The following is a 144,179-nucleotide window of genomic DNA, read 5'->3' as shown; positions in this document are numbered from 1 at the left end:
CCAAATTTGTTGCCCAGGAATCCCCACAGACCTAAGTTTGGCCCTGGGTGAGGGTTGCACACTGACCCACCACTGCGGTGTTCATAGAGGGGAAAGGAGGAGGAGGAGGTGAGCTGCTGCTGTTACACTGTTGTGGGTGGGGGAGGGGGCACACAGAGCCAGAGGTGCTGTTATCAGGGATGGGGGGAGGGGCAGAGCTGCTTGGAGTGTGTGCACTATGGATAGGACATAAAAAGACAACATTGAAAGTACTGTACCAATGTTTTTAACATTAATTACAAAACATAGTTTAGATCTAAACATTGGTTCTGAAACCCGATGGTTAGCGCACATCTCTGATGGTGGTAGGACTGCGCATGCGCAGGAGGTGTACTGAGCATGTGCACCCCTGTGACTGCAAGTCCACTTGCAGTGTCTCCCGGCCACAGCCTGATTGACAGGTTGCAGTGTTTTGGATGTGGAGTGGGGATGTTACCTGGCAGCTTTCCCGGAAACAGTGGCGTGTTGCCCCATTTTACAAGGAGGGGCGAGGGCAGAGTCCGTATGGGTGCATGCAGACTTTCTAACCTCGCAAGCTGCCAGGACCTGGCCAGGCTGTGGGAAGTTTTAGCTCCCACAGCGTGGCCTAAGGAACATCGGCAACCATCAGTCGCAATTGTTCTGATGGTGACACCAGGCTGCGGCCTCAGTTGCAGAGCTGAGATCATGCAAATGCAGAAAGGAGGTGTGTATGTATGTCCGTGTGTGCGATACCTCCTTCTGCATTCGCATTTTAAATGAACAGAATTGCACAGTCTCTTGTGTGCGCTTATGTGCGGCTCTGCAATTCCATCCAGGCCCTTTGTGTCCTTATATTTACCTCAAAATGATGACAACAAAAGGAAACAATCAAAGGCTCCCATTTATTAACTAGTTTTATCACCAAAACGAGTGACAAATGTCACTGTGTATGATAAATGTTGCTCCAGCCAATCAGCTCCCAACTGTCACTTTTCTAACAGTTGACAGTTGGGAGCTGATTGGCTGGAGCACCATTTATCATACACGGTGAAATGTTTCACTCATTCTGGTGATAAAACTTGTTAATAAATGAGACCCATAGTGTAGTATTTTAAAATTATTGTTGATCAACCCAATGTGAGGGATTATTTATATCTGAAAATTAGGTGTTGATAGAACAGTCCCATCTACCTGATGTTCAAGGTACATACCTGTTGATATGTTTAAAGCAAACACCTCTTATAACCCCTTCAGGTTTTAAGGTTACCTTATTATTTTCTTCTCATAAAGAGGATTCAACAGCATACAGTAGATTTCAATAAAATCCTTTATTGCAACTCCAACAGATGATTTCCAGATGATATTTCATGTACTAACATAAAAGTAAATAGAGGTATAGTACATACAGTGCATCCGGAAAGAATTTACAGCGCGTCACTGTTTTCACATTTTGTTATGTTACAGCCTTATTCCAAAATGGAATTAATAAAATTTTCTCCTCAAAATTCTACACCAAATACCCCATAATGACAACGTGTAAAAAGTTTTTTTGAGATTTATTCAAATTTAATAAAAAAAACCTAAAAACTCACATGTACATAAGTATTCACAGCCTTTGCTCAATACTTTGTTGACACACTTTTGACAGCAATTACAGCCTCAAGTCTTTTTGAATATGATGCCACAAGCTTGGCACACCTATCTTTGGGCAGTTTCGCCCATTCCTCTTTGCAGCACCTCTCAAGCTCCAACAGGTTAGATGGGAAGAGTCGGTGCACAGCCATTTTCAGATCTCTCAGAGATGTTCAATCAGATTCAAGTCTGGGCTCTGGCTGGGCCACTCAAGGACATTCACAGAGTTGTCCTGAAGCCACTCCTTTGATATCTTGGCTAAGTGCTTAGGGTCGTTGTCCTGCTGAAAGATGAACCGTCGCCCCAGTCTGAGGTCAAGAGCGCTCTGGAGCAGGTTTAAATCCAGGATGTATCTGTACATTGCTGCATTCATCTTTCCCTCTATCCTGACTAGTCTCCCAGTTCCTGCCACTAAAAAACATCCCCACAGCATGATGCTGCCACCTCCATGCTTCACTGTAGGGATGGTGTTGGCCTGGTGATTAGTGGTGCCTGGTTTCCTCCAAACATAATGCCTGGCATTCATGCCAAAGAGTTCAATCTTTGTCTCTCATGGTCTGAGAGTCCTTCAGGTGCATTTTAACTACAGATGGGCTGCCATGTGCTTTTTACTAAGGAATGGCTTCCGTCTGGCCACTCTACCATACAGGCCTGATTGGTGGATTGCTGCAGAGATGGTTGTCCTTCTGGAAGGTTCTCCTCTCTCCACAGAGGAATGCTGTAGCTCTGACAGAATGACCATCGGGTTCTTGGTCACCTCCCTGACTAGGGCCCTTCTCCCACAATCGCTCAGTTTAGATGGCCGGCCAACTCTAGGAAGAGTCCTGGTGGTTCCGAACTGCTTCCATTAACAGATGATGGAGGCCACTGTGCTCATTGGGACCTTCAAAGCAGCAGATATTTTTCTGTACCATTCCCCAGATTTGTGCCTTGAGACAATCCCGTCTCGGTGGTCTACAGAAAATTCCTTGGACTTCATGCTTAGTTTGTGCTCTGACATGCACTGTCAAGTGTGGGACCTTATATAGACAGGTGTATGGCTTTCAAAATCATGTCCAATCAACTGAATTTACCACAGGTGTACTCCAATTAAACTGTAGAAACATCTCAAGGATGATCAGTGGAAACAGAATGCACATGAGCTCAATTTTGAGCTTCATGACAAAGGCCATGAATACTTATGTATATGTGATATCTTAGTGTTTTTTTTTTAATTAAATTTGCAAAAATCTCAAAAAAACTTTTTACATGTTGTCATTCTGTGTAGAATTTTGAGGACAAAAATGAATTTATTCCATTTTGAAGTAATTCTGTAACATAACAAAATGTGGAAAAAGTGATGTGCTGTGAATACATTCCAGATGCACTGTAGCATAATACTGCTTCAAACAGCTATTTTATTAAAAATATTACAGATAAACAACAGGACTTCTATATTTAATAACAAGTCCTGAAAATAAAAAAACACTGTGTCCATGTACCAAGGACACAGTCAGCAACCCCTGCACTGCTGACACAGCCAGAAAACCTGCACTGAAGACACCGCTGGCACCCTGCAATGCCAACACTGCCAGTACCCTTCACTGAGGACACTGCCAGCATGACAGCACTGCCATCCCATGTACTGCAGACACCGTCAGCAACCCCCGCACTGCTGACACTTCTGGTACCCGTCACTGAGGACACTGCCAGCACTGCAGCACTGCCTTCCCATGTACTGAGGACACCATCAGCAACCCTGCACTGCTGACACAGCCAGCAAACCTGCACTGAAGATACCGCTGACACCCCCACACTACCGACACCTCCGTTACCTGTCACTGAGGACACTGCCAGTTCTGCAGCACTGCCATCCCAGTATTCATATACAATACTGGTTCTAGATATACATTAAAATTCAAAAACTGGCCATAAGTAATTTACAGTATGTTCATGTCCTTTTTCAGAATAACCCTGCTCATTGTTTGTCTCAACACAGAGGGGGAGGGAGGAGGAATTAATTTGTAAAGGCTGCACTTTTTACACAGACAACAAATCAAGTTTTCATTAGCCCTCCCCCTGTGTTTTGTTACTACTCATTAATGTTGCCCTTTGTGTCTAGAGACACTTTTGTACTTTCAGTCCCTCCCTCCCAAAACTGTACTCATTTTCCATGGTTATATTGTACATTCATAGACCAGTAATGTAGCTGGAAGCAGAATGTTTTGTTTTCCAATTTGTTATTACAGTAAAGTATACACAGTATGTCAGTTGCTATATATACAGAGAGAGGGAGAGAGAGAAAGAGAGAACTGTGCGCCCACCTTCGTGTTTTGGTCTTGGATCTGGATCTCCCCTGGTTTTGGATCTGAATCTGGTTTTGGATTTGTTTCCTTGGTGTTTTGGTTTTGGATCTGGATATTTTCTTAAAATATAAAAACAGTTAAAATCAATATGGGCCTGTTTTTGATCCTACAGTATTATTCACCTTAATAACATTTATTTCCAGTCATTTCCAATCAATTTGGCCCACCTCACAATATTATATTTTTCATCTTGTTAAGGCCAAAAGGTTGCATCCAGCTAGCTGGCTGACTAAGCTAAGTGACACAGTGGGAGACACTAACATGTGGCAGTTCATCTTCCAATTTCCAATATGGATACAGTGTGTTATGCAGTGTGGGTTGGATACACCAATAGTGCACATACTGTGACAGCAGTGTTGGCATAGCAGGGTTGCTGACGGTGTCCTCAGCACATGGAATGGCAGTGCATTGGTGTTGGTAGTGTCCTCAGTGAAGGGTACTGATGATGTCGGCAGTGCCAGTGGTGTCTTTAGTGCAGGTTTGCTGGCTGCATTGGCATTGTAGGGGTTGCTGACAGTGTCCTCAGCATGTGGTTTGGCCATGCTGCGGTACTGACAGTGTCCTCAGTGTAGGGTACTAGCAATGTTGGCAGTGCGGGGGTGCCAGCAGTGTCCTCAGTGCAGGTTTGCTGACTATGTTGGCAGTACAGGGGTGTTCTTAATGCAGGGTGCTGGCGATGTCAGCAGAAACGGGGGTGCCAGCAGTGTCCTCAGTGTAGATTTGCTGGCTGTGTCGGCAGTTCGGGGGTTGCAGGCGATGTCCTCAGTACATGGAATTGCAGTGCTGTGGTGTTGGCAGTGTCCTCAGTGAAGGGTACCAGCGATGTCGGCAGTGCAAGGGTGCCAGCAGTGTCCTCAGTGCAGGTTTGCTGACTGTGTTGGCAGTGTAGGGGTGTTCTCAATGCATGGTGATGGCAATTTCAGCAGAGCGGGGGTGCCAGCGGTGGTGTCCACAGTGTCGGCAGTGTGGGGGTCGCTGACTGTGTCCTCAGTACGTGGGGCAGCAGTGCTGGAGTGATGGCAGCGGTGGTGTCAGCAGCGGGGGATGCTGCCAGTGGGGTGCCGGCAGTGTCGGCAGTGGGGGTGCAATTGGTGTAGGGCAGCGGGGGATGGTGGTTGCCATCTTCTTTTTCTTCCTGTGTGCATATTAACTGGGCTTAATGCTGATTGGCTGTGAGCCGTGATGGAAGGCTCTCTCAGCCAATCAGCTTTAAGCCCGCTCAATACAAAACCTCGTGACCTCGAGTTAGGGATCTGGGGCAGACAGAGAGATCTGAGCACCCTTTACGGGTCGGCGCCCTTGTTCGACTGCATTGGTCGAACATTCCAAGAGTTGGCTCTGATTAGGGAGTCCTTAGCTCCCCAGGAATCCTCGGCCTGGGCTGATTAGCAGTCAGGTTTAATGCTTTGACTGTGGGGCCCAGTGAAAGGGCTCCCCTGACTGTGGCATTAGCCCCCTCACTAGAAAAAGTCTGGTGCTGGTTCTGAATTTTACAGGGGGACCCTACTCATTTTTTCCCCCTGTATTTCCAAAATCAGATCAGTGCCCAGTTCTAGTTGCTCACTGTCCCTATGTCGTTTGTCCCCCATATTTTTGCAACCAGAGCTGGTTCTGACTAGCCCAGTGCTTGTTGTGCTTAAGTACAGGGGACCCCTATGTCATTTTCCCCTATATTTAATCAAAACCAGCACTGGGTCACTAAAAGCTCAGGGCTCTTTTGTGGAAGGGGGGCATGCCATTTTTTATTTATTTGTTTTCACTGTTTTTTTTTTTTTACCACAGCAACACAGACGGGTCTCTCTGATCCCGTGTATGCTCTGTGTCAATGTCAATGTAGCATGGATCTCCTGGTCCATGCATGCATCTACTGTATGTCATTGAAATACATAGCCGCACAGAGGGGTCTCACTGATCCCATCCGTGCTTCTGTGTCAATGTACAAAAGTGTCTCATGAAAATGTGGTTTGTTGTCTGTCTGTGGAAAATGTGCAGCCTTTACAAAATGAATTCCTCCCCCCTCCCCTCTGTGTTGAGAAAAGCAAAGAGTTTACCTGGAGAAGGACATAAACATATAGTATATTACAGATGGTCAGTTTTTGAATTATACTATATATGTATTGAATCATAAAAATGTATGTGCAGTCACCTTATCACTACGCTATAACACCTACAGGCAAATACTGAAGTCTTTTACCTCTTACAAAGTGAAAATGAACTGAAACTGACAGCTTCTGTTCAAGATCCAGCTAGAAATATAGCAATAGTTTTTTTTTAGTATATGAAATATGGTGCTATATTTCCAAGTGCTATTTTCTATTCTGTTTGACTTTTTACTGTATATGTAGCCAAAGTATGCAGGAAATTTTGTAAGCCTGTCTGGCACTGCAATGGGAAGCAGCTAACTGTATTGGATCTTCCTCTCCAGCTTTCTACTTAGGCAGCCGCAGTATACTTTTCTAAAAATGCTACCTGCTGTCTGAAAAGTGGTTCTACACTATATTTCAGCCTCCTTACACATGTCCTGGTTATCTGATGCCATGAATGGCAGGACATGGCTCAATTTTTACAAAGGTGTATGTGGACACATCTGTAAAATATAAAAATTCCACTCTAGCTGCCTGTGTACCTGTGTGTAGGCCTTGCATAACAGCCCACTATGGTGAAGAGCAAACACTCCTCCCATGAAGCTTCTGTCTTCAAAGACTAGATATAACTCAACAAGATATAACTGTCAGGACATGTGTAAGGAGGCTGAAATAAAGTGTAGAACCACTTTTCAGACAGCAGGTAGCATTTTTAGAAAAGTATACTGCCGCTGCGTAAGTAGAAAGCTGGAGAGGAAGATCCTGTACAGTAAGCTGCTTCCCATTGCAGTGACAGACAGGCTTACAAAATGCCCTGCACACTGTATGTAAGAGCTAAAAGACTAAAAGTTGCCACCTGTGACTATTGTGGTATATTGGTAATGTTACTGCACTTCACAGCAAACAGGCATCATAGTTTGGGTTTGATTCTTAGTGTATAACATTTTTATTTTCTCCAAAAATACATTTATATAATTCAATAATATAATAATATCAGTAATATTATTGTAATAACAATAAAACTTTTTAGAATAAAATCATATTTCATCTAGAGTCAGTGAGGATGGCATGTGTGTAGTGATTTCTTAGGGTAGAAATTTCCCCTTGAAAATATGGCTCCATATTTCATATACTGGGCCATAAAATCACATTTTAGACAAATATAGAAAATAATGCTTTTAAATATGGCTCCATATTTCATATACAGTATTGGTTCTAGACATACAATATAATTCAAAAACTGGCCAACACTAATTGACAGTATTTTCATGTCCTTTTTCAGATTAACCCATTGCTTGTCTCAACACAGAGGGGGGAAGAGGAATTCATTTGTAAAGGCTGCACATTATCCACAGACAACAAATCACGTTTTCATTAGAGATGTGTGCAGACCCCCTGTTTTTTGGTTTTGGATCCAGATCTCCCCTGGTTTTGGATCTGGTTTTGGATCTTTTTCCTTGGTGTTTTGTTTTCATGTTTTGGTTTTGGATCTTGATCTGGATTTTTTCTTAAAATATCATAAAAACAGCTAAAATCACATAAAATTGGCCTGTTTTTGTTCCTACAGTATTATTAACCTCAATAACATTTATTTCCGGTCATTTCCAATCAATTTTGATGACATCACAATATTATTTTTTTCATCTAGTTAAGGCCAAAAGGTTGCATCCAGCTAGCTGGATGACTAAGCTAAGTGACACAGTGGGCGGCACTAACATGTGGCAGTTCAGCTTCCAATTTCCAACACATGTGTTGTACAGTGTGGGTTGGATACACCAATAGTGCACTTACTGTGACAGCAGTGTTGGCAGTGCAGGGTGCTGGCAGGATCCTCAATGCGAGAGTGGAAGGAGTTGCCAGCTGTGGTGCTGGCAGTGTCCTCAGTGAAGGGTACAGGCGGTGTCAGCAGAGTGGGGTTGCCAGCAGTGTCTTCAGTGCAGGTTTGCTGGCTGTGTCAGTAGTGCAGGGTTGCTGATGGTGTCCTCAGTACATGGAAAGGCATTGCTGCGGTCCTGGCAGTGTACTCAGTGAAAGGTACCGACAATGTCAGCAGTGCCAGTGGTGTCTTCAGTGCAGGTTTGCTGGCTGTGTTGGCAGAGCAAGGGTTGCTGATGGTGTCCTCAGTACATGGAATGGCAGTGCTGCGGTCCTGGCAGTGTCCTCAGTGAAGGGTACCGGCAATGTCGGCAGTGCCAGTGGTGTCTTTAGTGCAGGTTTGCTGGCTGTGTCAGCAGTGCAGGAGTTTCTGACGGTGTCCTCAGTACATTGAATGGCAGGGCTGCGGTGCTGGCAGTGTCCCAAGTGAAGGGTACCGGCAGTGTTGGCAGTGCGGGGCTGCCAACAGTGTCTATAGTGCAGGTTTGCTGGCTGATTTGGAAGTATGGGGGTTGCTAACGGTGTCCTCAGTACATGGAATGGCAGTGCTGCGGTGTTGGCAGTGCCCTTAATAAAGGGTACCAGCGATGTCGGCAGTGCCAGTGGTGTCTTCAGTGCAGGCTTGCTGGCTGTGTCGGCAGAGCAGGGGTTGCTGACAGTGTCCCCATTACATGGAATGGTAGGCTGTGGTGCTGGCAGTGTCCTCAGTGAAGGGTACCAGCAGTGTCGGCAGTGCCAGTGGTGTCTTTAGTGCAGGTTTGCTGGCTGTGTTGGAAGTGCGGGGGTTGCTAATGGTGTCCTCAGTACATGGAATGGCAGTGCTGCGGTGTTGGCAGTGTCCTCAGTGAAGGGTACAGGCGATGTTGACAGTGCCAGCAGTGTCTTTAGTGCAGGTTTGCTGGCTGTGTAGGCAGTGTGGGGGTTTCTGATGGTGTGCTCATCACACGGAATGGCAGTGCTACGGTGCTGGCAGTGTCCTCAGTGAAGGGTAATGGCAGTGTTGGCAGTGCGGGGGTGCCAGTGATGTCTTTAGTGCAAGTTTGCTGGCTGTGTCAGAAGTGCAGGGGTTGCTAACGGTGTCCTCATCATTTTATCATCATCATCAGTGTCCCAATCATTTTAAAACACTAGACTATGGGCCTAATGTATTAACAAGTTTTATCACCAAAGCAAGTGATACATTTCACTGTGTATGATAAATGGTGCTCTAGCCAATCAGCTCCCAACTGTTAGAAAAGTAACAGTTAGGAGCTGATTGGCTGGAGCAACATTTATCATACACACTGACATTTGTCACTCGTTTTGGTGATAAACCTTATTAATAAATGGGAGCCTTTGATTGTTTCCTTTTGTTCTCATCATTTTGAGGTAAATATAAGGACACAAAGGGCCTGAATGGAATTGCAGAGCCGCACATAAGCACACACAAGCGACTGTGCAATTCTGTCCATTTAAAATGCAAATGCAGAAGGAGGTATCGCACACACGGACATACATACACACCATCTTGCTGCATTTGTGTGATCTCAGCTCTGTGACTGAAGCCGCAGCCTGGTGTCACCATCAGAACAATTGCAATTGATGGTTGCCAATGTTCCTTAGGCCAGGCTGCGGGAGCTAAAGCTTCCCACAGCCTGGCCGGGTCCTGGCAGCTTGCGAGGTTAGAAAGTCTGCATGCACCCATACGGACTCTGCCCTCGCCCCTCCTTGTAAAATGGGGCAACACGCCCCTGTTTCCGGGAAAGCTGCCAGGTAACATCCCCACTCCACATCCAAAACACTGCAACCTGTCAATCAGGCTGTGGCCGGGAGACACTGCAAGCGGACTTGCAGTCACAGGGGTGCACATGCTCAGTACACCTCCTGCGCATGCGCAGTCCTACCACCATCAGAGATGTGCGCTAACCATTGGGTTAACTTACATCTCTGAATCAGGCCCAAAGAGCGCCATTCCAAGGGAGTGATATATGTGGGACTATACATACTATAAGCCTCCATAAAATAATCATAAAATAAGTATGATTTCTGAAGTTTATTAGTGTATTATATGTCTATGCACCTACAAGTACAGTAGTTTCCTTTAAAAAATATAAACATTGGTTAACATCAGTTAACATCAATGTTTCAGAACCAATGTTTAGGTCTAAACAATGTTTTGTAATTAATGTTAAAAACATTGGTACAGTACTTTCAATGTTGTCTTTTTATGTCCTATCCTTAGTGAACACACTCCAAGTAGCTCTCCCCCTCTCCCCATCCCTGATAACAGCATCACTGGCTCTGTGTGCCCCCCTCCCCCACCCACAGCAGTGTAACAGCAGCAGCTCACCTCCTTCTCCTTTCCCCTCTATGAACACAGCAGTGGTGGCTCTGTGTGCCCCCCTCATCCAGGGCCAAATTAAGGTCTGTGGGGGCCCCTGGGCAACAAATGTGTGGGGCCCCTATCAATAAAAGTTTACATACACACCTAGAATCAACTCCAGACCTTTTACCTGCTTAATTGATAATGAAATAATGAGGGAATAGCCCACACCTGTCCATGAAATAGCTTTTGAGTTGAGTTGTCATTCCACGTACTGAGGACACTGCCAGCAACCCCTGCACTGCTGACACAGCCAGCAAACCTGCACTAAAGACACCGCTGGCACCCCTGCACTGCCAACATTGCTGGTACCCTTCACTGAGGACACTGCCAGCACCGCAGCACTGCCATTCCACATACTGAGGACATCGTCAGCATCCCCTGCACTGCCGACACAGCCAGCAAACCTGCACTAAAAACACCACTGGCACTGACGACATCGCCAGTACCCTTCACTGAGGATACTGCCAGCACCACAGCACTGCCATTCCATGTACTGAGGACACCATCAGCAACCCTTGCTCTGCCAACACAGCCAGAAAACCTGCACTAAAGACACCACTGACACCCCCACTCTGCCTACACTTCTTACTGCTGGTACCCTGTGCTGAGGACACTACCAGCACCGCAGCACAACCATTCCGTGTACAGAGGACACCGTCAGCAACCCTGCTCTGCTGACACTGCTGTCACAGTAAGTGCACTATTGGTGTATCCAACCCACACTGTGTAACACACTGTATCCATGTTGGAAATTGGAAGCTGAACTGTAACATATTAGTGCCACCCACTGTGTCACTTAGCTTAGTCAGCCAGCTAGCTGGATGCAACTTTTTGGCCTTAACCAGATGAAAAAAATAATATTGTGAGGTGCTCAAAATTGATTGAAAATGACTGGAAATAAATGTTATTGAGGTTAATAATACTGTAGGAACAAAAACAGGCCCATATCGATTTTAACTGTTTTTATATTTTAAGAAAATATCCAGATCCAAAACCAAAACCAAAAAACAAATCACCAAGGAAAAAAATCCAAAACCATATTCAGATCCAAAACCAGGGGAGATCTGGATCCAAAACCAAAACAAAACACAAGGATCGGCGCACACTGTATATATATATATATATATATATATATATATATATACACAGTATATATAGCAACTGACATACTGTGTATACTTTACTATAGTAACAAAGTGGAAAAAAAAACATTGTGCTTCCAGCTACATTACTGGTCAATTAATGTACAATATATCCATGGAAAATTTGTACTGTTTTGGGAGGAAGGGGAGGACCGAAAGTACAAAAGTGTCTCTAGTAACAAAAAAGAGGGCTAATGAAAACTTGATTTGTTGTTTGTGGAAAATGTGCAGCCTTTACAAATTAATTCCTCCTCCCCCCTCCCCCTCTGTGTTGAGACAAGCAATTGGTTAATCTGAAAAAGGACATGAACATACTGTAAATTACTGATGGATAGTTTTGGAATTATAATGTATATCTAGAACCAGTACTGTATATGAAATATGGAGCCATATTTACAAGCATTATTTCCTATGTTTATCTAAAATGTGATTTTATGGCTCAGTATATTAAATATATTATTTTCAAGGGGAAATTTCTACACTAATGGGGGGCATCCACTAGACGATTTTATCCCTGTCCAACCTCTTAACGATTTTCCCTTGAAGTTTCCCTTGAAATATGATCTTCCACTCTGAACAATTTGCAAAGGATTTGCAAAAGATTTGCAAAGGATTTGCAAAAGATTTGCAAACGATTTGCAAAAGATCTGCAAACGATTTGCAAAAGATCTAACAATAAACTATGTTGTTTTAATCTGTAATTGAGAGCTTTCAGCTATAGTGGGCAGACAGTGGTTCATCGTTTGATCGTTCAGCATGAACGATGTGTAAACGATGTGTAAACGATGTGTAAACGATTTGTAAGCAATCAAGTGAAATTGACCTGCATGTTCAGTCGATGGAGGAGACGATCAAACGACCAGCGGGAGCGCGCATCGTACATCGTTAGAAACAATTACTGCACGATTTGCAAACGATGTTCAAACGATGTTTGAACGATTATCGAACGATTTTGTCATTATCGTTCAATCGTTCAACTTTATCGTCTAGTGGATGCCCCCCATAAAAGAAATCACTACACACACATGCCGTCCTCACTGACTCAGATCCTCTCATAGTGTACACGGTGTTCACACCCTCTAAATGAAATATGATATTATTCTAAAAAGTTTTATTGTTATTACAATAATATTATTGATATTATTATGTTATTGAATTATATACATTTATTTGTGGAGCAAAAAACTAAATATTTACACTGAGATTCAAACCCTAACTGCCATGTGTGATGTGCAGTTACTTTACCACTACACCACAATACCAGTGGATGGGAAGTACAGAATATTTATTTTCAGGAACGGATGATAGTTCCTAGTGATAGTTTTTTTAGTGCTAGTACAGCGTTTCAGTGGCTAGTACAGTGATTTAGCTGCAAATGCATATTGTATTACATTGATTTAGCTGCAAATGCATATTGTATTAAATATTCCCCATTTGCCCTCTATTAAAATCCAAAGGAGACCACTACTGTATCTTTGCTACATAGGTGGAACAGTATTAAGTGCTACATTACATGATACACTTGCCACCCAGTGGTGAAAGTATGAATTGCACCTTTGCTGCACTGCAGGCAGCATGGCACAACAACATGTGAGAATTGATGGCATGTCAAATTGAGAGCCATGGGACAATTTTCAGAGATGTGTATGTGGACACATCTGTACATTTTTAAAGTATTCCAAACCCAAAATTGAATCCAAACCAAAACACTTGAGGGTAGTATGCCAAAACCAAAACATGGTGATGATTTAGAACCAAAACCAAAAGTAAAGGAGTCTGTGCACATCACTACCAATGATTGATATATTTATTTTTTAAACATTCAAAAGGCAAAAAGGTGAATTTTGTTAAGTTCTATGTAGAAAAATCACAAATGGTGTGGTGGTAGATTTAAGACTGCCATTCAAAAGAACAAGCTGTTTTCTTGTTATTAAACATGTAGTATCACTCTGAATATAAATAACCTGGAAAGTCCTAGAAAGAGGCTACAAAGAAGAAAACAAAGCATAATGATTACTCACATAAGCATACAGTACTTTAAGCTTCTTGGTGTTTTAATTTAAGTCTGGTATAGTACAATCCTACTTTACCAAGAGGAGCAGCAGATTCCCGAAAAATTAACTATTTATATATTATAGATCTGTGTGCTTGGTTTTCTGAAAACCGAGCCCACCCAAACTTTCCTGATCCGAGTGAATCTGAGTGGCGGCTCGTGTGTTCCCACCTTGCTCGGATTCCAAATCGAGGCATCCTGGAGTCAGATTCTCGTGGGTTTTGGATTCTACTGTATATAAGTCCCTCCCGCGGTGATTTGGGCACCATTTCTCACTGACTCCAGTCTAGGCTGATGTGTCCAGTGGCTGCTGTGCTGTGTTCATCCTCTCCACCTCCAGTGGCTGCTGCTGTGCTGTATCAACTCCAGGCCCTGTGTCCAGTGGCTGCTGATGTGTCCATCCACTCCCTGTGTCCAGTATCTGCTCTGCTGCTGTGTCCATCCTCTCCACCTCCAGTGGCTGCTGCTGTGCTGTGTATAGTCCAGTCCCCTTAGTGTTAAAAACTGACTGTGATGTTAATATTGGCTGAGCTAGATTTACAGTACAGGCAGATATTTTTATAGTGCACAAATGATTATAGTATATTTAGTATTACTAGTCTAACTCACACAGAGGTGCTGCACTGTGACTCCGCAGTCCATACCCCTGTGTGATATAAGCAATGTGACTCCGCAGTCCATACCCCTGTGTGATATAAGCAGTACGACTCTGCAGTCCATACCCCTGTGTGATATAAGCAGTACGACTCTGCAGTCCATACCCCTGTGTGATATAAGCAGTACGACTCTGCAGTCCATACCCCTGTGTGATATAAGCACTGTGGCTCCGCAGTCCATACCCCTGTGTGATATAAGCAGTGTAACTCTGCAGCCCATACCCCTGTGTGATATAAGTACTGTTACTCCACAGTCCATATCCCTGTGTGATATACGCAGTGTGACTCCGCAGTCCATACCCCTGTGTGATATAAGCAGTATGACTCTGCAGTCCATACCCCTGTGTGATATAAGCAGTATGACTCTGCAGTCCATACCCCTGTGTGATAAAAGCACTGTGACTCCGCAGTCCATACCTCTGTGTGATATAAGCACTGTGACTCCGCAGTCCATACCTCTGTGTGATATAAGCACTGTGACTCCGCAGTCCATACCTCTGTGTGATATAAGCACTGTGACTCCGCAGTCCATACCCCTGTGTGATATACGCATTGTGACTCCGCAGTCCATACCCCTGTGTGATATAAGCACTGTGACTCCGCAGTCCATACCCCTGTGTGATATAAGCACTGTGACTCCGCAGTCCATACCTCTGTGTGATATAAGCACTGTGACTCCGCAGTCCATACCCCTGTGTGATATACGCAGTGTGACTCCGCAGTCCATACCCCTGTGTGATATAAGCACTGTGACTCTGCAGTCAATACCCCTGTGTGATATAAGCAGTGTAACTCCGCAGCCCATACCCCTGTGTGATATAAGTACTGTTACTCCACAGTCCATATCCCTGTGTGATATAAGCATTGTGACTCCGCAGTCCATACCCCTGTGTGATATACGCAGTGTGACTCCGCAGTCCATACCCCTGTGTGATATAAGCACTGTGACTCCGCAGTCCATACCCCTGTGTGATATAAGCACTGTGACTCCGCAGTCCATACCTCTGTGTGATATAAGCACTGTGACTCTGCAGTCCATACCTCTGTGTGATATAAGCACTGTGACTCCGCAGTCCATACCCCTGTGTGATATAAGCATTGTGACTCCGCAGTCCATACCCCTGTGTGATATACGCAGTGTGACTCCGCAGTCCATACCCCTGTGTGATATAAGCACTGTGACTCCGCAGTCCATACCCCTGTGTGATATAAGCACTGTGACTCCGCAGTCCATACCTCTGTGTGATATAAGCACTGTGACTCCGCAGTCCATACCTCTGTGTGATATAAGCACTGTGACTCCGCAGTCCATACCCCTGGGTGATATACGCAGTGTGACTCCGCAGTCCATACCCCTGTGTGATATAAGCACTGTGACTCTGCAGTCAATACCCCTGTGTGATATAAGCAGTATGACTCTGCAGTCCATACCCCTGTGTGATATAAGCAGTATGACTCTGCAGTCCATACCCCTGTGTGATAAAAGCACGGTGACTCCACAGTCCATACCCTAAGTCCCAAGTAAACTGTGCACTTAAAAAAATTATTCTATTGTTTATTTATTTATTACCAGTTATTTGTATAGCATACACATATTCTGCTGAGCTTTACAGAGAATATTTGGCCATTCACTTCAGTCCCTGCCCAAGTGGAGCTTACAATCTATATCCCCTACTACATGTACAAACATACATACTATGGTTAATTTTGTGGGGAGCCAATTAACCTACCAGTATATTTTAAGAGGTTGAGAGTATACCAGAGTACCCACACAAGCACAGGGAGAATATACAAACTCCACACAGTTAGGGCCTTAGTGGAAATCGAACCCACGACCTCAGTGCTGTGAAGCAGTAATGCTAACCATTACAACATCTGTGCCATTTGTAGTTGTACTATGTCTGTGTATTCTTTGATAACTCAATAATATGGATAATGATAATTTTAGAGAAGAGCAGAAGCAACAGGCAAATGCTAGCGCTGCAGCTGCTGCCACCAGTCACCATGATGAACCTGAAACTAGTCCTTCAACATCACCTACTAAATCATCAGGGCATCTGAAATTCAAAAAACGATATGTTACAATGGTAAAGAAAAAAAAACACCTCTTATAAAAAGAAAGTTTATTGCAGAAAAATATAAAATTGCCAACATGCCATTTACCACAGGCAGTTGCAAGGAAAGGCTCAGGCCTTGACCTTAATTTATGAGTGGTGGTACTGAAACTGCTGTCAGTGAGTCATCTTCTGTATCTCATGATGACAATGCAAGCCCTTCTCACTCAGAGTGTAGAAGAAGTCAAAAAATGATAACTAGAAAATCATTGCTAAAGGAAAGTAAAACCACTAAGCCAGTAGAACAAACTTTTGTGTTCAGAAATATCACAAATCCCTGAGGAGAATCTAAGTTTGTTTGTGAGTGCTATGTGTAAGCCTGACGTTTCTGAACTTGTAGACAAGCCTCCTTCCTACATATCTGTACCCTCTGCCAATGTGGGTATGAGCAGCAAAGTCAAGAAGTTGCTGATCTAGACATTGAGGATGCTACAGTAGAAGTGCAACAGGATGAGGGGGATATTTGTGTAGCTGACTCAGGTGCTAATGAGGATGTTGATGATGAGGATGTTCTTTGTGTAAGTGATGCACTATTGGAAACAGTTCTTGCCCATGATAAGAAGAAGGCCATTGTCATGACAGGGCATAAGACGAAAAAATCCACCTCTTATGTGTGGAATCATTTTCTCCCAAAGTCGGACAACAATTGTGTTACCATCTGTATTGTTTGAAAAGCCACAGTAAGCAGGGATAGAGACTTAAACCACCTGGGAACCTCTTTCCTGCTATGTCATTTACAGCGGGTGCATGAATCGTTTTTAGCAAAATCAGAATCTAATGCTAAAAAAGTAACAAGAAGCAGTCCAATATAAGCGCTCTCTCTTCTCTCTGCTAGATCCAAGCACCTGCCTTCTCTACCACCAACACCTTCATCATCAATATCCGCAATCATGATCGGAACTAGTCCTGCATCCAATTTGATAAGGCAAAATGAGTCCTCCCCTATCCAATATTCCCCAGAAGAATCTTTTAGCACTAGGCCTGATGGTGCTGCTTCTTGGGGTGGACATTAATTCCAGAAGACGACCAACAAGACTACTACTAGTAGTAGTTTAAAATAAACAATTGACTGTAAAACAATCTTTTGTTCGAGGAAGCAACTATTCCAGCTGTCATCCAGTCGCACTGCGGATCACTGACGCCATCATTAGATCTGGTATTAGATCTGGTATTAGATCTGCATGCAATATTTGCCATCTATGCAGTGGGTTTTAGAGAAACCCGGCATTGTGAAGCAGGGGATGGGGCCAAAATGACGCGATTCGGCATGAATCATGTCACAGGCCCCTCCCACTGCCGGGTATTCTCAGTCATCGCGGGAGGGACAGGAGGGGTCAACACCTTGTGGGAGGATTGCCTGCCTTCCCGGGAGGCCGGGAGTGGCACACAATTTTCGGGAGGCTCCCAACCAAATTGGGAGGGTAGGCAAGTATGTCCTATTAGCATAGGTATGCTGGCCCCTCTCTACTGCTCCTATAGTGAAGGCCCGGTGTTATGGGCACACTGCTCCCCAGAACCCACAGATCAACGGTGGGGGGGTGATAGACAGCTGGAGTGGGCCAAGCGGTATAAAAGCAATTTAGAAACAAAAAGGCTGAGGGGTCACAGGATACTTTATGCATTTCTCTGGGCAATAACCCCCAGTTTCTTCAGAAAGCATGATCTCCAGTGTGGGAGTGTGGAGTGTAAATAGCTGCATTCTCTAACTAAATCAACCACATCAATCCCAGCTGTGAGCATAATTATACCCCTTTCAGACATACAACCCGGGAAATTTCCCGGGTCAGACTCGGGAATTTCTCCTGTGCAAATTCCTGGGTTTTTGGTTGAGACCCCCCTTTCACACTACAGTGTCTACCAGGGAAATTCCCAGGTAGACCCCTTTCAGACATAAGCTGGATTTTCTAGTTTTTAATATTACCTGCCTCTCCTCTGCCCTTCATAGCCTATCCCCTCTCCGGCTGCCGCTGATGATGTCATCATCATGCAGCAGGCAGCTGACCAATCACTGCAGCCATTTTATTTTATTAATATTAAATTATTTATATCTGCCCTGGTGGTCCAGCGGGAGTGCGGGCGGCCTGCTGTGGCAGAGACTCGGTGGCGATCTCCAGTGTCCCAAGCATCTGGCTGGGGTTCTCTGTACACAGCCACCGGTGTGGGGGGTGGTGAGCAGCAGTGCTAAGCATCCTATAGGACGCTCTGCACTGCCAACTCAAAGCAGCAGCGCTGTGCTGCCAACTCAAAGCAGCAACACTGAGCATCCTATAGTATGCTCTCAGCTGCCAACTCAATGTAAAAGCTGCTTGGTGCAGCCTGGAAGTAAATTCCCGGGTAGCACCATTCAGACATAAGCAGGGTAATTCCCTGGTCGATTGAAGGGTTGGCTACCCGGGAACGTCTAGGTACTGTGATAGAAGCACTGGAGAAGTTTGGTATGGGTACTATGTGTGTCCTAGATTCCTGTCCTATGTGTTTTAAAACCCCGAGGAGATGTCTGTTTGGAAAAAACAGACTAGAATTGTCAGCTTTGATGAATAGCCAGAATGGGTCCTGGGGGTGTGGATGTGAGGAGCGGGAGGGCTCCATCCATAGGCCACTCAAGGTGTTGGGCCTTTCGGTCTGGTGGCAGGCTCAAGAGGGCTTGCATCTGGAAAGGGCTGATAAAAGCTGGGTTTTGTTGTGGCTGAGTGTCTCATACCTGGGAGAGCAGGAACGCAGGCTAGCTTGCTCTGAGTCAATGTTTGATACAACCTGTAAGTACTGTGGACATGAACTTATATAGTCTTTGGATAGTGAGGGAACCTACTGTCTAATTAGAGCCCAGATGGGTTATGATTTTATTTATGTTTTGTTTTATTTATGTGTCCTCTACAAAAAAGACTGGCTCCGGCCAGCTTGCACGAGAACCCCAGAATTGTGTCCTGTTTCTCCGGCTGCTGTGTGTGTAAAGAGGGAGTCCATCTACCCAGGAGAAGGACCCCTATCCCGACTGTGTAACTATACCTTTCAGACATATGCGGCAACCCGGGAATTTGGCTGAGGCAGGCCAAATAATAGGGATTCTCGGTATGTCTGAAAGGGGTATTAGCCACAGTGTTATTATAGCTAGCACCTTATAGTGGTAATAATGTTGGTAAATATACACATTTCTAACAAAGATACAAACAATCAATTTATAAATCTATAAAGTGTGGTAAAAGATATATATATATATATATATATATATATATATATATATACATAAAATTACTTCTAAAGGATTACATAATACTTTATAGGAGAGAGGAAAATAACTTTGTATCAATGACCTGACAACCAGACACATAGTGCAAATTGAGATCAGACTTAACCCGTTCAGGGTATAAACTGTTTACAGATTGTCTTGCTTCAATATAAAACATATGCCCAATTGTCTAATGAAGAATAAATGAATAAATTATATCCACATTGATCTTCTTAATTAATAAAAGTGACTAGGTCAGTGGTTCCCTAACTTATTTGAATCACGCCACTCTAGAGTATCAGCAATGTTTTCATGGCACCCACTAAGCCAAAAGTTTCTTATTGATAAATTCTGAAAAAAAAATTATTAAGTAAATTGTTCTTACCTGTCATCGTTAGGCTCAGTTATGTGGTGGTGGACAGGTTTGCACTTCTATTTGTCCACATATTTACATTGATTATAAATAATTTCATGTGGTGCTAGACCACCAACCTGAGGCACCCTGAAAGTGTCCCAAGACACCCCAGGGTGACATGGCACACAGTTTGGGAACCACTGGACTAGGTGAATACAAATAGAAAAATATAATAATGAAAAGTGAGAAATAGATAAAAATACAGAATAAAACTACTAATAGAAATAAAATAATAATTCAACAAATTAATAAATAAATATTGGTATAAGGATCATAATAATATTAATTATCTTAATCTAAACTTTGATGTTTACATATAAATAAATAAACAAAACAAGGATCAATATAAACACCTATGTTATATATTGTTGTACTCATCCTGCATGATCTGAATGTGAAACAGATCTGAAGACCCAAGGAAAAGCACCTAAAGATCCCCCTTTATACTATGCAAACATTCCTCAAAGGACATGCCCAAATATAGAGGAGAGATACCACCAACCTAAAATAGAAACAAGGGGGCTCCAATAATTAATAGAAAGATCAAGATATCTAATTCTATGGTTTCCTTGAAACAATCAGGGAACAGTGTGTTCAGTGTGTTGATCCAAAAGGCTTCCCTCATACATAGGGGCAGATTCAATTAGCCGCAGGATTTACCTCGCAACTAATTTCCGGCATAAATTCCCACGGTGCTGGGAAAAGCTATTCAATTAAATAGTCTATTTCCCATGCTGTAAAATCATTGATTCCGCGTAAGGTGTAGAATCAATGTGTTTTTTCCTTGCGCGCAAGGCTGATTTGGTAGTTTTGACACGGATTTTAACTCACACCTGCACGAGGTGCGAGGTAAAGTCCGACTCTAGGGACTCGCTCGCGGGGTCTCAGGGACTCCCATGCGAGTAATCTCCGCTAATTGAATAGGTCCAGCATGGCAATTAGACACTGGGTAAATCCCGCGGCTACTTGAATCTGCCCCATAACTTTCTATAATGGTCACCACCTCTTTGGGATTTGCTCAATAACTATAGCTCTCAATAGTTCAGGGTTATCTGCATGTTCCTGTATGCAATGTAAACCTACACTATATTTAATATTCCTATTCACAATTGATAACGTAAGAAGCTATTTTAAACCCTCTGTTCCTTGAGTTCAAGCAAGTTGTCAGTCTTCAGATACTTAAGCATGCGCATAGCTGTGAGCCAGGGAGAGATAGGAAACGACAAGCTTGTGTGTTGCCAAAGCCTCTGAATTTATTCTGAGTAAATTCACTACTTTTACAGGACTCTGGCCCTGATTCAGAGCCAGACGCTCTGACAGAGCGCTCGCTCTGAATCAGGGCCGGGCTATTTTTGTTTTGGTGCGGCCTCCTGGCCGCTCGCAAAGCTGTGGGTGTCCACCCACAGCTATAGCGAGCGGCCATGATGATGGTCGCGATGGTCAAGACCATCGCGACCATCGGGCTTGCGACGAGACCCTTGTGGTAGGGTCTCGTGGCCGCAAGCCCCAGACAGATTTCGGCTCTAACAGAGCCGAAATCTCTCCCACTGACATCACTCATGATGTCAGTGGGGCCTGCCCCAGATGGAGGCGTTCACATGGGAACGTTTTCGTTTTGGCAGACACTCCCCCGGCCCGCCCACCAAAGGGGGCGAGCTGTCACTCAACATCGACAGCTCGCCCCGTTAGGAGCGAGACCCGCAGCGACAGATTGCCCATCGTTAGCCGGGTCTCGCGCATGCGCACGACGGAGCCGGCTCTGTCGTGTGCATGCGCACTGGCCCACTATCGACCCGGTTGCGAGTGCACAGCGCTCGCGACTGGGTCTGAATTAGGCCCTCTGATTTACATACAAAGAAATCCAGACTGCACGTGTGCAACAAATTTTCTACCTAATTAAAATATCTATCAATATATATTTAGCATATTCCAAGCATTACATACATCGTCAGTAGATGGCAGTATAGTCTAACTTATCAATAAATGAATATTAGTATTATTAGTATTATCATTTATGTTTCTTTTTTTTCACCTGTTTTCCAAAATGGCTTGAGGCTAGTTTACTCTGAAGGTTATCAGCCTTTTTAAACAATATGGTAGGTTTACTCTCTAGCTCATTGTTCAGGACAGGGCCTAATTTTAAAATGGAGTAGATTGTAAAAATTATATTGGTTATAATAGTAACCACCAAAAAAGCTGGCTTAATAACGTCCTGAGAGGACAACTGCGCAGATTGAAGCGCAGTTGTACCAACTGAGAGATTCTCTGAACAAGCAAATGTACTTTTGGATTTTTTCAGGGAAAAGACTTACCCACAAGACTTACTTGAGAAGACCTTGGAGGATATGATAACCTTTGATAGAACTGTGTTGCTTTCAAACAAAAGCAATTGTCCTAAGAAGAAAAGCAACTTTGATAAATCCATTGTTTTTGTGTCTAAACAATATAGCCTTTCTCATAATATCAGAAACTTAATGACCAGAAACTTCTCCATTTCAAAATTAGACCCTGTCCTGAACAAAGAGCTACAGAGTAAACCTACCATAGTGTTTAAAGAGACTGATAACCTTCAGAGAAAACTTTTCTCAAGCCACTTTGGAAATTAGGTGAAAATAAAAACACCAACCAATAAGAACAGGTGAGCTTCAAAAATAGTTGGTTGTTTCAAATGTAACCATAATTTCTTTTAAACAAATTTGGGAAAATAATTTTTGATTAGTACTATCACTAATTGCGAAACAGATTTTGCTATTTATGTATTATCCTGTCCTTGTAATTGACAATATGTCGGTCACACCATTAGAAAGTTTAAAGTTCGATTTATGGAGCACCGACGCAATATTGTGAATAGGAATATTAAACATAGTGTAGTCCGACATTTCATACAGGAACATGCAGCTAACCCTGAACTATTGAGAGCTACAGTTATTGAGCAGATACCTGTCACCCAAAGAGGTGGTGACTGTTATAAATGGTTATGTACGAGGGATGCCTATTGTATCCACACTCTGCACACACTGGGCCTGATTCAGAGCAGCTGCGCATGCGCGAGCCCCACCGAGTGACTGAACTTCAGTTGTTATGGGGCTCGCTACAAGATGGAGCGGCTGTCGATGGTGAGTGACAGCTCGCCCCGTTTTGTAGGCGGGTAGGGGTGGTGGCTCTTGGCTGCACAAATGCAGGTGTTCCCTTAGGAATGCCTAGCGTTTGTGGGAGGACCTACTGACATCACTACTGATGTCAGTAGTGGACTTCCTGCTCTGTTAGAGCAGGAAGTCCACTCGGGCTTGTGGAAGCCGAGACCCTACCCCAGGGTCTTGTCGCAAGCCCGATGGTCTTGATAATCACGATGGTCTCCAACCCACTCGCACAAGCTGTGGGTGGACACCCACAGCTTTGCGAGTGGCCTGGAGACAAAAAAAGAATGCCCACAGATCCTGGGAGCGGGTCTAAATCAGGACCACTGTTCACTGATGGTTTCAAGGAAACCATAGAATTAGATTTATAGACCTTTCTATTAATTATTGGAGCCCCTTTGTTTCTATTTTAGGTTGGTGGTACGGATGAATCTCCCCTCTATGTTTGCGCATGTCCTTTGAGTAATGGTTGCACAGTATACAGGGGGATCTTTTGGTGCTTTTTGGGTCTGCAGATTTGTTATACATTCAGATCATGCAGGATGAGTACAGCAATATAGAACATAGGTGTTTATACCGATCCTTGTTTTGTTTACTTATTTATATGTAAACATCACTGTTTAGTTTAAGATAATAATATTAATTATGATCCTTACACCAATATTTCTTTACTAACATGTTAAATTATTATTTTATTTGTATTAGTAGTTTCAGTCAATATTGTAATCAATTTCTCACTTTATTATTATATCTTTAAGAACGGGTTAAGTCTGATCTCAATGTGCACTAAGGCCCATATTCAATTAGGAGCAAAAAGTCCATTGCCGGAATTTTCGCAATCATCGCAGCTTTTCAGAGTGAAAATATATCGCGTTTGTCCACGTGTATCCCCGCATTCAACTCCAAATTGGCGAAAGCGGGACCCGACGAAAACAAAGTGAGCAAAAAGTGCTGTTATTTTTGGGGAAATCAGCCTGACACCCCCTAAACATGCTGTGGCATGGTGGTTCACTATGGGTACCCCCGAGCAGCCCTGCGGAAGGTATTTTGTGTCTGTAAATGGTCTCAATAGGTGCTGTTTAGCGTCTTTAAAAAAGTGATGAAGAATAGCATTTATCAAGTTTTTTTTTTTTTTTTAAATGAGTAGTCCCAGCAAATTTGGGGTACATGAAATTGGCCGCTAGCATATTTTAAAGTGGCTAATGTGAACTTGTAAAAATCATGAAAAATCCACCTGCCGCAACCACCTGCAATCAGAAACCACCTGTCGCATACTTGGGGACCCCCCCACTGAGTCTAATTCGCTAGTTTAAAAGTTTGTCCCCAATTTTTTTTTTCGTCCTCAAAATGAAAGTACTTTTTTGGGGTGTCCTGGGTAACTTAAAAAAAAATGACACAGTTTACCTTAGGGAGCCAGTCCAAGGGGTGCTGGGTGGTTTCTGGAAGTATGTACGCCAAAACCCCTGCACTTTTTTTCGACACCTAGTCATAGGTGATACTTTTTCGCAGGGTTCTATCCATTGACTTACCGCTCCGGCGAAAAGTAGGAAGAATTGAATACGGGGATAAGTCCAGATTGGCAAAAATGACGTTATTGGCGAGAAAGTATCGCCAATAACAGCTTTTCGACGGCAATCGAATATGGCCCTATGTGCCTGTTTGTCAGATCACTGATACAAAGTTATTTTCCTCTCACCTATAAAGTATTATGTAATAGTTTAGAAGTAATTTTTTAGTATATATATATATATATATATATATGTATATATATATATATATATATATATATTCTGTATCTTTTACCACACTTTATAGATTTATTAATTGATTTTTTGTATCTTTGTTAGAAATGTGTATATTTACCAACATTATTACCACTATAAGGTGCTACAGTAGCTAAAATAACACTGTGACTAATTACACTCACAGCTGGGATTGATGTGGTTGATGCAATTAGAGAATACAGCTATTTACACACCACACTCTCACACTGGAGATCATGCCTTCTGAGGAAACTGGGGGTTATTGCCCAGAGAAATGCATAAAGGATCCAGTGACCGCTCAGCTTTTTTGTTTCTAAATTGCTTTTACACCGCTTGGCCCACTGCAGCTGTCTGTGCGTTCTGGGGAGCAGTGTGCCCATAACACCGGACCATCACTATAGGGGCAGGAGAGAGAGGCCAGCATACCTCTGCTCCGGGACACAGGACTGAGACCAGCAGCCAATGTCTGTCTATACAGCACCCGGACAGCTGATGGTTCATAAGTTTGGAGTGAGATGCTGCTGAGAGGTGGCCCCACTGCAGCTGCTTAATATATACATGCACTTTACCTCAGCCTGTGTACCAGCTTGGCGGGAGATAAATCATCTATTTGGGTGAGACTTTTGGCACTTTATCTGGACAATGAGTATTGACTTTATAGAAAAGTGCGATTTACGGACATATTTCACAAAAGAGGGACTATGTTCTGGTTCCGTATTACACCCCATGTATTGCCTTCTGTTGGATTGCATTTTTATTCTCACCTATACATTTAAGGTGCGTACACACAGAATGATTCGCTCCATGAACAACATCGTCCTGTGTGGGACCAGCAGGGCTGTGCTCAGTGTCATCAATGACAGTGAGAGCAAACACTGGACGATTTCATGAACAAAATCGTTCGGTGGCGGGCTCCCTACCTCATCCCCGAACATGTCCAACCTGACCAACATCATCAGGTTGGACGGGAGGTTCGGGGGCGAAGAACGATAACTACCAACTACAAACGGGAGCGCACATTGGTGGTTATCGTTCATCATTTTTGACCAGAAACTGAACGTTTTTTTGGATGACTCAACGATAACGATATCGTCCCATGTGTACGCACCTTTAGTCTGAGCGTTCATATGCACTTTATTGATTATATATGTGTGTATTACCTTTTTACTCTGCTCTATTAAACATTTAATTTTCTTTTAAATTGTGGTACACTATCTCAAACATGCGCTGGACTTGTATTGTGCAATATTTATGCATCTGGCTGGGTCTAAATAGTTGCCTAAAATTTGTGATACAGTCACCTCTACTGCGACTCCATCTGATATGGTCCCCTTTCAAAGAATGGTTAAAGATTATTTTACAACAGCATCTAAATAGGCATGTCAGATAGTCCGTTTGTCTACTAGCAGGAAAAAAAGGCAATTTGTAGGCCCTTGCACAAACTGGCTTTGCTTTAATTAAGTTATCTACCCTCTAGTGCAGGCACGTCAAGCCTGCGAGTTCGACTATACTGGAGTATTAGCAGCTCCACTAGACTTTTGTGCAGAGTACCAGTGAGGCTTAATTATTCAAGTATTTCTGTATACACTGGATTTGACATTCCTAAATGCATCTCTAATGAGGTGAGATCATCTATTTATGGGGATTTGTTCCTTTATTTGTGCATCTACACCATTTGGAAAGACTTACCACTGAAGGATTTTTATGACTAATCAGGGAGATACATGTTCTGATTAGATTTTCAGCTTCTATATTTTATTGTACTCTTATGATATTAACACATTGTGTTTTATTTGTCCCATTGCAACATGCTATATGTGATATAATAAATTGTTATTATTTTGTCAATCAGCGCTACCTTTTTTTTATTCACATTTGTTTTTTTAGTGGATTGCAGTTCCCACCTTGTGTAGCTGCTCATTTGACAAGATAGCTTTCCAGCAGACTATTTTTGTGCACCTGCTTCTATTTCCTTACAAAGTGCAAACTATATCTTGTTATATCTTATTGCACCCTAGATGAAAATTGCATATAAGGCTTTTTTTTTCTTGCGGGCCAAACACTCTTAGACCTTGAATATTCGACCCGGTTGGAATTTTGAGTTTGACATGTCTGGTGTAGGGGGTGTACTCAGAGAGTTTTCAGCACAGCCAAGAACCATGTCAGCGATTGCTGTAAGAGACTACTTCCTCAAAATGTAGAAAAGATGATGTTCATCAAAATGAATTACAAATTCTACAAAGAAGACCCTTACCATCAATTACATCAAAGTCCAGAGGCACCTGTAATGGTGGATCCCAGCAGTGACAAAATAATAATGTGTGAAGAAGATGGTGTACACACTGACGATGATGGTGAGGATGATAATGGCGATGACATCTTGCCTCTGTAGAGCTAGTTTTAATATAGAGATCATTGCCAGCTGTCCATTGGTAGCTTGTTTTGTGGGGGACCAAACAAACCAATCACTTCAGCCACAAGTGCCAGTCCTTGTCCCTTAAGTGATTGGTTTTGTTAAACTGTGCATGTCCTGTTCAATTTACAACATAAGGGTGGGTGGGTTTGTGACAGGACCCAAGGCCAATTCCATCTGGCACCTCTTTTCTTTGCATTATGCGCTGTTTGTGGCATTGCTAACTATCTTTGCATAGACCAGAATTTTTTTTTATATTTTAATAATCTGCCATCCTGTCTGCCACTGCAGTGCCTTGTTGGAAGTTAAACTACCACAGCCACTGAAATCTTCTACATGCGATTGATGAATGCAGAAACTGTCCAGAATTTTTTCTTCCCACATTCTCCTGCATGCTCCTAAAAAACATTCTGAACAACCAAAGATTTCCATTGGGGCAAGGACTGATGTGAATGAGTAAATTTCCTTAACAATTTGCTTTGGAATCCAAAACTTAAATTAAATTTACTACAACTCAACCTTTCCTTTCCCTGCCTTCAACTACTGTACATACATATGCCATCTCCCTTGGGTCTATGATCTAGTTCTTGATTAATGGAAAAAACATTCTTTGGTTCTTTCTATGGGGCCGTATAGTTTATTTAACTGCCATCCAGACTGCCATTACAATGCCATTCTCTTTCCTAGACGTGTTGAACTGCTACGTTTGTGCCACCCAATTTTTAGCCAGAAAAGAAAACATTGTTAATATTAAGGATTCTTTAAAGGGGTTGGCAAGAAGTCAAGAAAAATAATTGTTTCACTGTAGAGCTACTGTAGTGAATTCTAAGTCAGCCTATCTTACACAAATGACATATATCAAATAATTAAGGATGCTAACCCATTGTCCATACTCCCCCACCTCCCTCCTCCCTATACATTTTCTTAGATTAAATCTATAGATATTTCTACTAATATCACCATAACCGCAGTCCATTATCTGTAAAGTTTTGTGTTTTTTACAGTTGGCCACTGTCTATATGTACTAGCTGCATATAGGGTGATTGATCTACATAATATAAAGTGCCAGGATATTTAGATATCAAGTAATTTGATTAGCTATCTTTTTGTATTTTTGGAATGCAAAACTTAAATTAAATTTACTATGAATCAACCCTTCCTTCCTTTCCCTGCCTTCGACTGCATACATAGTCCATCTCCCTTGGGCCTATGATCTAACTCTTGATTTATGAAAACATTCTTGGGTTCTTTCTATTAGGTCATATAGTTTATTTCGCTGCCATCCTGCCTGCCAATGCAGTGCCACTCTGTTTCCTAGAAGTTGAACTGCCACAGCCATTGAAATCTTTGAAATGTGGTTAATGAATGCAGAAAACATCCAGAATTTTTTCTGCCCACAGACAGCATCTCCTGCATGCCCCTGTGCTATGTTGGAAGTTGACCTGCCATGTGTTTGTGCCGCCTACTGCTGTCACCTAGCTTAGTCAGCTAGCTAGCTTGGTGCAACTTTTTGGCCTAAACTGAATGAAAACAATATTGTGAGCTGTGAGGTGGTCAAAATTGATTGGAAATAACTGGAAATGAATGTTATTGAGGTTACTAATACTGTAGGAACAAAAACTGGCCAAATTATATGGTTTTAGCTATTTTTATCACTTAAAAAAAAAACATATCCAAAACCTGTGAGGGCGGTTTTGCCAAAACAAAATCATGAATTTAATACAGAACCAAAACAAAAAGATCGGCGCAGAGAAGAGCTCATCTGTAATTGGAAAATGTGATCATGTGATCAGCTCAGAGAAGAGCTCACCTGTATATTGGAAAATGTGATCATGTGATCTGCTCAGAGAAGAGCTCATATGTATATTGGAAAATGTGATCAGCTCAGAGAAGAGCTCACCTGTATACTGGAAAATGTGATCATGTGATCAGCTCAGGGAGGAGCTCACCTGTATATTGGATAATGTGGGAATTCTGGTATAAACTTAAAAAAATGGAAGATTGTTCCAGCATAATCACTTGTATTAAGACCACTGGTTTCCAAGCTGTGCAAGGTTTTATTTTTGTCCTGTCTCTTGTCTGATAAGCGCATATTTTAGCAGGAGAACGACATTTGAGTTTTAGGAGAAGAACGACATTTGAGTTTTAGAGCACATTCTGAATATTGCTTTGCAGTGTCCTTGCATTATCTGTATTTAAGTGAGATGAATAAAGCTGAGTGGGTGAGGAGGAGGCTGTAATCATCTTTAAATAATTGCAGATGCAGCTGTTTGGTGTTCCTGAGACTGCCCCTTAACAGTCCAGGTTTTAAGAATATCCATGCTTGATCACAAGTCAGTACCTCAGTCAATTTGATTTAACCACCTGTGCTCAACCATGGATATCTCTAAAACCTGAACTGTTGGTTGGGATCCTTTGCCTTAACTACTTGCTTGTCAAATGAAGTGACCAGACCAGGCTGTGCGATCCCTGATATGGTCACAAACAATGCGACAAGTCAGAATTCACCACTGGACGGCTGATAGATAATAATCTTCCAGCAGCCGCCAATCGCAGAGTGACCTCCTGACCTCTCTGCATCCTTGAGCCCTCCCCCAGTATCTGCGGTGCAGCCAATCACTGCTGATCAGGGAGCAGCCACCGGTGAAATTAAATAAAGCCCCCCTCAGCCCCCCAGTGTATACCTGGCAGCTGCTCAGAGATGGCAGCCACCGAGGAAATGTAAAGTCACAATGTGGTGATGTTCTGATCATTGATGGTCCGATATATCACTGATCATTTTAAATACCTATATTAATGTTATGTGTAAAAAATATATATATCTTTTATCTGTATATAATATTAAAAGTTATGTTTTACTATTTGTTATTGTAGATCTGCACCTCACATGACAAATCTTTTCTTCCCTTTTCGATTATTGTATATTCATCATTGTCAGTGATAGCACCCCCCTTTATACATGGAAAAAGATCTATAAAGATTTAAATAGTAGCTAAATATCTGAAACTTGGGGGCTTAATAATGACCTTTCTATTCCTTTGAAATATAACTGGTGCCTTTGGTAAAAAAAAAAAACTATCTCTGCATAAGTTATAAATAGATGTTCTTGACCTAATTCAATATTTAAAAAAAAAAAAAAAATCTAAATTTCTTAGTGTTTTGTGGAAAAATATTAGTCGGTAAGTAAGTAAGTAAGGTTACAATTGTATTGGGATTTGTTTTTCTACTGTAGGCACATAGGCCCTGATTCAGAGCCGGACGCTCTGACAGAGCGCTCGCTCTGAATCAGGGCGTCTTATTTATTTTTATGAGTGGCCTCCTGGCCGCTCGCATTGCTGTGGGTTGCCACCCACAGCTAATGCGAGAGGCCAGGATGAAGGTTGCGATGGTCAAGACCATCACGACCATCGGGCTTGCGACAAGACCCTTGTGGTAGGGTCTCGTGGCCGCAAGCCCCAGAGAGATTTCGGCTCAAACAGAGCCGAAACCTCTCCCACTGACATCACTTGTGATGTCAGTGGGGCCGCCCCCAAATGGTAGGCGTTCCCATGGGAACGCCTCCGTCTGAGCAGCCACCCCCCCGACCCGCCCACCAAAGGGGGCGTGCTGTCACTCAACATCGACAGCAGGCCCCCTTTGGTGCGAGACCCGGAGTGACGGATTGCCCGTCGCTATCCGGGTCTCGCGCATGCGCACGACGGAGCCGGCTCCGTCATGCACATGCACTCTGGGCCACAATCGACCTGGTTGCGAGCACTTAGCGCTTGTGACCGGCTCTGAATCAGGCCCATAGTTTAACACAAGGAAAAAGGTAAGTGAGGTATATACAGTATATATTGTTTCCATCTTTGTGAAAAGTTTCTGTAAAAGATTGTGAACTATTTTTATATTCATAAGGTGCGTACACACTAGGCGATCAGGAAAGACAGTACGATTAAGACATCGTAATCGTACTGTCGTTCCTGATCCCCGTTCAGTGCAGGCACTGTCCATCATTCCTGAACATGCCAATCTGTCATTATCGGCAGATTGTGCTGCAAGTTCAGGGGATGAACAATGTCGGAAATGACCAGCGGGAGTGCGCATGGCTGGTCGTTTCTGACATAAAAGTGCAAGATTTGTGCACGATTACTGAGTGATTGCACGATTACGATGTCGTAATCGTGCATTCGCTCAGTAATATTGCCCAGTGTGTACGCACCTTTACAGTTTATTCATTCCTTGTTACAGGTTGAGTCTCCCATATCCAAAATGCTTGGGACCAGGGGTAATTTGAATATCGGAATATTACGTATTTTGGAATGTTTGCATATCATAATGAGATCTTGGGAATAGGACCCAAATCTGAACACAGGATGCATTTGTTTCATGTACACCTTATACACAGAGGGCCTGATTCAGACCCGCTCACTAGATGCTGCCGCTCGCTCCCAGCGTATTGAAATTCAGCTAAGTGACGTCAAGGCAGCTGCTCGCACGGCAAGGCATATGCACACCCACTATGTCTTGGCGAGCGATCACTTTGTGTATGTAGACACCCAACAGCGTGTTTTTAGCCGCCCACTAGCGAACGTCATCGCCTGGAAGTGTATACAACATCGGTACATTGGGGTCCTTCGGAACAGACTGCAGCACTTACGGTTGAGTGTACCCTACCACAAGCACTGCGAGCACTACAGTGTATAATTCAACCAGGTGACGTGTCCTATGAAGCTGCATGTTAACTATGCACGCCTCTGAAATGGCGTTTAAACACTCTGGCACGCCTGCGTCCGCAACTCCACTCCCCCGTTACTACTGCCCTGCCCCTGTTAATAACCACAAACGGCTTCTCCTGTCACTCATTCAACTGGGCTGTCTTTGCAGGGCGAGCGAGCGCATCCTGATTGCCTATGCTAGTTTGCACACGCGCACTGCGAACTATACACATGCGCACATTTGCAAACATCGCCAGCAATGAGCAATGGCTTGCTAGCGAGCAGGTCTGAATCAGATCCTTAATCTATAGTTAAACATGATAATTAACTGAGTTATCGTGTTCCAAATCCAGCTCTGTTCTTGACTATTATTTAGTGTTCTGCCAAATGGACTGCTTATATTAGTGTGCTATACTCATGAAAGGAAATTGACCTAGATTTCTACCTCAGCTATCAGAATTGCCTGCTAGTGTGCTGAACTCAGGAATGTTTTGACTTTGTTATACAGTGTTTAACATATTATCCATCTCTGCAAATGATTCTGCCCTCACCACAGTGCTCTGGATATTAAATCTGGTTGAAAGTCATTAATTTCATCCAAAGCTTTGGTCTACTCAATTCCTCTCCTCCTCCTGCCATTGGCCTTCTTAGCTTCCTCTTTTCTCAGATCTCAAACTCCTCTACAGTAGCCCTGGATCTACAGTCCCTGAACCAGCTATCCGTGGCTTCTCTTGACCTCCAAACAAAACTACAATTCATAGTTTTGACCTTGTTCTTGATCCTTGCCTCCTAGATCCTCACCTGTAAAGTACTGGGTCCTCAATTCCTCCTTCTTCTCCACCACTTCCTCGTCTTTCTATCATTGGCCTTCCTGACCCAAACCTACTGAAGCTGCTTTCCCTCCAGGACCTTCCAATTGGGTTCATGTTTCTACTCATGCTGCACAAGGCGCTAAGTTAGGCCACTGTGTTGGACTAGTCACATCTCCTCCCCTCCCCTCCCTTCTAGTTGTTATAGATCTGCTTTTTACAAACCTATCATTCATGTGTTATATTGATCCGCCATCATGTTGGCCTGTACATAAAACTGTAGGCTGTGGTTTTGACCTAGTACTGCTGCCCTGGATTCACAGATGATGCCTCCTGGGTTCTAAATTAGTCTCAGACCCTCTTACACATTACATTTGCCACTTTTAATCTTCCCCACAGCTCTGGACTAACCTTGGTACCCTTAGACTGTTTTGACTCACCTAAAATCTACAACCCGATTCCCAGCTATTTTAAACTCCAAACCAAGGCTGTAGCCTGGGATTGGACTCTTTAGGCTCTGTTTTCCTTTGGTCTTTAGATTTATTTTGCCAACCATGAATGCCTTTGTCATTGCTCTTCCTACTGTTACTTTTATTCATTTAGCAGATAATTATATATTTGATTGCCTATCTCTGTCCTCCCACAGTATGTTTGATTTGCTATTGTCATTACTTACTTGCATTGCCATCAATATCATTTTTTTTAAATTTTGCTATGTTATTATTTTTATTATACCACTGACTTCATTTGCAGTTTTGTTGCTTTCTACCACAGATTTCACTGTATTTAATACTATTATTGCTCACGTTACTTGCCTTTGTCTCATTAACCATGATCTACCATTGAACTTCTTTCTTTACACCACTTTCCACATCCACTTTTTTGTTTCACCCCATTCTGGCTGCTTCCTGTCTTGTTATTGTTTCACCACTTATTTGTGCTCCCATAGCAGCTTCCTCACTCACTGTTCCTCCCTCCTTTCCCTTTGTCCACACCATGTACCCCACCTTTAATCCCCCCATGCTTACTATCTTGATAAACTCTTCTTTCACCTGACCCTGCTTTATCATTATCCAGTAGTTTCCCTTCCCTCCTTATGCCTCTATCTTCTCTCTACTGCCAGCCTTTCTCTAATAGTGTAGCCAGATTTTGACAGTTCAGGGAAGCAAACCGTAAAAAGATATACACCAACTGAATAGTAATTTGTGCAGCTGAATAGCAAAAGACAATATACTCATACAACTGCAACAGTGATGTGTAGTCTGATGTGGACAAAATCCATTGGGTTGCCACTCAAGAATTGCATGCTCTGATTCTCTTAGCTAGGATCAGGGTGTCAACTACTGGAAAAATACTCCATGCTCACAAAGATTAGTTTAGGCCTTCCATGGTCACCAGCTAGGATCCAGATAAGTAGGATGCTACTGTATTTCTTACTGCTTATGTTCAGATCTTTTAGGTGTCAAGCAGGACAAGATTTAGTGGGAGAGTTCCCTTCCCCCTGCTTCCACACTTTTTAGGTTACTGCACCCCTCCTCCCATGCCATGTTCCCCCTCCCTAACTCCCCCATTTGCTTTCAATCCAATCTCTTCACCCCCATTTCTGGTCCTACCTCTAAGCCCCTCTCTCAAACTATTAAACTCTCCACTTTTTCGGTCCACTTCTCTTGCCATCTCCCCTCCCTGCCTAGGCCCCATAGCCATCCTGATAATCTCCCCCTCTAATCACCCCAAATCTGTCTCATCCCATGCACCAGAAACCCTGACAACCTCATTCCCCTCCTCCACACTATAAAGCCGGGTACACACTAGACGCTATATTGTCCAATCCATCGGAACGGATAACATATAGTCCACATCGGACTGTTGGTACCCACTATGATGCTGATGATGCCTGCTCCCGCGTGTCATCAGTGACATTGATATCGTCAGTGGGGGCCATGCTGCCAAATGCCATTGCTCCCGGCATCGGGAAGTGTGTATGCATTTGCTGATGTCGGGTCCCATCGCACGATAGATTGGCTGGGTACTCATTGTTAAATGTGTACCCAGCATAACTCTCTCGCATGACTTCTAGATTGCCATGTCTTCCTGTAACAAACTGCCATCCACTTCCTTTTCAACTACTTCACTCATCACTGAATTTTGATATTACGTATTGTCATGCACCACTTCACCCACTGTCCTGCTCTGGTGGCCTCTTATTCTGTTATACAGTACCTCTCATCTTTTGGAATGACAAAATGCTACAATGGATGTCTTTCTATACTCCTGCTGCTACTTCAGATTTATACTCCAAAAGCTCTCATTGTCTTCCTTTGAGGTTCTCAAAAATCATCCCTTCCACCCAATTCACCTTTGATAGTGGTAATCATCTACTGCCCTCCTGGTCATGTCTCCAATTTCCTATATAGCTTTACTGCCTGTCTCCTCACACTCCTTCTCTCTCCCAACATCACCTAACCTTGGGCAAGTTTCAATATTCCTATTGATGTCCACACTGATCCCTCACCTTTTTCCCTCTTGACATATTTGGCCTCCCTGTCATTCACCCTCTCACTCTAGTATCCACTCCCTTGATTTCCTCTTAACACAACAAGGTGATCTGATTTTTAAAATTTCCCCTCCCCTTTCTCTGACCATATTCTCCTTACCTTTAGCATTTCCCATACCCCATTTACCTCCTCTCCCACCCAAGGTTGCCTTCACCCCCTCAGCCCCCCAGTGTATACCTGGCAGCTGCTCAGAGATGGCAGCCACCGAGGAAATGTAAAGTCACAATGTGGTGATGTTCTGATCATTGATGGTCCGATATATCACTGATCATTTTAAATACCTATATTAATGTTATGTGTAAAAAATATATATATCTTTTATCTGTATATAATATTAAAAGTTATGTTTTACTATTTGTTATTGTAGATCTGCACCTCACATGACAAATCTTTTCTTCCCTTTTCGATTATTGTATATTCATCATTGTCAGTGATAGCACCCCCCTTTATACATGGAAAAAGATCTATAAAGATTTAAATAGTAGCTAAATATCTGAAACTTGGGGGCTTAATAATGACCTTTCTATTCCTTTGAAATATAACTGGTGCCTTTGGTAAAAAAAAAAAACTATCTCTGCATAAGTTATAAATAGATGTTCTTGACCTAATTCAATATTTAAAAAAAAAAAAAATCTAAATTTCTTAGTGTTTTGTGGAAAAATATTAGTCGGTAAGTAAGTAAGTAAGGTTACAATTGTATTGGGATTTGTTTTTCTACTGTAGGCACATAGGCCCTGATTCAGAGCCGGACGCTCTGACAGAGCGCTCGCTCTGAATCAGGGCGTCTTATTTATTTTTATGAGTGGCCTCCTGGCCGCTCGCATTGCTGTGGGTTGCCACCCACAGCTAATGCGAGAGGCCAGGATGAAGGTTGCGATGGTCAAGACCATCACGACCATCGGGCTTGCGACAAGACCCTTGTGGTAGGGTCTCGTGGCCGCAAGCCCCAGAGAGATTTCGGCTCAAACAGAGCCGAAACCTCTCCCACTGACATCACTTGTGATGTCAGTGGGGCCGCCCCCAAATGGTAGGCGTTCCCATGGGAACGCCTCCGTCTGAGCAGCCACCCCCCCGACCCGCCCACCAAAGGGGGCGTGCTGTCACTCAACATCGACAGCAGGCCCCCTTTGGTGCGAGACCCGGAGTGACGGATTGCCCGTCGCTATCCGGGTCTCGCGCATGCGCACGACGGAGCCGGCTCCGTCATGCACATGCACTCTGGGCCACAATCGACCTGGTTGCGAGCACTTAGCGCTTGTGACCGGCTCTGAATCAGGCCCATAGTTTAACACAAGGAAAAAGGTAAGTGAGGTATATACAGTATATATTGTTTCCATCTTTGTGAAAAGTTTCTGTAAAAGATTGTGAACTATTTTTATATTCATAAGGTGCGTACACACTAGGCGATCAGGAAAGACAGTACGATTAAGACATCGTAATCGTACTGTCGTTCCTGATCCCCGTTCAGTGCAGGCACTGTCCATCATTCCTGAACATGCCAATCTGTCATTATCGGCAGATTGTGCTGCAAGTTCAGGGGATGAACAATGTCGGAAATGACCAGCGGGAGTGCGCATGGCTGGTCGTTTCTGACATAAAAGTGCAAGATTTGTGCACGATTACTGAGTGATTGCACGATTACGATGTCGTAATCGTGCATTCGCTCAGTAATATTGCCCAGTGTGTACGCACCTTTACAGTTTATTCATTCCTTGTTACAGGTTGAGTCTCCCATATCCAAAATGCTTGGGACCAGGGGTAATTTGAATATCGGAATATTACGTATTTTGGAATGTTTGCATATCATAATGAGATCTTGGGAATAGGACCCAAATCTGAACACAGGATGCATTTGTTTCATGTACACCTTATACACAGAGGGCCTGATTCAGACCCGCTCACTAGATGCTGCCGCTCGCTCCCAGCGTATTGAAATTCAGCTAAGTGACGTCAAGGCAGCTGCTCGCACGGCAAGGCATATGCACACCCACTATGTCTTGGCGAGCGATCACTTTGTGTATGTAGACACCCAACAGCGTGTTTTTAGCCGCCCACTAGCGAACGTCATCGCCTGGAAGTGTATACAACATCGGTACATTGGGGTCCTTCGGAACAGACTGCAGCACTTACGGTTGAGTGTACCCTACCACAAGCACTGCGAGCACTACAGTGTATAATTCAACCAGGTGACGTGTCCTATGAAGCTGCATGTTAACTATGCACGCCTCTGAAATGGCGTTTAAACACTCTGGCACGCCTGCGTCCGCAACTCCACTCCCCCGTTACTACTGCCCTGCCCCTGTTAATAACCACAAACGGCTTCTCCTGTCACTCATTCAACTGGGCTGTCTTTGCAGGGCGAGCGAGCGCATCCTGATTGCCTATGCTAGTTTGCACACGCGCACTGCGAACTATACACATGCGCACATTTGCAAACATCGCCAGCAATGAGCAATGGCTTGCTAGCGAGCAGGTCTGAATCAGATCCTTAATCTATAGTTAAACATGATAATTAACTGAGTTATCGTGTTCCAAATCCAGCTCTGTTCTTGACTATTATTTAGTGTTCTGCCAAATGGACTGCTTATATTAGTGTGCTATACTCATGAAAGGAAATTGACCTAGATTTCTACCTCAGCTATCAGAATTGCCTGCTAGTGTGCTGAACTCAGGAATGTTTTGACTTTGTTATACAGTGTTTAACATATTATCCATCTCTGCAAATGATTCTGCCCTCTCCACAGTGCTCTGGATATTAAATCTGGTTGAAAGTCATTAATTTCATCCAAAGCTTTGGTCTACTCAATTCCTCTCCTCCTCCTGCCATTGGCCTTCTTAGCTTCCTCTTTTCTCAGATCTCAAACTCCTCTACAGTAGCCCTGGATCTACAGTCCCTGAACCAGCTATCCGTGGCTTCTCTTGACCTCCAAACAAAACTACAATTCATAGTTTTGACCTTGTTCTTGATCCTTGCCTCCTAGATCCTCACCTGTAAAGTACTGGGTCCTCAATTCCTCCTTCTTCTCCACCACTTCCTCGTCTTTCTATCATTGGCCTTCCTGACCCAAACCTACTGAAGCTGCTTTCCCTCCAGGACCTTCCAATTGGGTTCATGTTTCTACTCATGCTGCACAAGGCGCTAAGTTAGGCCACTGTGTTGGACTAGTCACAACTCCTCCCCTCCCCTCCCTTCTAGTTGTTATAGATCTGCTTTTTACAAACCTATCATTCATGTGTTATATTGATCCGCCATCATGTTGGCCTGTACATAAAACTGTAGGCTGTGGTTTTGACCTAGTACTGCTGCCCTGGATTCACAGATGATGCCTCCTGGGTTCTAAATTAGTCTCAGACCCTCTTACACATTACATTTGCCACTTTTAATCTTCCCCACAGCTCTGGACTAACCTTGGTACCCTTAGACTGTTTTGACTCACCTAAAATCTACAACCCGATTCCCAGCTATTTTAAACTCCAAACCAAGGCTGTAGCCTGGGATTGGACTCTTTAGGCTCTGTTTTCCTTTGGTCTTTAGATTTATTTTGCCAACCATGAATGCCTTTGTCATTGCTCTTCCTACTGTTACTTTTATTCATTTAGCAGATAATTATATATTTGATTGCCTATCTCTGTCCTCCCACAGTATGTTTGATTTGCTATTGTCATTACTTACTTGCATTGCCATCAATATCATTTTTTTTAAATTTTGCTATGTTATTATTTTTATTATACCACTGACTTCATTTGCAGTTTTGTTGCTTTCTACCACAGATTTCACTGTATTTAATACTATTATTGCTCACGTTACTTGCCTTTGTCTCATTAACCATGATCTACCATTGAACTTCTTTCTTTACACCACTTTCCACATCCACTTTTTTGTTTCACCCCATTCTGGCTGCTTCCTGTCTTGTTATTGTTTCACCACTTATTTGTGCTCCCATAGCAGCTTCCTCACTCACTGTTCCTCCCTCCTTTCCCTTTGTCCACACCATGTACCCCACCTTTAATCCCCCCATGCTTACTATCTTGATAAACTCTTCTTTCACCTGACCCTGCTTTATCATTATCCAGTAGTTTCCCTTCCCTCCTTATGCCTCTATCTTCTCTCTACTGCCAGCCTTTCTCTAATAGTGTAGCCAGATTTTGACAGTTCAGGGAAGCAAACCGTAAAAAGATATACACCAACTGAATAGTAATTTGTGCAGCTGAATAGCAAAAGACAATATACTCATACAACTGCAACAGTGATGTGTAGTCTGATGTGGACAAAATCCATTGGGTTGCCACTCAAGAATTGCATGCTCTGATTCTCTTAGCTAGGATCAGGGTGTCAACTACTGGAAAAATACTCCATGCTCACAAAGATTAGTTTAGGCCTTCCATGGTCACCAGCTAGGATCCAGATAAGTAGGATGCTACTGTATTTCTTACTGCTTATGTTCAGATCTTTTAGGTGTCAAGCAGGACAAGATTTAGTGGGAGAGTTCCCTTCCCCCTGCTTCCACACTTTTTAGGTTACTGCACCCCTCCTCCCATGCCATGTTCCCCCTCCCTAACTCCCCCATTTGCTTTCAATCCAATCTCTTCACCCCCATTTCTGGTCCTACCTCTAAGCCCCTCTCTCAAACTATTAAACTCTCCACTTTTTCGGTCCACTTCTCTTGCCATCTCCCCTCCCTGCCTAGGCCCCATAGCCATCCTGATAATCTCCCCCTCTAATCACCCCAAATCTGTCTCATCCCATGCACCAGAAACCCTGACAACCTCATTCCCCTCCTCCACACTATAAAGCCGGGTACACACTAGACGCTATATTGTCCAATCCATCGGAACGGATAACATATAGTCCACATCGGACTGTTGGTACCCACTATGATGCTGATGATGCCTGCTCCCGCGTGTCATCAGTGACATTGATATCGTCAGTGGGGGCCATGCTGCCAAATGCCATTGCTCCCGGCATCGGGAAGTGTGTATGCATTTGCTGATGTCGGGTCCCATCGCACGATAGATTGGCTGGGTACTCATTGTTAAATGTGTACCCAGCATAACTCTCTCGCATGACTTCTAGATTGCCATGTCTTCCTGTAACAAACTGCCATCCACTTCCTTTTCAACTACTTCACTCATCACTGAATTTTGATATTACGTATTGTCATGCACCACTTCACCCACTGTCCTGCTCTGGTGGCCTCTTATTCTGTTATACAGTACCTCTCATCTTTTGGAATGACAAAATGCTACAATGGATGTCTTTCTATACTCCTGCTGCTACTTCAGATTTATACTCCAAAAGCTCTCATTGTCTTCCTTTGAGGTTCTCAAAAATCATCCCTTCCACCCAATTCACCTTTGATAGTGGTAATCATCTACTGCCCTCCTGGTCATGTCTCCAATTTCCTATATAGCTTTACTGCCTGTCTCCTCACACTCCTTCTCTCTCCCAACATCACCTAACCTTGGGCAAGTTTCAATATTCCTATTGATGTCCACACTGATCCCTCACCTTTTTCCCTCTTGACATATTTGGCCTCCCTGTCATTCACCCTCTCACTCTAGTATCCACTCCCTTGATTTCCTCTTAACACAACAAGGTGATCTGATTTTTAAAATTTCCCCTCCCCTTTCTCTGACCATATTCTCCTTACCTTTAGCATTTCCCATACCCCATTTACCTCCTCTCCCACCCAAGGTTGCCTTCACCAAACATAAATTTGAGGCTATTGACCGTGATCCTTTCTCCTCCTCATTTGAGTCACTTCTCTGTCTCTCTCATTGCCTCCCACTCCTGCCACAAATGTGCTGTTTCCTTCTACAAAGCATCCTTACCACCTGCTACTGTATGAGCTCTATGACTCTGATCTGTCACTATTTCACAGGACCATGACTCAGCCCAGTCATTACTAATGCACAAGAGAGCTGCAAAAGTATTCTGTAGCTATAACTAACTAGATGTAATTTTATTTCCGTAAGGAATATGGCAACTCCCTGACTATTCAATGTGACAGAACCTGTGCTGTAACATTTCTATCTCATTATCCTTGTATTCAATTCTGGTATTGTTCTGAGTAGCTGTTGAAGTTTAGAGAAACATATTAGGAAGTTGGTACACATGCATCTTACTGTACATGTGTGGGATTTCACATTACCACACCTGTTCTGTCATTGTAATAACCTGCCCTGTCACTTACTAACATGTACATTATTATTTTCGCTCCAGATAAATCTCTCCAGACAAAGTTCTGGATACCTACCTGGAAGGGCGTCATTATTACCGTTCTCATTGGCGCCAATATCACCTTCATTGCAGTGTTTGGTAAGTGACATCACAGCTGTGTAGTATCAGTGCCTGGACGTGTTCCATATTGTATTGTACCCAGTTCTGACACCTGTTTCTGTCAGTATATGATGAAGTTCAATCTTTAAATGTTGATAAATAAACATGGAGTAAAGAGAGCGTCTCTTTGAGATCTGGAGGCACATTATCACCTGAAAGATAACTTCTGGAAGTAATACCAAGCTGATAAACATGATGTGATAAGTACAGCGGTATTTTAACAAATAATATAATGCATAGTTTATTTTCATTATTAACACATTCTCAAGTTCTGTAGTAAATTACATTAACAAAGTGCTCAATGAATAAAGTAACAGTGTACGAGGTAAATGTGAAACACTAAGAACAGTAATGCAGTATTATTGCATTACATTGCATATAAGCAGAAGTATATTATTGCCTGGGGGGAGAAGTGTTTGCAGCTCCCCATACCGTACCATCTTCATGTCATGTTCTCAGAAGATGGTGCGTACGCAAATAATAGAGAAGGCTCGGCACAGAACCATTACTATCACCAGAGCCATCTTTGTGAATAAATCACATGGCACTGCTGGCAAAAAGTAGGGGAGAACTCATTGCAGGCATACCAATCTGGGTGCAGGGTGTGCAGTGAGGGACCCACTTGACCAAGGGACACATGTGCTCCACACACCCAGCACCCATTATAGATATGCCTATGAATAGCAGCCTTAAGAAATAAAATCTACACAAGAGACCCTGCAGAATCCTGAACACCACATGCGTTACCCCCAGTACATCTCCCAGGGAACATTCTGACTCATCTCTCAATTTTGTTATGAGCTGAAACCACATTTTTCACCAATACAAAAATTTCTTCACTAACCACAATAACAAAACCTGTATTGAAATTCAAATGTGGCTTCAACTGTAGATCGGACACTCGGATGTGGACATGACTCACCTTCCCTTTAAATGAATAATTTAGAGTGCAATTTTGCAATAGTACAGATAAAATGTTTGCCTTGCTAAACCAACCTATGTATTTGTCCTTCAGTGTATCAGCGTCTGTACCAAGATTTATATGCTGTGAACCATAGGACAGAGATGAAGAAGCAGCTCTGTGTGAGCTCCCGGGACACTAGAAGGTAAATGCACTATCATGTGAGAGGTAACTCAAGGAAATTCAGATCAAGTGGAAAATAAAACAGCATATTATGTGCATGTGTGCCAGTAAGACTCTAAGCAAAGGGTGCACCGCCATTGTTACCCATTAAATGCTCAACCATATACATATGAGACAAAGATCTTTCTGCCTACAGCAAACAGTAGTCCTTGGGCAGGGAGTTTTCAGGGGTGTAATGTAATAACTGTATTTCCACTCACTGTGGCCATTTTTTGTGGCTCCATCTGAATCAGTCTTGACTGCCACAGGTAACTGATATATTCTTCACCTGCCAGGTGTCAGCCTAAAAGAACCCCTTCTTCTCTCACCCAACAAAACATATCAGGAAACAACTATTGGGTAAAATATAAGGATGGGTAGAGATGACAATAAGGTAAGGTGAAAAGTGGGAATGCAAGCCTGTCAGGACTGTGACTATCTCAGTACGTAAAGATAAACTACATTTGCCAAATTCCATTGTGGTCATTGGAGGAGCTATCCTGGTTGCTGGCGTTCCCCACATACAGGGGATAGAGAGTTAAAATGATCATCTGTCTCAAAGGTGCTGTCAGGTTGTGGGATTTCTGATTGCCTATTATTTCAAACTGATTCCATTTGGGTCACATGTTCTGAACTTCCTATGGATCACAGACCCATAGTATAAAGCCTGTTATTAACTGTGGCTCAGTGTATGTGCAACGTTACTTTCAGGTCTTTCTTGGACTCCTGCCAAATCCCTGCTGTGCCTGTGGTTTGCTGTGCTACATGCATACTCTGCCCGTGTTCCGGTTAAACTTCTGATACTGGTTACCAGCCGCACTACAGAGCCCAGCATTTTCATTGCCTAAGTATTGTTATCCTGCTCCATTGCTGTGGTTGCATCCCCTGCTGGAATATTTACTCTGCCTGTTGTCTTCTACTTCTGTGGACATTGAACTCACCTCTACTACAGTTGTCAACTGCACTGTTACAGTTATCATCACCGGAGCCTTCGTGCATTGCGGGGCTCAACCCCATTCCGGATCCCCATCACCCCACAGGGCTCAACCCTGTTCTGGACTTTCACCACATTGCAGGGCTTAACCCTGTCCCGGATCATCGCTACATCACAGGGCTCAACCCTGCTCCGGATCTTCACTGCATTGCAGGGCTCAACCCTGTCACGGATCTTCACTGCATCACAGGGCTCAACCCTGTCTTGGATTTTCACCACGTCCTAGGGCTCAACCCTGTTCCGGATTTTCACTACATTGCAGGACTCAACCCTGTTCCGGATTTTCATCACACTACAGGGCTCAATCCTAGTAACGTCCTTTATACCATCCTGAGGTCTTAGCCTCATATTGGACTTGGGGTTCCCCACCACGTTAGTATCAGAGACTTTATTTACATATGGGGGTTTACTCCTATATTGACTACTGCATATCTGAACTATTATGTTGTTGAGACTTTATGTGAAATGTTGCTATATATTTTGCCTGTGAATAAATTCTATTTACTTTTATTCCGTGTTACTAAGATTCCATGAACAGGTCATTCCTAAAACCACCTCAGTTTATAGTGCCCAGTAGGCCTGACTCCTTCCAGGAGTCTCAAGTGTCGGCAGCCCCACTGTAGCCTATGAGCTATATATCACAAAACTAGCCGGGACATCGTTACATAGGAACCCTCCCTGGCAATGACCGCAGAGCATGCATGACCTGTAGACTGCACATGCTCAGGATACCGGGTAAAGGACCACTGACGGAGTCACTTCATTCCCAGCACATCATAGGGACGGGCCCTTTTTGAAGCCCCTGTCCATGCCTTTGCTTTTTCATGCACTCCAGCGCTATGATCGCATCCTGCAATGCGATCATGGGTGCTAATATTGCGCCCATTAATATTATTAATAAATTGGCCCTTGTGTCTTACTTGCATCCCAGACACATAGCAAAACACCACTCAATCTATAGTAGAGACACTGGGGGCAGAGGCATCACCAAGACTGATGACACCCAGTGTGCACTCTAAATCCCCCCCGTGCGACGAAGCCATGCTCGCCCGAAAGGGGGCATGGCTTATCACAAAAGGGGCTTGGCCTTGTGGGAACTCCCAATTGTGTCACTCCGTGGGCGTGTCCAGCATCACCGGTGATGCTGGTCTGTCTCCGGAGACTAGGACCTTCTCTGTGACAGGAGCAGAGTGCTGCAGGAGAATGTGATATTGCAGCACCCAACTCCTGTCACTGAGGAGGAGCCGGCATTTAGGTGTCATCCCCTCCGAGGGTGACACCCAGGTGCAGTTTGCACCTGACACCACTGATGTGGGGTAACTTTATCCGCACAGGAATTAGTTTTAAATATATGCTAAGTCACAGATGAAGCACATCGGATCTTGGAGCAAGAAAAAAACGTGGCTGCTTAATCAGAGCCCTTCTTACACAGATTCAGGCTCAGCCACACACAGATATACTAATGTCGCACATATAATTGATCAGTATTCTATTTATGCGAATAAGGCGCACATTTTGAGCGATAAAGAAGCATGGTGCTGCCGAGTTGCCTGGGACCTGGTGCGCCGAGAGGGACAGTTTTTATGAGGACACATCTGTATATATACTGTATATATGTACACACACTGTATATGTCAAATAGGAAGTACTCAAATGATTTGTAGAAGAGTTAACAGAATAGTGGGTATTATTAATTGAAAAATAATTGATGTTTTAATAATTACCCTTTATCAGGACCAAACAAACATCACTAATGCTGGGTACACACTGACAGATATATTGGCCAATCAATTGATTGGCCAATATATCTGGTGCCCGTCGGCCAGTGTGCACCCGCGATATGTCTGTGAATGTCACCGTTCACAGACATATCGCATCCACTCTGCTGCACAGCCAATGGCAGATACAGTATATCTGCAGACATATCTGTCCATCAGCAAGTGTGTATGGGCGGTCTGCAGACCCATACCCCGGCCGCCGGGATCTGCGCAAAGAAGCAGATGGTGGCCGTTCAGTGTGGATGAACGACCATCATCTGCAGATATATCTGTATAGTGTGTATCTGTATAGTGTGTACCCAGCTTAGCACCTCTGGATATAAGAGGATGAGGACTGGTTTATTCCAAATTTTAAATTTAGGAACAATGATAAAACATAATAGATTGTCATAGTAATCAATACAATGTGCGAGGTGAGTAAAGAGAAAAATCAATATATAGATTTATTAACCAGTAGCAAATCTTGTATAGATATACAGTTTAAAAACCAGAATATGTAATAAAATGATATGCTACTTATAAACACATTCCGCAGCATCTATTGAGTTCTATTTGTAACAATATGTAATGGGAGTGAAGACCATGATGGGAGGAGCAAAGTGTGTTACATTATTGGCTTTTTATTTAAGCTGTGCGGCATGTGCATATGTTATGTCGAAGCTGGATTATTGGCTGAGACAAGATTAGTTTAAAATTGAATTGCAGCGACACCATCTTGCGACTGGCCGCAAGACGCCATCTTGGAAATGAGATCGCAAGACGCCATTTTGCAAATAGCCGCCTAAGCGCCATTTTAGATAAACTCACACTTTAGTACATGTGGCGATATTACTATTAGCATCATGCGATTGCATCTGTGACCATCGCCATAAGTTACGGCGATTCACCAAAAGCCCATTTCATGACTTTACGTAGTTTGGGTGCTCTGGATAAAGTGTATATTATTATAATTCCCCTAAAGGATATATTTCAGAAATGGCTGTACAGTATGTCAAAATTGGATTGCATTAGCAACAACAGAGCAAATGGCCACGTGACAACTAGCCTGTGTAGACAAGCTTCCTGGACATAACGTCTGCTCTCACTCCAGGTGGCCCTGCTCGAATACAGCAAGAGGGTCGTTTGTAGCACCTTACATTAGCAGGCTTCCTACAATAAAATACCTTCAAAGCCAAGAGTGTTATCTGAGGTTTGGGTCTTGTAGCTGTGCTAATTTGCATTTACACAAGAACCTGGGAGAACAAAGGACTGTACTTTTGAGCCTGGGAAGGGTGGGGGCTGCTGAGAGAGGGGGGTGTGTGGAACTATAATGCTCAGCATTCCACACTGCTAGGTGTTCACTTAGTTTAAGGGAGATTTAATTGCACCATTTCTCATACACACATTAATACGCACAATTGCATATTAGCGAATGCATAAGTTCCTGTATGAAAACGCTGTTTATTAGCTTTATGCGCACGCATCTGCCCCAAGTTAACTAGTGTCTTTACATCACACCCCGCATACTTACACATTACATATTCACATAAAAGGTTTAATAAGCTTTAAAGTATAAGATTTAAGTTTGTTCATTTAGCATAAATGCTGTGAAATAAAGATTATTTGGTAACTAAGGTTTTATACATGATAAGTAAGCCGTGATTGGTATTGTACTGATGCGTACTCTTTCAACAGTATTCCGGTACCATCGGTGTGGAGATCGCATCATGCATTCTCAACTTATGGACCGCAGAGACTTCAAGCAACAAAATGTACATTATATGAACAACTGTTAGGATGATTGCATGAGGCAGGAAACCAGAGACCCCCAGTTGTTAGAGGCTGGGTTGTGTCTATTTGAATCAACCTTTTAAATGCCTTGTAACATATGCCCTCTCCTTTAGGACCAATGGTATTAGCAACAAACTTCTCTATTGTGTTGTTTATTTCTGGGGGGTATAAATATGTGTGCTGACCCTGGGTTCCAAGTCTTTGTGCTGAATGCTGATTGACGAGGGGTTTCTTGCTGATGCCTAACATCTGGACCAGAGAGCACTGCATATGTATAATTGTACTTTGTGCTTTGGAACCACAGATTCTAGGTCTGGAGTCTTTATTTACTGTATGACGGCGTACGCAAATTAGCGTCATCCTTAGGGGTTTTTAGGTAGGATATTAGAAGGTATAGTCAGGGGTATATAGAGGTTCAAAGGCAGTATCCTTAGTTATACTCAGGATGTAGTCAGCATCCTGGCGTGCGGGATGCCGATGGTTGAAATACCGGTGCCTGGAATCCCGAACACCAGTAATCTGAAGGTAAGTATCGGGGGTTAGGGGGAGGGTTATGCTTAGGCAAAGGGCAGGGGGAGGTTAGGGTTAGGCCTAAGATGGGAGGTTAGGGTTTAGGCACTAAGGAGGGAGGGTAAGGGTTAGGCAACGGCAAGGGGGAGGTTAGGGTTAGGCACTAAAGTAGGAGGGTTAGGGTTAGGCACTGGTGAGGGGGAGGTTAGGGTTAGGCACTAAGATGGGAGGTTAGGGTTAGGCACTAAGGAGGGAGCGTAAGGGTTAGACACCGGCGAGGGGGAGGTTAGGGTTAGGCACTAAGACAGGTGGTTAAGGTTAGGCACTAAGGAGGGAGGTTAGGGTTAGGCACCGGCGTGGGGGTGGTTAAGCTTAGGCACTAAGGAGGGAGGTTAGGGTTAGGCACCGTCGAGGGGGTGGTTAGGGTTAGGCACTAAGGGGGGTGGTTAGGGTTAGGCACTAAGGGGGGAGGTTAGGGTTAGGCACTATGGAGGGAGAGTTAGGCACTGGTGAGGGGGAGGTTAGAGTTAGGCACTAAGGGGGGAGGTTAGAGTTAGGCACTAAGGGGGGAGGTTAGGGTTAGGCACTAAGGAGGGAGGTTAGGATTAGGCACTAAGGGGGAAGGTTAGGGTTAGGCACTAAGGAGGTAGTGTTAGGCACCGGCGAGGGGGTGGTTAGGGTTAGGCACTAGGAAGGGAGGTTAGGGTTAGGCACCGTCGAGGGGGTGGTTAGGGTTAGGCACTAAGGGGGGTGGTTAGGGTTAGGCACTAAGGGGGGAGGTTAGGGTTAGGCACTATGGAGGGAGAGTTAGGCACCGGTGAGGGGGAGGTTAGAGTTAGGCACTAAGGGGGGAGGTTAGAGTTAGGCACTAAGGGGGAGGTTAGGGTTAGGCACTAAGGGGGGAAGTTAGGGTTAGGCACTAAGGGGGGAGGTTAGGGTTAGGCACCAAGGAGGGAGGTTAGGGTTAGGCACTAAGGGGGGAGGTTAGAGTTAGGCACTAAGGGGGGAGGTTAGGGTTAGGCACTATTGGGGAAGGTTAGGGTTAGGCACTAAGGAGGGAAGTTAGGGTTAGGCACTAAGGGGGGAGGTTAGGGTTAGGCACCAAGGAGGGAAATTTAAGGTTATGGGTAAGGGTTAGTCTTACTTTACTTACCAAAGGGTGTGGGAAGTCTGACAGTCGGGATGTTGCTGTCAGTATTCTGAGCAGCAGCTTCCCGACCGCTAGGATCCCATACCCAACCCGTTGTACTCAGTAGGTCCAGCATGCACGCACATTACAGCACTGATTGTACTGTGGCAGTGGGGAAGAAGGGAGCTGCTGGTAACAATTGTCATAATTGTTGATATATAACAACAAATCTATGCAGCATGTGTGCATGGGGACACCGGCAAATATTAAGGATCCCCCAGATGTACTATGGTGGTATTACAATAACCTGGGTCCAGCCGCTGGTGTATAAGTGGTAAAACCTGGCTCCAACCAGTGCTCCCTCCATGCTTAGTGTCCCAGGTTGGAGCCAGGTTTTGGTGGAAAAGTGGTATAAATGTATCTGTTCAGTCACCAGTAAAATGTCCCCTCAGTCCTTCACATTTTGCATTACCTAACTGCAGTCATTTTTGTATTAGTAAAACTAATAAGCGTCTTAATAAATGGAGATAGTAGACCTTTAACAGTGGCAAATGCAGGATTTCTAGAGGGGGGGGTTTCCTAATGGTTGATTTTACAGTGACTGTGGCCTGTCCACAAAGAGTACATAATTAGCACTTATCCAGCTTAATATGCGTTATACAAAGTGTATTGTGTGTCATAATTCCAGCACATACAGGACCAGCGATCACAGTGAGCCATTAGATGCGGCACTAGGGCCATCCTGCCTGAGCTTAATGTTTTTATTTCAGATGTGGGCACAATTCCAGAGCATTGGACAAGTTCTGGGAGTCTGTGGGAGCAGCCATCTGTGCTGGACTTTTCGCTCCACATCGGAGCTATTCTGGGGATAAAGTATCGGGCGCGTGCCCGCTTTATCCCCGTATTCAATTTAAAATGAGCGAAAACGGGACCCGGCAAAACCAGGATCTGCAAAAAAAAATGGCCATTTTTGGGAAATGTGCCTGGGACCCCCCTAAAGATGTCTAGACATGGGGAATCACTATGGCTACCTCCATTTTTACCTGCTGAAGGAAGTCGGGATTTGTAATAGCCGCAGCAGGTGCATATTTGCGGCTATGAAGAAGGGGTGAAGAGTAGCACTTAGATTTTTTTTTTTAAAGATAACTCTTCCTATCAAATTTGGGGTACATGGAAATGGGGGTAAGCATATTTTTAAGTCCATAAAGTGCATTTTGAAAATTCTTCAAAAATGCACCTGCCGCACCACCTGCATTGTTTAAAGCATCTGCCGCATACTTGGGAACCCCCCCTGAATTAATTTTGTTATTTTAAAATGTGTTCCCCCTTCTTTTTTTTTTACCCCAAAATTGAAAAAAAAAATTGGGGGTGTTCCTATTTTTTTTTTTTACTTTCTTTGACACAGTTCATTTCTAGGAGCTATTACCAGGGGTGCAGGCTATTTTTTTTAAGCCTGCACCCCTAAACCCCAATTCTGCACTTTTTTTCGCCATGTAAAACATGGTGAAACTTATCCCCGTTTTTTTTTTCAAAGACTTTTCGTAACGGCAAAAAGTCTTTGAATTTGAATACAGGGATAATTCAAACATGCGAAAATTACGTCATCGGCGAAAGTTTATCGCTGATTCTCACTTTTCACAGCCAAATTGAATATAGCCCTTGGTCTCATTATGCACTGGATAGTGTATTATAATATGGTATTGATAATTAACCCTATTCATGGTCTAAACAATGCACCCCTAACAGTACATGTTTTACAGATCTCCTAGTTGGTGCACAGGTGTATTTATTACTGGCTGACACATGTTAAAACTAAAAGATCCTCAAGTGGCGCTGATTATTTCATTTGTGATACTGACAAGAACATGTAACACAAGTAAAATTATATTTTATTACTATTTCTATTGTGGTTATGATGTGGGCTGGGGAGGGTGGTTTCCAGACAACTGGATGCAATGCGTGTATCCGCTCGTGGATGCGCGCCTCGCGCTATGAGTGGCGTGACTTACCACGCCAGCGGCAAAGATATAGCTGGGCATATCTGTATGTAATAATGTAAGGCATATCATCTTGGATATACAGTAAATACTGATACCTGTGTGTAGCAGGGCTGGCAGGTTTATAGTACAATATTCATTTAGAAATAAAACAATATAGTGGAAAAACTGTATAAAAAATATAATAATAAAAACGTGTCTTACAGGGTGTGCGCTGTGCCCTAATAACTGGCTGCTGTATGGGGACAACTGTTATTACTACTCACATGTTACACAGAGGACATGGAGTGAGAGCCAGGAGCAGTGTGAGATGATGGGAGGACACCTACTAGTCATAGAGGGCATGGGGCAGCAAGTACGGTCTGTAGTCTACTTTATTCATAGTAATACAGTCTTATATCCAATATATACATAGATGAATAATCAGTTGCTACAGTACAGTATGTTATGTCACTTTACTACAGGTAATTATATGCCGAGTCCTCACACAACAGACAGATGACAAGTATTGGGTTGGACTGTATCAGGCAGGAGATGGTTGGAGATGGGTGACTGGCCGGCACTATAACACCAGCCTGTGAGTGACTCTGATGTTATATACAGTCTTGGTTTAACATTGACCTTTAATCCAGGTCATGCACCTGTCCATGTGTGTGTCAGGGCCATCAGTGACCATCCTATAATGACTGATTACTTCTCAGCCCCTGCTGCTCATTGTAATGTGATTTTCTGTTTTGTCATTTTTGCTTTTTTCCACACAGATTCCAGCTGGAGGATATTACAGAGAGCTGTGCACTAATGGATAAAGTTGGTTATTACACTGATAGCTGTAATTCTACTTATAGATTCATATGTCAGAGGGGAATCGGTATGATTCCCGGCAGCGCCTGGCCGACAACAGCAGAGTTCCCGGCAGCGGTAGCCCGACAGCGCTGGAAATCCCGATCGTGGATAGGTAAGTATTCTCTAACCTAACCCCTAACCCTCCTTAGGGGTGCCTAATCCTAACCTCCCCCCCAAGTGCCTAACCCTAATCCCCCCTGTAACTGCCTAACCCTAACCCCCCCTTCCCCGCTGCCTAAACCTAATTCCCCCGGGGGGGTGCCTAACCCTAAGTCCACCCTGGGGGTGCCTAACCCTAACCCTCCATCCCCCTAGCCTAACCCTAACCCTCCCGGGGGGGGTGCCTAACCCTAAGTCCCCCCGGGTGCCCTAAACCTAACCTTCCCCACCCGCGGCTGTCCGCTCGCGGCGCCCGGCATCCCTTCGATCTGGACGCCGGGCGCCGGTCTCCCGGCACTGGGGAAATGTCAGGCGTCTACATCTAGACGCCCGGCATTTCATCCCTCGCCAGGATATGACAGTCGGGAAGCCGGCTGCCTGTATTAAGGCAGCCGGCTTCCCGATTGTATACCGTCAGAGGAAAGCTGTGAAGATCTGAGATTGTTATTTTAGGATAATGCACTGATGTATGATTTGAGGCTATAGATAAATATTTGACAATAGGACTAAGAAAACCCTTTCTTGCATATTATATTGACTTTAGCTTGAAAATCCGTATCTGGAGAACATGTGTCATAGACCTGACCAATCAAATGGGAACAAATAAAGCAACAATAAATCAAAACTTTAATCTTGTTATTTCCATATTAAAATAAGAATCTGTTGTTATTATGAATTCAGATTATTTCCACAAAGAATCTTTGAGAATCCTGGATAATATTACAATATACTTAATTTGGAAAAAAAGTTGTTATATTTAAGAATCTAAAGTACTGTTGTAAGATTAAAAAAATAATTTTCAGTCTGAGGGGACACATAAACTTCGGCTTTAACCTGTCTCGGAACCCTGGAAAAGGGGTTGAAGCTGGGGTTTCAGTACTTACTGTACCCCATTTCACTCCTGGGTGTCAGGGTTCAGCCTAGGATCGGCCTCTCTCACCTCCTTGCCGGCTTCCCCTGACTTCCTTGCGGTCAGACGTCTGGTGCAGTGATGGATGTGGGGCTGAGTATTCTGCCTTAGGTGCTTTTTGCGAGCTTCCATGGTCGGCTGTGTGTGCTGGGGATCGGAGTTCCCATCATGGGCGCCGCCATGACAGTTCCTCTCATGTGTCAGTACTCCTAACCTATGGTAGCATGATTTCAGTCAGCTGATGCTGTGCTCCAGTAATCTGCTACCCCTGGGTATAAATCCGCCTCCAGAACTCCAGGAAGTTGCTGTTCAACTTCTTCTCTGTTCCAGTGATACCAACGTTGCTCTATGCTAATCTTTCAGAGAGTTACTACAGCCTGTTCACAGTTCTCCAGTTTCCAGTATTAGCTTCCAAGCTATTCATAGTCTGAGAGTAGTTCTCTCCCAGTATCCAGACTGTTTTGTGTTCTATGTCTGTGTGTCTTTGAATATGTGCTGCTAGTATTGCAGCTTCCTAGTGTCACTGAGGTGTCAGATTACCTGCTGGTATTAATTAGCTCACAGCTGGACCTCCTGCACATGTCTGTGTCAATCTGCCCTGTGTCTTGTCAGTGCAAATCTGCACTTGCATTTAGCACTCTCCTAGTGTATGCCTGACTTCTCTTTGCGTCTTGTCTGTGCAGCCAGCACCTACATTTATAGTACCCCAGTATATGTCTGTGTTCTTTGCTCAGTGTCTTGTCTCTGCCAATCATTTCCAGCATTCCCATATATTCCCTGAGTCCACTCTGCTCTTGCCTTTGCAATACCCAGTATATGTCTGTGTTTTTCTGCATGTTTCCAGTCCATGCCTGTGTTATAGCATTCTGTTTCATTTCCAGAGTATATTCATTCCATTCACCTCCAGTGCTATTGCATTCATCATATTGCATTCATTATAGTTTCCGGTCTTCTGCCATTCCCAGGTACCTGTCCAGAGGGCCGCGACCTGCTCACTTGGTGCAGCTGAAAACCAAATCCCAATTGGAGGGGTCACTGGAGAAAACCACCAAGTCGGTTAGACTCCGCGCCTCTGGGCAGGTCTAGCCAAACCTGGGTTTGGCCGCAACTAGGAGACCTAGTCTAGTCACTCACCTAGTCACCCGAACCCCTCGGCTCACCGTCCTCCACAGAGGAATTCTTGCACTGGATCGTGACACTGGGTGATTGCCCTTGATTATGCTCGAGTCATTAACCTTCACACCGGATCCAAGTCATCCAATGACCTGGGTCTTCTGTCCCAGGTCATTGGACAGTTGGAGATGATGTAACCTCCAAACGCTACTGTACCCGACAATCAAGTCTTTTTATGGCATGACCCGACACATCAAGACCCAGGTTTTGCTTTTCAGACATAAACCGGGGCACTGACCTGGGTTGCAAATTCTGGGAATAAACCTGGTCGATTGCAGGATTGTGAACCCAGGACTCAGACATGGGTCATTTCTGTTCACACATGGCCAAGACCCGGGCCAGGTCAATGCGCGTACACAGGAAAAAACCCGGGGTTTTGGCATATGTGTGAGCAATCTGGGTCAGTAGTGTTTTTTTATTTGAATCAAAAAGTTACCAAATGGCTCACTAATATTATCTCAGAGACTGATCTGTTCATTGGTCATTTATCTCATTGCAATAAAACTTTTTTATTTTGTTTTCATTTATTTTCCCCCCGTACTGGAACATACCATCATAAATGAAATACACTATACATGTTATTTATATTTTGTAACAATTTGATTTGAACTCTCAATTTGCATTGTTATGCTTGATGTTACTTCATTCTCTAGATGCCAATTTGGATTGGGCAGTTGTAGAATTTTCCTTACAACTGTGGGTCATCTTCCAGAAGATTTTAACAATTTATTTTATTATCAACATAACTGAGTCACTATAGTCATGTTTGATCCTATCTTGCATGTGGTATTACTATTATAATAATGTTGAGATTGTAACAGGATGAGTTCAGTGTAATATGCAATATGTTACCATTGTCCCTTATATGCTTTAGGGCCTTGCGAGTTAGGTGTCTCGTAGATATACAGTATAAGTTATAAATCTGCTGCAGACTTCTATACAGTGATAAATCCTATGACTCATAGGATGCTAGTTTTGTTAATTAACAGTCAGAGATTCACAGTACAGGAAGGCCTTTGTTAGCCCATGGAAGGTTTGTAATATGGCAATGCCAATCAGGAGAAGAGATTGACATAGGTCATTATTATGCAACTCGGAAGACATCTGAAATCAGGATGCACTATTGATTTGTGCATTAGGTTAAGGTCACTTTGGCAGCATACAATGTAATAACGTGACAGTAGACTAGGACACACACAGCCTTTGCCTGTCTGCAGCCAGAGGAAGCCAGCACAGTATGGGTGTAATCAACAACCAAAGTGTATTCAGCCTCACACAGATGTATCTACACCAGATCGCAAACACATCATATTTGATATGGTTTAGGACATAAAATTGATATGTCTATAATAGCTGGGATAGTACAAAATCATAGAGATATATCTGAAATATAGATGGAGGTTAGATGAAGGTGTTTATGCCATTAAGAAATCACTCAGATGTATAATTTCTGAGCACTTTGTTTATTATGAAGCAGAATATTGATGGTCTGGTGCAGGAGTGTGCCGTGTTGTGCAAAAATAGGCACCCCACCGGCTCTGACACGTGTTTCGCCCTGTGGCTTTTTCATGAGGATTCCAGCTCTCTTCACTTCTGCATTAGCTTAGGCTAAATTAGGGAGGTTTATGCAATGAAGTGAATGGCTAGTTGAATGACAGCATTATTGGCAAATCAGGGACATTGCCTAGAGGAGAAAGCCATACATTATCATTCCTTGTGGCGGATCAATTCCTCCAATCAGGTAGGGTATGTGGTTTGAGTGATGGCTTTGATAGGCAATAATAGGAGCACCTTCAGTGGTATTAGGAGAGCTGCTGTTTTGACAGCTGTATCTTTCTTTCGCAGCAGTCCCAGCTCAATGGCTGCATTAACTTGTAGTCATTGCTGTTTCTTCTCCTGGGTGGCAGCACACTATAGCTCTGAGCTATTGGTGTAGGAGGGGACGCTGTCCAAAGGAGAATGCTGTTCATTACTGTTTCAATGGATGATGAGAGGGGTGTGGTTTGAGAGACAGCTACTGTAGCCATTAATAGAAGCCCCTTATATGGTAGTTGGAGAGCCTCTGATTGACAGCTGTATCCATTTGTTTGCTGCAATCCTGACTCACCGGCAGCACTATCCGTCAAACATCACTAACTCCTCTCTTATGTAGTGACATCATATATCTGTAGGCTTATTGGAGAAAGGGACGCTTCCTGTAAGGAAATGTCATTTATGATGTTCTGATATTTTACAAAAGGATCATTGAGAGCACTTCATCTTACACATAAACTACTGTACATTACTTTACCTTTGGGGATAACCTCTTTCTTCAGACAAGGGACACATAAATGCCTTCGGCCTGTGCCCCAATGTCCACAAGCCTATATTTAGGTTGGCGGGAACGTGAACACATTGGGCCAAAGTAATAGGGTAAGAGTTTAGAACATGTGAGAGTTTGGGGTGAGCGTTTGGGCATGGGGTCCCCTGAGCTGTTCTGGCTGGACCTCTTCAGGGCATCACAACTTAATATATATAGTCACTTTGTATATCACCTACATGTTTGTTTATTATTCATGTATTTTTCACACATATTTTACCTTTATTATTATTATTTTAACACTTATTAGCTACTTTTACACACTTGATACTTTAACACTTCACTGTCACCCTTTATTTTGTGTGATGCACTGCGGAGGTCTTGGCTGGGCTGTCTTTTGGAGTGCCCTGCATCCCAGATGTGAACTCCAGAGTGTTAGGGACCTGCTCAATGAGGTGACCTGGATGCTGGTGTGCACTGGTGGGCCGGCCCATATCATTGGCCATTGATATGCTAACTACCTCTGAAATTATATTTAATACATTTAAATGTGAATGTTAATGATTGCATAGGGCATCTGCAACTCTGTTTTTTGTGTATGTTACTTTAAAATCCCAGGATAATGGCACCTTTCATTACTATTAGGGGGTGCAGTCTAGAGCCCCTCCCTATACAACATGTGAGAGTTTAGCAGTTAACTCTCATACTGGATGAGTTTTATCTTCAAAAAGGGTAAACATCTGGATTAGAATTTAAATCATGAGGTTTTTTTAGTGTAAAAATATGCAAGTTTGCCTGTTCTATGACTCTATTACATTGGCCGAGTTTAAAAAGTGTGAGAGTTTACTGCTAAACTCTCACATTTTTTAAACTCTTACCCTATTACATTTGGCCCATCATCTTTGAAAAAAATTAACTAAATACGCCATACAAGGGCTACGTTATATAGACAATATCTTTCTGATTTGGAGTAGCAACAAAGAAGACTTCATGATTTCAGTGAGCTCCTCAACAGACATTCTTGGATAATCAGTGAGAATTGCATGTCCTTCCTTGAAGGAGAATTTATATGCCGTAGGACACAGGTTCTCAAACTCGGTCCTCAGGACCCCAAACAGTGCATGTTTTCCAGGTCTCCTCACAGAATCACAAGTGAAATAATTAGCTCCACCTGTGGATCTTTTATGATGTGTCAGTGAGTAATGAGTACAGCTGTGCACCTACTAGGTGACCTGGAAAATGTGAACTGTGCGGGGTCCTGAGGACCAAGTTTGAGAACCTATGCCTTAGGAGAAACTTCAGATAACACAGGTCTGCGATGAAAAAGCTTTTTTAGTGAATTTTTGTGATACTTGTAGATATTTGGCTTCTGAACACGAAAATACTCCCGATTTTACATATCACATCACGTTTTTCTGCAAAACTTGTATTTATGAATAAGTAATTTTTTTCATATTCATTAAAGTAATAAATGTATTCTGCCTACATTTATTATAAAATATTATCTTAAATTAATTCAGTCGGTAGTATAGAACATTGCAATTCTGTTCTCGCCATAAAATTTACCCCCGCCCAGTGCCAGATTAAGGTCCACATGGTCCTGGAGCTGAAATTTACAAAGGGCCTAAACCCCATACTGTCTAAAGGAACATTGCACACACAACAACTACAAGATGAGCTGGCGAAGGTGGAACCAAATACAACAGATGCAACACAGTTTTGCCCTGTTCCAGCTCATTTTAACCCCTGCCTACAACCACATACACACACACAGTACACACTACACACACACAGTACATATACAGTACACACCACTCATACAGTACAAGTGATTTCAAATTTTTTAGGCAATGTCAAGGATCCAAACTACAAAGAAATTGTCAGGGAAATGCTTAATAGTTACAGAAACCTTGGCTACAATATGAGTTTAAAGGTACATTTTTTGAATTCCCATATTGAGCATTTCCCGAATAATCTTGGAGACTACAGTGAAGAACAGGGTGAACGGTTTCACCAAGATGTTAAAGATGTAGAGAGAAGATACCAGGGTCAATGGGACATCAGCATGATGGCTGACTACTGCTGGATGATACACAGAGACGACACAGAAAAAGCTTATAAAGCGACAAAAAACAATTTTTTTCAATAATTATGGTTTTGTTTCTATTGTTTCATTTTATTGTTATTTTATTATGTAATTAAGAAAAAAATACAGTGATATAATCTACACTTCTTCATATTTCACAATAAATATGTCAAAAACAATTACATTTCTTATTTTTTTCTAAAAAATTGATATAACCCCTTTATAGATAAATGTGATGTGGTAATTTTTTTTAATATACTATTTCTTGATGTACACAGGAGTTGCAATTAAGAATATAAAAGTATTATTAAAAATGCTTTCAATACCTTAAATTTCACAGACCTGTGTAATTTGTCTTTTAAGGCAAGAAGGGAAGAACTGACAATAAGACAAAGAAATAGAGGATATAGCAATCCATCTGTAAAAAAAAAAAAAAAAAAAATATGAAGTATTCAACATAGTGAGAGACACTCTAACTTACCCAGAAAACAACAGCGTAACCGCCAACAACAAAATCAGATTTGTGTGATATTATTGTGGAGAGTAGTGAGATTTTAAGGGTATAATACAAAATTGGTCTATTCTCTTTCTAGATGACGATTTCAGTAAGAAATTGGATAAGACAGTATCAGTGAGCTGGCAAAAAGCAAAAAAACTTCAAGGATTTTCTAGTACATAGCCATTTTGAAAGAATACCTCCAAAAGTTACAAACAGAAAGGCACTTACCCATGTGGGACCTGTAAGGGGTGTAGACAGATTCTGAAGGTGGACAATGTACAAGACAATAATGGCAACACCATACAAATTCAATATTTTATTAATTCTAACACTAATCTGAGATATGTGTAATTAATCTACGTGCTATTTGTACTTTTCTTATATCATAATAATATTGTGCAATAATATACCGCAACACTACTAAGGAATAATACCTCTAACAATGGTCTAGTAAATTTAATACTGTTTTTAATTATGTATGTGATGTTTGTTTAATTTTTCTCAAATACTTTTGCCACGTGTGAATTATTTATCCAAACTTTAAGGACCTTTATATAGGACCTTTATATATAATAATGATATTAATTGTCACCATGTTTCACAATTGATATTCTTCCACCATTTATGTTTGTTATATATGTATGTCATTTATTGGTAAACCATTAATAAAAGTTAAGTTTTTATGTAAATGTTACGATCAGAGCCATAACTAGAATTTTGGTGCCCTGTGCCAGAGAGAGTATTGGTGCCCCCCCCCTTCATTTTTAAATAGGGACATAAGATAGTGTACCTGAAAAAGGGCCATGGCCTCATGAGGAAGGGCCAGGGAAGAGATAGGGGAACCCAGGAAATGCTGGTGGTAAATGTAGAGGAAGCTAAAAGTGAGAATAATATTGAACAGGAAAATTGACAGGCCCGAACACTGCCCCCTGCTCTGCGTTGCCCTGTGCCATGGCACTAGTCGCACCACCGTATATATGGCCCTGGTTACAATCCTTATTAAGAATGGCCCCACACATAAATTATTTTATCTTTATCCTTTGTCTACAAAATTGCTCATTTACTCTTTGGTGAGCCCCACAACCTCTATTAGATACAAAACTTTTTATGTATTTATCATTTGTATTTGATAGGTGGTATTTCTGATGAATATTTAGTTGATACAGAAGATCTTCCCTTCTTCCCTAATTATCCCATCTTTGCCTACTACAAAGTTTAAGTGCTGGAGCTGCTCATGGTAGTGCAGAGCTTGCTTGCCAAACAAATGGAAGTGAGCAACCAGAGATCACCATAAGTAGTCCTATGGAATGTGGCAGGGACTGATTGACCAAATAAAAAGGGTCATGTGTGTGAAAACAATTGTCACAAAACCAGTTGAGTCACATGAAGCTGGTCTAAGTGAGACCTCTTTGTGAAGCAGCAAGCTGGCAGAGGACCTTCGGTGATAGGCGTGGTGAGTGTGACCTACCACAAGGGGCTTACATAGTTGCTAGGAAGGTAGAAAGGGATAGGTCTTTCAGGGAACATCCTATACTAGTGGTTCTACAGTAATTAGGGAGCTAATAGTAGATCTGTTTTGACAGCATGGGTACAAGAAAAGTATATTGTCTTGTCCTTCTGTATCACAATTGTTTTCAATAGCTTATTCAATAAAATATGTAAATTCCTGTAAGCAAATATAATAACCATATTTGGTACTAGACAGCATTTCAGTAAGGTCAGCATTAAAGTGGTTGTCCACCATCTGATGACTAATATAGTCTTGTGAATTCTCCATTGGAAAATGCATGGATTGCATTCTTGTACAGTCATAAATTAATCTAATTGCCACAAGGTCCTTACTCCCTTAAATCTTGACATATATCATACATGAGGCTAGAACAAGCATTATTTTAGAAGAACATGGAAGTGAGTAAAATAAGGTATGGTACAAAAAAAGTTATACAAGGAGTGACTGGGAAATGTTTTAGGCAGATGATTTGCAGTGGGACCATTGCTGAAGCATGAAGTGAGCCTGCACCTTGTTAATCCCTTAAAATTTAAACTGCCAAAAATCCGCGTTGTGTGATACAGATGAGGGTGGTGTGAGCATGGGAACCAATCAGAACCCACAATCATAAAGACTTAGCTTCTGATTGGTCCATTGACTCACACCCCCTTTCACAGATATTATAAAATGACAAACTTTAAAAGTTTTACAACCTAGGTGGTAGAGCAGCTCAGAAGGAAACATCTCTCAGCATGAGGACACTGGAATATGGTCCCTTCTCATCTAGCTGTAACTAAAACCAGGAGATACCCTTATCCTTCTATACAATGCCTAACAGCAAAAAGCAGCTTTATATTTTGCTGTCTATGTCATGATTTTAGTCCTGGTTAGTGACGTTCACTCCTATTTCTATACATAAGATTAGCCTTGGCTTAATTTGTGCAGGAACGCACAAGAACAGACGAGGAGATTTTATCAAAGCTTGGAGATAAAGTACCAACCAATCAGCTCCTAACTGTCATTTTTCAAACACAGCCTGTAAAATGACAGAAGCTGATTGGTTGTTACTTTATCTCTCTCCACTTTATCTCTTTACAAGCTTTGATAATCTCCCCCACAGTCAGGGGCATAACTAGACCTAGGGGGCCCCCATAGCATAATTTTCACAGGCCCCCTAGGTCCCCAGCCTTTCCACACTACTCACCACCCCCTCCCCTCTCCTCGACAGCTCCATCTCTCCTCACTGACTGATGCTGGGATTGCAGATGTGCCTGCCCTGCACAGCACACTGCTGGAGGATGCAACTACAGCTGGTTTGGCACCTTAGGTGAAGGGGGAGGGCCGGGCCCCAAACCCAGTCTGGGCCCCAATGCAGCTGCACCCCCTGCACCGACAGTAGTTACGCCAGTGCCCACAGTTACAACACTGTTACTGGCACCGTAGCCACCTTAATGTTTATAAATAATTTTTCATTTCCTACAAGCATATGTTATCATTCAGTGGTGGAACTAGCAGCGGTGCAGCCGATGGCTTGCACCGGGGCCCGCTGTGGTGCAAGGGCCCTTAGCCACCTGCATCCAAAACCGCAGCTGCACCCGCCGCCAGTGTCCCCAGGGCACCACAGTATTTAAGTGTACTGTGGTGTGGTCTACACTACACAGTAACAAACAAACCGCCACCAGTGGCGGCTGTGTTTGGAATACAGTAACTGCCAATGAGAGTCAGACAGACTCTCATTGGCTGATTCATCCATGGAGGGAGCCGGCTTGAGCTCACTCATGAGCTCCGCCTTACAGCTCCCCCAGCTGCGAGTGATGGGAGAGACGTCATGACGGGCCGGGAGGAGTTGACAGTGGTGCTCGTGGAAGGAGCGGGGATTCAGGTAAGTTGTGTGGTTTTTTTGTGTGTGTGTAAGGGGCACTGGCACTGCATAAGGGGGTCACTGTATGGGGGGCTACAGGGGGCACTGTATAGAGGGGGTGGCCACTACTGGCGGCACTGTATAGGGGGAACTACTACTGGAGCCAAAGCATAGGGGGGACTACTACTGTGGGCAATGCATAGGGGGAACTACTACTGGGGGCACTGCGCAGGGGGGACTTCTACTAGGGGCACTGCATAGGGGGGACTACTACTGGGGGCACTTCATAGGGGGACTACTACTGGGGGCACTGCATAGGGGGACTACTACTGAGGCACTGCATAGGGGGGACTACTACTGGGGGCACTTGGTAGGGGGAACCACTTCTGGGGGCACTGTATAAGGGACACTGCATAGGGTACCACTACTGGGGGCACTGTATATGGGGCACTACTGGGGGCACTGCATAGGGGGGCCCAAGCATATTCTTGCACCTGGGCCCACCACTCTCTAATTCCGCCACTGTTATCATTGTTTAAGTTTCAGTTCTGTCTTATCCACAACTATTTAATCTCAGTGTACAACATAAACAAGCTCCTTGAATGTAAACCACAAATCACTGTTATTTTACACCTGGGGTTTGCTCAGAGCACTTTGAGATGTGTCCCTGCTCATCAATCTCAGTGCCACCTCAGCAAAGTAATAATGTTCCTCCTATATGTGCAGAATGATAAATAAATATAAAGGGTCACACTATGCAAAATTAAATGTTTCACACAACTGTCAGCCTTCTACCCCTTTAGTACCACCTATTTATTTATGTAACACTTGTTTTTAATGCAACTCATTTTAGCCTCATTATGGCTTAAATGAATTTCAAGAGGAGGCACCAGACTTCATTACATATTGCACTTTTGTGTTTGTAAAAGATTTAATGATATAAGTGCATCTGGCAATGCTCTTCTCTGCCAAAGTGCAATATGCAGATGGAAATAACCTCAACTGTTAAAAGGTTTAAAAATCCTATTTTTATATAGCATATCACTAATTTTGCTCAAAGTGGATTCTCACTTCTGCAGCACTCATTTACTAAGAACACCAAAGTCCTCTGCTCTGCCTGTGTAACCTGCAGCTTCTCTGTAAATGCGCCCATTTGGATTTACTAACAATATGCATGTCGGAGAAAATCTAGGTGCACTTATGCCCAGTCAGCAGGAGCACAGTGGGTAGAAGCTGCTTGTGAACTGGTGACAAGTTGACTTTGTAATTGACCAACACATCATTGTCAGAAAGACTGGGACTTAGTTACTCTTACCCTGTTCTTTATTAAGGTGGGTTATTCTGTCCTAGAGCGCTGTAAATCCATTCCCTGAGGTTAATGGGTGCTGCCATGTTGTCTGTGATCAGGTGAGCACTAACATCCAGTCTCTACCTGCTGCTGTGCTCACATGACTGCCTCCTCCTATCCCTGACAACAGCGCCCTATTTAAGTCTGCACCTGAGACCATCACACTGTCATCACAAAGTTATTCTTTACCTCCCTGTGATCTCATTCATCAGTGAGTAAGTACTACCTCCAATCCACTGCTGAATCTTGCCTGCTGACTATTGGACTCCTGCAAGCCGCTACCTCTGAGTCTGCTCCATCTACTCTGCAGCAATGTGCAGTGTCCAGCTTCCAGTCTTAACCTAACCAGCCTGTATACAAGCATTGGTCCCAATCCAGTTTGACCATGCGGTTCCACTACGGCTAGCTGCTGTTCTCATCAGGCCCACCCCGAGTCAACTCTCCAGTTCCACTCCGGCTACTCTGTCATTACATCCGGTCCCATTCTGGTAAAACTCTCCAGTTCCATTCCGGCTATTCTGCTGTTAGCACTGGTCCTATTCAGGGTTAAGGCTTCGGTTCCATTGCAGTTCCACATCTGAAACCTCTGGTTCTTATCCAGTTCAGCTACCACCCAAGGGTCGGATTCAATTAGCCGCGAAAAGCCGAGGTCGGCGAAAAGCGCAATTTTTTCACCTCATTCATGTGTATTGAGGTGGAGTTTTCGCCTGCTTACTCTATGTGTGCACCCACTTTTCACCCTATTCAAATGTAAAACAGGCTAAAAATAATTAGGGTACTTAAATTGAGTCAAAGAGTTATTATATGCATATTTGCATAAGTGTGTAAAAATGTTGGAAAACATTATTTTTTAGGAAAAATAATAGCTGCAGTTAAATTGGGGGTATATAAAAATGGGTGTAAGTATATTTTTGTTTCTATAAAGTGCAGAATTAAAACATGTTATAAATACACCTACTGCAGCCACCTGCAATCCAAAAAACACCTGTACCATCCACACAGCACCCCAAAATACCTGTCCCAGTACTTGAGACCCATTTTCCAAATTTTTTTTACTTTTTTGCCCCAAAAATTACATGTCTTTTTTGGGGTGATTTAAGATATTATTTTAATTTGTATTGCCTAATTAGTCATTAGGGGGGTGCCCAACAAGTTCTAAACCAAGTGCCAACATTTGTACCCCAAAATATGTATTTTGCACTTCTTTTCTCCTGCCTTTGTGTGGAGAAACTTTTTCACATTGGTGTGAAACGTCTAATTTCGCATAGTGTGACCTTTTATATTTATTCATCATTCTGCACATATAGGAGGAGCACTATTACTTTGCTGAGGCGGCACTGAGATTATTGCCTATGGAGTAATTGCCTAGGTAAAAAACAACCTGGAATGGAAAAGGGCTATACTTCGGAAACAGGCGAAAACTGGTCATCGGCGAAAACTTTTCGCAGATCGCAGCTTTTATCCTCTAATTGAATACGGCCCCAAGTCTGTGAGTTATTCTGTGATTCCAGCCTACTTGTATTCTGCATTCTTCTGGTAATTACAAAGACTTTCCTAGTGCTTCCAGTGCCAAGTCTTCTGTCACACTGACATTATCTAGTAGCAAGTCCCCTGAGTACATCTCTTTTGCTTATTGCAGGTTCTAGAGGACTTTATCTTCATTGTTCTTCAGTTTACTTTCTGCTCTGCATTATATTGCGTTTACTCAGCATTGCATCTCTATAGATGGTGAGTGTTGCTCTGTGAGTTGTATCCTAGAGTGTTGGGGTTCTTGCTGAGTTGCTGTTACAACGTTCTTTCTGGTTGTCGGGGACTGGGTAATGGACCTTTGCTCCTTCTGGATTATTTAAGCTCCAGTGACCCACCTCTGATAATTGGTCTGCAACATCTGCTAGCAGATTCCAGACAGGCCACCGATTACCTGAATTACTCACTGCTCTGCCTCCTGAGTTCTCAAACACTGGTTCTGGACCCTTATTCCTACATTCAGGGTAAGGGGTTGAGTTCCACTCAGTTGGTTCCAGACTGGGAGCCATGCAGGTGTCACTGACCTCTCTGAAGGCACCAGACATTCACCACATGGGTCTCACCCATGAGTAGACCTCTGATTCAACCACTGCAAATCTGCTACAGCCCATCAGCCCAGTCCACAGGTCCTGACTCAGATCTTAAAACCCTAAACATGACAATTGTGTAGTCAATTACAATGTTTGATTTTGCAAACTTCACTTGTACAAATATATTCATGTTAATGTTCACATTTTCGATTCTCACTTTTGTCACCATCATAGTTCAGTTTATCAGAATATTCTGAAACAAAAGGACAATATAATGCTGTGAGACAATGTATCCGGTTGTTACTGTCCTACTCAGGATGGATATTTCTGTCATGCTTCTTCAACTAATATACAAAATTTACTATGCCAAATAACTGTATAAGTTATAATAATATAAGGAATCAGCTATGTGCTGCATATAGTACACATGGTTTAAGGTCAAGTGGTTTCTGTTTTGTTGATGTATATACTGTATTCAGTTTCTATATATATTCTGTTGTTTTTACTTAAGCAAGCAATCAGTGACCCACAGCCATTTCACAGTTGTACCAAGAATCAATTGCACATCAGTGTTACCCGTGGACATATTTCCAATCCATGTAATAAAAAGTTTGACACACAAAAAAGTGATATATATATATATATATATATATATATATATATATACTGTATATAGATGACAGGATGGTAAGTTTGTTCCACAGTTTTGTGACCGGATGAAATGTTCATCTTGACTGGTGAAACCAAACAGGAAGATAGACCAGACTGTGCAGTCAAACTGTATGTACATGACCTCATGTACACAACACTGTACATTCTAAGTAATTAGCTACAGGACACAGGAATTACTCTACTCTGCTACATACATGGACACTCAGGGTAAGTGGTATTTTTATTCTATTGTTTAAATTAAATATAAAAGTGATGTATTGGTCACCTCATATATAAAAAATTAGGAATTTTGGGTGCACAGAAAGTACAAAAATGTTACCAGTTTACATATACAGTAGTTGCTAGTATGTCATGTTTTCTGAGCTGCAAAGTGTCTGTCAGTTGTCTGAGAAGTGCGTAGTTGAACACAAGGACATTGTAGGCAATAGATCATCCCAAATATAAAACATTATCTGATTATAAGGAGAGTGGATGCAAAAACTAAACTTTATATAACTAACTGTGGTGAACAAAGAATTACACATCTACATGTGATCAATTTGTTCTAACTATCTCCCAAAAAGTAAATAGAACGAATGAAAGTCCGCACAGACCTTAAATAACCATCATCCTTCCCCAGTTATCCAAAATTATATCTAATTGTACTGTATAGGGGAGGTGCACCCAGGAATATACATAGATGTTAATTAACAAGAAAGAAACAAGTATTCCCAATAAGAGGCACTCATGGATTGATATTTAAATAGCTTTAAATAAAAAAAGTGACCCCCCCCACTAATTTTAAAACATAACTTTTATTACATCTTTAGAATCAAAACAGCAAAATATTATTTATAGATTTTTAATTTTATTTAAAATTGTTTAGAATGTGGTTTAAAAACAGTGTTTTCACACATATATAATTAATATTTAATTCCAAAGTATATCACATCTATTAATTGCTTTATTAGAATTGTGTAAAGTAGAGTCAGAATATTCGAATTGTTATTCCTTATTTATAACAAACATTTTCTGAATTGTCTATATGCCTCATTCATTGGTGTTGAATAAATATAGCCTATGTTTTTCTTTATTAAATGATATCTAGTATGACCTCAGATGCAGTTGTTTAGTTCTATTTTGTGAACAATTAATATTCATCACAGTCAGAATTATTATTCCATGATCTATGGACTGCTGGTCACACACATATACATATATATGTATATATATATACATATATATATATATATATAGATATACATTAATATATATATATATATATATATATATATATATATATATATACTGTTTGGTGTTCCTGATTGCCAATTATAAATACACACTGAATAATTAACACCAAGAAATAGCAAATATTAAATATTCCTTAGTGGATTGAATCCACTATATCCTTTCTTGATGTAGATTGATCAATCCTTTATCTAACAAGAGACTCGGTTTGATTATCTTTTTATTTAATAGTAAGTCTTGTATTCAGCTGCAGATTGATAGAATTGTATCTACTGTAAATGTGCTCTCACATCTGTTACAATTAATTATGTGTAACACATTTATAGGCTAAATCCATACCACTGCTAAACTGCAGTTAATATACTAGAGCTGTATATATGGAGAGATTAGAATGATATAAGGTGTGATCATGCTACATCTACCACTCATAGTGATACCCTTGTTAGGAGTTGTTCCTGTTACCTGAGTCTGTAGTTGTATTGTAGTTTCACAAGTGCCAAATGGCAGGCATGATGGCACCTGTAGTTCACTGTAAAATGCAATAGTTTAGAATATTTCCCACATTATTACCCCCGTACCCACAGCCCAGGGGTTTGGGAAACAACCCTGGGCTTCAGCCTAAGCCTGGGGTTTTGGGAGGGGAGACCCCTTTTTGGGGCAGTCCCCACCTCCCTTGAGATCCTGGGCTTGGGCTGACTGGCTTTGGGTGCTTTGGCCGTGGAGAACCGGTGATAGGGTCTCCTGGCTGTGACATTACACCCCAGTCGGTTTGGGTCCGGTGCTGGTTTTAGGTATAGTGGAACCCCTAAGCAAAATATATACTTTATATTTGCAGATGTATAGTCAGCAAGTATTGGGTTAAAATACCAGTTTGCATATATGATATATTTGAGAACCTAAGTGTCACTAGGACTTGATCCTTATTTAATAAATGTTTTACTTGTTTGTCAATATATGTATCTATAGAGCACTTATAAGTTTATGATAGGATTTACTAAAAGTTATGTTTTAAACTATTCATGTGAGTGCCCATATTTCATTGTTAGTAATATAACAGCATATACTTCTGATTTTACCGGCTACAGATCCATCGTCTCACCTATCATTGTGTGAACACACCTGTGCACAGACCACTCCCTATATACTGTATAAGTGGTTCTCAAACTCTGTCCTCAGGACCCCACACAGTTCACATTTTCTAGGTCACCCAGTAGGTGCACAGGTGTATTCATTACTCACTGACACATTTTAAAAGATCCACAGGTGGAGCTAATTGTTTCACTTGTGATTCTGTGAGAAGACCTGGAAAACATGCACTGTTTGGGGTCCTGAGGTCTGAGTTTGAGAACCTGTGCTATATATCATATAATGCTCATGGTGCCAATGACAGGGTTACGGGTTAGCTCAGGTGTTCACAAACTTGGTCCTAAAGGCATCCTAACAGTCAAGGATTTAAGGACTATGCACAGTTTCCTTTCATTCCTGAAAATTGAGGGAAGAGTAAGAAAAGAATGTCCTCTTTGTTGGCGCACTATAAGGTCATGAATAAAATGTAACTTTTATTGTTGCTATTAAAATAATGAAACTTCCATAAAGTGAAATGTAGTGAGAATAATTAAAGATGTGGTTAAAAATAAATTAAATAAAAAAGGTTGGTGTCTTGTGTCTCTATTTAGATTATTACAAAAAGTATATTATTTGGTCATTGATTACCCACTAGGTGTGAATAAATTTTCATGAAACCTGTGGAATTCCAGTAGGTTTTAATAGGATTAAAGTTTGCACTGCTGGTCTGATAAATAATGAATAATTTAGGGCTCTATTTACTACAATCCACATATTGAATGCAGATTGTAGTGTTATATAACCAACTGAATTCGCATTGCGAATTCAGGCAATATCACAGGGATTTACTACAAATCCCTTGCAGGGAAAGAGCTTGCGATAATGCTCTGTCCCTGCGAATCCCCTTTGAACACTAGTCATGGTATTTTTGTAAAAAATACCGTGAAAAAGTGCCCGAGCATGCGCCGACTGACCGTCACTGCTACCCCCCGGTGCTAAGCCCCACCCCCCACGATTGCGGACCCTCCGCAACCCCCCCTCTCCCTTATTTACAATTACCTGCATGCTCCGGGCCTCCGGTGATGTTCTCCATGCCTCCGATCAGGTGATCTCCTATACTGCACTGGGACCAGATCACCTGATGACCGGGCCGCAGTGCACTATGGGAGACCAGCTGACCGGAGTGGAGACATCACCAGAGGCCCGATCACCGGTCCCTGGAGTCAGGTAAGTAAAAAAAAATTTTGACAATTTATTTTTCTTTTTTTTGCAGTGATCTGCTTGCGGTCTGTTTAGACCACACAGCTGATTACTGGGACCGACTCCCGGCTCTGCTCTCCCTGTTAGGTGGCGTTATTATCACAGGGCTTTCCCCGATATTTTTTTACAATTTATTATTAGTAACTCTGGTCGGATCACAATTCCCATTACAATTAAGGGAAATGCGATCTGATTACTAAAAATAAGTGATACTTAGGGGTTGGAGTATTATTTTACGAATTCTACTCCAACTGCCCTGTAATAACTATAGGTGATACTAAAATAATGTGAAAAGGGTGCGAAAACATCCTTTATCATTTTATTTTAGTAAAAATAATGTTAATAAATAGAGCCCATTGGCAGAAATCCTATTGCTACACTAGTATCAAATAGGTAACATTTTCTCTATAATTAAACAGTGTAGCAAATTGAATCACAGCAGCCAGTCAGTTACTGTAAATCATGTGTACACCACTAGATGGCATTGAAGTTATAGTAATCACTGTAGTTCAATTATATTCATATGGATGCTTGCAATATTGTAGCAGATTTTATTATATTCAATGGATTATGCTATAAAGGCTGGTTAACTTCAACTCAAACAGAGTGTTTTAAGATATGTAAACTATAAATAAATGTACATATACTTCCTATTGTACAGTACCCAGGTAAGTTTGTGCTCCACACAGCACTGCTCATAGAAGTTAATCAACAGGTAATTGATAAGTAGCAATCACCTGTTGTCTGTGTAAATTAATTATTATGATCATAGATCATTTAAAAATTCAATATAATCAGCAGTGATATGGCTTACAGATCAGGGCCGGATTTAGATCTCATGGGGCCCTAGGCAAGATACCAGTCTTGGGACCCCGCTCCCTCAAACAATCCATAGCACTATATTTTAATTTTTTGATTCATGCCCCTGTACAGCACCTGGAGAAAAGGTCTGCTGCGACCTTGAAACATCGGCTATGTATATATGGGTTGGGTACGGGATGCCGGCGCTCAGAATCCCGATCCCGGCGTCCAACAAGGTTTGGATACCGATCCCTCCCTGCAGCCTAAACCTATCCCTCCCCTTCACAGCCTTACCCTAATCTTCCACCCCTAGCAGCCTCGCCCTAACCCCTCTCAGCACAGAACCCCCCTCCCCTCACATCACTGACCCTTCTCCCCTCTCAGCACAAACCCCTCTTTCCCTACGTCACTGACCCCTCTAAGTACATATACCCTATTTCCTCACATCACTAACCTCTCTCCCCTAAACACAGACCGCTCCCAGCCCTCACAGCGCAGACCCCCTCTTTACTCACATTACTGACCCTCCTCCCCTCACATCACTGATCCCCTCCCCCTCTCAGCACAGCCCCCTCACAGCCCAGACCACTCTCCCCTCCCCTTCACTCACCTCTCACAGCACATTTCTCCCTTTCCCGCTAGCTCTAGCAAGCTTACCTGTTGGCTGGGGTCCAGGAACATTATTTGCGCTGCAGACCTGTCCTGCATGGATCCTCACACTCCAACTCCCAGTAAGAATAATTGCGACGTGACTTGATGACGTCACGTTGCCCTCACAGAGCAGTGCTCCAGAATAATGATGGGGATGTTGACAGCAGGCCGCATACCCTGCGGGCCGGCCCTGTCCTAAAACTCCACCTCCTTCTCCTCCCACCTGGTAGGGGCAGGCTCTCGACGTGCTGTTGTGTGTCCTATCGCCGGCCGGTGCCAGCAGCAGCTGAAAATGCAGGTCCTCTCCAGGGCTGTATTCCGGGGGGCCCGGTGGAAAGGCCCCTTAGGACCCGCTGGGCCCTTGGTATCCACCTAGGTTCCCTAGCAGTAAATCCGGCCCTGTTACAGATATATATCTTATGCGCACAGGAGTAAAGTCCTTCAATCGCGTGGTAAGCTGAATGAATGAGCTGTGCAACTGAAAATTATAGGTTTCAGCTTCACCACGCGTTTGAAGGACTTTACTCCTGTGCGCATAAGATATATATCTGTAAGCCATATCACTGCTGATTATATTGAATTTTTAAATGATCTATGATCATAATAATTAATTTACACAGACAACAGGTGATTGCTACTTATCAATTATCTGTTGATTAACTTCTATGAGAAGTGCTGTGTGGAGCACAAACTTACCTGGGTACTGTACAGTAGGAAGTATATGTACATGTATTTATAGTTTACATATCTTAAAACACTCTGTTTGAGTTGAAGTTAACCAGCCTTTATAGCATAATCCATTGAATATAATAAAATCTGCTACAATATTTCAAGCATCCCTATGAATATAATTGAACTACAGTGATTACTATAACTTCAATGCCATCTAGTGGTGTACACATGATTTACAGTAACTGACTGGCTGCTGTGATTCAATTTACTACACTGTTTAATTATAGAGGAATTGTTACCTACTTGATACTAGTGTAGCAATAAAATTTCTGACTAAATGATTCATTATTTATCAGACCAGCAGTGCAAACATTAATCCTTTTAAAACCTACTGGATTTCCACAGGTTTCATGAAAATGTATTCACACCTAGTGGGTAATCAATGACCAAATAATATACTTATTGTAATAATCTAAATACAGACACAAGACACCAACCTTTTTTATTTAATTTATTTTTAAACCACATCTTTAATTATTCTCACTATATTTCACTTTATGGAAGTTTCATTATTTTAATAGCAACAATAAAAGTTACATTTTATTCATGACCTTATAGTGCACCAACAAAGAGGACATTCTTTTCTTTCTCTTTCTTTACAGTGATCCAACATTGTACTCGGCTGCACCCCCTACTAGTTTACCATTCAATTTATTGGTGAATTCTCTAATTTGGGGTTCCTATGTGAGTTATATTTAAGCATACCTACTGGTGCAGAAGTTTTCCCAGATTTCCCTTTCCCCTATTTTCTCTGAAAACTGAGCGAGAGGGTAAAAACTAGACATGTGCGCCGACCCTCGTGTTTTGGTTTTGGATCTGGATTGGTTTTGCCAAATCTTCACCTCCGTGTTTTGTTTTCGTTTTATGGTTTTGGATCTGGATTTTTTTCTTAAAAAACCATAAAAACAGCTAAAATCACATAATATTGGCCTTTTTTTGTTCCTACAGTATAATTAACCTCAATAACATTTATTTCCAGTAATTTCCAATCAATTTTGACCACCTCACAATATTATTTGCTTCATCTAGTTAAGACCAAAAGGTTGCATCCAGCTAGCTGGCTGACTAAGCTTATTGACACAGTGGGCGGCACTAACATGTGGCAGTTCAGCTTCTAATTACCAACACTGATACAGTGTGTTATACAGTGTGGGTTGGATACACCAGTAGTGCAGTTACTGTGACAGCAGTGTCGGCAGAGCGGGGTTGCCGACGGTGACCTCAGTACATCTAATGGCAGTGTTGCTGCGGTGCTGGTAGTGTCCTCAATGAAGGGTACCGGTGATGTCAGCAGTGCGGGGGTGCCAGCAATATCTTTAGTACAGTTTTGATGGCTGTGTCGGCAGTGCGGGGGTGTCAGCTGTGTCTTTAGTGCAGGTTTGCTGGCTGTGTCAGCAGTGCGGGGGTGTCAGCGGTGTCCTCAGTGCATGTTTGCTGACTGTGTCAGCAGTGCAGGGGTGTTCTCAATGCAGGGTGCCAGTGGTGTCAGCAGAGCGGGGGTGCCAGCAATTTCCTCAGTGCATGTGTGCTGACACAGTGAAGGGGTGCTGGTGGTGTCCTCAGTGTGAGAGTGTCGGCAGTGTCGGCAGTGTGGGGGTCGCTGCCCCCTCACTGCCGTGGGGCAGCAGTACGTGGGGCAGCAGTGCAGGAGTGTCAGCAGCTGTGGTGTCGGCAGTGGGGGATGCTGCCAGTGGGGGTGCTGGCGTTGTCGGCAGCGGTGGGTACCGGCGGTGTCAGGCAGCGGGCACCATCTTCTTTTTCTTTCTTCTAGTGCATTTTCAATGGGCTTAACACTGATTGGCTCAGATCCATGAAAGACAGCGCTCTCAGCCAATCAGTGTTAAGCCCGCTCAAAGTAAAACCTCGCGACCCGACAGTGGGGTCACGAGGTTTTGCCTCGGGTGAGGGAATCGGGGCAGGCAAGGAGATCCAAGCTGCGCTTAGATTGCCCCGGATCCCCAAAATTCTGAACCTGCTCATCTCTAGTAAAAATATGTGCCAGAATTAGGTGACGTGTGGCATTCCAGCTGCTGTGCAACTACACATCTCAGCATATGTATTGATCCACAGTAGCTGGAGTTGTCTATTCCTGTACCACATAGTGAAGACAAGGAACATGCTTGGCTTAGGGCAGAGGTTCTCAAACTCGGTCCTCAGGACCCCATACAGTTCACATTTTCCCAGTCACCCAGCAGGTGCACAGGTGTATTCATTACTCACTGACACATTTTAAAAGATCCACAGGTGGAGATAATTATTTCACTTGTGTTTCTATGAAGAGACCTGGAAAACATGCACTCTTTGGGGTCCTGAGGACCGAGTTTGAGAACCTGTGGCTTAGGGGAATGTTGGAGGAATAGGTAAATGGGTTACAAGAAGCAATAGAATAAGCCTGTAAAGCTGAAGAAACAATACCAATAGTAACAAATGCTCTTCCATACAAAATAGGTGACCCAGAATTAGTGATGTTGGAATAGAGTTATGGTGTTATTGAGACATGGCTGCATAAAAATAATGACTGGACAGTGACATTTGAAGGACATTGCAATGTTCATTTAGAGCTGAATAAATTTCTACTCCAAATTAGTGCAGAAAAAGAAGTGTGCAAAACAGCCTTCCTTTGTAGGGGCATTAAGGTCAATAACACTTGTACATGCTTCCGAACATTAAGGGCCTCATTTATCTGCGAGTTTTATCACTCAAAACGAGTGATAATAAAACTCACTTCATATGATAAATGGTGCTCCAGCCAATCAGCACCCGACTGTCATTTTTCAAACAAATTACATTTGGGAACTGATTGGCTGGAGCACCATTAACATACACAGTGAGTTGTATCACTCGTTTTGAGTGATATAACTCGCTGATAAATGAGGCCCATGCCAGCTATGTGTATACTTGTTTGGGGTTGGGTATGAGATGCCGGCGCTCAGGGTCCTGGCGGTCAGAATACGGATGTTGGCATGCTGACACAATTAGGATACCAACACCCAGCACCGTAGCAGGATGGCAGTGCTCTCTGTGCTGCACTGCCACCCCTCTCACTCCCTCCTGCCCCCTCCTTCCTGTAATCACATACCATTTCACCCTGCCGTCGGGTGGAGAGCGGGGATTTATTTAGAGATTCTCTGCTCTGCCGTGTAGCACTCCAGGAGATCTCTTCCTGCAGACCTCCAGAGCCTGGCAGGTAGCGGATGGTGACCTTGCAAGATTCCGCCCTGTGCTGAGGCACCGGCCGCACCACCCTCCCTATGGCCCTGCCAACACCTGTCAGTAAGTATCCTAACCCTCAGGGGTGCCGAGAGGGGGGGGGAGCGGGTACAGATTACCCGGGCCCGGGCTTCCTGAGGGGCCTGGTGGGGGCCCGGGTCCGGCACCACTCCCCCCTCCTCACAGCAGCCCAGCACCCAGCATGTGCTGAGCTGCAGTTGGAGACTGATCATGGCTGCTGAGTCACCTATGCCTGTGTGGGGGAGCGATCACACTGATCGCACCCCCCCTGGCTTTGCGCCGGGCTGAGGGGGCTCAGAGCGTCCCCCCTCCCCGGTGTGCAGCGCCGATTCACGGCGCTGCAAATCTTTTTTTTTTCTCGGCAAGGGGGCTTGGCCACACCTCTTGTGATTAGGCCACGCACAATATTACCGGGGCCATCCACGGCTCTTGGCGGGCCTGCTAACCCTACCCCTAAACCTAATCCTCCCGCCCTAAAGCTAACCCCCCCGTAGCCTAACCTTAGCCCTCCCCCCCAGCCTAACCCTCCCCCTAGTGCCTAACATTCCCCCTACCCCCAATACTTAACATCAGGATGCTGTCAGTCAGGAAGCTGGTGCCGGGATTCTTCCTGGTGTGAGGATTCCAGCACTGGTATTCTGAGCGCCGGGATCCCGACAGTTGGGATATAAAATACATCCCCTTGTGTGAACTATGCAATTATGGAATTCCACATTACCATACCTGTCTGTCATTGTAATTAAACAGTTTTATTCATTTATATCTACCAGAAAAAACTCTGCAGACAAAGCTCTGGGTCCCCTCCTGGAAGGGCATCATTATCACTGTTCTTATTGGCGCCAATATCATCTTCATTCGCATCATTGCCGTGCTTGGTAAGTGACATCGCAGCTGTGATGTGCCAGTGTCTGGTCATCTTCCGTATTCTCTTTTATACCCAGTTCTGTTATATGTCTCATTCAGGCTTTAAAGTTCAGTCTTTAAACTGTGATAACTGTACAAAGATGGTGGAGAAGATGGAGCAGCTCGGTGTAGCCTCAAACAATACATCTGAAGGTAGGAATCATCATCATCTGAGAGATATGCTAGATACATGGACAACAAATAATGGGATAAAAAGTTTTTTTATTTGTTATCCAAGGAGCAAATAATGAGTCACTAGTTCTCTATAGTACAATATTGTACTCAATTCTGGTATTTGAATATTGGTGGAAAACTAAGCATTTCATGGCACATCTGTCCGCTTCATTTATTTGTTATTTATTAAGTTGTTTATATAGTGCACACATATTTTAGTGCTGTACAGAGAATATTTGGCCATTCCCATCAGTGTCCTAGTGAAGCTCACAATCTATATTCCCTGCCATATGTACACACACAGGGCCGCAATCGGGAATCATGGGGCCAAGTACAAGTGGATAATGCAGGGCCCCCTCCTCCCAAAGCTCTGGGGGTATAAAGGTGTAGTGTAAAGTGCTGAGTGATCTAATAAATGAAAATTATACTTACCTGCTAGATTTAGATTTAATTATGTGGCATTGAACTTGATTGCACTTCCCTTCATCCACGCCTCTTCGGTTCGCCAGATGACGCCCATGGTTCTATGTAGTACATTAAGAAGATGAGAATGGAAAGACATAAAGATTGGAGAAGTGGAAGATGAGGGAGAAGAGAGGTGTGACATAAGAGGAAAGTGAATGGAGAGGGCAGACAGAAGAAGGTTGGGGAACAGATGGGATAATGCTGTCCTGACCAACCTGTGACTTTCCAGCTGTTGTGAAACTACAAGTCCTAGCATGCTTTATCAGCTGATCAGTGGGAGAGTATGCTGGGATTTGTAGTTTCACAACAGCTGGAGAGCCACAAATTGGGCAGGCCTGGAATGTGACGCAGAGGAAGAAAGCAAGTGACAGGGGTCAGAGGCACAGAAGGGGAGTGGATGAGGGGCAGAGGCACTAAGAAGGGAGGAAAGGAATGCCTAGTAGGGATGCGCAGGCTCTGATTAGTTTTTTTTCCACGCCAGGTTTATTTATTTCCTCCAAAAAACGGGGCTCAGAAAGAGACAAAAAGTCATCTTTCATGGACAAACATCATCAGTCCTGAACTTTTGTCCATATGGGGAGTGCAGTGTCAGGCAGAGGCACAAATGGGGGAGTAGAAGGGGGCAAAGGCACAGATGTGAAGTGGAAAAAGGGATAATGGCACAGGTCTTGTGGAGTAGGAGACAGGCAAATACAGACCTTGCAGAGAACTGACAGAGGAGAGATACAGAGACATACATCAAGGGAATCGGTATGAAATACCACCGGCCATGGCCGTGGTTCGATTCCCGGCTGTGGCAGCCCGACAGATGAACAGATCCCAGCAGTGGCAGCCCGACAGCACTGGAAATCCCGATCGTCCTCAGGTAAGTAATAACTAACCTAACCCCCCTAACCCTAACCTCCCCCCCAAGTGCCTAACCCTAATCCCCCCTGTAAGTGCCTAACCCTAACCCCCCCTTCCCTGCTGCCTAAACCTAAGTCCCCCAGGGGGTGCCTAACCCTAACCTCCCCCCAGGGGTGCCTAACCCTAACCCTCCCTCCCCCTAGCCTAACCCTAACCATCCTGGGGGGGTGCCTAACCCTAAGTTCCTCCCGGGTGCACTAAACCTAACCCACCCCCCCATCGGCTGTCCGCTCGCGGAGCCCGGCATCCCTTCAATCGGGATGCCGGGCGCCTGTCTCCCGGCATCAGGAAAATGACAGGCGTCTAGTTATAGACGCCTGGCATTTAACCCACGCCGGGATAAAGCAGTCGGGATCACGTCTGCTGGTTTCCCGATTGCATCCCTACATCAAGGTGGTAGGGAGGGAACATAGAGCTGCAGACACAAGAAATGAGATCCCTGTATTACTGTACTATATACTCTTTGGTAGAATGTTCTTTTCTATCTCTGCAGCATTCTTCCTGGGCTGGCACCTGACCTCCAGGCTCCAGCGTGGATCACGGATCCGCAGTGGAATCCAGCATCTTATAGCTCTGGCTTGTGTACTGCTAGCTCTGGCTGGACTGTTGATTAATGAATGACTCATCCTGTGTGATTAGTCATTCTGGCAGCTCAGCTGTCCTGTGTGAGGGTGAATAATTAACAATTACTTAACTCTGCCGGCTGCCGGGCCCCTCAGCTGTCCGGGCCCAGTACAGGAGTACTGACTGTCCCCCCTTGATGGTGGCCCTGCACACACAGGATATTTTCTTGTCAGTAGACAACTGGTTTAATGTACCACTATATCTTTGGAGTGTAGTAGGAAGCTGGAGCACCTAGAGGAACCCCACAGAATCAGGGGGAGAAAATACAAACTTCACACAGGGCCTTGGTGGGAATTGAACCTATGACCTCAGTGCTGTGAAGCAGTAATGCTAACCATTACACCATCAATGCTGTCAAGATCTTAGAAACGACCCTTGCAGCTTTGGAGAATTGTGTACTCTTTGGTAGAGCGTTATCTTGTTTGCTGCTTGGCCACTGTGAAGTAACCACCAAATGTCAAAATGACCTGTTAAAGTAATTGTAACCTTTATTAATTTAGCCTACAATCTATAGTCAATAACACATGCACACAGACGGGTTCATTTTTGTCGGGAGCCACTTAGCATACCAGTATATTTTGGGGATTGTGGGAGGAAACTGGAACACCAGGAGGAACCCCATGCACTGATGGGGAGAATATACAAACTCCACACAGTATAGGACCATGGTGGGGATTGAACAAAAGACTTCCATGCTGCGAGGCAGTAATGATAACTATTACACCAACTCAGGCTTGCCTACCCTCCCGATTTGGTCGGGAGCCACCCGAATATCGGGTGCCGCTCTCGACCCCCCGGAAAGGCAGGGAAGCCTCCTGCAGCGGGAGCCTGATGGTGCTTCATCGTGGCTCCGCCCCCTGCATCATAATGCCTTTATTTTCAGCATGATGTCACGATGATGCGATCGCACGGTCAACCCCTGGCCCCACCCCCATGCGGAGTCAGTGCCCGGCCATGCCCCCGTTTGTATGCAGGCATTCAGCTCCCTCCCGGAAGGAGGGAGCTGAATGTCGGCAACTATGCACCAACTGTGTTGCCCTTTAAAGTGTGAACCTACACACGTGATCTGGCACAATCCTTAAAATACATATGTGTCCCTCAGTATATCTCCCAGATAGAGAACATTCTGACTCATCACACATTTGTATTGTAGGCTGAATCCATAAAATACATTTTCCACCACTATATACAGTACATGTCCTGCTAACCACAATGAGTCACACTGATCTTCTAGACTTGCTTAACTCTTAATTACTAATCTAGAATCTGGAAAAATGCAAGAGCACTTGTCTGTTTTTGACTTCCAGTTGTAGAATTATCAATGTCTTTTAAAATTTGACTGATATTACCTTACATAGCATAGAATAGTATAGAGGTCATCAATCAATGGACATTAGTCACATGTTTACTTCTCCTGACCCCATCTCCTCGGTAACAATTCCAATGGCTTTGCCATGAAATCTTCATCATCCAGCACAAGCCGCTCTTCTTCTCACCGATGTGGGACACATGAATAGGCAGCCTTTGTTTTGTCAAAGCAGCTCCTGTTGCTCTTTCCCTGCTAAAATATAATGTTTGTATACACTGACAGTAATATCTACATAATTCTCAGAAAGTAAGTACAAAGTGCAGGTAATGTATAATAAACCACAGATAGGAAGCAAGAAATTAAAACTTTGATATTTTACCGAGATGCTAACTTAAGGTGCCCACACACTAGGCAATATTTTACATGATCAGCCCGATTCCGACGCATCGGGACGACAGATCATGTAAAATATGTCCTAATTGTGAGTCTCTACTCACGATTACGTCTATACTCACGATTACGATGCCGATGCGCGTACCCACTGGTCGTACATCGCATCTTCAGATCTTGCCTGCTGCAGGCAAGATCTGAAAATCTCAGTCATGATGCATTGGAATCGTATAGGATGCACGATAGAATGTGGGTCAATTTGGATAGTTTTTAACACCAAATCATGCCCACGACTGCAGGGGGAGAAATAGGACACGATATCAGATCGTGACCTGAACGCCTAGTGTGTGGGCACCTTAATTTTTGTTAAATGAATTTGTGTCAACTAAGAGTACATATTTGTGCACACATCAATGAGTTGCTAAACATATAAAATCTATTTATATAACCAGGGTTAACTTATCTGAAACTTTTATCAAAATAAATAGAATACATGTAATTTCCACTTAACACTATAATTGGGATACTGTCAGTACCCCGGCACATGGGATGCTGGCTCTTAAAATCCTGGAGCTGGTAACCCAACCACCGGCAATTCGAAGGAAAGTAGCCGGGTTAGGGGGTAAGTTAGTGTTAGACACTAGGTGGAGGGTTAGGGTTAGACACTAAGGGGAGAGGGTTAGGGTAAAGCACTAAGGTGGAGGGTTAGGTTTTGGGTACAGGGAGGGGGTGGTTAGGTTTAGGCACATGGGGGGAGGTTAGGTTTAGACACCGAGAAGGGAGGGATAGGGGTAGGGAGAGGGGGGGTGTTAGGATAATGACTGACAAGTGTCGGTATCATAACCCTGTTGGGATGCCGGTGTCAGGATTCTGACCACCAGGATTCTGAACGCCGATATCCCGTACCAAACCCCTTTTATTAGGGACCAATCCAAGTATATGTGACCAAGTAATTTCCTGTCTGAGGCAGTATAAAAGCTTTTTGACATATGTATAGTAAGGATTATCTATTTTATGTATTTATTACCTACAAATACAATGATTAAACTATTGCATGATGGCGCTTCACTACTTTAAACCTTCCATTTAAAATAGTTCTGGGGGTGAGACTTGGATGCTGACTTGATCAGATGTGTGTGATATAAGCTGCAGACACCAAGCTTTGCTTCAACCCAGATATCTCTGTCCCTGTCAGACAACCGGCCTCGAATGTCCTCACTATGCCCCTGAGGTGTGTACAGTAGTGAGTGATTCAGCTTGTCGTTGATCACTTTTTACTGTTAGTACCAGAATTCTAGTAACTGACTATTCTATTCTACAAAAGGGGCCCATGTTTGTTTTATTCTTTGATAATATATTAGAGATGTAGCCGCATCTTGCATTCTGGACTCTTTATTACAGATAAATGTATTATGCTTTTAACTCCAGCAAAATATCAGTACTCCAAAATTGCACAGATTCGGGAGTATACAAAGAGCAGGCCACTTTTCTCTAAAAGATTCAAAGAAAGAGGCTATCCGGCACCTCTGTTGGAGAAATGCAAAACCGAATGTGAAGTATTGAATCAACAAGATCTACTATTGACAAATACCACCAAAACACGAAACAAGAGTTTTCAATACCATTCATTACTGGCATCAATGATCAGTCCAAAAACATCAAGGAAATCATCAACAAACATTGGCCCATCCTTCTTTGTGAACCCATCCTTAAAACTCACCTCCCTAAGAAACCACAAATCATCTTCAGAAAAGCTTCCAATATGAAAAGCATCCTGACACCGACAGTTATTATTATTATTATTATTATCCTTTATTTATATGGCGCCACAAGTGTTCCGCAGCGCCTTACATAGTACATAGAACTAATAAGTGAACAAGAAACAAGTAACTTACAGTACATTACAGTGCAGGACAGGGACACAACTTATATACATTGCTGAAATAGTGATTAAAGCACTCACAATAAGCTGCCGGGAGTTGGCGGTCCCGTGTTAGGTGCCCTAATGGGGAGTAGAGAGTAGAAGAAAATGTAAAGAGAAGCACATGAGGGAAGAGGTCCCTGCTCATGAGAGCTTACATTCTAAGGGGAGGGGCAGACAGACAGGCGTGACACAGAAGGGGAAGATAGGAAGGAAAGAGCATGAGGTGGGTTAGGAGGAGTGCTGGAAGGCCTTGATGAAGTAGTGGGTCTTGAGAGCCCGTTTGAAGATTTGTAGAGAGGTGGAGAGTCTGATAGGGAGAGGGAGAGCATTCCAAAGGTAGGGAGCAGCACGGGCAAAAGCTCGGATGCGGGAGTGGGAGGAAGTAATCAGTTGGCAAGAGAGGCGGCATGCATTAGTTGAGCGAAGTGGGCGGGTGGGAGTGTGAAGGGAGAGAAGGTCAGAAATGTATGCGGGAGAGGATTTGGTGAGGGCTTTGTAGGTGAATGTAAGAACCTTGAATTGGCATCTGAAGGGGAAGGGGAGCCAGTGTAGGGCTTGAAGGAGAGGGGAAGCAGATATAGAACGTCTGGAGAGGAAGATGAGCCGAGCAGCAGCATTGAGAACAGATTGTAGTGGAGAGAGGTGAGAGACTGGGAGGCCAGCTAGGAGAAGGTTACAGTAGTCCAATCTGGATATGACCAGTGAGTGGATGAGGGTTTTAGTGGCATCCTGGGTGAGGAAGGGTCTAATCCTGGAGATATTTTTTAGGTGAAAACGGCAGGACTGCGAGATGTGCTGAATGTGCGGTTTAAAGGAGAGGGAGGAGTCTAGGATAACTCCAAGACAGCGCACTTTGGGGCTAGAGGAGATAGTTGTGCCATCAATAGATAACGAAATTGTGGAAAGTGATGTAGTGGAAGAGGGTGGGAAGATGATCAGCTCAGTCTTAGACATGTTAAGTTTAAGAAAGCGCTGGGACATCCACGAAGAGACAGCAGAGAGACAGACAGATCTACCATCCCTCAACAAAAAAGCAGATAACTGGTTAAATATCCAAAACAAAGTTTTTTTTCCATGCATTACTTGCACTGCATGCAAGTTTGGACACAAGACAGACAATTTCAAATGCACTGTAAACCAAAAAGAATATCCTAATAAACAAAACATCAACTGCAATTGTGACGTTGTGGTGTATCTGCTAGAATGTCCTTGTAAACTACAGTACATTGGGAAAACATCCAGACCACTGAATAACAGGATTAGAGAACATATTCTAAATATAAAAAACAGTCTCACCACCCATAGTGTGTCTAAACACTTCTTAGATGTTCATGCAAGTAACCCGGAAGGTCTAAAGGTCATTGGTATAGACAGGATTCATCTAGGAATGAGAGGAGGGGACAGATAGAATAGACTTTCATGAAAGGAAACCTATTGGATATTCCAAATGAAGACCCTCTCTCCCCTTGGATTGAACATTGACATTGATTTGGTAGCTTTTCTCTAGCATGTTCATTATTGTTGCCCCTGCAATACATCCGAACTGTAAGTCCAAAAATTTAGAATCACCATCGTTTCAGCCAAATTACGTTTTTAGAATTTTATATTTTGTGTCATGTTTACTGTACAGTTTTGCTATTTGCTTTTCAATATTTCCCACTTTTGGATTATACATTTTTACATCTATCCTCACACTGCCTGTCTATATGTAGAATGCATTAATTTTAACATAATATTATTTGCCCATATGTCACAAATACGTGCACAATTATATCCCCTGAAGGCACAAACCCAATTGCACTTCACATCAATATATGGGTTACCATAATATTCACAATTTACATACAACACATCTTTTATATTCACACACTTATTAGAGACCAATTCTATCAATTTATTCTTTTGTTTATTGAAGTTTTAAAACACACACATATATCATTCTATACAACATCCATCCATTTATACATTAAAAATAACATCACTTTAAGAAGTCCCTCTCGCATTACTAGCACTTTTTCTGTGCAATGTTATTTTTTTAAATTAAATCACATCACATGGGTCATGTCAATCATTGTTAACTAACTCCCAGCTCCCTATTAAAGGCCAGTTTGTTCATTCCTCAACTACCAGCCTGAGGAAGCAGACGTTGCTTCTGTGAAACGCGTTGCTAGGTAACCACCCATTGGTTCTCTCCAATTTTTAATTTCTGAACTATGTATTTTGTTTTTTAAACAATTGTTTTTAAAAAAAACTATTTTTTAAATTATTTTAGTCTATTTTTTTAATATAAATATTTAATCCCAATTGCTTTATTTCATTGTAATAATTATTTTCAATGTCTACTTACAATGAAAACTATTTTTATTATCATCTGGTGTAATTAGATAACACCATTACAGACTAATAAACTATAAATTATTTGATTACTGAACTTTTGCAAGCAAAAAATTTCTTTGGATTTAAATAACTACACAAAGCTCAACAAACTCTGTATTAAACCGACAGACATCGGTTTTAAAATACAAATGTGAAAAAGGCTTCCATCACACCCCATTCAAGGTGAGTATATTACTTAACCTTGTAGGATCTTGTATTGGGTTTACTGATTTGCACTATGGAAGCTTGTCATATGTGTTTTCCCCCATCTATGAAGTGACCCAAAGGTATCCAGATCTACATTGCATTTTGCAACTACCGCAGGACCACGGTGAAAATTGTGTCCAACGCCTATCACCCACCGGTAAATGGTGAGTGCATTTATTTTTCTTAAAAAATAAAACTTTTTATTTTTTGACGGTATTATACGATATTGCCATTCTGTTTTTTTTACATATATCTGAATACATCGAGAACACCATCAAACAAATTTATAGGATAGATCATACGAAGCGCTGAAACCATCCTGTATTTCCATAACTGTCTTTTGGGGGGCATTGTTGAAAGGCTCCTACCATTGATCTACCATTGGATCTAACAGGGAAATTGGCACCAGTCTCACACATCCTTATCTGTGTATGCACCATTAGTCCAATAAATTCTTCTCCAGAGTCCTTGGACGAATTGATGAATTTGGCCATTCGCATTGACCAGCGACTCCGGCAGCGCAGGGTGGAAAAGAATCTACCATCTCTGGCTCCACGATTGCCTGTTTGGATGGCTGCGCCTGAACCAGAAGAGCCAATGCAACTGGGGGCTTTTCATCTTCTTGTCGAAGAGAAGCGTAGGAGACGTTCTTTGGGCCTTTATCTCTACTGTGGCGGTAAAGGACATTTAGCCCAGCTTTGTCCAGTTAAATCGGGAAAAGGCAAGGTCTAGGTGTATTAGGAGAGTTACATCTTGGCCTTGCATCCATCTCTCCTCTCCACAGTCATCAACATAACTAGCGCTCAAATTTCCATCCCTGCCTTCGTGGATAGTGGAGTTGCGGATAATGTCATGAACCTGTCTTTTTTCGAAATGTTGGGCTTTAATCCTGAGTCTTTATCTAATCCAGTGGCAGTTATTGGCCTTGATGGCGAGAGTTTTTCCAAGGTTCTGGTTGCCTTTCGGACTCCTCCTTTACAAGTATCCATCGAAGCTCTGCATTTGGAGGAACTATAATTTCTCTTTCTTCAATGTCCACTGGCTCCAGTCATGTTGGGATTACCTTGGCTTAAGAAGCATAACCCTGTGATACAATGGCAAACTGGTGGAATACTTCAGTGGGGGTCTTCTTGTTTTTCTCAGTCTTTCTTGACCCATTCATCTTGCTGCTGCCATCTCATCAGAATCCTCGTCCATCCCTGCTCCATATCATGATCTGGCCGAGGTGTTTTCATTAAAAAAAAGCTGACGACCTGCCACCTCATCGATCATATGATTGTGCTATTGATCTTTTACCATGTACCAGGCTTCCCAAAGGCAGAATGTATGCTTTATCTATCCCTGAAAGTAAAGCTATGCAGGAATATATTCAAGAGGCTCTGGATAAGGCATTCATTCGTCCTTCCAAATCCCCAGTAGGATAAGCCTCACTAGCTGGGCTTCCCCCAGCACTCACCCATCACTGAATGGATGCCACGTGCATGCACGCAGCATCCATTCAGGGTCCAGCACCGCCGCACATCTGCAACGGTGGGGGTCCCCAACCTTCCAATTTCACCACCCGTGGGCCAATCCGACCCACGGGTGGAACAGCGAGACAGTACTGTCCCGCTGAAATTGGGTTGTTAAGGAGGGGTGCACCCTCTATGGGTGGCGCCCCTGTTCGACTGCACTGGTCGAACACCCATAGAGCCGGCCCTGCCTCTGGCTGGACAGACACATGTCTTTTTTGTGATATGCTAGGCATCTTGTGATAAGCTAGTACAATAGAGTTCTATGTAATAATATTTTGTGACACACTATCACTCCACACTGCTCTATGATTGGTCAGAATTAAAGTTAAGGGAGGATGCATCTTGTAGCTTGTATGTGTCTATTAGAGGTCATACAAGGAAAGTTAGTGTCTGGTTGCTGTAGATTAGTGCAGATTTTTCACCTAAATACAAACTTTGTAAAGTTTCCCATATGTGACTTTCAGTGCATCAAGACGTCAGTGCTGAGCACTATATGAGAGCGATAAAGAAGCAGCTCTGTGGAGGCAGCACTGAGACAGCTGCAGGTAAGTGTATTATCATCTGTAAGATACCTACTGTGCATTGTGCTAGATAGGCTGCAGGCACCGTGTGCCCAACCATTCCAACCCATTAATAGTCACTCCATATAATGAACTGAGAAAGGTCTGTGTGGGATGACATAAAATGTAATCTTTATTAAAGACAGTAACCCAGATTAATAATGACAATTAAATAAAAACACCTTTCTTATCCCTCTTACAAGGAGACAATCCCAGCTAATGCTGAACAACCAACCGGCTGACAAGAGATGGACATAATAGACACAACTGTATAAAGTAACAATAGAACCTAATAACATCAAACAGCATTTAAATGAACAATGAAAATTTACATGAGTAATTACAAAAACAAATATACAAATATAGAGTGAGGGTGGATGGGGCACAGGTAATTCATAACAGCAAATAATGGAAGAGGGGAGATTATAGCTCTATACTCGCACATTTATATAACTGGGACATCTCACCCAATGTCTTTGTTTTTTTAGAGTTAGAGAACACTGGCATTTCTTTGCACGCCCTTGGAGGAACAGTTCTCTGGGCACAGACTAGTGCCTAAAGTCTACTGTTGCATCACTGTGCTCAGTGTGCTGCCTCCTGCTGGAGAGAGAGGAGGGGGCCCTGGACAGGGACTGCAAATGTTCCCCCTCCTCTCTTGAAACACCCCTGCTTGGAAGAACAGGTCTTTGGGGAGTATTCAGTTAGGTGCAAAAATAGCAAATTCCATCACCTGCAGGATTTTTGCTATTCAATTAGGTGCTGAGTTTTTCAGTTATTGAACACCGGGAGGTTTTTTTTTTTTGTGCACTCCTCCAGAGCACGACCAATTCTTCCTAAAATCCATATATTTAGGAAAAATGGTCAGGAAATACTCTGGGACCCAGACGGCACCACTCCTAATGACTAATTAAGCAATTGGTAGTTTAAATTAGATTAATTAGTCAGTAATTACTCACCTTCCGAAGCGGTGTCTTCTCACACCAGCAGTGGGATCCTGTCTTCTGCAGTAGCGGTGTGTGTAGTATTTAGAGTGAGTGTGTGTAGTATGTGTGAGTGTGTGAGTAATTATGTGTGAGTGTCTGTGCGAGTATGACCCCCGTGTGTATGTGAGCACCCCCCGGAGGCAGCTGCAGGGAGAAGTACATCTTCCAGCAACCACCTCCCCTCCCAACAGCCCCCTGGCCTCCCAGCAGCTCCCTTGACTCCCAGAAGCCCCCTCCCCAGTGAAAAGATGTAGGGTAGATGAGCCGTGGAGACCACAGGAGACCAACAGACTGGTAAGTAGGTTTTTATTTTCTCGCACTGCTGGCATGTTAGTGCTGAAAACCCTGCGTGCATTTTTTAAAAATTTTCCACAATTGGGTGTGAGGTCCGCGTGATTTTTGCTGAGAAATCCTCGCTCCCCCCTTTGTGAGAATTGTTTTGGGGTGCAGATTAAGGGTGGGACACCACCGCATACAGAACATAATATACCCAGCATCACTTGTCTGAACTGAACACACACTACTTAAAATACACAATATCATTTTTAAATTCAATAAGAAAAAAACTGCAGTTTTTTTAAACAGGAAAAAAAAATATTTTTTGCCATTTTTTTCATATATAACAGGGGAAAAACTCTAAACAAAGAAGTCGTCTTGGGTTGCAGCAGCCTCAGACACAGTATAGTATTTTGTGGACAGATAAACAATATAGTATACTGCAGACAAAAAAAGGTGCAGGTTCACTTTAAAAAACAGCAACACAGACAGTTGCTAGCCTGTTTGTTTGCACTGCAGTGTGTGAGTGTGCAGTGTTTGTGTGAGTGACAATGATGCCTGCAGTCACACTTCCCACACACCTACTCACCTACTCCTGTCTCCAGATCTTAAACTCCTGAACCTAAACCTAACTCCTCCTAACCTAATCCTAATGGCCAGGGCCGTAGGGAGGGTGATGTGGTCGATGCCTCTGCACAGAGCGGAATCCTCTAGCGGCTCCGGCCATGAACTGCCCGGCTCTGGAGAGGTCTGCAGGAAGAGACCTCCTGAAGTGCTGCGCGGCGCACCAGTAATGCCGACAAAAGATCCCCACCCCTCCACCCACCTCCCAGTGTAGACGTGGGGTGGGGGTGAGCGAGAGGGGCGGCAGCACAGCACAGGGTGCACTGCCGTCCTGCTACGGCGCAGCTAATGGCACCCTACAGGCTTGCAAATTGCTAAATACGTTTTTTTTTTAATACAGTCCCTCATCCTCTCCCTCTGCTCTCCTGTGTGAATGGCGCTGGTTCACGAAGGAGGGACTTTTATATGCAATCCAAAACACGAGGGATCTGACACCGAGAAGATGACATTTTGCCTCGTTTTGGGATCCGAACTTGGCGGAAAGAACTGAGCCGGGACTTGGATCCACTTGTCTGCTGTAAGGGCCTGATTCAGAGCCGCTCGTAAGCGGTCGCTCGTTCGCTCTGAGCGATGTTCGCACAACTGCGCATGCGTATGGGTCATAATGCGCATGCACAAACCAGTTGTTGCAATCGGAAATTGTGCGCTCGCAAAACAGCGAAGGGCTGCTAATTTGATTGACAGAATGTACCGTTTGTGGGTGGTAACAGGGGAAGGTGCTTGAAAACGGGGGAGGGGAGATCTGAACGCAGGCGTGCCTAACGGTCAAAAGGGCGTTTAATGGGAGTGCATAATTAGTACAGGAGCGTCATCGACCACAACACTTGGTTGTCTTTTAGCCTGAACTGCTAACAGTGATAGTGGTAAGAGAAACCTACCACAAGCACTGCGAGCAGTTCAGATGCCTTTTGATGTACCCGATTATACTAATAAATACCGGAGATGACGTGTGATGCGAACGGCAAAGGGGCGTGTTTACAAAATAGCGAGCGCATTTTTCGTATGCTCGCTCGCTCAGACATAGAGGCGTCACCAAACTGCAAAGAGCGAGCGCTCAATTTAAATAGCCGGCCCCTTTTTTGGAACGACCGTCCGCAAATAGCGTCCGGGTCTGAATCAGGCCCTAAGTTCAGTCGTGGATGGTTGCCAGGGAAACTGAACTGCTTATCTCTAATATATACACAAACACACATATATTAGCAGAGCCGGCCCTAGCCAATTTGGTGCCCTAGGCAAAATTTGGACTGGTGCCCCCTAGCAGATAATCCCATCACCAATTTAAGGCCCCCATTTATCAAAGAAGAATAACCCCTTTAGCGCTCGCCAATTTTTCTGGATTTAACAAACAGCAGTAATCAAAGATTACCGCTGTTTGTCACAACATCGTTCTCACTATCTTTTCTGGCTTCAGTGAAACCTTCCAGGCGCTGGAGAGTCCCCGTGTTTTGCACATGCACAGACGGTCCGTTTTTGTGCATAACACCGGAGCCCTGTCACTGGCAGCATTAGGCTGCCAGCAGCCCAACGGAGGACCTTGCCGAGGAGGAGGACTTCACAGGACCTCGCTGGAGGGGTAAGTATTGGTAAATACCAGTAAATTTTTCTTCTGTATCACATTCATACTGAACGAAAAATTGTGCTGGTGCTTTCCATCGTTGATAAATTGGGGCCTAAGTGTTTATACTTGGACACCAAAAATATTACAGTGGCATATATATACATATACGAAAGGTGCGATAAAAGGCATCTTGTGTGTGTATATAATATATATACATATATACGGCATGGGTAGCACTCCTCAGATTTCAAGTAATATATGTGTGTGTGTGTGTGTGTGTGTGTATATATATATATATATATCTACACATATACTGTACATACACACACATATATACATTTATTTAGATATATATCTATTATATAGAATAGATAGATATACATGACACAGCTCCTATAAGTTAAATAGTGCAGCCCCCCTTTCTGCCCACAGTGCCTACCTGCCTGAGCAGGTTGCAGTTATTTTTCAATGCAGCTAATGCCTGTTCCTGACTCCTGATGGCCTTCGTTGTACTTTCCCTCTTTGGGAGGTAGTTCCTGGTCCTTTTACTGGAGGCTGAGTGCTGGGCAGTGGTAGGTGGCGGGCGGCGGGCCGGCGGCTAATCTGGAAACAGAGTCGCGACTGACCTCAGTCACAGCTCGGCTCCGCAAAGATCCACGGGACGAGTGGCCGCGGCTGGGCATGCGCAGCATGCCCTCCTGCGGCCATCTAGAGACTCCTATTGTAGCCAGAACGAGCTTGTGTGTAGAAGCTCATTCTGACTCAGTCAGTGACCATCCGACTGCTGCGCTACCCAATCGGAGCTCTGCTCCGATCGCAGCAGCAACTGGAGAGGGGAAAAGTAGCATCGCGGAGAGGGGGGCAATGTCACAGAGAGGGGGGGCAGCTTCCGAGACCTGGAATGCCCCTAGGCATTCCAGTCGCCCTAGGCATATGCTTAGAATGCCTATGCCTAGGGCCGGCTCTGTATATTAGGGATGTGCATGTCCATGAAAGATGATGTTTGTCAATGAAACATGACGTTTTGCCTCTGAGACCTGATTTTTGGCGTGAAAAATCTGAATTTGGCAGGAAAATCTGAACAAATCCGAGCCTGCACAACCCTAACACATATTAATATTACTAAATTAGAATATACATTTTATAACATAAATATTTATTAGTATATATTAAAACATCTATTACTTGTGTACCGCTAAATGTGGAACAATTTGGAAGGCGGGAGGAGAACAGGACAGAAGTGCAGACAATATGGATGCAGTGTCTACTTAGGTCCTGATTCATAGTTGGGAATAAAGTAAGAAATATCAAGTAAAGATGCCTTTCCATTAGGCGACCTGAAAGTCTGAAAGTCTAGTTTTCAGACGTTCAGGTCATTGAGGTGCGGGCGAGCCCAACCTCCTATCCCTGAACATACCGAACCTGATGAGCATCGTCAGGTTGACGGGCATGTTCAGTAGATAGTCGGGGTCAACAAGGACCCAGCGTGCACGCACATCGCTGGTCCTTGCCAGCTATCCATTACCTGACTTTATGAACAATGCGACCAAAACCTCTTTTGCAGAGACAGCTGATTTTCGCGTCAGCTATCTCCGCGCCAGAGCAATGAAGAATTGCTTCAGCGCTCGCGGCAAGTTAGAAAGTTAATTATCGGTTTCCTTTGGGACCCCTATATTTAACATCATGAATAGGCCCCTCAGTCTCTATACATATAAGCTTGTGACTTGTGCTTGTATTCACTGTCCACATCTTCTCCAAACTAGGAGGTGGAAGTGAAGCATTAGCTCTGTGTGATACACCTGCCATGGAGTACTCAGTAATATATAATAATAATAGTTGCTATATAATAATAACAGTTGCTATACTAGCTTGTCTTGTGACTGAAGCCCCTCAAGATCACTTAAGAAAGAAGCAGGTTCTTAAATAAAATTTTTTAATTTTTTTATATTTTTTTTTGTATTTTCTTGAACTTTAAATAGTCATGCAGTAACCTCACTTCCCCTATTGTGAAGGCACTGGCATGCATCTCACCTCCTCTAGCACCCCCCCTTGCTGCAAACAGTAAAGGCACTGGTGGGCACGTCACCTAGCCCCCCTCCCTTGCTGGAAACAGTAATTGTACTGGCAAGCACCTCATCTCCCCCCAGCCCCCATCCCTTGCTGGAAACAGTAAAGGCACTGGCCCCTTAGACGGTAGTGGATCCCCTTCAGAATTTGTACCCTAACATCATATATGACAGTGTCAGATGCTCTCTGTTTTATATGGCGGTCAGTGATGCTCTCTGTAATATATGGCAGTCACTTATGCTCTCTGTATTGTATGGCAGTCACTGATGCTCTCTGTATTATATGGTGGTCAGTGATGCTCTCTGTAAAATATGGCAGTCACTTATGCTCTCTCTATTATATGGCGGTCACTGATGCTCTCTGTATTATATGGTGGTCAGTGATGCTCTCTGTAATATATGGCAGTCACTGCGATGCTTTCTGTATTATATGGCAGTCACTGTGTTGTTCCCCTCATTATAGTCACTGTGATGATTTCTGTATTATATGGCAGTCACTTTAAAGTTCTCTGTATTATATTCAGGTCACTGCAATGCTCTCTCTATTACAGTATTTGGCAGTCACTGATGTTCTCTGAAATACATGATGTTCACTACTGCTCTCTGCAGTACATGGCAGTCACTACAATGCTCTGTGATGGGTGAGGTGGTGCAATACTTAGTCATTGAAATTTGAGACAGTTGTGCTTGCATGCTCCATTTTAAAGTGTAGATAAATTATCAGAGTTCGAATGGGACATGACAGTGGGTGCCCAATGGTTGGGACATTCTATTCTGTTGTTATGCGGACATTCAACATTACTCAATGTACAGGGTCACATGTGTACCGGAAATATCTCGTGGAAGGCATTACCACCCACTGTGGACAGCACAGTGGCTGGTCACAGCCACTTAATGATTGTGACCAGTGGCATCCGGCCAGAATTGTCCGTGGTAACAGACATGCAACACTGGCTCAAACAACATTCACATTCAATGCAAGAGGTACCAGAAACATATTCAGCTGGTCAGTGCAGCATTCATTAGCTTCCATGGGATATGGGAACAGATAACCCAATGGAATGCCCCTGTTAACACTTTGACACTGGGCATAGTGCTTCACCTGGGCTCATGACATCAGTAATTATATCCAGGAGGATTGTCAACATGTGCCGTGGTCCGATGAGTTATGGTTCCAGTTTTATTGGGCTGATGGTAGGGTTCATGTGGTACAGAACCCATGAGGCCATAGACCCCAGTTGTCTACAAAGCTGGTGGTGGTTCCATAATGGTGTGGGGTATGTTAACGTTGCATGGATTGGGTCCTCTGGTCCACCTGAACATATCATTGACTGGTAACCATTATGTTACATTTCTTGATGACTATTTGCAACCCTTCATGGACTTCATGTAACACCACAATGATGGAATATTCCAGCAGGATAATGCACCATGTCATCAGCCCTAAGTTGTCCAAAATTGTTTCAAGCAGCATTCTGAAGAGTTCTAATGAATGGTGTGGTCTAACATGAACCCAATCAAGAATTTTCAAGATATGGTGGAGAGGTCCATTCGCACCAAAGATCCTGGACCTACAGATATCAATGAGCTGCAGGAACCTATCCAGATGGCATGGGTCAACATCTCTCCAGAGGTCTTCTATCCTCTTGTGGAATTGATGTCATGTCAAGTTGCTGCACTTTGCTGGGCTAGAGGGTGTCCTACTTGATACTTAGCACTTGAGTATAGAAAGTGATTGAAGATAGGCTCTAGCTATGCCTTCCATGGAGACAGCCAAACCAACAGCATAGACCAAACCCCCATGTAGACCACACCCACACCACACTGGTCATGCCCTCACATCACTAGTCACACTGCCTGTCACACCACTTGCAGCAGCACACACTAAGCCCTTCAAAATTCAGCACCAGGCTCATGTGGGCATTAATCTGGCACTGTCAGGGAGTGGAGCTTCTCGGCAGTTGTGTCCAGCAGGTGCTGGATGGCTATGAGCTGTCACATGCTGGTCCAGGTCCTGAATTTGCTACAGACTCTGCTGGGGTATAACTGACCAGCCCCGGCCAGTCTGCCTGTTGGGGGGCTGCTTCTGTTCTTGTGGTTGCTTGAGCTGGAGGGGTCAGTAGTGTTGCTGTAAGTGGGGGATACCCAAGTGTTGTGCAGCTGTGTGTGTCTGCGATGGAATAGAGTAGATCATGTGTAATCCTTGCCTGAGTTGTCACGCTGTGATCCTGCGCAAGCATCTGTAATCATGTTTACTGCATCCATGGCCACCCTTCACCCTAATACCTTTATGGTCACTATTGTTTGCTTGCCACATTTTTCTGGGCCATTCCTGCTGGATCCCAGTCTTGTTAGATAGCTCCTTTTGGGTGCACATTTTTCAAGCCTTTGACTTCATCAAGGTTGTGTCCTTTATCCTTTTCTCTCCCTCTTTCAGCTGCATCGGCTTGTGCATCCATGCACACTGTGTTGCATGATGCGGCTACTCCATTTCCCATGTCACTGCTGTCTCTGGGCCTGATTCATTACCGTACGCAACTGCGAATACATATGCAATCGGCGCTTGCTGCCGTCTGCACATGCGTATGCTTCACAGTGCCTGTGCGCGAACCAGCCGCTGAGATCGGGACTGTGATCGCAGATGCTATGCAGATCCATCACAGAGTGGCGTTTGTGGGTGCTGATGGGAGGGTGGTCGGCAAAACGCAGGCGTGCCAGTGCGTTTGCATGCTGTTTCAGGGGCGTGCATAAATTATCCACTGCGAAGCCATATGCAATGTGAGGTCTCACAGCTTGCGTGGCTGTTAGAAATTTCTGAGTATGGTGCATGAGGATACGATTGTACTCAATTGTACCAATGGTTTTGCTATTCTGCTAAGTAATACAGATGTGTGTATGGTAAAGTGGGCGCCTTTATGTAGTGTTAAGTTTGCATTGCGATCGCAATGGATTGACTTGCTATCGCAGTTGAACTGCATGCATACATAATATAGTGATCCGTAGTGAATCAGGCCTTCTTTGCCTTTTTCTCAGCCTTCTTTAGCTCTTGTTTTGGATGTTCCTCTCCTATATTTTTTAGAAGATGATTCATACAGCCTTGAGGACCGGGATCTGGATGCTGCTTTTTCATCTTGCTTGTCCGTTGATGATTGGCCCGGTACATCAATAGGGTTTTATTTGTGTTTGGCCAATAGACTTGATAAGTTTAGATTTTAATCCTCTTCAACTGCTGACTGTGACGTTCCCAAGCTGGTTAAGTATCATGCTGTGAAATATGTCTGCTTGGAAGCAGCTAGACACGATTGGGCTTCTCATAATGGTGCTCATGGGTTTGGTGCTGCCTTGTTGCGCTGTTCACTGCGATTACACAATAGTGCTGCATGGTCTGCATCCTAAGTTCCATGAATACATCTGCTAGGGTCTTAACATGGACATCATTGTGCTTACTGATAAGGCAAAAACGTTTTGAAGGTTTCTAGAGCCAAGGGTGGTGTTAGCATTGATGCTTTAAAGTCCTACTCCAATTGGTTGCCAGAATTCTATGTATTTTCTACATGCTATTTGAAGGCTCATCCCAGTGAGCACCCATACTGTATATTATATGTTACTAGCATCTGATCCATTTTTTGGGTAAATTTACTTAAGGTTGATTTGGGATTTTGGTTATTCCTCCCTCGGTTTTGCAAAGTGACCATTTACTAAAGTCAAAACCAATGGCAAAACGACCAAAAATCTGACTTCAGAACACTTTACAATAACGGCCCAAAAATCAATATTTCGACATAGAGAATAGGTTCTGGAGATTTACTAATGGTCAGTTTTACAGCTGATCAACAACAGACCGCAAAACTATGGGAAATCTGCCCAAACTATAGACCTACCTGAGACAGGTGAGTTTGGGAGACGCACTCAAAGCGTCTCACAAACTCAAAGCTTGCACAGGTCATAGTGATCTGTGCAAGTTTTGTTAGGGTAAAAAGTTAACAAAAAGTAAAAAATATAAAAAAAAAAATGCATTGAACCCCCCCCTCCCCCAAATCCATGTAGGGTTAATAGTAATAAAATAGCAAGTAATATTATTCATTACAGGAGGATTACAAGTCTCATGTAGGCAGCCTGGCATGACGGAACTTGTGGAACACCAAGTGCCAGCATGCCTGGACTATAAGGACCCACTGATCTCTGTAGTCCGCCTGTAAAGAAAATATTAAAATAAACACAGTACACACACACTGACTGTGGTAATCCTTTATTGAAATAAATAGATAAATAAAAACTATTTCATACTTACAGTACCAAGTCCATGAACGGTCTCCTCTTTGGTCCATGTAGACATCTTTATAAGTGGACTGCAGGTGCCGGTGGGCCCTTATTGTCCGGGCATGCTTGTACTTCTTGCTCCACAAGTGTTGTCTTGCCAGGGCTGCCTGACTGGGACTTGTAGTCCATCTGTAATGCACAATATTATTTCCTTTTTTATTACTATTAACCCCACATTCACCGCTACCGGGGATGTAGGGAATAGCAGCCCAAGGCCGGTAGATCCTTGCTTTGCCTTTAATAATTCAACTTATCCACAAGGGCAGAGGTGTCAGCTGTGTTAGACTTTGTGATACCACCCCGACGGGGAAGACTCCTATGTGTGCTGGAAGTGCTAAGTAGAGCTTCCTCGCCAATTTGCTTATATGTCAAAGTATCCGGACAGGAGAGAGGCTTCTTTTTTGTATGCCAGGTTTAGTTGTGACAGTAACTTGGTACTAGGAATGTATTGCTTGTTTTATTTTAAAGAATCTTAGTGAATTCCTGTTCTGTTGTGGGAAAAGGTTGCAAAGAAGGTTGTCTTGCCACCAGTGGCCGATTTGGTGCTGTCTCCCACTGGAAAGGTTCTGAACACAGTAATGGGTGAATTTCAGCTTATACAGCTGATCGAGCAGGAAGCTCCCCACTGACATCACTGCTGACGTCAGTGGGGCCGTCCCCAAATGGCAAGCGTTCCTTCAGAAACGCCTCCATTTGGCCGGCCATGCCCCCTGCCGGCCTCCCAAGCGGGGCGAGCTGTCACTCACCATCGACAGTTCGCCCCGTTTGGTGCGAGACCCCTAGCGACGGAGCGCTCATCGCTAGCCGGATCTTGCACATGCGCATGTCGGATCGGGCTCCGACGTGTGCATGCCTAGTGGGGGAACATCGACCCGGTTGCGAGCGCTCAGCGCTTGCGACCGGGTCTGAATGACCCCCATAGAGTCTCAATATAAGATCAAGTTGAGATAGTAAAAATGTATATGTTCAGTCCAGGTTAACCAAAAATAAATAAGTACTGCATTACCAGTCCATGGAAGTTACTGTATGTCCACACGGTATGCAGTCGGGAAGCTGGCGGACCTAATCCCGACAGCCGGCTTCCCGACTGCTTAATCCCAGAGAGGGTTAAATGACAGGCGTCTAAATCTAGATGCCTGTCATTTTACCGACGCTGGGAGACCATTGCCCGGCATCCCGATCGAAGGGGCACCGAGCCCGGATAGCCGTGGGGGGAGAGATAGGTTTAGGGTTCCCGGGGGGGATTTAAGGTTAGGCACCCCCCCGGGAGGTTAGGGTTAGGCCCGGGGAAGGGGGGATTAGGGTTAGGCACCCCGCCAAGAGGTTAGGTTTAGGCTAGGGGAAGGGAGGGTTAGGGTTAGGCACACCAGGGGGGAGATTAGGGTTAGGCACCCCCCCCGGGGGACTTAGGTATAGGTGGCGGGGAAGTGGGGGGATTAGGATTTAGGCACTTAGAGGGGGGAATAGGGATAGGCACTGGGGGGGATGGTTAGGGTAAGGCACCCCTAAAGGAGGGTTAGGGGGCAGAATTAGGTTAGACAATACTTACCTAGGACGATCAGGATGCCGCTGTTGGGATTCCAACCGCCGAGCATGGGTCCGGCGGTAAATCATATTGATTCCGTCCACACAGTGCTTATAAGCAAGTTATCCTTTCAGAGTTAATGACTGTTGGTATCCGTTGACTGGTCAGATGATGAGAAATTCTTCTATTGGTCCTGGATAGTTGTCACAGTTTAGGGGAATCCAAGTGTCTGTATATTCATTATCCTTCTTAATGTGTTTTGCTGAGGCAATGCCCCTGAGCTTCATCAAGAAACAAATGTAAAAGTTCAGTGGGGCTCCTGATATATATACCCAGATGATGATTACAAATAGCAGTCAGCTGTGAATGGTAATCATTTAATAAATCAATACACTCTTTAAAATTAAATATACATTTAAATATAGGAGGCAATCCTATAGCTGAACTTAATTATATAGAAACATTCATGAATACCTGAGAAATAAAGTCACAAACTCACAATATCGGCAGTCAGTGAAATGACAGGTCCCATACATGTAAACACCAGTCACGTGAGCGGGATCTCCGGCCGCATGGCAGTGTGGGAAATTACTATTGGCACAGAAACTGTGTTCAGACATTACCATGGTGATCCTGATGTGTTGATTGAACACCATTGTCATGTAATCAAAGAAACTATTTCTGAGTATTTTGCAGTGGGACTGTGACAGAACAGGAAGTTTCTGCCGATATATATAGAATATATTTTTATTTATTACTATGTTAATTATATTCTATTAGTCACTACCATTTGGTTGAAGTCGTGAGGTTATTCTGGTATATTACAGCGGGACTCCCAATTTCTTGAACTGAAGAAAGTATATCTATTTCAGTCCCCTATTGGGAAAAGGTTTGGTATGGGATGCCGGCGCACAGGATCCCGGGGCTTAGAATCCTGATGCCGGTGTCCCAAAACAGCCACTTAAGCAGTGGGCTGTGAGGCTGCAGTTCCCACCCAGGAAAATCAGCAACTTCAGTGTAGTCAGTACAGTCACGGACTGCACTGGCTACACTGTGACTGGAGGTGGCTTCCCAGTCACGCACAGGACAGGCAGCCCCAGGGGGAGGTGTCTCCTCCCCCTGGGACTGCCAGTCCGGGCTGTGATCAGCAGAGAGCGGCTTTCAGTAGAAGCTGCTGCTCTGCCTTTACAGGGCTTCTCAGGGCTGCAACCAATGCAACCCGAGAAGCTGATGTTATGTTCATGCGCTGTACAATCTATGCTCATGCGCATGCGCCAGTCTCGGCACCTGCCAGATTCACTGAGCAGGCATCAGGATCCAGGCCAGCAGCAGCGGCAGCCCCTCAGGTAAGAGGGCAGGAGTCGCTGCTGCACTGAAGTACTGTATACTAACACTACCCCTATCCCCCCCCGCAGCCTAAACCTACCCCCCCACAGCCTAAACCTAACCGTCCCCCCCGACAGTCTATACCTTTCCCTCCCCCCACAGCTTAACCCTAAACCTCCTCCTACTGCCTAACTCTAACCCTAAACCTAACCCCCCCACAGCCTAAACCTAACCCCCACCACAGCCTAAACCTAACCCTCCCCCCCACAGCCTACACCTATCCCTCCCCCCACAGCTTAACCCTAAACCTCCTCCTAGTGCCTAACTCTAACCCTAAACCTAACCCTCTCCCTAACCCTAATACTTACAGTTGGGATGTCAGCAGTTGGGATGCTGGTGCCAGGATCATAACTACATCCCATCAGGAAATGATTAAAGTGGTCTAAAGTGGTAACAATCTAAGCCGGGGTGTATGTACTAATAATCATGAAACTGCGATGATTAATATTTATCCATAAAGTAAGGGATATTTTCATTTTTAATAAGAAATATTCCCGCAATGTACAAATAGGAAGTCACAGGGACAGTGGTTGCAGTAACCACTGTCCCCTGCGCGTTATATCCCTGGCAAATGTAGAAGTCTTTCACAGAAGTGAAAGAATTCTGTGGAAACTGCCACTGTGCATGCACACAGTGGGCCTGATTCAGACCCACTCGCGAGCGTAGGACACTCGCAAACGGGTCGATGGTGCCCTAATGCGCATGCGCACGACGGAGGGAGCTCTGTCGTGCGCATGCGCGAGACCCAAATAACAATGGCAAAGCCATCGTTATGGGTCTCGCACCAAAGGGGGCGTGCTGTCGATGGTGACTGACAGCACACCCCCTTTGGTGGGCGTGCCGGGGGCGTGGCTGCCAGACGGAGGCGTTCCCATGGGAACGCCTACCGTCTGAGTCCGGCCCCACTGACATCAGTAATGATGTCAGTGGGAGTGATTTTGGCTCTGATAGAGCCAAAATCACTCCTGGCTTGCGGCAGCGAGACCCTACCGCAGGGTCTCATCACAAGCCCGATGGTCGCGATGGTCTTGACCATTGCGACCATCATCATGGACGTTCGCTATAGCTGTGGGTGGTAACGAAAGATCTTTCTCCTGTTCTTGGAGCCTCCATAGGCTTAATGTAGTTTACACCATCTGAAGATGATGTAAACTACTGGGGCCAAACTCCAAAAAGCTTCACTTTTTGGAGTTTAGTACATAGGGCTGAGAACATAGGGCCTGATTCAGACCCACTCGCGAGCGGCTGTCCGCTCGCAAGTGGGTCGATGTTATGCACTGAGCATGCGCACGACGGAGGGAGCTCCGTCGTGCGCATGCGCCAGACGCGACGAGCGAAGGAAAGTCCTTCGCTCGTTGTGTCCGATCAAAGGGGGCGTGCTGTCAATGTTGATTGACAGCACGCCCCCTTTGGTGGGCGTGCCGGGGGCGTGCCTCCCTGACGGGGGCGTTCCCACGGGAACGCCTCCCGTCAGAAGCCGGCCCACTGACATCACTAGTGATGTCAGTGGGAGTGATTTTGGCTCTGATAGAGCCAAAATCACTCCGGAGCTTGCGGTTGAAAACCTCAACCGCAGGCTCCGGCTCGCAATTTCGATGGTCGCGATGGTCTCGACCATCGCGGCCATCACAAAGCACGCTCGTATAGCCTGTGGGTGGTGACCCACAGCTATACGAGCGTCCATGAAAATGGAGCCCGGCCCTCATTCAGAGCGTGCGCTCTGCTCAGAGCGTACGGCTCTGAATGAGGGCCATAGTCCCCAATGATAATAATGGTGACTGCGATCTGCAGTGCTAATTAGCACTGTTGCCAGAGATTTCTGTGAAATCTCCTGCATTGTGCTATTAGGACATAGGAACGATACATAAACTTATACAGAAACTGCAGTTTCTACATAAATTTATGTAAAAAAAATATTGATACATAGACCCCTTAATACTAAAACCGCAATATTCATAAAGAAATTAATCCAGTGTGTTAAAAATTATAACATTAATGAGAAGTGTATTCTAATCTAATGGAGGGTATAATTAAAGTGTTTGAATACATAAATATTTAACAAAAAAAAAGTCATGGGTATCATATTAAAATTTTGAAATCAACAATCTAATAATTAAGATAGAATTAATCTACATACTGTATGTAATAAAGATTTTATAGAAGATTTAATCCCCTTTACATTAAATTGTACGTATTTACTGTGGAAATTTTTTACATATCTGTACATCAAACATAAACTGCACTTATGAAATCCTTTTGTTCTGTAAGAATTTCTGACATGTTCCTCTAAACGTGTTCTTTACTAGATGATTTTTTAGATTAGCTGTTTTTCTATTAAAAATAAAGAGCGGTTTCTGAGGTAGAATATATTTTAGTATAGGTTCTTGTAGGGATGTTCGCTGCTGCACTGTTGTTGAATGCATATTATGGGCCAAATGTGAGAGATTAGAAAATGTGAGTGTTTAGCAGTAAGCTCTCACTTTTTAAACTCGCCCAGTGTAATAGAGTCTGAGAACAGGCAAACTCTAGAATGACCATGGATTACCTGCAGCTGACAAGGGATGAACTTGTGGTCCTGTGTATGCAGAGAAACATTGCCTGGACTGGCCAGAACAAAGATCGACCCATCCGAGCAGGGTGGCTGATCAGAATCTTGCTGCTGAAGGTAGCTCAGTCTGTACTGGACCCTACAACGGATGCCCATAGGGGATCGGACACCTTTGCTGGGTCAAGTGAGTATGCACTAGAGAATTACCTTCAAACTGCTATAAGGCATCTGAAGGATGTGGACCTTGCAACAACTCTGCAGTTGGTGCAGCAGTACCAAGCGATGGCTGACGGGGAAGCTGTAGCTGCCGGACATAGAGCCAACTGAGAAGCTGAGGCTGCAGAGCGCCAGACTGAATGCGAGTTCCAGCTGGAGCTGGCCAAACTCCACGGCCAGAACACTACCTGTGAACCCGGGTAGGAAAAAGCCCTGGTACAACCAATTTCCTGTGTTGGAGAAAGACGGTGACCTTGATACATTCCTGAGGGGATTTGAAAGGACTTGCCAGCAATTTGCGCTGGAACCCAGTGAATGGGCCAGATATTTAACACCGGGACTGAGAGGGAAAGCGCTGGAGGCATTTGCTGCCCTTCCTCCAGAGCTGGATGGTGATTACCATGCCATAAAGGAGGCACTGCTAAAGCGATTTAACCTCACCCCAGAAGCTTATCGTCAGAAATTCAGAGACTCAAAGCGCAGTCCCTCTGACACATATACAGGACTGTTAGTGCACTTGTCAACCACGATGCATAAGTGGATTGACGGATTGAAAGTGACAGACTTTGATAATCTGAAAGATCTCATCCTGCAGGAGCAGTTCCTCGCACTGTGCCCCACAGAGGTGAAAGAATGGGTCATGGACCATGACCCTAAGTCATCGCAAGAAGCTGCCAGCCTGGGTGACAAGTACATAATGACCAGGGCTCCGGCACCAAAGAAATTGTTTGGGATGTCCGGGCAGTCAGCCTGGAAGGAGAGGAATCCTGGAGGGCTCCCCATGTTTGCCCCTTCAACAAAACCAGCTGTGGCTGCACCATTTGGGGGGGTGGCGGGTAAACCTGTTTTGGGTGATGCCTGAATGTATTTTAATTGCAACCGGGTGGGGAACATCAGTGCCAATTGTCCCTCCAAGATGAAATCAACATCCCTTCCTGTGAGAGGCCCAGCAGGGAAGTCTGTGCCAATTTGTCCTGTATGCTGGGGGAGCCCAGGAGTGACCACGGGACAATCTACAAGAGGTACAAGTCTGCAACAAGGTAACCATTGGCATGCGTGACTCTGGGGCTGATGTGACTTTGATACACCCCAATTTGGTGAGCCCCGAGAACATTTTACCAGGGAGAACAATGGCTGTGCAGGGGGTGGGCGGAGTACACTCTGCGGTACCCCTAGCCAGGGTTTATTTAGACTGGGGGGCAGGTCATGGAATCCGTGATGTTGGGGTACTTGCAGACCTGCCCACCATGGTCTTACTGGTGACAGATCTGGGGAAGATGTCTGCTACATATGTAACTGACCAAAATGTGGCCCCTGATGTGAAATTGCATGTCAATAATTTTTCTCCCCAGCTAACACCAATGCATACAGAGGAGCCTAGCTAGTTTGTTGCTCATAGCACGCCATTCAGGCCTCTAAAACGCTCCATGGAACTTTACGTGATGGCTGGATTTTGGGTACCATGGTATTCTTCAACGAAAGATATGCTACGGCATGTAATACAGTGCCTAACCGCTGGGTGGTGTTTGCTCCACTGTTGTAATTTGTACTGAATACCATACTGTTAAATTGGATGGATATCACATTCACGCACTGTATTTGCATGTTCGCACGACCAATCTTTTTAATATCACATAAGCTCTTAGAATGGGACGCAAATCAGCACACATACAGTACTATACATAGTAATCATAGTGTAGTTGCCCGAGTTGTTATGACGGTATAACCGATACTGTAGATTAATGAGATGCACACACAGCTTTCAATAAGATGGGATGAATTATTCTCTAATGGTTGGGTACTGTGTATATATGTGCTAGTATAATATTTTGAAAGGAAGACACATTTTTTTATTAAAAACTGCAGCGGGTGGGTGGAGTGCACAAGGATGAGCCCGCTATGTGCGGTTCTTAATATAGCTGGCATGACATGGCTAGAGGTTAGGTGATTGCTTTGCAACAGTGCTTGTCCTGGTTTCAAGCCCTGTAAATTAATATTTATATTTTTTGTCACTGTCGGCTCTGGACACTATAGTGAAACTAGTAGTGGGCTGTTTAAAAGTGAGGCATTACAAACTGATTGTGCGTTCTAAAACCACAAACTTGCAGCAATGTTGGCATGTCAGCACTGTGGTGGCTGTCAGCTCCGAGGGGTTGCAATGGGATCTCTGGCACATGCCCAGTGGAGCCGCTCCATATGCCATGTAGTGCTATTCATGTTCCTGTATGTCTGCAGCACACTCATTCACCTGCTGCAGTCATAACTTTCTGCAGTGCTGGTCGACACACTAAAGCTGATATCGGCTGATGTAGTTAACAATGAACGACAGCGGGGGGAGCGGGTCGCAGGGCCCTGCATACATTTAAAAAAATGTGTCGATCTTTTCACCCTGTCGACCATTTGAAACTGTCGACCTTTGTGCATATCGACCTTTAGTGTGTCGACTTATTGACTGTTGTTTTGGTAATCCACACCCATTCACAAAGCTGTAACTAGAGTTTTTGGTGCCCTGTGCCAATGACAGCATTGGCGCCCCCCCATTTTTTAAATAGGGACATAAGATAGTGCACCTGATAAAGGGCCATGGCTTCATGGGGAAGGGCCAGGGAAGAGATAGGGGCAGCCAGGAGATGCTGGGGATAAAAGAAGAGGAAAATACAAGAATGATAATAAACAGGAAAATTGTCAGGGCCAAACAGCGCCCCCTGCCCTGCGGTGCCCTGTGCCATGGCACTGGTCACACTACCCAAGTTACAGCCATGCCCATTCATGTAATGTCACACAATAATGGCGCTATGGATCCTGATTGCCTATACTTAACTAATACAACTGTGCAGTAATACTGTACTTACGATGCACAAAGCGCTGTCTGATCCTCTGCAGCCGTGGGGCCTCCCTCCTCTCCAGGTCACTAAACCGGCGCTGTTGTGACTGGATTGATCTATCCCGGCCTAATTAGGCCAGGATATCACATTGCTGAGAAGCTGTCCGATCCCTCCATTCAAGGAGGATCTCCAATTCCCTCCTGGAATATGTCCGCTGCCTCACAGCCATTTTCTCCAACATACAGTAGGGCGCATGACGCACGATGTCGGATATTAACGCATTGGAGCGCACGCATGAGCAGGACATGAAATGTTGCATATGGAGTGGCTTGCCGCAAATTTGCAGTTTTAAATGCACAATCAGTTTGTAATACAGAGACCTCTCTCTTAAATAGAGCCCACTACTAGTTTCTAAAGTCATGAAATCACTATGGTGTCAAAGTCTGGGACAGCGCCAACAGTCAGTATGTAATGCAGTGCTGTGCGTGCCTGTGAAATATTTTTATATAAAAGTACAGGACTCACACACTTAATGATTTAAAACTTTATTAGACATTCTTCTACAGCACTGATTCCATGAGGAAAACGCTGTACTACAGTATATTGTACAGAAGCTTCTGTCAGCCTATCATCGGGCAGTGATATAGAAAATACATTGGAAATCAGACGCATGCGCTATGTAGTTTAGGAAAAGTGAAAAAGTGACACCTGGTGGACAAAAAGTTGTATTACACATTATGAATTTTTTTTCAGTGCTACGCTACGTTCCCTTATGAAACTTTCTGTGTGGCGCGACTCATCGCCAAGTGTGTGGCACGCCATGCATGGCGCTTCATGGCATATGGAGCAATAAACTAGCTGGGCACATCTGTATATGCACTAACGAGTCAATATGTACTGAGGATAATGTTATTGATACCGCAGGGAATAACACTTTTCAACTTCACAGGACAGAGACTGAAATGTGTAATTATGCATGTTCTAGCATAGAACAGAGTAATGTACAGTCAGCTAATGATTTTATGACTGTTACCGCAGTGACTACATGCAGTGCTGCACAAAGGGAAGAGTGTGTTTTAAACCCCTGCAGATGTAGAGGCACCAGCACTAAAAGAGTGTTTTTTTAACCCCTGCAAGTGTGGAGGACAGTTCACTGGATGGCAATCCCCCTTTTCCCCTCCCCTTCTCTCCTGTGAGAGCTGAGGAGGGGGGCAGCCTCCCAGTCTACTGCCCTCCACTGACCAGAATGTGTTTAAGTATGTCTCAACACAGACCTGACTCTGGAGTCTGTAAGGGCTCAGGCTAATCAAATGTTTGCAGAAGGTGACTCAAATAGAATATTTTGGGAAAGTGGGCATCTGTATAGAGAGAACAATGTCAGCAGGGAGCACTCAAATATAATTAGTGAAAAGCAATTGGTTGTGCCACAGTCTTACAGGGACGGTTTATTGAAGGTGGCTCATGAGAACCTCCTGGCAGGACATTTGGGTGTGCCCAAAACCAAGGTCTGGCTAAGACACAATTTTAATTGGCCTGGCATGATGACAGCCATAGCTAACTACTGTCATTCATGTCATGTAAGCTGAAAGCTGCGCAGGCGAAACGGAAGAGGTGGTATGATCACCATGCAAGGGAGCGCATACTTGAAGCAGGGCAGAAGATTCTGGTCCTAAATCTGTTGTCGCAGAACAGGTTACAGGCTGCCTGGCAAGGCTCCTACCCCATAATACAGTGCATTAATGATGTAGATTATGTAGTAGCGCAGGAGGCAAGCCGTAAAAGACAGAAAATCTACCACATGAATATGCTAAAGGCGTATCATGACAGTGAAGCGTGTGTTGCAGTTGTGTGTAGCTTGCCTGAGAAGTAACAGGAACCTGACCACCTGTTAGACCTGGCAGTTGCTGCCCAGGAAGGAGGGTCTCTGACAGATGCACGCCGAGGTGAGATGCTGTCTGCAGAACAGCTAGGTCAGCTAGCTGACACACTACACCCATATCAGGCACATTTTACAGGGAAGCCTGGCAAGACACACCTAGTGACGCATCATGTTACCACTGGCACCCAAACCCAAATGCGACAGGCAGCCTACCGCACCTCCCCAGAAGTATTAGCGTCCATGAAAAGGGAGATTGATGAGATGCTGCAGCTACTATAGAGGTGATTCAGAGGTCTCATAGTTTGTGGGCAACCCTGTAATACTGGTTCCCAAGAAATGTGGAGGTACCCAATTCTACGTTGATTACAAGAGGCTGAATGAGGCCACAGTGTTCAACACATAACCCATGCCTAGGATAGATGACTTGCTGGATCTGCTGGCCCAGGCGTGTTACATCATTATCATGGATCTCAGCCGAGGGTACTGGCAGATTCCATTGTCTCCTGAAACCCGTGAGAGGTCCACATTTACCACCCCGTTTGGCCTATTTGAGTTCCTCATTATGCCCTTTGGGATGAAAAATGCCCCTGCATCCTTCCAGCGCCTGGTCAATGACCTGCTGGCAGGCCAGGAGGGACATGCAGTAGCGTACCTAGATGACATTGCTGTGTTCAGCCTGGCATGGGAGGAACACCTGGGACACCTTGATAGTGTGTTGCGCAAAAGTACTGGAGCAGGTCTGACTATCAAGCCAGAGTAATTCCAGCTTGGCATGAGTGAGGTGCAGTACCTGCTACACTACGTAGGGGGAGGTACACTGCACCCAGAACCAAACAAAGTGGAGGCTATCACAGCATGGCCTACTCCTCAGGACAAGAAACAGGTCAGGTCATTCTTGGGGACTGCGGGGTACTACCGTAAATTCATACCCAATTACGGTGCCCTTGCCAAGCCGCTAACTGACCTGACCCAAAAGAAGCATCCGAATCTGGTCGCATGGACAACAGACTGTGAGCAGGTCTTTCGAGCCCTGAAGTCTTCCCTGGCACAGTCTCCTGTGCTGCAGTCCCCAGATTTTAAATGCAGGTTTATTGTGCAGACTGACGCCTCTAACTATGGACTGGGAGCTGTCCTCAGTCAAGTAGATGGGCAGAGAAATGAGCACCCAGTCCTCTACCTGTGGAGGAAACTGCTCCCCTGTGAGGTGGCATATGCCACTTTTGAAAAAGAATGCTTAGCTATTGTGTGGGCATTGCAAAAGCTGCAGCCATACCTCTATGGGTGAGACTTCACAGTAATTACTGACCATAACCCACTCAGCTGGTTGAATAAGGTTTCCGGGAGTAACGGGAAATTGCTGAGATGGAGTCTCACTCTGCAGCAGTATACATTTACCATCCAACACAAAAAAGGGACAGAGCATGGGAATGCAGATGGACTCTCCCAGCAAGGTGACAAGGTAGACGCCATGGCACAGGGAGGTTGGTGATGGATGATCACCATCTCCCTGCGCCATTTTTAGGAGGGAGGTGTGACCATTGCCATGGGTTACAGCGATTCATCACAGCCCCATGTCATGACTTTACTTATTTTGTGTGCTCTGGATAAAGTGTGTGTGTTATTATAATTCTATATTTCAGAAATGGCTTTTTGCTAGGAATGGGTACAGTTTGTCAAAACTGGATTGCATTAGCTAATCAGAACAAATGGTCAAGTGATACCTACTGTAGTCTGTGAAGACAAAGCTTCCTGGATGTAACGTTTGCTCTCACCCTAGGGGGGCCATGGTGCAAGTCCAGTACACAGCCACACTGACTGCTAGAAGGGTCATTTTTAACAACTTATGCTATCAGTCTTCCTATATACCTTCAAGGTCCAGGGTGTTATATGAGTCTCATGTCTTGTAATTGTGGTGATTTGCATCTACACAGACCCTGGGAGAACAAAGGACAGTATTTTTGAGCCTGGATAGGGAGGGGGCTGCTGGGGGAGATAAGGTCATGGGACTATAAGGCCCAGCAACCAACACTACTAGTTGTTCACTCTCAGGGAGTAGCTGGAAGCTAAGGCTGCTACCCATCGTGATGCTTGGTGAACTCCCTCCACCCAGATCTTAGTGTAAGACACCTTAGGATTCTGACTCTTTATTCCTTTCTTTTTACTTTAAATCATTCTGTGCATTTATAACTGTATGTTTTGTTTATTTAGCTATTTTTATTGTAATTCAACCCTTTAGATAATTCTCAATAAATCCTAAAACTTTATCAGCGTTATCTCTGTGCTCTAATGAATTCACGTGCCTGGAGAGGCCCATGCTATATTTGTGTATAACTGTGAGTTTAAGTGAGATTTAAGTGTCTGGTGAACATAAGAGCGCTACTCTAATACTCTTCATGGTGGCAGCTTAGGTAAAATCAACGTCACAACCACCCAGCTGTGCCAGGTTGGTGTATCTGAGCGTAGGCTGGGGCACAGTGTTGTGACAGTGGAGTTTCAGGAGTATTAATGTCTAGTATTTGTGAATATCTCTGTACTAGGATATTTACCATTAAACATATCCTGTCATAGACAGGAGTGCTACTGATGCCCCCTATGATAGGCTGATTAGAAGGAAAAAAGAAAAAGAAGGGGTTTCTTCTTCGGTGCACTTACCCCTGTACTAATAAAATATTTCATTCTATGGATTGATTATTCCATTTAAAACATAACTTTTAATATTTGTTAATCCTAAAATATATTTACAATAGCTGCGAAATTTGTATTTGTATTCAAATAAACAGTAGTGTATAAAGTTAGAAAAGGTGATTAAAATCTTTTCACTGTAAAAGAATGTCTTTCAGTACTCAGTTTTATACTTCAACTCCTATGAGTGCTGGTTAATAGTATACTAATATTTAGTGTTAGCTTATTGTACAGCTTATTTATTTCCCCTTTAGTATACTAATGTTTAATGAGGGATCCGTTATACATCCCTTATCTGAGATGTCTTATTTGTTATAGGTATTACTAGATCATTCAGATCCGTGTGGGGATCTTTTAGCAGTTTGTGTTCAGATAGTACCAATCTTGTTTTATTACTGAATTATTTACCTTACAATAATATTATGATTTATATTTCAGTTGTCGATGGTATATAGTGGTGATGTGACATATTGTATACTGCAAATTGTGTATTTATGCTGCGTGTTAGATAGGAAGTTAATATTCCATTTATACTATGTTATTCAAAAGTTTTAATCATTGCATTATTCACTCAGTTAACCATTGTTGTTACACATGTAATCATATGCTGCTCAGAGAATTATTCACGATCACTAGGTGCATCTCATTTGCTATGCTCTCTGGGCCTGATTCAGTAGTGCACGCTAGTGCATTGCTGAATGCAGATTCCGGATGTTTGGGAATCTGCGCAGGCGCCAGACCTTTTCTGCGCATGTGCATAATGGATCTGCGAGTACGCTAGCAAACTGGCAGCAGACTGTCAGTGATTGACAGTCTGCTGCCGCTTAGGGGCGGGAGGGGGTGGCGACAGCCTTTGTTACCCAAAATGGAGGCGTGTCGCCACCATTGGGGGCAGGGAAGTGGCCAGGATCTCCATCGAGTGACAGAGATTTCCTGGCCTCTTCCTCAAAACTGCGGCGGCTGGCTGTGGGACCCTATGGGGCATATTCAATTAGCAGCGGGGTTTACCCCGTGGCTAATTGTCGTGCTGGTGGTGATTCAATAAGCGGGGATTCCATGTGTGGGTGTCCACGAGACCCCGCGTGCGAATCCCCGCTGACAGGCTTTACCTCGCACCTCATGTAGGTGCGAGGTAACAGCTGCACGAGGCCGGCCTTGTCGGCCTTGAGCGCGTCAGAAAAACACACTGTTTCCGCACTTCTCGCGGAAACAGTGTGTTCCCGCGCGCGAGGGCTCATTTACCGGCGCGGGGAAAAAGCTATTTTATTGAATAGCTTAACCCCGTGCTGCGGGACATTCGAGCCTCAATTACTCGTGGGAGAAGTCCCGTGGGTAATTAAATATGCCCCAATGTGTCACCACAGCTGGCCTATGTTACACAGATTAACCAATGCTGCGTTGAACAACGCAGCTCGGATAAGTAATGCACAGGAGTCATGATGACTCCTGTGCATTACCATATCTGCAAGGGTCGCAACTGTAAAGCTGCCTGCGTGCATTACATCATATATCTATAGCCTGCATGCATACATCATATATCTATAGCCTGCATGCATACATCATATCTCTATAGCCTGCGTGCATACATCATATATCTATAGCCTGCGTGCATTACATCATATATCTATAGCCTGCATGCATACATCATATATCTATAGCCTGCGTGCATACATCATATATCTATAGCCTGCGTGCATACATCATTTATCTATAGCCTGCGTGCATTACATCATATATTTATAGCCTGCGTGCATACATCATATATCTATAGCCTGCGTGTATACATCATATATCTATACCCTGTGTGCATACATTATATATCTATAGCCTGTGTGCATACATCATATATCTATAGCCTGTGTGCATACATCATATATCTATAGCCTGTGTGCATACATCATATATCTATAGCTTGAGTGCAGCTTTGCAATTACAATCCTTACAGAATCAGGCCCTCTGTGTGTAGTTGATACTATGTATCTAAACTGCAAGGTAATATGTATCTTTATATTATGTAACTTTCTTATATTGTAACACCATTCCACTCAAAGTGTCCACAGAGAGGATTATTTAGCAGTGTCAGCTATTTGGTATTGCAAGAGATCGTATTCTCTTCATATATTACAGAGCAGCAGAAGATCAAGGGCACATATCTATGTGCACAGTATAATTGTTATTCCTAGGACTGGGTAATAGTTTGATTGTTAGCCATAACATATGCAGTGTTCAGTATATATTGTGTTGGCATATTTAGTATGTATATAGTTACATTATTGCTACAGGGTCTTCTGATTTATAGATTTATCAAAGTGTAGTATTCGGCATATATTATTGCTGTGCAGCCAGGATGAGATGTAATTCAGTGGCGTCACTAGTGGGGTGCGGGGGGTGCGGCCCACACCAGGTGTCACCCTTCGAGGGGTGACACCAAGGAGAGCAGCACATCACACACCCACGGCACCACCACCGACCATGAGCTGCTGGAGCCGGATTCTGGAGACACTTACTGTATATCTTCAGGTCCGTCCTGTGGCTGTGTGGCTCTGGACGCCGGCCGTGATGACGTCATCATGCATGTCGGCTCCGCTTGTACTTCTGAGAGCCGCTGAGCCTGATGGAGAAGGAGGAGGGACTACGGGCCTGTGAGCATGCTGCATGCTGCATGCCAAGTTAAGTGCGCACCCCACCAGGACACACCCAGTGCTGGCCTGCAGGTCGTGAAGAGGGAGGAGAGAGGTAAGTACTGACTGACACTGTACAGGGGAGGGGGCACAGCATAAGGGGGATTACTGGGGGCTTGGGCCACTGCATAAGGGGCATTGGAAGCATAGCTTAAGGGGCATTGCTGGGGGCACTGTATTATAATAAGGGAACTACTGGGGGCACACCAGGCACAGCTTAAGGGGCACTGCATAAGAGGTGCTACTGGGGGCACAGTTTAAGGGGCATTGCATGGGGCACTGCATAAGAGAGGCAATACTGGGGGCACTGTATATGGGCACAACTGGGGGCACACCTTAAGGGGCATTGCTGGGGCACTACATAAGAGGCGCTACTGGGGGCACAGCATAAGGGGCATTGCTGGGGGCACTGCATAAGAGGCGCTACTGGGGGCACAGCATAAAGGTCATTGCTGGGGGCACTGCATAAGAGGTGCTACTGGGGGGACTGTATAAGGTGCAGTTCAGGGGTACTGTATAAGGGGCACTGTATAAGATGCACTCCTGGGAATACTGTATAAGAGGTACTACAGGGGGCACAACATAAGGGGCATTACTGAGGCACTGCATAAGGGGCATTACTGGGTGCACTGAATAAGGGGCACAACTGGGGCACTGCATAGGGAGCGCTACTGGTGGTAAAGTATAAGGGGCACTACTGGGGGAACTGTGTAAGGGGCATTACTGGGGGTACAGCATATGGGGCTCTAATAAAGGGTGCATTGCATAATGGGCTCTAATACAGGAGGCATTGCATATTGGGCACATCTACAGGGGGTATTGCATAAAGGGGCACTACTGTAGGGGGAACTGCATAGTGGGCACAACTATAGGGGCATTGCATAAAGGGCACTACTACTGGGGGCATTGAACAAGGGGCATTCCAAAGAGGTAATGCGAGTGCTTGACCATCTGCAAATGGAAACTCTTGCTGCCCATTGATTTAACATATATAATGGTGCATTATATATTATCCATATATTAGAGTTGCTCATTTATTATAAACATATGTTCAGAGAATAAAGTGAGGTTTCATAGCAGCCTGGAGGAGACAGCCTAACCCTACTCCTGACGCTATTGGAATTGAGTGCTGCCTAGTTTCTGCTTTCATCTTCAAGAAATCTGCACTGTAAGTCTGAGTTTGTTTGCACTGATATTGTACAGTATGGTTATTGTGATGTAAAATACATAATACACATTTATATGTTAAAGGCACTGTACTAGTCTAAATTTTGTTGGGTCAGGTTGATGGGGAAGGAGGGGGGGGGGTGAAAGGAAACTTTTGCCCTGAATAAACTCCTAGCTGCAGATAAGAGAGGGAGGGAGAAAGGGTCCATTTTGTATTATTGCATAATAGATCATATTTCTTTGCATTTAATCAAGCTTTGATTTATAATATGATTTTACTGTTACTATGAGTTTAACGTGAGGAGGGAATGAGGTAGAAAAAGTCAATAGAGGGTTCATCACTGGGGACGATTCAATTGTTTTATCGCACCCGATCTACAGACTTATTTACCCAACAATTAGCTAGCGCTGGACGCAGGGATACCCCTGCAACTGTATTTATAGACTTTAATGTGTTTTCCAGCTTCGTGTCAGGGGATTCTTTAAGCGAAACAGCCCCAGGTACTCGGAGTACTGTCTTTTTATAAAGATGGGACACTGAGGGATCCACTGCTGGAGGAGTTTCACACAATTTTCTTCTTTCTGGATGAAAGGGAAAATAAGATAAAAGTTTCTTTAAAATTTGAAACTTCTTATCTGGGTGTTTCCATGCTGAGGTTAGGATTTCATCCAACTCCTCTGACACTGGAAAAGTGACAGCCTGTTTAAGTCTCTTACTAAAAATAGACGGTCTAGCAGTCACCTCTAAGTCCTATACATGTAAAACTTGATGTACTGCAGTAATTAATGCTTCTATGCCCTGACTAGTAGGTTCTGACTCCTGAAGAATCGGAACCTCATCCTCTTCAACCTCGCCCTCTTCTGGAGCCTGCATTTCTTCCTCCCACTCATTCACCACACTGAAAGAGATTTTGAATCAGTCTCTTATTAGGGTCATGATAAGATGAGGCTGCATGAGGGTCCTGGGACATAACCTTAGTAAGTCCCTCAACAGATCTGGGTAATGAACGAGCCCAATCTGGTTCAGAAGATGTCTGTCTGATCACCTCCCTGTCTCTGCAAGTTGCTTCCAGCTCTGCAGACAGATTAGACATAGTAGCTGTCAATTGATCAGACCATATAGGTTGGATAGGTGAGTCAGCCGTTTCAGACTTAGAAACACTCTTTGACACAGCAGGGAAGTATTAGACTGTCCCTGTGTGAATTTCTCTGCACAATTATTGCAGGAGAATGATTTTTGTGTAGCTTTAGAACCCTTGGTAGACATGCTGGCAATACACTGATACACACACGGCGAAGGGACAGAGTTAATATAGAGACTGTGCAGAAAAGGAAAGGGGCATAGAGGGAGATATGCTATGACCCTTTGTAGCGCTAAGTAATAGTGCTATTTTTATGCTGATAAACAGCTGTACTGGCCTGATTTTCACAGAGCCAGGAAGCAGTCAGTCTCCTCCTGCAGCATGCGTAAAATGGCTGCCAGCCTCTCTATAGAAGTGCTGGGGTTGCTGGGAGGCTGGAGCAGAAGCATGTTAGGTTCCACCCCCCTGCTATGGTGTCCGTTCTCAGCGCTAGCGGTCCGCTGCACAGTAAACCCGCCTGATCATCCTGGCTCACCTGCTAGCCAGAGAGCCAGGACACACTAACCTGAAGGCTGCCCATGCTGCTGGCGGCAGGCTTTGCTGTGGGAGCCCGCGACATGTGCCGCATGCAGCGAGTCTTGGGACTCCTCAGTGACTGAGGTCTCTGTAGCAGGAGACCTCAGCGCACACCGCAAGTAGCTGCGGTGAGGTCTCCCAGGCAGCTCCAATGGTGCAGAGAGGCAGAGGCAGTGAGCTGCCTGTCTGTGTCCTCAAATTGCTGATTGTAGAAATCATTTTTTAATATTGAGAGAGAAAGAGTCCTAAAGAGCATAGGTCCAGCTCCCAGGGCCCAAATTTTAGACTGACCTGTAGGGGGGTAGAGAGGGGGAGGAGCTAGCTACCATTCAATTTTTTGTAAAGGTGCCAGCTCCCGGTTAACCCACTTCTATACCCACTGTACTGAGGTTACAGTGTCCCCTGTGGAATCGGTGAAAGAGATTTATCGGTAAGTACCAAAATCCTAATTTTATCGCACCCTATCTCCCGGCTAAAGTGACGGGAGATTGGGGTGCGATATTCAATTGTTTTTGGGCGCCCATGCATGTCGCGGCCAAATCAACAGGGCTAAACCCTTAAAGCGGCAAAGTCCTACTTAGGGTGCCCAAACTCCCATTTAGGTGCCCAAAGTGCTGACTTATTGAACATTTCTGCTCATCTGCCCTGAGCCATCAGCCACGGATGCAAACAATTGAATCGCCCCCACTGTCTCTACCCTAAGGAGCATATTTAAAATGGCTCATTTTAAATTATTAATTGGTATTGGTCTGTGTATTGCTCTTTATGTTAACATCATTATAGATGTGTACTCATACATCTATCCTTGATATGTTATACAGCGCAAGATGTCTGGTATGAGTGAGCTGCCAGGTCCCGTACAGCTCTGCTAACGTTGGGCATCTTTGTTTGCTGAAAATGAGTCTCAGTCACAATGCAATGTGACTACTATAGTACGCACAAGGAGACTGTGCTGATTAATTTGATATATGACACTTGTATATTGTGTCTGGATACAGATTAGAACAGAGCTTATATTGGAAGAAAGCTGCAGCTGCTACTACTGCACTTTATATACAGATTCAGAGACTCAATTGCACACAGATATACAAGTGTCATCAGACCCGTTACTAGACTTTTTTGACCCTGTGCCAGAGAGAGCATTGGCATCCCCCCCCATTTTTTAAATAGGGACATAAGATAGTGCACCTGAAAAAGGGCCATGGCCTCATGGGAAAGGGCCAGGGAAGAGATAGGGGAGGCCAGGAGATGCTGGAGATAAATAGGGACATAATATAGAGCACCTGAGAAAGGGCCATGGCCTCATGGGGAAGGGCCAGGGGAGAGATAGGGGAGGCCAGGAGATGCTGGGGATAAAAGAAGAGGAAGCTACAAGTGATAATGATAATAAACATTGACAGGCCCAAACAGCACCCCCTGCCCTGCGGTGCCCTGTGCCATGGCACAGGCCGCACTACCCTACTTACGGCCCTGAGTGTCACATATCAAATTAATCCTCCTTTTACATCCTAGTCACATTACATTGCAACTAGGATGCATTTTTAGATAGAAACAAGCAAAGAAGATGCCCAATGCTAGAAGATTCTTAAGCAACCTGGTGTATGAGGACACATCTGTATAGATATATTAACATTACTTTTTATTGTTTTTCAAAATGTATTGTTTGCCTTTTCTAAATTTTGCATGTTTTTGAACCCTGCATTGATTTCAATATTGACTTATTAGGGGTAAAATATACACCTTTTCTCATTGACTCACAGGGTATATTTAAATATTGAAATTAACTTCCCCACCTATAATTAACCTGGCAGGGTAACAGCAGAATCACATGGTCCAAGGTTTTCCTTCCTTTGCCTGTACTATATACAATAGATTTACATTTTACATATTTTGAATTTATTTTGCAAAAAAATTCTATTATGCATTTTTATATTGTAAAATTTGCAAATACCTTTTTAATATATTCCTTCCTATAAACCTCTAAGACAAAACCCTGCCTAAAAACCTCTAAGACAAAACCCTGCCTATACCTTCTAAAACCACAAGATGTCGCTATTTTGATTATACCATTAATGAAATACCGAGACAGTTGAATAGCGTTCCAAAGCGCTAAAGATTATTATTCTGGTTAAAAGTACAGATGTTACAACGCTATGATCTAATAATGAGCGCAAATAAATTGTACAAACATTAGGTCATAAGGTACAGTTAAAATACATAAAATGGTTATTAAAGATCAAAATACAATGAGCAATATCAGACTGAGAGAGAGAACGAGAGAGAGAGAAAGAGACACATTAAAATACAATGAGAGATATATCAATGTCTGCTGTGAGCACATGTTCAAGATGGCTGGTGATGGTGTGCGTGTTTGTGCGTGAGGGGGGTTGGGAATGCTTCCTGCCCTATTGTCCAAACCGCATGGTCTCTGAACCTACAACAGACCTCATCCAGTATTCACTAGACCGTGGGGAGGGGGAAGGGCCGAAGCACATGTTTTTCCTTTGTTTGCAAGCCTCATGATCCCTAGGCAAACTCCATCCTGCACCAAGCTGCAACTCCGCAAATAACACATGGCAAGGCCCAAACACAGAACACATGGCAAGGCCCAAACACAGAACACATGGCAAGGCCCAAACACAGAACACACCAGAGGATCTCAATCAACCAGCATCAATCATTCACAAATATCACAACAATTCCACAATCAATCCCTTTCCTGCATGCTGACAACAAACCACTGTACCCTACAGTGCAGATGAAAAGCACAGACCAGACAACACATCATCCACTGCATGCCAACACAGACCCATGAATATCTTTAGAAAACTACAAACCACACACCATGCTAAGCTAATAACAGATTACCACCAAACATAGCTACAGACACCCAAATAGGCTAAATATTGCACATTTTATACTCAGCTATAACCCAGAGGGACTGAGACCCATTCTTCCGTTGTCTTGTCAGGGAGTGAACCTCTCTCTTCCTTCCAAAAATCTGCTAGTGTGTCCCAGTCTGTTTCTCCAAGTGTGTGCATGCTATGTTCCCACCCCCTTTTACCTGTGAGGTCATCAGAAAGGGAGTATCCTTTTGGTTACCTGAATTAGATTCTACTCCCAGCTAGCTAGCTCTATTGATTAGACTGGAATAACCAGTCCTTTGGACAAAAATGTAAACAGGCCTACACCATGTTATTGTCTTTTGGTAAAGGTTAGAATTCTGTTACAGGGCATTTATTGGACAATTCCAAATGGATACAAAAGGTCTCCAACCTCCTTTTGTATCCCCCACCTGCAAATCTAAGCTGCTATGGAAAACAACATTTCAAATAGATATTCTCTCTAACATTCATATTTCATAGCCGCATGTTCTGATCTTCATATTGATGTCACCGGAACGCTGTGGAAACAGAGTCGATCAGTACGGTTCCACACACAGTTCAATTATCATTTACTAAGCCATAGTTACAGAAAACATTTCTTTATACAGTATACTGACATTGCGTTTAAACCAAGTAATAATTATCCTTTTTGCGTTACGGGACCATTGCTTTTAAATGTATGTATGCGGGGAAAACAGCACTGAATTGCATTGTGCGTCTGATTGCAAACAGATTCTGTCTTCGCCAATTATCCGGTTTTGACAATATTGTGCAGTGATATTCAATCATGCTGCATGGTGTACATAAAGCAAAGAGGCCAAGTGGATGCCAGCAAAGGAAGACAAAAGAAACAAGAAAAAAAGCACTGAAAATGCAAGCTGGAACAATGCTTAAATTTGTCAAAAGGCAGGATGATGGCCAGGGTTCATCAAAAGACACAGGGTCTGATTCAGAGCCGGACGCTCTGACAGAGCGCTCGGTCTGAATCAGGGCCGGCCTTCTTGTTTTTTAGAGCGGCCTCCTGGCCGCTCGCATAGCTGTGGGTGACCACCCACAGCTATAGCGAGCGGCCAAGAAGATGGTCGCGATGGTCAAGACCTTGTGGTAGGGTCTCGTTGCCACTAGCCCCAGAGAAATTTTGGCTCAAACAGAGCAGAAATCTCTTCCACTGACATCACTTGTGATGTCAGTGGGGCCGCCCCCAAATGGAGGCGTTCACATAGGAATGCCTCTGTTTGGGCAGCCACTCCCCGGCCCGCCCACCAAAGGGGGCGTGCTGTCAGTCAACATTGACAACACACCCCCTTTGGTACGAGACCAAGAGCAACGGTTTGCCCATCGCTATCCGGGTCTTGCGCATGAGCACGACAGAGCCAGCTCTGATGTGCGCATGCGCACTTGGCCACCATCAACCCGCTGAAGAGCACATAGCGCTCGCGAGTGGGTCTGAATCAGGCCCACAGCTCCTCCGTGTCAGTCTCCAATTGATAATACTAATTCTTCAGATGATTGCATGCATTCTACAGAAGAGCAAGAAGTGCAAATTGCTGAACTTACAGCAGAAAAACAAGGAGTGGAAATGGAAGAATGTCAAGCAGAAGAAAGTGCTGAAAGTGACTTGATACTGCAACGGAGATGAGTAATGTTATGGAGAAAGATTTGCAAATTTTCCATGATGTTTCTTTCTGGGAAATATCAGTTCCAGATCACTTATGGGTTGAAATCATCAAAAAGGGAAGTGCTTATTTCCAGAACAAAGATGGACCTTTCAGTGTAGTGGCAAGGCAAGATTCAGATGGAAAAGCAAAGGGTGGTGAACGTCAGCTTTCAAAAGAGTGGTTTTACAAGATGATGCCAAATGGCGAGAAAATTCTACGGTCATGGATGATTTACTCAGTTGTCAGCAACAAATTATACTGTTTTTGCTGCCGACTGTTTGTAGTTAGTACTACAGTACATCCAAATTTGTGACTGGGTTTCAGATGTGGTGGAAACTGAACCCTAAAGTATGTAACCATGAGACATCCGAAGAGCACCTATGTTGCCTTGAAAAGTGGAAAACATTAGCAGCAAAGCTTAGGCTGCACAAAACCATTGACGCCAAAAGTATTTCTTTAATGGAAATGGAGAAGAAAATGTGGAGGGACAACTTGTATAGATTGCTTGATATATCATTGTATCTTGCCAAGCAGAATTTAGCATTCCATGGCCACAAGGAAGATGAAACTTCATTAAATAAATTGAATTTTCTTGAGATGGTTGAGATGCTGTCAAAATATGATCCAGTGCTAAAAGAGCACCTTATGAGATTAAAACAGAGCACATATAAACTTAAAGTGTCAGTCTCTCATCTAGCATCAAACACTCAGAATGAGTTTATAAGTGCCTTGGCAAACCATGTGAAGGAGAAGCTTGTCATTGACATAAAGTCTGCAAACTATTTTGGGATCATGTTTGACAGCACACCTGACATATCACATACTGACCAGATGTTTGAAGTGACTAGATGTCATGGCCAGGGTTTTTTGGCATGGTAGTCACCGGGTATTACCGGTGAGGTCGTTATGGCGGGGGGTCTCTGGCAGCAGTGCTGATGTTTGGCGAGGGGCATTGGCTGCGCGTGGTTCTGTGCGGGCACATTGTCACTAGGCCTGGTGAGGTCTGGCAGTGTTTCTGTTCCCTTGGCATGGGGACCGCCATCTAGCCTGCTGCAATGTGATTCCGGCTGTCCAATCCTGGTAGGTCATGTGCTCATTCCAGCCAGTCACAGCGCGGCACTGAGTATTTAGGAAGGTCCAGAGCCTTCCTTCCTTTGCCAGTGCAATGTGTTTCTCAGCTGCAGCTGAGATAGAGTACCTGTGCCTTACCTGCCTGCTTGTCTGTTATGCTACTAGCCTGAACCTTGCCTGCTCCAACCTGCTGGACTTACCCTGCACCCTCCACATACCTTTCACCTGCCTGAGTACCTGAACCTGCTGTTCCCTGCACCTTTCCTCCCTTCACTCCCAGCTGGACTTCATTACCTCAGCCTGCATTTGTTACAGCCCATCATTCCTGCATTTGTTACAGCTCATCATTCCTGCATTCTGTTACAGCTCACTATATTTGTTTACTGGACTGTTCCTGCCTGTCACTATCTGGACATTTTGCATTAACCCTAACTACAGTTATCAAGTGCACTTTAGTGCTATACCTGGACTTTTTATTTGCCATTCCCATGTCTTCTAAGTCACTTATTAAAAACTCCACTTTTTCATTTAAGTCTGCTTCTGTGTCTGCTCCTATCACCACCCCGGGTCCACAACAAATTCAGAACCTCACAGTTTGCACTGGCCCCATGGATCTGGCCATGGAACAGGAGTCTGGAGTGGATTTATTTTGCTGTATTGCTGGTCGTTTAGAAAACATGGAAGCTATGCAACATCAAATGGCCCAGTTCCTACAGGATATGTCTACATGCCAAGATAATCTGCAAACCTCGTTAATCACCCCTGGGGTATCAGCAACTTCACCTCCTCCTGTGCCTGGTAATACAGGGACCAGGGTATCCCCTCGTCTACATCTACCCATGCCAAGCAAATTTGATGGCAATCCTAAGCTCTGTCATAGCTTTTTAAATCAGTGTGATATACACTTTACATTTCAGCCTGATAACTTCCACACCACTAAAACCAAAGTGGCATACATCGTGTCCTTGCTGACCAGCTCGGCTCTGGATTGGGCCTCCCCACTCTGGGAGCATTCAGACTCGCTGCTGGATAACTGTACAGACTTTGTGTCTTCATTCAGGAGGATTTTCGATGAACCTGGATGCACAGTGTCAGCATCGTCCAGCATCATAACCCTGAGACAAGGAAACCGTCCTGTCAGCCAATATGCCATACAGTTTAAAATCTTGGCATTAGAGCTTAAGTGGAATGAGGAGGCCCTCACCTCAGCATTTTGGCATGGTCTGTCCGACCGATTAAAAGATGATCTGATTACCCGTGAGCTTCCTACTAATTTAAATGATATGATCTCACTCTGCAACAAAATTGACCTACGCTTCAGAGAACATCAGGCTGAAAAGCACAGAACTGACCGGCAAAGGTCATTTACGTCTCCCTTGCCTACCCATCCACCCCATCCTCCTATAGATGAGCCCATGCACGTCAGGCACCAGCTGGTGAGTTATTGCCACTACCTATTCCATAATGTCCATGGATACATCTCTCCGTGGACTTCGTCACGGATCTGCTGAATTCTCAAGGGTTCACTACCATCTGGGTCGTAGTAGACCGATTCTCTAAAATGGTCCATTATATACCACTAAAGAAATTGCCTTCTGCCCCTGACGCGGCTCACTTGTTCGTTCAACATACTTTCCGTCTCCATGGTCTTCCAGCTGAGATAGTCTCTGAGCGTGGTGTTCAGTTCACAGCAAAATTTTGGAGAGACTCATGTTCTGTAGTAAATCTAAATTTTTCTAAGGCTTATCACCCACAAAGCAACGGTTCCACTGAGAGGGTTAATCAAGACCTTGAGACCTTCCTGAGGATTTTTATGACATCTTCCCAGGACAATTGGTCTGCTTTGCTGCCATGGGCTGAATTTGCTCATAACGCCTCCTACCACTCTTCCACAAACCAAACACCATTCCAAGTGGTCTACGGCCTTCATCCTCAGGTCCCTGAAGTTCAAAGCCTGCCCCTCTTTGATGTCCCAGCTGTAAAAGACACTGTACGGAAATTTGCTTCAATCTGGTCTCAAGTTCGTACTGACCTGGAGAAGGCGTTCTCCCATTACAAATTTCAAGCTAATAAGAAGCATAGGAAAATATCACGTATGCAAGTTGGAGACAAGGTCTGGTTGTCCACCCGGAACCTATGACTTTGAGTGCCATCCATGAAATTTGCTCCACGCTTCATCGGGCCCTTCTCCATCATAGAAGTCATTAACCCCATGGCTTATCGCCTTCAACTACCCCCTTATCTGAAAATTCCCAAGTCCTTTCATGTCTCCCTGTTGAAACCCCTGGGGCTACACAAATTTCACAGTGTCTGTCCTGCTTCTCCCCATGTCCAGACTGAAAGGGGCATTGAGTTTAAGGTCTCCCAGGTCTTGGATTCCCGTCTCCGCAGAGGACACTTGCAGTACCTACAGGACTGGAGAGGCTATGGCCCAGAGGAATGTTGTTGGACCGATGCCTGAGATATCCATGCTCCTGCACTCATCAAGAGGTTCCATGCTGCCCATCCGTAGAAGCCTGGTATTTGGCGAGGGGCATTGGCTGTGCATGGTTCTGTGTGGGCACATTGTCACTAGGCCTGGTGAGGTCTGGTGGTGTTTCCGTTCCCTTGGCATGGGCACCGCCATCTTGCCTGTGGCCATGTGATTCTGGCTGTCCAATCCTGGTAGGTCATGTGCTCATTCCAGCCAGTCACAGCGCAGCACTGAGTATTTAGGAAGGTCCAGACCCTTCCTTCTTTTGCCAGTGCAATGTGTTTCTCAGCTGCGGCTGATAGAGAGTACCTGTGCCTTACCTGCCTGCCTGTTTACGCTACTAGCCTGAACCTTGCCTGCTCCAACCTGCTGGATTTACCCTGCACCCTCCACATACCTTTCACCTGCCTGAGCACCTGAACCTTCTGTTCCCTACACCTTGCCTCCCTTCACTCCCAGCTGGACTTCATTACCACAGCCTGCATTTATTACAGCTCATCATTCCTGCATTCAGTTACAGTTCATCATATCTGCACTCTGTTACAGCTCACTATATTTGTTTACTGGACTGTTCCTGCCTGTCTTTATCTGGACATTTCCCATTAACCCCCACTACAGTTATCAAGTGCACTTTAGTGCTATACCTGGAATTTTTATTTGCCATTCCCATGTCTTCTAAGTCACTTATTAAAAACTCCACTTTTTCACTTAAGACAGCTTCTGTGTCTGCTCCTATCACCACCCCGGGTCCACAACAAATTCAGAACCTCACACCAGATATGTAAAAATCAACGTTATGAAAGTTGAAGTAAAAGAAGTATTTCTTGGATTTTTTCCCTTAAAGGGGAAAACAGCTGCTGACATCAGTTCTGACATTCTTAAAACACTGGAAAATGATGGACTGGACATAATGATGTCCCGCTCTCTAGGCTATGATAATTCTTCCACTCTGGCTGGAATCCATGGAGGTGTGCAAGCCATTCTTAAAAAAAAAAGAACAGGAAGGCTATTTTTAGTGGATGTGTGGACCATTCGCTTAATTTGTGTGGTCAGCATTATTTTGCTGAAAATGCATCATGTGTGACATTTTTTGGGACTCTTGAAATAATGTTTTCTTTCTTTGCTACTTTCACCCATCGATGGGATGTGTTAATGGAACATACTGGAGTCTCAGTGAAAAGGCTGTCAACAACACGCTGGAGTGCTCATTATGCTGCTGTTACACCAGTCAAGGAGAAGTTTGATAAGTTTGTGGAGGCGATCGAAGCTCTTTGTGATCTACATGAAAATTTGGACACAAGGGGAGCAGCACAAACTCTTTTGCCTGCTGTCTGTGATTTCACTTTTATGTGCTACCTATACGTCTGGTGTAATGTACTTCAGGAAGTTAATCTAACACAGCAGTACCTGCAGACAAAGGGCTTAACTCTTGACAAGGTGGTGACAAAGTTAGAGGCACAAACTTTTTTTGCATGATGAATGCGGTCAACTAGTGGAGCATGCAATTGAACAGGCAATTCAAAGTCAGATGAATATGGAATTGCAGTACAGAGAAGAGCCAGGGTCAAGAAGAGGTTGGCAGGGGAACAAGCAAGTGATGCTGGACTCTCTCTTCAAGAAGAAAATAGGAGGGCGATGCTTGAGTGCATTGATCACTTTCATTCTGAACTTCAGATCAGATCATGAGCCATCCAGAAAATATCAGCCATGTTTGAAGCTGTTCAAGCGAAGAGTCTCATATCTGCCACTGATGAACAGTTAAAGGTGTCCGTTCCAAAATTGACCACTTTCTATGATGAGTTATCTGAAAGTGCACTTTTAATAGAAATACCAAGGCTGAGAAGGCACCTGAAAGCAGCAAAGATTGATCTGGAAAAAACCAAAGATTGGGTAATATTAGATATTTTTTAATTCATAGCTGAATGGGACTTTGTAGAATCTCTACCAAACCTTTCACTAAGTCTAAAATTATTTGTGAAGATTTGTGTGTCTGTGGCTTCATGTGAGAGGAGCTTTTCAAAGCTGAAACTTCTAAAGAACTATTTGCAATCTACCATGGGACAGTCAAGGCTTTCAGACCTTGCAATTCTATCAGTAGAAAGTGAGACAGCAAAAGGCATTGACTTTGATTAAGTGATTCACAAGGTTGCAGCTGTGAAGGCCAGGAAAGGAAAGTTTTTATTTTTTTATGGAGATGTTCATTAAGTGCTAAAATGCTTCTGTATTTGCTACTGTTTATGTTTTTTATGGTATTACTACAAATTTATTATAGAGGTGTGCTAATGAATACTTTGTGTGATATACTTTGCTGAATATAATAAATTTAATATGGTTTGGCATGCTGTTCATTAGAGTGTCTCTTAATGTCTTCATCCCTATGTTATCCTTCCGAATCTTGGCTAACACATGAAAACTCTCATTGCAATGCAAAACGGTTTTACAGTCTAAGTTTGTGGCTAGTAAGTCATGAAACTGTTGAGTCAAATAATTTAGGCATTGAGTTTAGTTTGCATAACACTTATGTAAATGTTATTATGTTTTACCTGAGATATTGTATTTTCAAGGTATAATGTTAGTTTTGTTAGCTGTTTATTTTATGACTATTGCCATTGCATTTAGTAATACAGGTTGAGTCTCCCATATCCAAAATGCTTGGGACCAGGGGCATTATGGATATCAGAATATTCTGTATATTGGAATATGTGCATATTATAATGAAATGTCTTGGGAATGGGACCCCAATATACACACAGAATACATTTATGTGTTATATACACCTTATACACACAGCCTGCAGGTCATTTTATACAATATTTTTTATAATTTTGTGCATCAAAGAAGTTTGTGTACATACATAAAATTAATTAATGTTTCATATATACCCTATACACACAGCCTGAAGGTTATTTTATACAATATTTTTAATCATTTGTGCCTTAGACAAAGTTCATGTACATTACACCATCAAAAATCAAAGGTTTCATTATCTCAGTCATGCTGAAAATATTCCGTATTTCAGAATATTCTGTATTTCGGAATATTTGGATATGGGAGACTCAACCTGTAGTACAAAAACAGTACTAAGGATTCCGTGTGGTGTGATACAAGGCCCATGTGGGGATGGGGGGTGACACCATGAGCTACCACACCGGGTGACACCAACGGTGACGCCTCTGATGCAGCTTATTGGCTGTCACAATGCTGCAATCTATCTAAATTACGGCAGCACAGCCTGAGTATGTGTAGTTGTTTAGATGCTATAACTCTGCTAATCTGCAGGCAGGAACAGTATACGGATCATCTTATATTTTGGCCACACAGCCGGAATATACAGTATATGGCTCTTCATACAGATCTGTTTTTCTACATGCCGTCATAGTGCAGCAGATAATTAATGTTGCAGTCACACAACTGAAGTGTTTGTGGCTGTCATTATATCACTATTCTATTAATTTACAGATTTACCAAAGTATGACTGTCATCATATCAGGGCCAAAACTAGGATTTAGGTAAGACGGGGCAACACAGTAATTTGGTGCCCCCCTGGTAATTCCCCCATAGTAATGCCCCCTGCAACAGTGCCCCTATAGTAATGCCCCCTTAAGCAGTACACCTATTGTAATGACCCCTGAGGTAATGCCCCTGTAGTAGTGCCCATACAGTAATGCCCCTGTGGTAGTGACCATCTAGTAATGCCCCTGTAGTAGTGCCCATAAAGTAATGCCCCTGTAGTAGTACCCATATGGTAATCCTTCTGCAGTAGTGCCCATATACTAATGCCCCTGTAGTAGTGCCCATATAGTAAAGCTCCTGTAGGAGTGCCCATATAGTAATGCCCCTGTAGTAGTGCCCCCGTAGTAGTGCCCATAAAGTAATGATCCTGTAGTAGTGCCCATATGGTAATGCCCCTGTTGTAGTGCCCATATAGTAATGCCCATGTAGTAGTGCCCATATGTTAATGCTCCTGTAGTAGTGTTCATATAGTAATGCCCCTGTACTAGTGTCCATATGGTAATGCCCCCATAGTAATGCCCCTGTAGTAGTGCCCATATAGTAATGCCTCTGTAGTAGTTCCCATAAAGTAATGCTCCTGTAGTAGTGCCCATATGGTAATGCCCCTGTAGTAGTGCCCATATGTTAATGCCCCTGTAGTAGTGCCCATATAGTAATTCCCCTGTAGTAGTGCCCATATGTTAATGCCCTTGTAGTAGTGCCCATATGGTAATGCCCCTGTAGTGCTGCATACAGGAAAAAAAAACAAAAGCATTACACACACTGTGTGCATGAAGAGCCGCTCACACACACTCTCCTGTTCAGAACATTCCCCCTCCTCTTGGCAGGGCATCCCCTTTCTCCCCTCCTCACTCCTCCCTGTTGTGCTGACTCTGTGCCTTACCTGCTGTCACTCATGAGCAGCTGAGCTCCTTACCACCACCGGCGGCATTGCAGCTCGTTCCCCCTAGCCGGGTCTTCCTCTTTCTCCCCTCTGTAGCTGTGAGACCTGCTGTTTAATGACAGACAGGCAGTTGGCTGAGCGGCTCCTCCACTGACGGGCAGCACCACTAGTCTTCTTTTTACTATGGCCGGCCCCCTCCTTGCTCTCCTCTGCGCTGCTGAGCCTGCTGTGCTGTGTGCTGTCAAACTGAATGACAGCCAAGCAGCAGGCTGAGCCTCTTCACCAGCAGCGCTGCCCCTGGGTCCCGGCCACATCCCTCTGATAAACCAATTTTTTTTTCTTGTACCTGAGCTGCCTGCCGCGGCCTGCAGTTGAGCCCCATCCTTCCTGACATTTGGCTTCACCCCCTTTTCAAAGAGCCATGAATCAGGCCAGTGACCTGGTCCAACTGGTCGAGTCCCCTCCTTTATCCTCTCCTCCCCACCTGACCTGGCTCTCCTTCCCTCCCCACCTGACCTGGCACTACTACTGGGCCACTGCAAAAGGGGCACTACTACTGTGGGTACTGCATAAAGGGGCACTACTGGGGGTACTGCATAAGGAGCACTAATACTGGGGGCACTGCATAAGGGGTACTACTACAGCGGGCATTGCATAGGGGGCACTGTAACTACAGGGGGGCATTGCAAAAGAGACACCACTATTACTGTGGGCATTGCAAAAGGGGCACTACTAATGTGGGCATTGCATAAGGGGCACTGCTATGGGCATTATGTATAAGGGGCACTACTGTGTGTCATAACAGGAATAAGGGACACTACTATGTGGTGTAATGTGAATTATGTGCAGTATGTGCTGGGTAATGTGAATAAGATTGTGCTACTATGAGGTTTAATTTGAATTGGGGATACTATTGTGTGACCACGCCCCCTTTAGTGAGACCACGCCCCTTTGTGCACTGTGCGCCTACGGCGCGCACTGTCCCTTTGTAGAAAGCTAGAAGGATGGGCACAAATTTAATAGCTTGCAGGACGGCGCCAAACACCATAACAACGGCCCTACTGAGCAGCATATGATTAAATGTTATGTGGACTCCTTTGTAATTATGTTCTGGTGAGTATGGGTGACATTAGGGATTGTCCTCCTGTGATAGTCTGGTAATGCAGATGTCATTATACACAGAGAGTGAGGACTGCCGCTGTCTGTGTTGCTCTGTATAGATATAACCCTCTCCTTTTGTTTGTGACATAAGTGCACCCGCTACCTTTAGTGAAATTCCATCAGCGTAAAGAGCTGGTGTGGTACTCCTGAGTGTGTACACACACTCTTTCTTTGTGGTGGCTGTCAGTGTTATATACTCTCCAGACATTTGACTCCTCGCGGCTTGCTCTTGCCGTGGGGGCCCGCCCGAATGGCAATCCTGTGTGTGTGTACACACACTCTCTCGGTAGCGGCTATTACTTCAATGTCCACTCCGCACCTCAGACTCCTCGCGGCTTGCTCTTACCACTTTGTCCCGCCGGCTGTGTTGGTAGGAGTTCTTATTACAAAAGCTGCTGGGATTTCACATTGTGCTTGCAGTCAACACAATAGATGCAAGGGGCACCGTCCTTGCAACACATAAGCCCCTCACCTGGGTGTTAGTAATAGTAAGCCACCTTAGCTCGGTACAAATAAAAATATTCTTAGAGGGCAGCAACGCGTTTTGTTCAATTCTTTTGACTTTTTCAAGCTCAATTAGACTAAACAAACATGCTGTAATATGTAGGGCAGGCACCACAGGGAAGAGCAGCACCACAGATATGAGAGTGGTAATGCAACAGATTGTGATTATATATATATATATATATATATATACACATATATATAAGAGGGTGAGAAATAGGCACTCTCTGGTGTAGTATTTAAAAATATATAGGAATTCCAAAGGTAAGTAACGTGTATACCTCAGTTAGATTCATCAAAAGCAAATCAGGGGGGTCTTTCTATGGAGCCAATGTGGTGTTCCCTCATAATTTTAATTCCGGTTCTGATGGGCAACTTTATCAGGGTGCACCTGGAGTTTTACAGTGATCCACTCTAGAGGTGCTGTGTGGTTGTTACACGCATTTTTCTATTCCAGAACTACCCATCTCAATGTAAGAGCTTTTGTTTCTGTAGTTTGTTTTGTTTTTTGAAAAATCTTTGTTGCATACATTAAAACCCATAGTAAATTACTGTACTATGAGAGCGCAATTTCTTTCATATACCCACATGTGCTATTAATCAAGTTTCCAACTGATTACATGGAGAGGAGCACTGGGGACCAAGTGGATCACTGTAAAACTCCAGGTGCACCCTGATAAAGTTGCCCGTCAGAACCGGAAATTAAAACCATGAGGAAACACCACATTGGCTCCATAGAAAGACCCCCCTGATGTGCTTTTGAAGAATCTAACTGAGGTATACACATTACTTACTTTTGGAATTCCTATATATTTTAAATACTACACCAGAGAGTGCCTATTTCTCACCCTCTTTTTTAGAAATCCATTATCACCCGAGACGATACAACAACAGTCTCTCAGGAGAATATTGGCAGCCACCTGTGACGCGGGGAGTGTATTTGAAGAATCTAGAAAATTTGCTTGAAAGGACATTAATACAGATATTTTTGGTGTAGCGCTATAACAGTACCTTTGCATTATATATATATATATACATATATATATATATATATATATATATATATATATAAACATGTCTTACAGGCTGTGCATTGTGTCCTAATAAGTGGCTGCAATATGGAGACAACTGTTATAACTATTCAGTTGACATACAGAGGACATGGAATGAGAGCCAGGAGCAGTGTGAGATGATGGGAGGACACCTTCTAGTCATAGAGGACCAGGAGCAGCAGGTACGGCTACTGTACTCAGAATAATGTCACCGTATTCTATTAAGTTTTACATTTATATTAAATCAATTGTTACTATGATTCATGTTGTTATGTTATTACAGGAGTTTATACACAGAATTGTCACACAAAAGGTAGCTGGGAAGTTTTGGATCGGACTTTACAATAAGGGGGATGGATGGAAATGGCTGAGCAACCGGCAACATAACACCAGAACTTCTGTGTTTGCCAGTTCAACTATTAGATCATTTTATAATTAACGATTGTTAAATCCTCTAACCTGGAGGTTCTGAAACTGGATGTAGTGGCACCCTGGAGTGCGATGGGGCACTTGCAAGGGAGCCACAGGTTGGTGGCCCAGGGCAAATCAAACTATCACTATGATAGGCAAAAACAGAGATAGTGGCTGCTATTCATAAAATATATTGATAAACAGAAGCGCAACCCAGTCTACCACAACAGCGCTGAACCTAGGGAAAACAGGTAGGCACAAGTTACATAATTAAATAATTTTTATGGAATTTCACATTAAGAAACATTTGGCCTAGGGGTCCTGTGAACAAAATGCTGATACTATAGGGTGTAATTGTGATACCCCAAAGTGTATTTGAGCATCTATTGATGAGTAATTTCCCACCGTTCTAGTCGTATATCTGTTTCTTCTAGTTTTCCACGCCACAGCAGAGAGGCAGGTGGTTCCCAAACAACAACACAATAAATGACACGATAAATAAAACAGTGGGCCTGATTCAGAGCCGCTCGAAAGCGGCCGCTCGTTCGTTCCGAGCGATGTTTGCCCAACTGCGCATGCGTACGGATCATAATACGCATGCGCGAACCAGTCAGTGAAGCCGAAAATCGTTTGTTCGCTAAATAGCAAATGCCTGCTAATATGAGTAACAGAATGAGGTGTTTGTGGGTGGTAACAGGGGAAGGTGCTTGTAAACGGGGAGTGGAGATCCGAACGCAGACGTGCTTAAAGGTCAAAACGGGCGTTTTATGGGTGTGCATAATTAATACAGCAGCGTCATTGACCACGTCACTGGGTTATTTTATAGTCAGAACTGCTTGCAACATTGTGGTAGGAAAAACCAACCACAAGAATAGCGAGCAGTTCATAGGCTGGTCGATGTACTCGATTAATCTAATAAATAGCGGACATGACGTAGGATGCAAGCGGCCAGGGGGTGTAGTTATCCAAAAAACGACCGCAAGTTTTGTTCGCTCGTTCAGACATAGAGGCGTGAACAAACCGCAAAGAGAGAATGGTTCATTTGAATAGCCACCCCCTTTTCCTGAACGACCGTCTGCAAATTGCGTCCGGCTCTGAATCAGGCCCTGTGTTCACTTTACTAAGTTTGAACTCTTCAACAACTCTGGGTCTCCTTAAGCACACAGTTAGCAACAACACTTAAATATTTATCACAATATATAGCACAATATAATATATTTATGCAATACTTTACATTTATATCACATCACCAATTCTCAGGAATGACTACTTCCAGTTACTAATTTGACAACCATATTGTACATTATCTTGCTGTACTAATATTTAACATATAATATATAGCCAATGTACCCACACAAAATAATTATAACTCTCTATCAAAAGAATGTCCCCTGGCCAGTTTTAAACGTTGGTGCACATATATGGGAAATCTACTACCCAGGTTATGTGGACTCCTTTGTAATTATGTTCTGGTGAGTATGGGTGACATTAGGGATTGTCCTCCTGTTATATATAGTCTGGTAATGCAGATTTAATTGTACACAGAGAGTGATGGCTGCCGCTGCCTGTGCTGCTCTGTATAGGTATAACCCTCTCCTGAGGTACAGTTGGAGCTCAGCACTATCTATCTCAGAAGTACTCACTGACTCCTTATTTTCATCTCAGCAACACTTTCAGGCTGCCAGTCTATGGAAGCCAGGACTCTTATTAGTGTCTCTCCAGGGTCTGCCTCCAGTTTTACAGCCACCTCCCTAGGTCTGCCTTGATGTGTCGTCAGCTGCAGGGACACAGTTGGATGCCTGGCTGGCAAGAAGGGGTGGCCAGTCTTAGATCTCAGCTCCACCTGGTGTGTACCTCCAGAATCTCCACCTCACACAATTCTGGTCTCCATCACCCTGCAGCGCATGCACCCAGCCATTCTGTCAACCAGCACTTCAGCAGTGCAGCTCCTCCTTCCCTAAGGTTACCTCAGCTCTCCCCTGATCAACTGCCACCTCCAACTGTTACTTGCATTACCACCTGATACACTCATGTGACATTGTGCTCCTGACCTCTTGAGCAGCTGCAAAGGTTGCTGGGAGTTGTAGATTCATATACATGTCAGCGCAATCCACAGTATCAGCGTAATACTACGCATAGCGGGGTATTACACAATGACTCAAGAAACTTTGGGAACCACTAGTCCAACCTATTGTGTAGTGACATCACCTTTTGTCTTATATTTTCTACTCAGGTTCCAACAGAAGGGGAGGTCAGGAAACTGTACGTTGTTGTATAAAGATGATTATTATGCTGAAAACTGTAATTCTACTCTCAAATTTATATGTCAGAGGAAAGCTGTGATAATCTGACATTGTTAGTGTAAGGAACCTTGGTGTATCATTTCAAACTGAAGATAAATATTTGACAGCTGATTTATATTCCTATAAGATTTGCCCACTGCACATTAAAGTATATCAATTTAAGCTTGAAAACATCTGTACAATCAATGTTTGAGTAGTGAGTAGTATAAATAATGAGTAGTATAAATAATGAGTAGTATAAATAACAATAAAGACACAACGATTACTGTACTGAAAGCATTACTGTACTTTCATAAACTTCCTCCTCTGCCTCCATCTACCTGATGTTAATGCAAGTTTCCATGTGGATTTAATTGGGAAACTGTCCACATCTGTAACCATCAACATTAGCGAGATGTGCCTGAAACAGGCTTCTACGCATGACTCCGAATAGCACAGACCTCTAGCTACATACCCATGACACACCCATGAACCTTCCATAACACTCTCACAAGACAGAACCCCTCACATTTCCCAACCAGTTCCCTTCCGAAAGCACCCATTAACAGAAGGATAGATCCAGCAAAGATCAGACCAAATCAGAATAGGTCAGACATATGCAAAAATGCATTCATTTGCATCTGTGAATCACTATTGGCATTCATAGGTACAGTATGTGCACGGGTTTGGTATGGGATCCTGGCAGTCAGGATGCCATCGGTCAAAATACAGACAGTGGCATCACGACAGTCAGAATCCCAACACCCATAGGTTAGTACTACTAACACTAACCTCTACCACTCCCCTAACCATCCCTCCCCAGTGCCTGAACTTAACCTCCCCCTCCCTGCACCCTAAACCTAACCCTCCCCCCTTATTGCCTAACCCTAACCCTTCCTAACCTCTGATACTTACCTTCAGGATTCCGGCGCTTGGGATTCTGGAGCCAGGATCCCAACTCTGTCGGGATTCCGGCGCCAATATTTAGACCGTCGGCGTCCCGCATGCTGAGATGCTAACTACATGCCATGTGCACATACAGTATGTACCAGGGTTTGTCCAGGCACACCCTAATGTTGGATGGAGTGTCTGTGATTTTCAGAAAAATTATCAGTGGCACCAGCATGCTGATGAGATGAGTGTCAATGATTGAGCCATTCATTAACCCACATGATATAACAGCAGAGTTGCCCTCCCCTTAATTGGAGTACTGTAGATGGAGTTGTTGGATTGATGGGGTTATGATGATATGGGGTGATACCTTCTGCGACATAATATGGGGGGAGTTTGGGGGTGCTAGATATGTACCCCAGCACAGATATATACGCATTATATATGGCATTTGACACATTGCAGTATGCAACTGCTCTGGGGCAGTACTGTATGCTGTTTATGCTGTACTTTACACTGAACATGTTAAAGTATACTGTACATTACATATACTGTACATACGGTATACACTATAAACAAATTTACATCTTCTTATTGATGTTGCAAGAACTCCAGCTGCCACCTTCTCAGATTGCTCTGTCTCCTCTCAAATTGGTTCATGGAGCGGGTTATGCCAGCTTGCTACGGATGCAGCACCTGGCCACCTCAAATGCCTTTTTCTTAAGAAGTTTTGGCCATCTGGCGAAATGTGCTGGTCCATCTCTTTAACTAAGAGAACAAGGTCCTCTTATATTCATCACTTTTACAGTGTAACGCATCTGCAAATCCCCTTTGATCTTATATTAAAGCGAGGAATCTAAGATTTCCAAAGATTCTTCATAACATACAATAAAAAAATATTACATAAAGCAGTTCATTTCGTGCCACAGTGAAAACATTGTATACTTGACCTATCACAATGTTTTTAGAATAAACAATATGTGACAAAAACTTCTGTATGCTCAAAGAAAGGATGGACGAATACCTGCAAAATATCAAAAAAGGGTTTAATTTTTTCATCGCTTCTCAGTGCACCTTATATCTATACTGTATATAAATGTGACTCTAGTCATTTAAATTTTTTTTTTTTGGGTATTCATAAAATCTGGGGAGCAAATAAAATTGAGGAGGCACTAGCAAGATTGGAGATGTGCACCAATTTAATTTAGATACTTGTACCCCTAGGGGCCTTAACTTGAAATTAAAAAGAAAGTGGTTCTTTATGTTAGGTTTTGTGTATACATATTAATATTAGAGATGTGCGCCGACCCCTGTGTTTTGGTTTTGGATCTCCCCTGGTTTTGGATCTGGATTGGTTTTGCCAAAACCTCACCTCCGTGTTTTGGTTTTGGATCTGGATTTTTTGTTAAGAAAAAAAAAACAACTAAAATCACATAAAATCCTACAGTATTAATAACCTCAATAACATTTATTTCCACTCGTTTCCAGTCAATTTTGACCACCTCACAGCTCACAATATTGATTTTTGTATCTAGTTAAAGGGCCAAGAGGTTGCATCCAGCATGCTGGCTCAAAACTGGTTGATAGCATTATTAATAGAGTTGAGGACTGTGTAAAGATGATGGTTGGGATAACTTTGAGGATTGAAGAATTGATAGTTGACAGTTGGTGCAGCCCCTGGCTGTAAAATTGATAATAAATTAATTAAAAAACAATTCATTGGGTGCAGCCCCTGGCTGTTAACTTGATAATAAATTAATGAAAAAAAATTCATTGGGTGCAGCCCCTTGCTAAATAATTAATAAAAAGCAATTCATTGGTACAGCCCCTGGCTGTTAAATTGATAATAAATTAATTTAAAAATAAATAATTGGTTCCTAAACCAACCAGAACATTAATTTCAAATGTCAGGCAGCAATGCCCCAACCTGCATATAATGTAAAGGAAAAAAGTGCAAGATGAATAGTCCTTGGGCCCTCCCACCCACCCTTATGTTGTATACGAAACAGGACAGTTTAACAAACCAATCATTTCAGCGACAAGGACCACCAATTGTGGCTGAAATGATTGGTTTGTTTGGACCGCCATAAAACAAGCTGCCAATGTGCATTGGACATGGAAATTAAAATGATCCCATACACAAACTGGCTTTATATTACAAGTTTTCCTCATCCTCGTCCTCGTCATCCCCATCATTGTGTACATCCTCACACAATATTAATTTGTTTGTCCCTGCTGGAATCCACCATAGGTGCCTCTGTAATTTTTTCATGTAATTGTTGGTAGAGGTCTTCCTCATGGAATTTGTAATTCATTTTAATGAACATCATATTTTCCACATTTTGAGGAAATAACCTCCTACGCCGAACACTGACAAGGTTGCCAGCTGCACTGAAAACTCTTTTGGAGTATACACTGGAGGGTGGGCAACTTAATAATGCAAAGCCAGTTTGTGTATGGGACTCCAAATTGCCTTTTTCCTGCCAGTATTGAAAGGGACTGTCTGACATGCCTATTAGGATGTTATGTCTCAAATAGTCCTTAACCATTCTGTGAATGGAGACCGTATCACACATAGTCATGGTAGACATGTCACTAGTAGGCATTTCTCTCAGGCTCGACCAGATGTAATTTTTTGGTGAACAATCTGCATGACCAGCAGGCATTCAGTAAGGAAACTTTTGTTTTTTCCTGGCAGCTGCAGAATCTGAAGGAGGAGATGATGGCGCTACACATGCGGCTGCAGCTGACAATTTTTTTTACCAACAGCTCATTGCACAGTTTTAGATTTGGGTCTGTTGGAAAAAAACTCACAAGGTAGGCCTTAAACCTAGGATACAGAATGGTCTCCAAAATATATTTTTCAGATTTCAATAGACTGACGAGTCTAGGATCCTGGTGAAGTAAATCAAGGGCTTGACCCACTAGTCTGACATACTTTGCGCAAATGCTCCATTTCACCTCCTACTTCAGTTTATCCAGCTGTTTTTGTGAAAGTCTGATGAGGGGAATGACCTGATTCAAGATGGCAGTGTCTGAACTAAGTTCACGAGTGGCAAGTTCAAAGGGTTTGAGAACCTAACACAACATGGAAATTATTCTCCAATGCACTTGAGTAAGGTGCATTCACCCTCCACGGCCTATGTTATAGGCCAATGTATAGCCCTGGATGGCTTTTTGCTGTTCCTCCATCCACTGAAGCATATAGAGGGTAGAATTCCACCAAGTTACTACCTCTTGCAACAGCTGATGGCAGGGCAAATTTAACAGTATCTGCTGGTCATGCAATCTTCAACAAGAGGTCACCGAATATCCGGATATTTTGTGTGCCACCAAGAGCATCTCCTGCACGACCCTGTCAGTTTTTAAAAAACATTTCACCACCAAATTAATTGTGTGGGCAAAACATGGGACGTGTTGAAATTTGCCCACATGTAATGCTCTCACAATATTGGTGGCATTGTCCGAAATCACAAATCCTGAGGAGAGTCCAGTGCGGTAAGCCATTTAGCAATTATTTCCCTGAGTTTTTCTAAGAGGTTCTCAGCGGTATGCCTCTTAGTGAAACCAGTTATACAAAGAGTAGCCTTCCTCTGTATCTGCTGTCTTATGGTAGATGTTGCTGCTGTTGTTGCTGTTGAAGGCAATACACCTACCAAGTGGTCTGTCACAGTCATGTAATCCTTAGTTTGCCCTGTCCCACTTGTCCACATAGCAGTGGTCAAGAGGACAGTAGGTACAATGGCATTTTGAGGACATTAATAAGGTTTTTTTAATGTTCTTGTACATACTTGGAATTGCTGTTCTAGCTAAGTGGAATCTAGAAGGGATCTGGTAGCGAGGATACAGGACCTTAATTAACTGTTGAAAACCCACTGCAGTAATGGCGGATACTGGATGCACATCTAATACCTGCATAGCTGTTCTGGCGTCAGTAATCTGCAAATGGGTGATTGGTGTCATACTTGTTTGCCCTTGCAAACAATTGTTTAGCAGTTAATTGTTTTTCGGAGGATACACTACAAGTAGTCTTCCTCCTGGTCCCCTTCTGGGATGAAGATCCACTCACAGCAACAGCAGCAGGCATAGTCATCAAGGATCCTTCTCAGGAATCACGGCTAGGAGTCAATCATGCTTCGAATACCAACATTGGATGCAGCAGGACTGCTCCCGATGACGAATGAGGATGTTGATGATGCAGGTGTTGGTGTTGGAGATCAAAGGCGCTTGGATCTCACAGAGATGGAGCAGGTAGGTGACACTGGACTTGTTACGTTTTGAGTTTTTGAACTTTGCGATGTACACATTGATATTTGATGAATGCGTTCCAAGTGACGAAACAAGGAGGAGGTTCCTAGGTGGTTTAGGTCCCTCCCTCTACTCACTCTTGCATGGCAATGGTCACATATGGCTTAACTGTTATCCGGATCGGGGTGGAAATTATTCCACACGTGACAATTGATTTTTTTTGTCTTTTGTCCCGGTATGACAACAATGGGCTTTGGCTTTTTCAATCTATGGACAACAGCTGTTGCCTTACTTACACAAAGGACATCCTCGGCATCAACATCCTCATCACCCACATCTTCATCATCCTTAGCACCTTTAACTACCAGAATATCCTCCTCCTCATGTGCAATTCCACAGAAGCATCCTCGATGTCTACATCTGCAAGATGTTGTCTGCCCTTCCCCACTTTTACAGTGGGCACACAAATGTTGGAACTTGGAGGATCCTCCAGTACACTAATATTTAGGTCTGGCTCACACATGGCAACTGCGGACGCACTTGCACTCTCCTCGGGGATTTGTGTTTTTGATTTCTCAGGGCACACAGTTGTTTTTTCCGAAGGGCTATCAGAATCAGAAATAGCAGTCTTCATAAAGAAAGGACAAGGCCTTATCCTTTCCTTGCCACTTTGTGTAGTGAATGGCATATTGCCAATTTTTTGTTTATCTAAAGGCAAATTTCCCTTTCAATTTTTTCTTCATAACTTCAGTAAAAGTTGGTTTACCATATAGATGGCGTGACTTAAGCCCTGGGGCATTGGCCTTCATAGTGGATGTGGAAGTTGATGGCCTTGCACTGCTGGCGGCAGCTACAACATGTGGTTCTTGGCCTTGATCTCCTGTCATGTGACAGCCCTCCATATTTTCTGCGGTCTTGAAGCAATGTCACAAGCACCAATAGTGTAGCCAAGGTGTGGTTACAAAATTCACACACGTGCAATAGTGCGTACACAGAAAAAAAATTACAAAAAGTAGAAAAAATTATTTTAATTATTTTTCAGCTCTAGAACTTGGGCCAAGAGCCCAGATTGATGATGACTGGAGTCGGGCAGCACTAGGTTGCGTTGCTGACTTGCTGTAACTTGTGCGGTTAAGCCTAACACGCAAACACACACCAACATATATTAGACAAAAAAAGACAATTTATTTTTAATTTTTTCAAGTCCAGAACTTGGGCCCAGAGCACATATTAATGACGACTGGAGTCGGCAGCACTAGGTTGCATTGCTGACTTGCTAGATCTTGTGTGACTAAGCCTAACATGTAGACAATTATTTATTGTTTATTTATCTTGTGGCTCACACGACTGCACGTGTGTGAATTTTGTAACTGCTCCTTTTCTACACTATTGGTGCTTGTGACACTGCTTTAGGAATGCAAAAAATATGGAGGGCTGTCACATGACAGGTGAGCAAGGCCAAGAACCACATGTTGTAACTGCCACCAGAAGTGCAAGGCCGCCAACTTTCTCATCTTCTATGAATGCCCATGCCCCAGGGCTTAAGTCACGCCATCAATATGATAATGCCACTTTTACAGACGTTAAGAAAAAATTGAAAGGGAAATTGTATTTAGATAAACAAAAATTTGGCAATATGCCTTTCACTACACGAAGTGGCAAGGAAAGGATAAGACCTTGGCCTTTCTTTAGGAAGACTGCTGGTTCTGATTCTGATAGCCCTTCGGAAAAAACAACTGTGCGCCCGGAGAAATCAAAATCACAAATCCCGATGAGAGTGCAAGTGTGTACGCGGGTGCCATGTGTGAGCCAGACCTAAATATTAGTGTACTGGAGGATCCTCCAAGTCCCAACATTTGTGTGCCCTCTGTAAATGTGGGGAAGGGCAGTAAACATCTTGCAGATGTAGTCATCGAGATTGCTTCTGTGGAATTGCACATGAGGAGGAGGATATTTTGGTAGTTGAAGGTGCTAAGGATAATGAAGATGTTGGTGATGAGGATGTTGATTGTGAAGATGTTGATGATGAAGATGTTGGTGATGAGGATGTTGATGCCGAGGATGTCCTTTGTGTTAGTAAGGCAATAGCTGTTGCCCATGGATTGAAAAAGCCAAAGCCCATTGTTGTCAAGGCAGGGCAAAAATAATAACTTCTCACATGTGGAATTATTTCCTCCCCAATCTGGACAACAGTTGTCAAGCCATATGTGACCATTGCAAAGCAAAAGTGAGTAGAGGGAGGGACCTAAACCCCCTAGGAACCTCCTCCCTGTTATGTCATTTGGAGCGCATTCATCAAATATCGAAGTGTGTGTTGCCAAGTTCCAAAACTCAAAACATAAGAGTCACCTACCTGCTCCCTCTCTGTGAGATCCAAGCGCCTTCGATCTCCAACACCTGCATCATCAACATCCTCATTCATCATCGGGAGTAGTCCTGCTGCATCCAATGTTGGTATTCGAAGCATGATTAACTCCTCTCCTATTCTTGATTCCTGAGAAGGATCCTTGATTACTACGCCTGTTGCTGCTGCAGTTGCTGTGAGTGGATCTTCATCCCAGAAGGGATCCATGAGGAAAACTACTTCTAACGTATCCTCCTAAAAACAATTAACTGTTAAATAATCAATTGCAAGGGCAAACAAGTATGACAGAAATCACCCATTTGCACAGCAGATTACTGAAACCATAACAGCTATGCTGGTATTAGATGTGCGTCCAGTATCCGCCATTACTGCAGTGGGTTTTCAACAGTTTCAACAAATTGTGTCCTCGCTACCAGATCCCTTCTAGATTCCACTTAGCTAGAACAGCAATTCCAAGAATGTACAAGAACAATAAAAAAACCTTATTAATGTCCTCAGAAATGCCATTGTACCTACTGTCCACTTGACCACTGATATGTGGACAAGTTGGACAGGGCAAACTAAGGATTACATGACTGTGACAGCCCACTGGGTCAGTGTATTGCCTACAACAGCAACAGCAGCAGCAACATATACCAAAAGACAGCAGATACAGATGCAGGCTACTGTTTGTATAACTGGTTTCACTAAGAGGTATACCGCTGAGAACCTCAAGGAAAAGCTCAGGGAAATAATTGCTAAATGGCTTGCCCCACATGAACTCTTCTCGGGATTTGTGATTTCGGACAATGCCACCAATATTGCGAGAGCATTACATGTGGGTGAATTTCAACACGTCCCATGTTTTATTCGCACAACTAATTTGGTGGTGCAACGATTTTCAAAAACTGACAGGGTCGTGCATGAGATGATCTCGGTGGCCAGCAAAATATCTGGACATTTTAGACATTCGGCGACTGCTTGTCGAAGATTGCATGACCAGCAGGTACTGTTAAATTTTCCCTGCCATCAGCTGAAGCAAGAGGTAGTAACTCGGTGGAATTCTACCCTCTGTATGCTTCAGCGGATGGAGCAACAGCAAAAGGCGATCCAGAGCTATACATTGGCCTATGACCTAGGCCGTGGAGGGGGAATGCACCTTACTCAAGCGCATTGGAGAATAATTTCCGTGTAAGTTTCTCAAAAACTTTTAACTTGCCACACGTGAAGTTAGTTCTGACACTGCCAGCTTGAGTCAGGTCATTCCACTCATCAGACTTTTGCAAAAACAGCTGGAGAAACTGAAGGAGAAGGTGAAATGGAGTGATTGCGCAAAGTATGTCAGACTGGTGGATCAAGCCCTTGATTCACTTCACCAGGATCCAAGAGTCGTCAATCTATTGAAATCTGAAAAATATATTTTGGAGACCATTCTGGATCCTAGGTTTAAGACCTACCTTGTGAGTTTTTTTCCAACAGACCCAACACTAATACTGTGCAAATAGCTGTTGCTAAAATTATTGTCAGCAGCAGCCGCATGTGAAATGCCATCATCTCCTCCTTCAGTTTCTGCTGCTGCCATAAAAAACTAAATTTTACTTACAGAATGCCTGCTGGTCATGCAGATCGTTCACCAAAAAAATGACATCTGGTCGGGCCTGAGAGAACTGCCTACTAGTGACATGTCTTCTACCGTGAGTGTGATACGGTCTCCATTCACAGAATGGTGGAGGACTATTTCAGAGATAACATCCTAATAAACATGTCAGACTGTCCCTTTCAGTACTGGAAGGAAAAAGAGGCAATTTGGAGTCCCATATACAAACTGGCTTTGTATTACTTAAGGTGCCCACCCTCCAGTGTGTACTCCGAAAGAGTTTTCAGTGCAGCTGGCAACCTTGTCAGTGATCGGCATAGGAGGTTACTTCCTCAAAATGTGGAAAAGATGATGTTCATTAAAATGAATTACATATTCCACGAGGAAGACCTCTACCAACAATTACATCAAAAAATTACAGAGGCACCTATGGTGGATTCCAGCGGAGACAAATTAATATTAAGTGAAGGAGAGGAAGTGGACAATGATGGGGGTGATGAGGACGAGGACGATGATGACAACTTGTAATGTAAATCCAATTTTTGTATGGGATCCATGTCCAATGCACATTGGCAGCTTGTTTTATGGTGGTCCAAACAAACCAATCATTTCAGCCACAATTGGCAGTCCTTGTTGCTGAAATTATTGGTTTGTTAAACTGTGGATGTCCTGTTTCATTTATATCATGTGTGGATGGGAGGGCTCAAGGACTATTCCATCTTGCACCTTTTTCCTTTCCATTATGTGCTGTTTGGGGCTTTGCTGCCTGACATTTTAAATTAATGTTATGGTTGGTTAAGGAACCAATGATTTGTTTTTAAATTAATTTATTATCAATTTTACATCCAGAGGCTGCACCAATGAAATTTATTTTTATTAATTATTCAGCCAGGGGCTGCACCAAATGAATTGGTTTTTTATTAAATTATTATCAATTTTACAGCCAGGGGCTGCCCCAATGAATTTCTTTTTACTAATTATTCAGCCTGGAGCTGCACCCAATGAATTGTTTTTAATTAATTTATAATCAATGTTACAGCCAGGGGCTGCACCAATGAATTGTTTTTTAATTAATTTATTAGCAATTTTGCACCAACTAACAACTATCAGTTCTTCAATCCTCAAGGGTATCCCAACCATCATCTTTGCACAGTCCTCAACTCTATTAATAATTATATCAATCAGTTTTGAGCCAGAAAGCTGGATGCAACCTTTTGGCCCTTTAACTAGATGAAAAAAATCAATATTGTGAGCTGTGAGGTGATCAAAATTGACAGGAAACAAGTGGAAATACTTTCTTCATCATCACAGGGGTGCACTTCAATTGGAGTACCAATACATAGTACTCCTATCAATATATCCAAATGGAATGAAAGCACTACTCCTTAACTCTGATTTATCCTGCAATATTCCTCTAATATTCGCCACCCAGTATAAAACACCACTGCTGTATACATTTCAGCCATCAAGGTAAACAAAGATAGTTCATGTATTCATCATAATTCTCATTCTTGTCTGTCGACTTTGGATCAAAAATGGCCGTTCAAGACTTCCAACAACATGTCACCAACATCACAGCATGGCTCATATCTGGAGCCATATCTCTGAGCCATGCTGTGATGTTGGTGACATGTTGTTGGAAGCCTTGAACAGCCCTTTTTGGACCGAAGTTGACAGAACTGTCTTTGTTTACCTTGATGGCTGAAATATATACAGCAGTGGTGTTTTATACTGGGTGGTGAATATTAAAGGAACATTGCAAGAGAAATCAGAGTTAAGGAGTAGTGCTTTCATTCCATTTGGATATATATATATATATATATATATATTTATATACATATATATTAAAATATTGTAATCCCTTAGGGGTTAAACTAAATTTTGAATATGCCTACTTATACATATAATATACACTGTGTTGAAAAAAGTGTTTGGACACCCCCATGCAAGCAAGATGTTGTGCTGAGTTGTGTGGCTGTTTCAGCTGGTTTGAAGTTCTGAGAAGTATAGAGATGTTTGCTATAACATTGTCCTCCCTACATTGTAGCAGTTCTACTGAAACAACAAATGTTTTTATCAGGATGACAATGCCAGCTGTCATGTTTCCAGGGCCACACTGGACTGGTATACAGAAAATTTGGTAACCCGGATGCACTAGCCAGCTCAGAGTGC

The 144,179-nt window shown here is 43.7% G+C and overlaps 1 protein-coding gene across 1 annotated transcript; it reads left to right on the top strand.

The window, feature by feature from the left end:
• Positions 1 to 62,208: 62,208 nt before the first annotated feature.
• On the top strand, positions 62,209 to 132,996 carry LOC148514820 (killer cell lectin-like receptor subfamily B member 1B allele B). The gene is made up of 9 exons (XM_088480952.1): positions 62,209 to 62,262; positions 65,229 to 65,317; positions 65,441 to 65,580; positions 70,535 to 70,541; positions 76,036 to 76,163; positions 86,554 to 86,625; positions 130,268 to 130,416; positions 130,518 to 130,636; positions 132,879 to 132,996. Exons 1-9 carry the CDS (start codon positions 62,209 to 62,211, stop codon positions 132,994 to 132,996), a joined length of 876 nt encoding a protein of 291 aa, XP_088337078.1.
• Positions 132,997 to 144,179: the final 11,183 nt, after the last annotated feature.

The sequence above is a fragment of the Taudactylus pleione genome, unplaced genomic scaffold (genome assembly GCF_031769625.1).
Source record: "Taudactylus pleione unplaced genomic scaffold, aTauple2 ptg000258l, whole genome shotgun sequence".
Taxonomy (NCBI): Eukaryota; Metazoa; Chordata; class Amphibia; order Anura; family Myobatrachidae; genus Taudactylus; species Taudactylus pleione.
The sequence above is the reverse complement of the archived record's forward strand: the minus strand, read 5'-3'. Positions and strand labels throughout refer to the sequence as shown.

What these genes read in the sequence shown, in the direction of transcription:
- LOC148514820 (XM_088480952.1), top strand. Translation starts at nt 62,209, where the DNA reads ATGACGGGCCGGGAGGAGTTGACAGTGGTGCTCGTGGAAGGAGCGGGG. An exon ending in TCGCATCATTGCCGTGCTTG is followed by an intron (nt 76,164 to 86,553) that starts GTAAGTGACATC and finishes CAGTGCATCAAG; the next exon opens with ACGTCAGTGCTGAGCACTAT. An exon ending in CAGCACTGAGACAGCTGCAG is followed by an intron (nt 86,626 to 130,267) that starts GTAAGTGTATTA and finishes CATGTCTTACAG; the next exon opens with GCTGTGCATTGTGTCCTAAT.